The 144,179-nt window shown below is 36.5% G+C and overlaps 1 pseudogene; it reads right to left on the bottom strand.

Moving 5' to 3' along the window:
- Nucleotides 1-38,441: 38,441 nt before the first annotated feature.
- LOC149262717 (aspartate aminotransferase, chloroplastic pseudogene) lies at nt 38,442-123,000 on the bottom strand (annotated as a pseudogene).
- Between the last annotated feature and the right edge of the window lie 21,179 nt (nt 123,001-144,179).

Here is a 144,179-nt window from a genome sequence, read left to right as displayed (position 1 = left end):
ACGTCCTGAAGCTCATCCTTAGGAACTAATAGCTCCTCATCTACATGAAAGTGTGGCTCCCTCTCAAGCGAACACTTCATGTCTTTCTCCTCCTGAAATTTTATATCCCGTTGCACAACAGTCTTGCCACTGTCTGGAAAATACACACGATAGTTATGGGGCGTATTAGTGTACCCCAAAAATATCCCAACCTATGTGGTCGGCTCCAACTTCTTCCTGGCATCCTTCGTCACATGCATGTAAACATTAGCACCAAAAATCCTCAAATGAGAAAGATCAAGCTTCTTACCAGAATAAGCCTCCTCGGGTGTACTCATGCCTAGTATCCTGTGAGGACAACGGTTCTGCACATATGCTGCAGTATTGCATGCTTCCAGCCACAAGTGAAGGGGTAGGCCCTGACCATGCAACATCGCTCGTGCAACACCCATGATCGTTCTGTTCTTTTGCTTAGCAACCCCATTCTGCTGTGGGTTATGGGGAGCTATGAGCTCTCTTCGAATCCCTTCTGCACTGCAAAAGTCCTTGAACTCGCTAGAGATGTATTCACCACCATTATCGCTCCTTAGAGCCTTCACGTTCTTCCCTGACTCCTTCTCGACCAGTGCTTTGAACTCACAGAACTTTGAGTATGTCTCGCTCTTCTTTTGCATGAAGAAGATCTAGCACTTACGAGAGAAATCATCAACAAAGATCACATAATACCTGTGTTTTGCTGTCGAATCTACTGAGAAAGGTCCACACACATCTGTGTGAATTCTCTCAAGGATCATCGTGGCGCGACTATCCTTCTCGTGAAAGGTGGCTTTCAAAAAATTTCCCAAAGTACACCCCTTACACTGATCTGACTGCGCAAGAGTGCCTTTAGGAAGCCCTGTAGTGATCTGCTGCAGTATCTTCAAGGCTCCATGGTGAAGGTGACCCAATCTCCTGTGCCACAGCTCGCCATCATCCAAGCTCACCAATCCTTCTGCCTTGCATGCCATTGCTGTGCAGCCATCTACATGCAACTGATAAAGGTTCCTCACTCGAACCCCTATCTTCTGGGTTTCTCCAGTTGTCTTACTGCGTAGGAAAGCCTTTCCCTCGCTGAAAACAACATCATATCCCTTGTCTTCTAACATCGCCACAGAGATAAGGTTCTTCTTCAATCCTGGAACATGCATCACTTCCTTCAATATGAAGGGTTTACCAGACTCCCTCTCAAAGGAAATGGTACCGATACCGGTCACACTGTATCTACCATCATCGCCCATCTCGATGTGCGCTCCAAGATCTTTCTCCTCCAGATCAGAAAACAAATCTCGATCTCCTGTCATGTGAATAGACGCACCACTGTCCAAGGACCATACTGATCCCATCAAACTTGAAACCAAGCATGCGATCAATGAAAAATCAAGCTCAAACTACAAGGCTAGAGCCTCTCCTGCTGCAGATCCAGCAGCTTGCTTGTTCTTCTTCTTCTGCGGATAATTAGTGGCATAGTGTCTGTGTTGGTGACAGTGAAAACACTTCACCTTGGACATGTCTTGCTTCTTGCCTTTCGCACCGGAATGAGAAGCTTTCTTGCTCTTCCCATTCTTTGCTTTGGCAGCCAAAGCGAAATTTTCTTCATCAGGTCCCTTTGATGAAGATCCGTCCCTGGTATTCCACCTGATCTCCTCCTGCACAAGATCTGACCAAAGACTCTCCCATATTGGCAATTTCTCCTGACCATTGACAGAGTCCTGATAGGTATTCCAACTCTTTGGAAGTCCCAGGAGAGCCAAGCTCACCAAGTCCCCATCATCGACAGTCACCCCCACACTTCCCAGCTCATCCCTGCACTGAGTGAACTTCGTGAGATACTTGGGCATACTGTCTCCTTTCTCGCATTTAATGTTTCTGAGTTTATCTTTGAGCTCCAGCTTCCTATGATCGCTCTTGCTTTGGAATAGATATGTCAATGCTTTCCACATCAAGTATGGAGAAGCCTTTCCATGCAGGCTGGACACAATGTGATCCTTCACGCCCTCCAACAGAATCCTTCGACACTTTTTTGTCTTCTTTTGCCAAGCATCAACTTGCACAGTATCAGTAGGCTTTGGGACCTCAGCCTCTATGAAATCCTTCAGCCCATTATCATCTAACACCACCTCCATCCTGTCCTTCCATGCAATATAGTTTGAGCTGCCCTCAAGATCATACTCCAATCGCAATTCGTTGAAAGAAATTGCCACGTTGATACCAAGAAAACACTGCTGCAAATTCGAATTCCACCAGCTCCAAACTCAACCGCCTCTGACCTAGAATTCGTGAGAATAAAGTATTTCTCATAAGATATTGAATGTATGGGCTTTTACCAGATATCTCACCTTCCAAAGGAAGGATGAATCCAGAGGCTACCTGGCCTGATTACAGACTTTGCTTGAAGAAATAAAATGTAAACACTTTATGAATAGTAGATCTGATGATCAACAGCTCCGATACCATGTAGAAATTTTGAATAATTAAGTACATATTCACAGATATTATCCCGATTATACACTATTTTAGAATACATGCACAATACATAATCTCCTCTACGTTGATCATCAATTTAGAAGCATAAAAAACAATGAAACATCAATCGCATGCACACATTAACAAAGTATGTAACTCGGGGAAAGAATACAACTGAAAACCCCACACTATCTGTATATTATAATGGTAGAGAACATGTAACAATACATAGTACAATACTTCTCACAAGTACTCAGTACTATCTCCACCTGTTACACACAAAACTAGCTCAGATCTGATCAATCACATCTCAAATCTCCTCCACTGCTTTGCCTGCCTCCACTGCGCAATCTGCAAGAGAAATCATTCACTCTCTAAAAAATGAATTCCCTTGTTATACTACGCAAGCCATCATTGGCAATCTCCATCCATGCATGTGCAAATCACATGCACAACTATAGTCACACTGTAGTCAAAACTGATAGCAATCTCAACCTCTGACACCTGTCTCCATTGAACTGTACATGCACTGAGTTAACTGATGTATTCTTCAGTTGCTTTATGAGTTAATAATTAGTGAATTAATTAATATTTAATTCACACAACTCATCACTAGTGTATTCTTTAGTTAGACTAAAATACAACTAGTTTAACCAAGTCAAACTGAACACAACTCCATCAACTCCACAATCAACTCCACCAAACTCAACCACATGAGTTCTAATTGAAGTCCTGCATGCAATAGCTCAACTGACCCACAAGAAAAGTGTATTTCCTTCTGACAACTGCATGTGCCACATTTGTAGCTCAAACTGAAGTGCTCCAAGAGGATAAGATAATGTTTATAGTCTAAATATTATTATGAGACAATAATATTTGACTGTTCTATTTTTAGCCTGGCAGTCTAAAAATAGAAACCTGGCCATATGTCTAAAAATAGAAGTCCATCTATTTTTACCAACATGACCAATCATCCACAAATAACATACTGCAACTCATAGACCATGATCCATATGTCTAAAAATAGACTTTGCGCCAAAAAAAGCCTGCGGGCCCACTTAGTGAAGGCGACTTCTTTCCACTAAGATCCATCATCTTGTTGCATTCTCAACAAAATAGACTTAGGAAATTATATTGTAAAAACATCTTAAGGTGAATGGTTAAAGCTACATTTAGTCACTTCACAAAATTTAGTAAAAAATACCAATATCTCCATTAATATTGGTTTTTAACTTTTTCTGGTTTAACAAAAAAAATTCAAAACAATGAAACCTTATCACTCTTTCCAGATTTCTCACCATTTTTCAAACATTCTCAATATGATATCTTCATGAAAAAGTCTAGGTATTGATGTTGGATTAGTTGTTTGAAAAATAAGTTGGTTTGTACAACCTTTCATCTTCTGTGCTATTCTTAGTTTGTCCTAATGATCTGTAGGGGTTGGAGCCACTACACCATATTTTCTTAAAAGGTGGAGATTGTTCACCAAAAAGGAAATTAATCTACATGTTACAACGCTGTTAAAAAATGCGACCTATGAGGGTAGTGAATTATGCAAATAAGCAATTTAGATTGGGAGAGACGCAATTTCCCAGACATATGTTCCAAGAGATTGAAGATAGGTTGTGGTTCTTACCTTCCAATAAATGAATTTGCTTCCATCAAAGATTGGAGGTCTGATGGATCCCTCTCTTTCTTGATACACTAGTGAACCAAGGATGAACCTTATAAACATTATCTTGACTATAAACATTATCTTATCCTCTTGGAGCACTTCAGTTTGAGCTACAGATGTGGCACATGTAGTTGTCAAAAGGAAATACGCTTTTCTTGTGGGTCAGTTGAGCTATTGCATGCAGGACTTCAGTTAGAACTCATGTGGTTGAGTTTGGTGGAGTTGATTGTGGAGTTGATGGAGTTGTGTTCAGTTTGACTTGGTTAAACTAGTTGTATTTTAGTCTAACTAAAGAATACACTAGTGAACCAAGGATGAACCTTAGCGCTTGATGAAGGACAAGATCTAATGATGGGTCAAGACCTTAAGGCTTGAAGTGAAGTATCTTTATGTGGTTTGATCATTTATCTTAATAACTGGCACATGTTGTAGTCTGTAAATATGATGATCTGGGTATAACTGAAGTATGGAATTATTGTAATGTTTTAAATCATCATTTACAGATCTGTACGCAGGTTCACTTTAGAAAATGCATGTATACACGCTAGTTATGCATATCAAAACAACGTATACATCTTAAATTTGATTTGCAGATTTGTACACAGGTTATCCTTGAAAAAAGTGTGTATGCACGCAGGTTCGACACAGGGAAGTAGCATATACCTTGTAAAATATGTTTTAGCTGCTTCTGTTTGCTATTGCAGTATTCTAGGTTTTGGCTTGGGTTCTGGTTACTGTATTCTGGTTACAACATTTTGAAAGATCAGATTGAAGGGTAGTCAAAGTGGTTGGTTGGTTCAGTTGTGAAAAAGAGATTGGTTGATGCAGATATATTTGATGATTGAATGATGGATCCAGTCTGAAAATTTATGAAACATGGTCCTTGGAAGAAAAGAGAAGGTTGTAGCCTTTTGTAGGCCAACACCTACATACTAGTAAACATATCAACTAGTACAAGAGCTAAGGGGGTTGTAGCTCCCTTCCAGGAGAAGCTGGAGAATGAGAGAAGGTTGTAGCCTTCTGCAGGTAGAAGCCTGTGTACTGGTATAAGTTTGCACCAGTACAAAAATTGTAAAAAGAAGTTTCTTATTATTAAAAATAAGATCGAGACGATTGCAGCAGGTGGTTTTCACCCACATTGGGTTTCCACCTTATATCTTGTGTTCATTTTCTATTCTATTTTATTGCACTTGGTTACTAGTTCTGATGCACTGATTAAAGATCAACATATGATGAATTATCTGAATCTTGAGTTTGCAGTATATATACTAGTTGCCTTAATCACAGTTGCATATACACGCGAGTTCCACTAACTGAAGTAGCGTATATAAATCTGATTATGGAAATGAAAAATTATTGACTTGCTAATACTGATTCACCCCCCCCTCTCAGTATTATTTCCAACAATTGGTATCAGAGCAGGTCCTTCAGAAGAAGCTTGATCGATTGAAGGAAGATCCATCATCATGAGTAATCAAGAAAGAGAGGGATCCATCAGACCTCCAATCTTTGATGGAAGCAAATTCATTTATTGGAAGGTAAGAACCACAACCTATCTTCGATCTCTTGGAACAGATGTCTGGGAAATCGTGGAAGGAGGATATACATTTCCATCAACAATTTCTATAGATACGACACGTAAAAAGCAATATGAAACCAATGCCAAGGCTGTCAATACATTATTTGGAAGTCTACCACAATAAGAATTTGTCAAAGTTATGCAGCTCAAATCTGCCAAAGAAATATGGGACAAAATCATTCTAAGCTATGAAGGAGACACTCAGGTAAAACGTGCAAAACTGCAAACTCTCAAAATGCACAATGATGAAAGTATAGCTAGTTACTTCTTACGTATATATGAGATTGTTAGTTGCATGAAGAATTTGGGTGAAGAGATAAAGAAAGTTACTTTAGTTGAAAAGGTTTTAAGATCCTTGTCTGCTAAGTTTGAATCAAAAGTATTTGCCATTGAAGAAAAGCAGGATCTTCAGACTATTACTATGACACAGCTACATGGGATCTTAACTGCTTTTGAGATGAGAAAAGGAGGTCCATCAGATATGAGAGAAGCTGCATTTAAAGCTTCAGGAAAAGAAGAACTTAATCAATCAGGGCATATTTCAGAAGGAGAAGAAGAAGCAAACTTTGTCAAGAACCTCCAACGGGGTTCCGGAAGATTTAGAGGTAAACTACCCTTCAAATGTTTTGCTTATGGAAGAGTCGGTCATTATGCTACGAAATGTCCTCATAAAGATAAGGTTGATAAAGGTAAGGACTCTGAAAAATGGAACAGAAAAAAAAATGTAAGTAAAAAAAGATACTATACTCATGAAGATAGCGATGGTTTATCACATAGTGATGAAGATGAAAATAACAGTGATTATAGACTTCTGATGGCTTATGAAGATGATGATTTTTTAGACGCTTTAGATGAAGATGACCTTTATGAAGAAATCTCTAAACTCAAATTCTGTTTAGAAGAAAAGAGTATGATTATAGATACCTTGACATTCCAACTTGCTGAAAGAGAAAAACACAATGAAAAGCTAGAATGTGAAATTGTGGGTCTAAGAAAGGATCTTAAGAAACTAAAGCTCTCAATATTTGCTAAAGGATTAGATACCTTAAATGAAATTATCAAAGTACAACGCTCTCCTATGATAAAGACAGGGCTTGGATACTCTGAAGAAACATCTCAATCACAGAATCCATCAACCTCCACTAAAAGCTATCGTGATGCAGCAAAGAGCAGCGAACAGTTCGATAATCATCAACAAAGGCATAAAGTAGATCACCAGGTGAATCGGGCTCAATTTACTTCAAGAATGAACAAAGGCCACAATCAACCTCAGATAAACCACACTCAATTTGCTTCAAGGAATAACAATCAACAAGTTAGTAGAAGGAACTTCAACTACAATCATCAGGTCAGTAGATTCAATAATAGCAGAAACTTCTTTAATGGTCAATGTTTCTCATGTCATAATTTGGGACACAAAGCTGATCATTGTGTTGCTTACAAAACTATCATGACTAGAGAAGCACGAAATCAAAGAAATGTGATAGGGATCAAGAAAAGTTCCTATAATAGCTTTTCTCTTCTTGAAAATGAAATGGAATGGTCAATCTGTAACAACTTTGGCCATGAAGAATCTGAATGCAGGAGTAAATTTCAGCAAATAGCTCAAAAGGAGCAAACTCCATTAAATCCCAAAATATGGAGAAAGAAAGAATCACAAACAGAAAGATGTGGTATAGCCCTGTATGTAGAAGGACAAGAAAACCAATGGTACATCAACAATGGATGCTCAAAACACATGACACGTGACAGAGAAAAACTACACTCATATAATGCCTTAGAAAAGGAAAAGAGCGTCTCATTTGGAAACAACACTCCTGCTGTCATAAAAGGTAAAGGCTCTGTTTTCTTGAAAGAAAAAGTTAAAGTTGGAATGTTATGTATGTTGATGGCTTAAAGCACAATTTTTTGAGTGTGAGTCAAATGTGTGATCAAGGAAATGAAGTAGTATTTCGATCAAATGGATGTGTTGTTCGTGAGCTTGATACAGGAGAAACCATGATTAAAGGGACAAGAACTCCAAACAACCTATACATACTCAAGGGAGGACAAAAACAGTGCTATCTAAGCAAAAATGATGAACACTGGCTATGGCACAGAAGATTGGGGCATCTAAGCTTCTCTCAAATAAGAAAAGCATGCAGATTCTAGGTTGTTCGTGATCTTCCTGATATCAACATTCCAGAAAATACAACATGCAAATCATGTCAATTTGGTAAGCAAACCAGAGCACATTTCCCTGAAAAGGAAGGATCAACTAGTAAGCCTCTTGAACTTGTTCATACTGATTTATGTGGACCATCAAGGAAAAAGTCACCTCGTGGAGAAGAATACTTTATATTATTCATTGACGATTTTTCCAGAATGTGTTGGATAGGACTTCTAAAGCATAAAGATGAAGCATTTGAAAAATTCAAAGCCTTCAAAGCTTTGGTTGAAAATGAATCAGATCACAAAATCAAATGCCTCAGATCTGATCGAGGAGGGGACTTTACCTCGGATGAATTCTTCGACTTTTGTGAAGAACATGGAATAAAAAGGCAATTCTCCACTGCAAGGACTCAGAAAAATGGAGTGGTAGAAAGGATGAACATAACTATTCAACAAATGGCTTGTGCTATGCTAGGTGAGTTTGGAACTCCTGCAACCTTCTGGGGTGAAGCTGCATTCGTTGTCGTCACTATTTTCAATAAAGCAAATGTTCGGGTAAACAACACTCAAACTCCACATGAACCCTGGTATGGTAAGACTCCTACTGTAAAATACATCAAAGTTTTTGGAAGAAAATGTTACATCAAAAGAACTGATGAAAAACTTGGTAAGTTTGAACCCAGAGCAGATGAAGGTATTCTCCTTGGTTACTCTTCCCGAAGTAAAGGATATAAATGTTATAATAAAAATTTGGGAAAATCATTGAAATTATTGATGTTGTGGTTGATGAAGCATGTAAAAATCCAAAACAAATAAAATCCGAAGATTATGAAGAAGATGAGGATTATCCTCCCACATCAAATCAGACTAATTCTGAAGAAGAAACCAATGAAGCACCAGAAGAAGAGATAATGGTAGAAGAAAAGACTTTGTCCAGGTATGTTAAGAAAAATCATCCAGAAGCTCAAATCTTGGGAGAAAAAGGGGCAGGTGTGCAGACTAGAAGAACCATTGCAAAAGCTTCAAGCTATCTAGCATTACTATCTTCCACTGAACCTCAAAGTGTAAATGAAGCATGAAGAGATGAAAGTTGGGTCAAGGCGATGAATGAAGAACTTGAGAAAATTGAAAAGAATAATACTTGGGAATTAGTTCCTGGACCTCATGATAAGAATATCATAGGAACTAAATGGATATTCAAAAACAAGCTGAACGAAAATGGAGAAGTTATTAGAAACAAGGCTAGACTTGTTTGTAATGGATATGCTCAACAAGAAGGTATAGACTTTGAAGAAACTTTTGCACATGTAGCTAGACTTGAATCCATCAGAATGTTCCTTTCTCTTTCTAGTTTTCAGAAATTCAAAGTATACCAAATGGATGTAAAATCTGCCTTTCTTAATGGAGACTTAAAAGAAGTCTATATTGAGAAACCAGTGGATTCATTCTTGGAAATGATGCAAAACTTGTATGCAGACTCAGAAAGTCTCTCTATGGTCTAAAACAAGCTCCAAGGGCCTGGTATTACCGTCTTGACAAATATCTCCATCAACAAGGTTTTTCAAAGGGATTAGCTGATAGCAATTTCTACACAAAGATTGACAATAATAAATTGCTAATACTTGTTGTGTATGTTGATGATATCATTTTTGGTAGCAATGAAGAAGCCATGAGTGGAAATTTTGCTTCGGTAATGCAACAAGAATGTGAAATGTCCCTGCTTGGTGAGCTTACATATTTTCTTGGTCTATAAGTTCAACAAAAAAAAGATGCTATTTTTTTGTCACAAACCAAATATCTCAAACAGATCCTGAAAAAGTATGGCATGGAAGATTCTAAACCAGTATGTACTCCAATGGTAACAGGATGCAGTCTCATCTCAAATGATGAATCAACAGTGGTGCATCAACCAACTTACATATCCATGATTGGCAGCGTGCTTTATCTAACAGGTACCCGACCAGACATCATGCATGCAGTGGGAATAGTTGGAAGATTCCAAGCAAATCCAAAGGAATCACGCCTTCAGGCAGTCAAAAGGATATTCAAATATCTTCAAGGAACATAAAATTTTGGTTTATGGTATCCTAGAGATACAAATCTTACACTTCATGCATATACAAATGCAGATTGGGCAGGAAGCGTTGATGACAGAAAAAGCACTAGTGGTGGTGCATTCTATATGGGTTCTGTTATCACAAAATCTGACCCTGATAGGCTGCTGATCAAGTAGACTCTGAGTAACTCTTTCAAACCAATGTTTTGGTTGAGGCTTAGCCTCCTCAACCTGAGAGGGCTCTCTCACTAGGTTTAAGATTTTTGATTATGATTAGATGGCTAACTCTAGGAACAAAATGTATAAATGTATAACTTGTTGACTAGTTGAATCAAAGATTAGCAAACATCTATTGGGCCATGGAGTCAAGATAGTCTTCAACAAAACAACATGATCAACAAAGCATGGAAGTCAAGGCACTTAGAGTTTAGGTTTATAAATAGAACAATAACACAGTGAATCAACATAGTTTACAAGCATGTGAAGGAAGTTAGAGCATTTTCCAATGAATTTTAAGTATCACAAGCTCATACCACTGCAAATAAGTAATTGAACAAGGCCATAAGAACACAAAACACATAAACTCCTTGTGAATCTTGAATAGTCAAATTCAATTCTCAAGCTTTATCTTTATTTTTACAATCTTGGATACTAGGATCCATCTTTAGGGGAATTCGAATTCCTAACTTTGCCACCTATCTTTTCATAAAACAAACTACTTAATTACAACTTGACAACTAGTTGTCTTTAAGAGTCCTAATACAAATAGGAGTGAAACTCCTAAAACATGATTCCAACAACCTTATCTATGTATTCAATACATTATTTAATCAGCTGCCAACCATGTCTTCGAGCTTGATGATGTCCACAATGCTATTGCAAAACCTGCTGAGTCATGACCTAACTGTCCTGAAAACTAGGAGACAGAGTTCCTCCTTTTAAGGCCCTTAATCCTTAATGCTTATCTTCAAACAGTTTTGTTGGTGTACATGTGGCATGCATTAATAATACATAAAAACTTCATTTTCCACCTGTGCAAAAAAGGAAACTCGAAAATATGGAGGAAGGATGAAACATGACTGTGCTGCAAAAATACTCTGTTTTCATAGCACAACCTTTACATCACTTATGAAATAATTCTTGGAAGTTTCTTTCTACACCACTGCCGCCTTAAAAATTTGGAACTAATCAGACCTTACCTCCGGAAAGCATCCATAAGTGCTAAATGATCATCTTCAGCAGTTTCTAGCACGCTACGAAACTGTTGCATGTGCTATTTTTCAACATGGCCCTCAAAAATCTACAGTTTGGGAGTTTTTCAAAATTCCATGAGGACTGATATGATTTAACCAAAAATCAAAACCACTTACCCTTATAAGATGTTCTTCTTCACAGTGTGCCAAAACTGTTTTAATATATATCCTTCACTACCCTTTTTCATCACCCTGATTCATTATTGTTGTAGACCCTTTTCCAGATTTGGTTAGTTGTATTTCTAGGTCTTCAATTTGTCTCTTCAATCCCCTGTTTGTAGCTCTCAGCTGAGCATTAATTTTCCTTACAAATCTGGCTTCTTTGATTGCAGGAACAGTCCAGGTAAAGTACTGAGTTTCATTGTTTACTATTTATGGTTTGGACACCTTTTCTGCTTCCCAGAGAGCCTTCATCCCTTTGAAATCTGCCCTTTCAGTAGCATTCCCTCTTGCTCTCACTCTTAGTCTAGCAATTTCATTGTTAGTAGCTTTTAACCTTTCTTCCATAACCTCGTAACTAGCTTTTTTTGTTTGAGTGACAGGAACTGTGTTTTTGTCACCTTCAGGTCTTGGAGACGGAAAGTCTATCAACTCTTCTTGAACAGTAGATGCTTCCTCTGTTCTTTCCAGCTCAATATTGGACTCTTGAATTTTCTTGGACTGCCTGGTTAAGGGTTTTCTGGGTTTGAAAACAAATGCTGTAACATCATCCTCAAATTCCAATTTCTTGGAGGGTTTCATTTTCTTCGATTTTCCTTGATCAAATTTTATTACATCTGCCTGCACCAAAGGGGACTCTGCAATATCAATGGCTTTTAAAATATCATTTAAATCACCCTTCAAGCTTGAACCTTCTCTCGAGATCACTGTTTTACCTTTCTCCTTTGCAATTTGACTTCTAGTTAATCTCTTTTGAACTGGTTTGCTGGTTGACTGTTCTTTTGTCATTCCTGTAACCTCAGATATCTTTTCTTTTGTAGATTTAGGAGTTTCAAGAATGAATACTGGTTCTTTTCTTACTTGCTCTTTCACCTACTTCCTAGGTTTCAACTTAGCATACCTTTTTGCCCTAGACATTACAGACTTGTTGGTTTCTGCAGATGGAGTTCCTTTAACCCTAGTGCTAATGTCTACACCTTCTTTTTCTGCTCCAAAGTCACATAAAAACAAAAACGAAGACCATTCTTTGTTGATCCTTTTGAGTTCATGTAGAACTATCAGTTTAATTAGACCATGATGAAACAAGGAAGTTTCACATCCTTGATATTTCAACTGTACTTTATTTGCCATCTTAGCTACACTTCGAAATAATAAGTAGGGCAAATCTAAAGAAACCATACCATAAAATGTTCATAGTAAAATAATATGAATAAACCTTTTGATATCTACCTTCATAGGTAAAATAACGTAAAATGTTGAAGAGAAAATTGGCATAGTTGTCCTTGATGTAGTCTCTCGGAATTGCCTTGGTTAAGTCAGTTTCTACAAACTCTGTGATGCAGGAGCATCGGAACTAGCCAGTAATGTGGAAATTTGTCCACATGTTGTGGCTTGACAGGGTGAATTTCATTTACTGTTTGTTCAAATCAAGTTTATTGAGGAGGATGATTTCACAAATAATTAGTTATTATTGTAATAAGTGTGACTATCTTAGTGATAAGATTTGTTAAAACAGGTGTTTGCGAGCGCTAATAGGTAGGAGATTTTATTGTTAGGATTTTTAAAATTAGAAGATTGTGTTATTGATTTGTTAGTGGAGTTAATGTGAGGAAGTTGTAATAAATGAAGATATTTTTCTTTGTGGGAGAGTTAGTTTTTTGTGTGTGATCTTGGAGAGCGAGAGCTCAGAAGATGGTGAAAAACTATGTGTCGTGTGTAATAGAGGTGGTTTTTTTTTATGCAAATGGAATAAACGCAGAGACTCTGTTTTATTAATAAGTTCACATTGTGCGCAGCGATGTATGCGAAACTGGAAAAGATTGTGTGTTGAATTCTGTGGTTAATTGTTGATTGAATGTGATTGCGTTTTAGTTTTAATATTAAAGATCTTGTAAATTTTACCGGGGAGAGATTGGGTCCGAGGCGTCGGATCAAGCGTTAAGGGTCACTTTTGTGAACCAGCAATTGGGCTTGCCGAATCCGATTTCGGATCGGAATTCTGAAATGCAGAGTTGAGAATAGTTGAAACATGATCTCCGATCTCCGATTGGATCGGATCGGAACACCGGAATTTTGCAACCACAGATTCCTGAAATCGCGCATCGGAGTTTGATGTGGAGTGATAGATGTGGTAATTAAAGAATCTGATGAAACGATATATCTATATGTTTGTGTGACCGCCGATTGTAGAAAATGCGTTGTAATGTATCGGATATCGGTCAATCGATATGCACAAATATTATAACCGTGTCAATTGACGAATGCGAGTATATCGCATCGGGATTGGGTCAATTGAAAGAAATTGGCGTTTCTGACTAGATCGGGTCGGAATCTATGGAGCAGTGAAATGATAACGCATGGTGACTTCCATCTGAATCGGATCGAGCATTTGGTATCTAACTCCTGGTGACCTCCGATTGATATCGACATCATATTTGAATTTAATGCAGAAAAACGCAAAAGGAATTGGTAACGTATTGCCAACCTTCGAGTTTCGAAGTGGATTGAACTGTTCAATTGATTAATTTGTCAGCGCAGTGTTTACATGAAGGTTGCATATAAAAGGCGTTTAGAAATGCGATGAACAGTTAGAAAATAATTTATAGAGGTTTTGCAAAGTTTATAAAGGAGATTTGTAAATTATATGAAAGGACTTTCGTTCGAATAAGAAAAAAGTCGATTACTGAGAGCAGATCTATTTTGCGCTTTAGGTTGTTCTCATTCTAACGCTACTGCCATCATCAATTTTTGGTATGAGAGCTAGTTACAGGTGTTGCAGCAAAGATGCCACCAAGGAGAGGAATTGGTCGAGGGAGACCAGAACCAAATGCAGTCCTGATAGAAGAAGTGTGAAGACTACGTGAACGAATGGAGGCAATGGAAACATACCAGAGAAGAGCGCCTGATGAGGGTGCTGGAAGCAGGAGAAGAAAATGAAACTACCAAAGTCCTCAAGATGCTGGCAAAAGTTGGAAGCAAACCCAACATAGAAATTCCTATGTATGAAGGGAGTTTGAATGCAGAGGAGCTCATGGATTGGATCATATCCATAGATCAGTATTTCGATTATGAAGAGGTTGAGGAGAATAAGAAGGTGAATTTTGCAGTCACTAGACTAAAGGGCCATGCAGCCATCTAGTGGGACAAGTTACAGACATCAAGAACGAGAAAAAGGAAATCTAAGATCAAGCAGTGGGATAAAATGGTAAGTAAACTGAAAGCCAAGTTTTTGCCTAAAGACTATCATTTGAATCTTTTTAAGCAAATGAAAAATTTGAAGCAGAAAGGAATGTCTGTTAAGGAGTATACAGAAGAATTCTACAGGTTAAATATCAGAACAGGGCATGTAGAAGATGATTTGGAGAAAGTAGCCAGATATGTTAATGGGCTAAGGTATGAGATCCAAGATGAGATTAGCCTGTTAAGTTTGAAAACTGTTGAGGATGCCTATCAAGCAGCCTTGAAGGCAGAGGAAAAACTGTTGCGCAAACAAAACCAGAGAAACAGAGGTAAGAATCCGGCAAAAGAAGGAAGGATACTTGAATCCAAAGTTCAACACTCTCAGAATGAGGCAGGGAGTGCGAGCAATAGAGCACCACAAAGAGGAGATTTTGGCCGTGGAAGGTTTGTGCCCAGAGGCAGAGGGCGAGGAAGAGATGTACGATGTTATATATGTGGTGAATGGGGACATATGCAATGGGATTGCCCTCATCAGAAGTCGGCAAACCCACGTAATGTGAATGTTGCTGAAACCAAAGAGGAGATTCCTCAACCTGAAGTTAAAGAGGAACCACCAGAAGTCGGAGAATCCCTGTTACTGAAGAGGGTATTACTGGAAGAAGCTAAGGAAGCCAAAGAACCAGTTCAAAGAAGGACTTTATTCAGAACTGTATGCAAGTCCAAGGGTAAGTGTTGCAAATTGGTAATTGATAGCGGTAGTACTGACAATCTTGTTTCTACAGAGATGGTGGATAAGTTGAAGTTGGAAAGGACAGTACACCCCACTCCTTATAAAGTATCATGGCTCCAGAAAGGCCATCAAATTTTTGTAACTGAACAATGTAAAGTTGACTTTCAGATTGGTACTTATCAGGATGTTATTTTATGTGATATAATGCCGATGGATGTATGTCACATATTGCTTGGAAGGCCCTGGAAGTTTGACCGAAATGCCATACATGATGGCAGAAGAAATACTTATACTTTGGAGAAAGATGGGAATAAGCATACACTAATGCCGTTGAAAGCTGAAGATAATAAAGAAGCACTTGGAAACAGCGTTACGTTGATGAATGAGAAGACCCTGTTGCAGGAAGATGAGAAGGGTAAGGAGATGCATTTTTCTAGTGTTGGAAAACCCAAGGTAATTTTAACTTCTACAAATTTAGAAGATTTACCTGAAGAAATTCAGAACTTATTGAATGATTGTGCTGATATTGTTGTGGATGAGTTGTTGCCGATCAGGAGTATTAGTCATCATATTGATCTAATACCTGGAGTTAGTTTGTCGAATAAAGTAGCCTACAGGGTAATGCAGGAAAATACTAGAACACAAGAGTTGATGGATAAATGGCTAATCAGTGGAAGCCTTAATCCATGTGCTGTGCCAACGGTATTGAGTCTGAATGAAGAAGTTGAAAGGCCCCTGAGTATATATTCTCGAGCCTTATATAAAATCACCATCAGATTGATGACTGAAGGTTTGGAGGAATATGCAGTCTCTAAAGAAAAGTTGAAATTGAATCCGAAGAAAATCCAAGTATTTGTGAAATGGCTAACTCCTAGAAGCATATTTGAGGGAGATGTCAAAAGCAGATGGCAGGAATGTAGTAGCAAAGACAAACAGCGAGCAGATATGAAGAGACGGAAAAAGAAACTCCACACAGGTGACTTAATCATGTATTGCAGATTGGTGCTTATACTAAAAGCCAAAAGAAGAACCACAAGGAGACGCCATAACAGACGAAAACCCAAAACAGGAAAAAGGAAAAAGAGAGTGCCAAAGAAAATCAGAGGTCAGACTCATTATCAGTGTTTGGTCAAGTGGAAAGAGCAACTAATGGAAGATTCCAGTTGGTTGACAGCAGCTGAATTGCAGAGATATGGAGTAAGTCTTGAAAGTTTGAAGGACAAATCTTTTCTTCCCCGGGAGTCTGATGCAGGAGCATCGGAACTAGCCAGCAATGTGGAAATTTGTCCACATGTTGTGGCTTGACAGGGTGAATTTCATTTACTGTTTGTTCAAATCCAGTTTATTGAGGAGGACGATTTCACAAATAATTAGTTATTATTGTAATAAGTGTGACTATCTTAGTGATAAGATTTGTTAAAACAGGTGTGTGCGAGCGCTAATAGGTAGGAGATTTTATTGTTAGGATTTTTAAAATTAGAAGATTGTGTTATCGATTTGTTAGTGGAGTTAATGTGAGGAAGTTGTAATAAACGAAGAGATTTTTCTTCATGGGAGAGTTAGTTTTTTGTGTGTGATCTTGGAGAGCGAGAGCTCAGAAGATTGTGAAAAACTGTGTGTCGTGTGTAATAGAGGTGGTTTTTTTTTATGCAAATGGAATAAACGCAGAGACTCTGTTTTATTAATAAGTTCACATTGTGCGCAACGATGTATGTGAAACTGGAAAAGATTGTGTGTTGAATTCTGTGGTTAATTGTTGATTGAATGTGATTGCGTTTTAGTTTTAATATTAAATATCTTGTAAATTTTACCAGGGAGAGATTGGGTCTGAGGCATCGGATCAAGCATTAAGGGTCAGTTTTGTGAACCAGCAATTGGGCTTGCCGAATCCGATTTCGGATCAGAATTCTGAAATGCAGAGTTGAGGATAGTTGAAACATGATCTCCGATCTCCGATTGGATCAGATCAGAACACCGAAATTTTGCAACCACAGATTCCTAAAATCGCGCATCGGAGTTTGATGTGGAGTGATAGATGTGGTAATTAAAGAATATGATGAAACGATATATCTATATGTTTGTGTGACCGCCGATTGGAGAAAATGTGTTGTAATGTATCAGATATTGGTCAATCGGTATGCACAAATATTATAACCGTGTCAATTGACGAATGCGAGTATATCGCATCGGGATTGGGTCAATTGAAATAAATTGGCGTTTCTGACTAGATCGGGTCAGAATCTATGGAGCAGTGAAATGATAACGCATGGTGACTTCTGTCTGAATCGGATCGGGCGTTTGGTATCTAACTCCTGGTGACCTCCGATTGATATCGACATCATATTTGAATTTAATGCAGAAAAACGCAAAAGGAATTGGTAACGTATTTCCAACCTTCGAGTTTCGAAGTGGATTGAACTGTTCAATCGATTAATTTGTCAGCGCAGTGTTTATATGAAGGTTGCATATAAAAGGCGTTTAGAAATGCGATGAACAGTTAGAAAATAATTTATAGAGGTTTTGCAAAGTTTATAAAGGAGATTCGTAAATTATATGAAAGGACTTTCGTTCAAATAAGGACAAAGTCGATTACTGAGAGCAGATCTATTTTGTGCTTTAGGTTGTTTTCATTCTAACGCTGCTGCCATCATCACTCTGGCTTTAGAAACCTTTACATGGCTCCATGTCGAATCTGAAGCTTTTGAACCATGTATCTTGCCCCCTAGGAATTTCTATCACCAAAGCTATGACCTCTGGAGAAATTTGCAAGTTCAGCGTTCCAACCTTTGTGCTTGAGCCAGTGAAATGGAGTGCAAACTCCTTTGTCACTTGAGTATGTCCTCCCTACCATTTCTTACAAAACTTCCAACATTTTACTTTCTTGAAAGCTTCTACAGCTGATTTGTCTCTGACTATGACCTCGGTGCTTTCAGGCTCTGTTCTTAAACAATGGCCAGACCTGTGACGTTTCTTCTCCTCTGTCATATTTCGTTCTAAATTTCTATAACAAAACCGACCTTGCTTGAAAAACTGTTGGTCAGCCTTGCTTGCCAATGGTGGTTAGCCTCGCCTGAATTATGGATGAGGAAAACCTTGGTGGAAGATTACCAAAGCTTACTGTTCGAAAACAATTCTATTTGAGGGTTTGCATGCAAACTAAAACAATGAGACTAGCCAGCCCTTTCAAATTTGAAAATATCTTTCATAATGAGCCCTAAATTCGAAATGATGAGTTTGGATGGCAGCATGCTTAAGGACTGACTCCTAGCTGACACCTAATAATGAAAAGTTTAACGGAATGCTAACGGATTGATGTTTGACAAGACTATTCTACGAATTCCCTCTTTCGTAGTGTGCAGGGAAAAACACTACGAAAAGAGCAACGTTTTCGTAGCACAAAATAGAAATTTTACACTATCTGCGCTACGAAAACGTGGTTTCGGGGCTAATTCCAAAAATTTTCAAAATGGCTTAAGCTATTAGTTTCTAAAAAGAATATAAGACTTATGAAACATGGAAAAAGGATGTTAGACTTTATTTTGATATGAAAAATGAAAACTTTGAGACTCCTAACCTATCACCTACCCATTAAAACATAGGGTGACTTGGCACTTATCTAAAACCATGACTAGGAAAAATGTAAACCCTTATTTTGGTGATAACAGGTTCCAGATTAGTGTCTTGGTTCAACAAGAAACAAAGCTCAATTGCATTATCTACAGCTGAAGCAGAATATGTGGCAGCTGCATCTTGCTGCACACAACTCCTTTGGGTGATGCAAACATTGCAAGACATTCAGATCACATGTACTCCACCCATATCCATTCTATGTGATAATACAAGTGCCATTAGTATTTCAAATAATCCAGTCATGCATTCCAAGACTAAGCACATACCCATAAAATATCATTTTCTACGTGAACAAGTGCTTGAACAAAAGGTAAAATTGGAGTATGTTCCCTCCAAAGAATAGGTTGCTGATATATTCACCAAACCACTGCCCAGAGAGACATTTGAATATCTTAGACAGAAGTTGGGAGTAGTTCATGCATCATCCTGCTATTAAAACTTATCTGTTTTAGAGAAAAATGGTTATACGCGAGTTTCATAAAGCGTAGCCGCGTACATACGCTGGTTTCTGTGGATACAGTCGCGTATATGTTGGTTTCAAGAAAAGTAGTGGGCCAGACTCAAGATGAAAGGAGTCTGATATGGGTCTAGCAGTGATCATCTGGCACAGGTTCATGGGGAGCATATACTTCTAATAATGCATTGATGGCATTATCTTAGAAGATCTTGGTACAAATTCACAATTTTTTTTTTTGTTTTTTGTTTTTTTTGTTTTTTTTGTTTTTGTTTCAGGTGGAATAGGCTTAGGGGAGATCATGGTTGTTGGTCTAGATGCTGATTAACAGATGCTGCTGATGATAGTTGCTGATGAATATCAGGATCTTTTTTCAGATATTTGGTCTCTGTTATATATGTCATGTATATCTTTTAATGTCAAGGTCATGAAACGACCTATTTTTTTACCCCACTATGTATGGGATGGATGATGTAATGTTCTTGTTTTAACATGTATAAACAATTGGTATATCCCCACTTGGTTGGGTGGATGAGTCAAACTTGGTATATCCCCATTTAGTTGGGAGATGGATGTATGTATGAGTCATTGGTGATTGGAAGGTCATTTATGATGTATGTATAGAGTCATGTTCTTCTTTTAGAACATCTTTTTTCAGACCTTGCTTATATTCAGGGGGAGCATGGACTCGAGCATGGAGCTCATTGGGCACATTAGATAATTCAACATGTACTCAGGGGGAGCGTAACCCTTTGCCCTTGATGACAAAGGGGGAGAGTGACTTGGGGTTGTCATCAAGTCCAAAGGGGGAGATTGTTGGCATTATGACGCAGATTTGGCTCTATGTCATAGGTGTTGTCCTTGATGGAAACTCACTCAGAAGACATATCACAGTTCAGACTCACAAAATGAAGAAAGAGAGGTATACGCAGGTTCCCCATTGACCAACCTGCTTGTACACGTGGGTTCACAGATCAAAAGGAGTGTATAACATACACACGCACTTTCACGGAAGGAAAGACGCGTACATGTTGGAAAACTAAGTTTTGGTCAGTGGTATTTGTTCCATGGTATTTTGATCCATGGTATTTGGTCCATGGTATTTTGATCCATGGTATTGGTCCAAGGTATCTTTTCTGAAGTGTTGACCCCAGCTGTTTGGTCCAAGGTATTGTTTCTAAGTGGTTTTGGTCCATGGTATTGAGTAAGGCCTAAGACTATAAAAGGAGGAGAAGATCATTAGGAAAAGGCACTCAAGCATTGAATATCTAATGATGAGAAAGATCTAGTGTACAGGTTATTGGGTTATGGTGCATAGCTGGATCTGAACCAAGGATGAACCTTAGTGCTTGATGAAGGATAAGATCTAATGATGGGTCAAGACCTTAAGGCTTGAAGTGAAATATCTTTATGTGGTTTGATCATTTATCTGAATAACTGGCACATGTTGTAGTCTGTAAATATGATTATCTGGGTATAACTGAAGTCTGGAATTATTGTAATGTTTTAAATCATCATTTACAGATTTGTGCGCAGGTTCACTTTAGAAAAGGCACGTATACACAATGGTTCTACATATCAAAACAACGTATACATCTTAAATTTGATTTGCAGATCTATACACAGGTTAGCCTTGAGAAAAGTGTGTATGCACGCAGGTTCGACACAGGGAAGTAGCGTATACCTTGTAAAATATGTTTTAGTTTCTTCTGTTTGCTATTGTAGTATTCTGGGTTCTATCTTGGGTTTTGTTTACTGTATTTTGGTTATAGCATTCTGAAAGATCAGATTGAAGGGTAGTCAAAGTGGTTGATTGGTTCAGTTGTGAAAAGGAGATTGGTTGATGCAGATATATTTGATGATTGAATGATGGATCCAGTCTGAAAATTTATGAAACGTGGTTCCTGGAATAAAAGAGAAGGTTGTAGCCTTCTATAGGCAGGCACCTACATACTAGTAAACATATCTACTAGTACAAGAGCTAAGGGGGTTGTAGCTCCCTTCCAGGAGAAGTTGGAGAACGAGAGAAGGTTGTAGCCTTCTGCAGGTAGAAGCCTGCGTCTTGGTATAAGTTTGCACCAATACAAAAATTGTAAAACGAAGTTTCTTATTATTAAAAAGAAGATAGAGACGATTGCAGCAGGTGGTTTTCACCCACATTGGGTTTCCACCTTATATCTTGTGTTCATTGTTTGTTATGTTTTACTGCACTTGGTTACTAGTTCTGATGCATTGATTAAAGATCAACATCTAATGAATTAACTGAATCTTGAGTTTGCAGTATATACGCTAGTTGCCTTAATCACAGTTGCATATACACGCGAGTCCCACTAACTGAAGTAGCGTATATAAATCTGATTACGGAAATGAAAAATTGTTGACTTGATAACACTGATTCAACCCCCCCCCGCTCTCAGTATTATTTCCAACAATAATTGTATTCTTTAAGTGTACTGGAAGGTTTACAACCATTTCTATTCATATTATGCATCAATTAAATCGTATGCATACAATTTTGATCAAGTTAACTTACAGTTCTTTCTTTATAAGGAACTTCATTTCAATGTCTAAATATATTATAAGTAAAGGATTGCTAAGCTTGAATGATCCATAATGACCATTCCCAAAACTATGCTTATTTGTATTTCTCATCCTTTCACTGCTTTGGACCCATACAACCCTCCCTGCTTTGGACCCATATGACCCCTAGTGTCCTAACCAATTGCACCAAAAAAATTGTTATTCATTTCCATGAGCCCATATAGTCCCTAGTTCTCTAACCAATATCTTTGACACCATTTTGAATGCACCTATGTTATCAACATCATATATATATATATATAATTTTGGTCCAATAATACAATTTGTGTAGTAGAAGTGAAGTTATACTCCCACAACATAGACCATTTCAAGAGAACCCTCCTATTTAAATAAAATGGAATCATTTGACAAATTTCCTTCATAATGAAATTTAATCATATATGACATAATCACCTTGTCAACAACATACACATTTTCTTCACATACCAACTTTTCATCAAAAGCTTATTAATGTTTCAACTCATTAGTGTCTTAAAATCTCTTGAAGGATTTGTTCTCTACTCAAAGAAATCCAATCCAAGGGCTTAGGTTCAATGTCACTAGATATGATCATGCTTGAAACACCTTACGTAATGGTTAGGGATGTGATTCCAATTTTATCTAAGTAATCATAAACACCAGGAAATGAGTCTTTAATACATAAGATTTTTGCCTCATCATTCACATAAGTAAGGTTACACAACTTGTCTTGAATCCTTGTGGCATAAGTACCATTAACCTTAAGGTAAAAACATGTTAAACTTTCTTAATAACAAATGTAAACACCTCACAACATTCATTAAGGTCATTTGTATAAGTTTCATTATAATATGTGCATTTCGTTATCTATCTTCAAGGGTACGGGGAATTAAGGCTTCTTCCCATCAAAGAGGTTGATGAAAGAATACAATAGAGGGAAAACCAACTCATAACATATGTAATCATATTGTTTAACATCTTAAAAAATTCACTATTGATGCAAAATTCTTTCATGCCCTACAAACATATTTTAGCAAGGATATGGAGGATTAGAGTAGTCTTTTATTTGGGGAGGCTAACATAAGTAACAAAGAAGATTTGATCTCATTCAAATTCTTCATTTAGACATCAAAAAATAAATGATTGGGTATCTTTCATATTCTTTTATATTTAATACCATGCTCTCCCTTAATTTCACTACTTAATACCCCTAATTTCATTAGAGGGTTGAATAAGAATCTACAAGCATGTCCACTCCTGTTCTAAGGGGAAGTAGTGAACCTAGAGTATCATTGTGGGTTATATTAAGAAAATTAATGATGAGGTTGTTGTTTTCTTTCATAAAGTAGCAAGCATACTCTAAAATGCCCAAAAAAATTCAAAATTAGTTTTTTAAATGCTAAAGGAAGTCTTCCAAAGGATGCTACTATTTAAGGGATAAATAATGAAATTTTTATACATTTAAGAGATTGAAAATCATATAATAAATTTCAGGCAAAGAATTATAATAAAATAAACTTAGAAAAAAATCATGAAGAAAATGCATCTACGAGAAAATGAGTTATGAATTTCTCGTTCTAAGTAGAAACTTCTTAGTAAGTTATCATCCAATCTCTTAGATAGCATAGGTCTTGGTGCTCACTTTACTACTCCATACAACACTAGAAGACACCCCTTCCTCACTCTTTAGTTCATCAAGCATGTTCTTCACTTATGTGCTCTTTAGTATGTGTAGTATGAGCCCAAGTCCCTATCTACTTCTAGATTTCATTCCCATCCTGCCACAACTTCTTGGAAATTTATGGTTTCTCAAACGGTCCTAGAATCCAACAATGTATAAAGGGATAATAAGGTATCTTCGTACTCAATCTTGAGGTCTAATATCAACTAGTAGGCGATATTTCATATCTTCATGGATATTTGAGAGCCAATTTGAGTTTTATTCCTCAAAAATCTATTTTTCCTTCAAGAAATCCCTTTTTCCTCGAGTTTTTGTTTCCTAATTTGAGCTTTCATGAATGAATGAGTGGATGGGATGACAAGGAGTCTCCCCTCCACTCTTTTCTTGATCCATTAATGATAGGAGTTGGTTACTACATAATAGGAGGTAAATGTTTGGGTAAATGAGATAATTACTTTAGGTAATTAACTTAATTCAACTGGATCTTAATTTAATTAGAATAACATTAGGATAAATTGGGAATAGGACAAAGAAATTAAAAATGTAGGATATGCCACCATCATAAAACATATGTCAATCCCCCTCTTGCACCACCTTACCTTTCCCCACCAATCGATTCATAATCCCAGTCGTATTCTTCCCACCATCTAACCATTGAACCTTCTATTAAAATTCAAATAATCATTCTAATATTTTTTTCTTTCAAAATCACCATCACAACTACCTCATGGTGTGTAACAAACTTAGTAATGAAAAGGATAATTACACTATAAACAAGATCAAGTTTAAAGGTTCAAGTTCTAGAGATCACATAAGAGGTATTAGAAAGAAAACCACTATATATGGGTTGGTTAATGCAAGGTTTTTACATCTATCTCAAAACATTATAAAAGATTGCACTCCAATCATTACAATCATAAAAACTCAAAAAATAACTAGGAAGAAAAAGTACATTTACACGACAGTTGGTTCTAGATTTCACTTGATATTAAAGGGAAACTCTATAATAAATATTTGATAGGATTCATAGAGACCCTATTTATTATATTATTAACTTAATTGAATAGAATAAATCATTCCTTGACACTATTATTTTACCAAATAGTTAGAATATATGAGTTTTTCAAGGTTAATTTCACATACATATTGCAATATAATTGATTAAAAATGATAGCTCACATACTCATCAATCCCATGGAGTTTTAATAAAAATGTCATAATCAATTATGGAATTTCATCCATCATCATAAAATAATACAAAGGAGGAGAAGCAACAAAACTTTTCTTGTTCATAAAATGAGCTCCAAGGAAATTACTAGGTTTGCACCATTTTTCCTCATAACCATAGGCAAATCCTTTATGGATGCCATCCTCGTGCAAGGATATGAGACCACTAGGGTGAAGAAGAGAAATTTAGGACTCTTAAGTCACTCTTCTCTTTACGAAAAACTTCCTAGAGTTCCCAAGAGAGACATTGGTGGGTTCTTTAGTTAATCCCCAGGATGGACTAGTTTTGATATCAAATTTACCACTCGACACAACATAGGAAAGCACAACCTTCTTTGCTCTCTAGGCCATCAAGAATTTATTTTCTCTCTATGCTATTTCGTGTGTATAGAAAAGGTACTATCATTGTCTTCTTTCATATTGAAACTTCAACATAATTATGCTTTTTAGAAGATATATTGAACCTTTGATGGCTCCAAATAGGGCATCAATCTATACGGAAATTAAGATCTTTCCTATTCATTCCTCATGTCTAATATCACTTATAAATACCTCTTCTATTTTTTTATGGCTTATATAAGTGCTAGGTTGTGGTTTATAGTTTTTTTTATTAAAAGCCTCCCTTTTCTCCTCAATAAGTCTCTTTTCTTGAGGCCATCCTCCTCTAATTTGAATCCACTTGCATGAAATGAATTTGGTTAATGGGGTGAGAGGGAGGATTTTTTTCCTCCACTCCTTTCTTAGTTCCTTGAAATTAGGAGTTGGTTGTTTCAAATTAGGAGGTTATTTCTTGCATATAAGAATAATTAGTTGAGGTAATTAAATCATTTCATTCACTAACCAATTTAATTGGCATTACAAAATATGATAATTACATGGAAGAGGGTTATAATTAGGATATGGGAAAATCAAGAGTCATACTTCAGTCCCCTTGCACTGACTTACCTTTTCCCTCTAGTGGGCTCATAGCCCCTTAAGTTCTTTGTGTTAGCCTTGGAATGTTTCATTAAAATCAAAATGATTATGTGTGTATGTCTTTAAAAATCACCATGGAAATTGTGTCACAGTGTGGAACAAAACATAGTAATGAAAATCATAATTACAATAGAAATAAGATCATGTTCAAAGGGTTGAGACTAAGATATTACAAAGAAGGTACTAATATACAATATAATTATCCCTAGTTAAATCCCCAAAGAGTATCTTGTATCAAAAGAATGTATGCAAGATCAAAATAACTCACCGCTCAAATAGAAGATGAAAAATAAGGCATCATTCCTTGTCTAGTATCTTATACATGTATACAGGAATGTATAATGAATTTCATGAATTGTTAAGTCTCAATTGGGTGCAAAAAATAAACTAATGAAATGAGACCTACAAATGGCCTCCTAAATATAGAGGAATAGGAATATATTACAAGTTCTATGAACACCCTTTTATTACTGATGACAGGATCTTGAATCTAGGATATTTCCACACTCTAACAAAAGAGTATTTTGAAGATGCTCATTTGAAAGGATTTGTAGAACCATCCCATGTTTATCTTTCCTTGTCCTACTTTCAATATTCCTACACACAAAAATGTTGAGTCACTAGAATTAAAGATAACATAGATATATGGTCTAATTATAGGTTCTTTTCTAAAGGTGTGCTTTCACAAGTGGGAATTTATAATTATTAGTAATAACATTGTTCAGGAGAATAAAAATGAGGGTGCATGGGATATAAATAATAAATAATACATTCACATAACTAGCCCATTTTCAATATTGAAATATGGAGATATTTTATTTCCACATAATCTACAATCTTGAAATCGACATCCAAAACTAGTAGAGATTGTAAAGGTTAGTTACATATCTAATAACATTGCTTCTTCTCTTGAGATGAATTCAAGTGGACCCATACCATTCACTAATCAATTCAAACCTCATGTTACTCATTTTTTAGTTGAAAATATAATTTTGAAAGATTCATAGGTGGCACTTTTTAATGAAGGTTATGTTATAATGAAGGAACTTTCAAGATATAAGAGTGAAAAGACATTATATTTGGAACCTGTTGATGGTGCTGGACCCACCAACATGCCAAGGAATCTCCCTGGTAAGAAGTCCCAAGTAGACCTCAGACCATTTGGAGTAGAAGTCCCAGCAGTGGGTAGTAAAGTAATTCCTTAACCAAGGTAGCACGCAGAGGTAAGTATGATAACTTTGTCGGAAGCAAGTGTGTGACCTTGCAGCGATTCAAGTGAGATGCATGGGGGTTCTAACACACAGAGGGAAAAAGGAAGTGTGTCCCTTAGAAGCTTGTAATAGTACGTAGCCTGAAAGGAACACACGAGCGGAATGACATCACAGGCTGGAAGCGGAATAGTCCACAATCCAAAGTGACGGGTTAAGCCAACAACACGTTTGCAACAAGATTCATACAATTGGATACAAAATAGTTCATACACAAATGCGTAAGTTAAATAACATACATTTCTAAAGCAACCATAATAGTCCAACTACAATAACAACCTATGCATAAAAATGTGTTGGCTTTGTTATATATTATTAAGTGAAAGTTCCATCCATACATACACCATTCAAAGCCACTAGCCCTAATAGTGGAACATTACAGTCAACACCGCTTGCTGCTCCAAAGAGGTGTACTCACTCTACATTGTGGATAAGCCAAGGCTTGTCACAATACTCTCCAAGCCTTCTCTAAGCAATGCTTAGCCAAAAGCTTGGATCCCAAAAGCCTATACTATGAGTTATGAGGTTTTATATATAGAAAAGGGTGGGGTGTCCCTTGACACTCCCCTTTGACTCTTGGACTACCCTCATGAATCTTCACATTACATAGTGACTATTCACATTCCACTAGTGACACTTTGAGTTTCACTTACAACATATTTACAATAACATAAATTTCCACATGTACCCATGTGAGACAAAATAGGCTAGAGACAACCTAACAAGACAAAACACTATGACTCCAAGGTTTGGGGAAAGACCAACTCGGAAACATCCGATTGATGCTTCTCGGTCATGTACTAATGCCAAGCTTGGTATTGTGTTGTGATTTCCCCAAACTACTTGAGGTTGTCTTGCTGAAAGCAGACTCTTGCCTCCATGGCATTCGAGCATGTGGTCTTGGAACATGTGTTTGTCTCGTCCTGAAGCATGCACAACATTGTCCTGGGTTTGGTTGGACCACCAATGTACTTCTACACGTTGTCTGTGCTCATATGCAAGTCATCACTAATGGCCTCGCGCATCAACTGCTCCATGTACCTGTCGACTTGCAGCCAAACTTGGTTCTTGTGCTTAGTTTTGGTCTCTCTTCCTTAGTTGTTGGTTGTTCCATCTCATCAACCTGTATTAGCGTTGTTTTCTTTGTCATTGTGCCTTGCCTTTGTTCTTTTTCATGTTTCTTCTTCTCAACTCTTTTTCTTCGTTTGACTCTTGTTCTACTTGTTGTGGGCTCCGTTCTGCTACCTGCAAGCTCTGCTTTTCTCTCTTCCTTTGCTCTATTATCTGTGTCCTCTACTTCCTTTTGCTTCTATTGCAAAATCTACTTGCATGAAGATTGAATCCACTTTCGCTTTGCAACTTTTTTCTCCCTCTGTTATGTCAGCAATTTCTTCTTTCCTTGATCCTGTACTCGATTGTTGCCTTTTGCTGGTCTTGCTGCCATGTTAATGTTGACTCATTTTCTGTAAATAGTTGGCCATATACATATATTTGCAAGTAAATTGGTGCTTACTCAACTACTTCCCCAGTACTACTTTTAGTGGTTGCTCTTGAAACAACTCTCTTTAGTTCCATGGTGCAATGACTACTGGAGAGAAGTGCTTGACGAGTGTGGTACCTGTGGGACAGAACGAACACTCATGGAAAGTAAACATTAATTCTTACAAATCTAACTTCAAAACATGATCAAGCAACAACCAGGGCATCTAAAGAGAGGAATTCTGTAATTTTGACTGAGAGGGGTGACTGATTGACTGTGTAAATTGCCCACAGCACAGTCCCAATAGTCAGTGTGGAAGCATGATGACTGGAATTGAGCAATGCCCAGTTTAGTTTAGGACATGGCTTCGGATAGACTGCATATTGCATAGTCTCAGTGACCAAGCTGGGAGATTGGCTCCTGGAACTGCATAGTGTGTAGTTGAAGCCAACCCAGGATAGACTCTGCGCAATTCCAAAATCCAAGGTAGAGGCCTTGAGCTCCTAGATTGCACATGCATGTTGTGAGATGTGAGGTCAGGGCAAGGGGAGCCCAGATCTGCCCATGGGGAGTGTGCAAACAAGTATATCTGAAGGATGGTGTGATGTTGAGTGCAGATCTGACTAAGTGTATATGTATTCATGTGAAACAAGTGTAGCAACTGATTAAACTGAAGGAACACGAAGCATGTGAAGGGAGTCACTGCAACGACGATCGTTGGTGCAAAAACGGAAAAACTCATGTGACACTTGGGGAAGGAAATGTATAACTTGAAACAACACTTCTACAAGCTAAAACAAGTTAAAACACTAGTGGTCATTCAACGAAATGAGCAAAATAACACTCTCACAAGCTAACCAAGCAAAAGTGATAGAAAAAGCAACATAAGATGATAAAAGCAAAATTCACCCTGAAAAGTGATGACAATGCTTTGAAGGCTCCCTAATCTCCTAGGGAAGTTGGAGCTTGATGATCGAATGCATAAGTGATCTCTAGAGGCGTCCATTACGTATATTTGAGCATATGGAGTTCATGACGTGTATGCTTGAGATCAAGGACAACAATGACACTTGGCAGAAACTTCTAAAAATGGCAATGTGTCACCTTCAGGAAATTACTAATATATCCCTACTTCCTAGGGATACTTTTCCTCTTAGCTTATTTCTTTTTGGGAAAACTTCCATGCACTTCCTGGAAATATTGGATAGTTCTAGGAAGGGTTGGGCAACTCTCTGGTTAATGCACTGAGCAGTTTCTGAGCACAGTAGGTTTTGTGAAAATTCTGGGTTGAGTGGCTCTGGGTTGCCTCTCAGGCTCTATGCAATTTCCCAGCTGAAGGCAGGTTTTCAGCTGGCTCTACGTAATTCTTGATTTGAAGGCTCACTTGGTGCCCTAGATTGCTCTGCGTAGTTTCCCAACTGAAGACAAGCTGCCAGATGGATCTACGTAATTCTAGATCCAAAGCTCACTACTGGGTTGCACTATGCAATTCTTGAGAGAAGGATCACTATTGGGCTTCACTGCGCAAATCCTGAGAGCAAGGATGACTTCCCTCTAGGACTACACATTTTTCAAAGGCAGTGCAAGAACTGGATGCAACCAAGTCACAGGGGGTTAGCTTGTGGTTAGACAACCAAGAAAGTAAGTGACACAAGCTATAAGGCAAAAGATAAATTCAAATGAAAACACAAGTACCTGAGCAATGCAAGACAAGCTGCTAAGATTTAAGGAGGGAGGCTCCAAAATGAATCTTAGGAAAAATTTTGTCGGGTGGTTGTAGCCGTTGTTAGTGTTAGCCTTGTTTGCCTGTCACTAGTGATCAAATATACTTTTACCAAGTCTGTCAGGGGGTCTCAAAATCAAAATTTTACCATCCCACTAGGTTTACAGAGTAAAATTTGGTTACTGTCTAGTTGGTCTAGGAATGAGTTTAGTCTTTTGGGAAAGTCGAACATGTTGGTCACCTATCTCATTCAGATGAAGGTGTCATAATAAAAGAAATTTTTCCTTATATCAGTCATCATCATCATTCCATTAAGTTTCAGTTTTTTTTTTTTTCATTAGGTCATTAGGGTTTTCAAGGTCCACTATTACCATGTGTAAATCCAACATTGAATAAAGCATGACAAGCAACTCTTTGACATTAACTTGTTGAGTTTTCGCAAGTTCATCATGATTTCAGTTTGAAAGGCTCCAGGAGAAGAAGTTCCAATGTTCAAAAAGTGAAATTACAGCCCAGGTTTCAACCTTCTAAGGTGACTCAGTTTTAAAAGGTGAAAAATCAGTTTTTCAAAGGTTTGTGGGTCCCATTTATTTTCAAAAAGGAAATTAATTTGCCTATATAAACCAAAAATCCCCAAACTCATCTTATTTGCCTCTCATTCCTCATTGTGCATCGAGCTTTCCCTTCCATTGGTGATAAAAAATCGATTTTCTAGTCAAATTTAGCAAAAAACCTTCGGCGTTGCACTTCCAGAGATTGCGCTACACTTCTGAGGCTGGCACTACGCTTCTAGACACTGTGCTCCGCTTCCAGAGACTGCATTGCACTTGTGCCAGATTAGGTTAAAAACGCCCAGAACTCACCCAAATCGGAATTTTAAGCTTGCAAACCTAGGCTCATCTACAAGTAAGTATACCATCTTACTATACTTTTTATTTTGCAAGATGAATTCAAAGCTAAAGATTTCTTCATTAGGGTTTCTAGTGAATTTTCCATGAAATGATGTTAGGGTTGATGATGGTCATCTAGTTTTCATAATTTTAAACATGTAAAACCTCATCCTACACCTATACACATGTTTAATATGCTACATGAACCACTGAACCAACTACAAAACACTAAATTACCTCACCAAAAATGAAACCCTAGCTCATTCTTATGGGATTTGGACAGTTTTCCTAGAAACCCTATTTTTCCTTTTTCACAAATATATCATTCCTTCATTTCACTTCCTTTCATCTTCATAAGTTGTTCATAGTTCATATTCACCTCCTACAAATTCCCCTTGCCATTTTTTCCACTCCACCTACCCATCAATTCATTTTTCACTCATCCCTCACTGTTTTTTTTTCTCATTTTCCTACTGCTAGGGTTTCTATCATCATGGAAGGAGATTCTTCACCAGAAAGGAAGAAACATCACAAGGGAGGAAAAATTCTCAGATATGAACCTTCAAACTACAATGAGATTGATTCATCACCCTTTATCAAATAGTACTTTGAAGATGTGAATTGCCTAGATTTTTGTAAAAGGGTGTGTGAAGTAGGTTTCCATGAGCATTTGACAGATTGGGTTACTACTCATTTTAAAGGAGAAAGTGCCATTATTGCTGGTGTTGACTTCACATTTTCAGTGGATTCTATTTCACTTGCTACAGGGTTGCCAGATCATGGTGAATATTGGTTCAAGGGGATGAACTTAGATCTTGTACATTATAGATCTTTCTTGAAAACACCATACAGGGAAACCCATACTCATATCATACCTTTCAGGTACTTGTTGGAGAAGTATGCTCCATTGATGAAAGTTGTCATGAAATTCTTTACCTGTGAAGGAAGGTTCTCTAGACTATATGCCTATCACATCCAGCTTCTAATGCACTTTACAACTCAGAAACCTCTAAACATGTGCAACTATCTATGCAGGAGCCTTTCCAAGATGTCAGAGAAAGTACAAGTGAAGAACAAGGAACACTATCCTAGTCTCTTTCATCATAGTCTGATCAAGACTATAGTGCTTCATCAACTTGCAGAGAAGAACATGTCATGGGAATATTTCTTGGAAACAGCTCTGAAATGGCATGAATCCAATGTGGCAGCTCAGCCTTCTAGCATGCCAACACAGCAAATGGAAATTGGGTCTTCAAGCAAATCAGTGGAAATGCCTAAATCACCTAAACTTGAGGTGACTAGGATGTACAAAAGAGGAAAGAGGCTTGTGTTTGCTTCTCATGGTGAGAAAGGGGCCAAGCCTTCTACATCAGCAAAACAGGGACCATCAGTGCAGGATAAGGACTTGGTTGAGCATGAGTTTGAGTTGGTTGACTTAGAAGTAGAAAATGAGACCTCAAGCATGCAGCAGATGATCAGAGACAAAGATTATCAGATCAAGGAACTTACAGTCAACATGGAAAGAGCAAGGTTTATCATTTCATTCCTAGAACAAGAAAATAGTCAACTGAAGGCAAAACAATTGATCATGGAAAAGGAGAAAACTAAACTATTGCAGCAAGCAGGCAAGGGAAAAGTAGTCATGGAGATTAATGAGCCTGAAGGAACAAAAGGAAAAGGTAAGAGAAAGAGGCCAAGAACCAAAGGGCTTAAAAAGGCATTAAAGGAAGAAGAAAAACACATCTTATAGGATGAGGAATTAGAGCCATAAGACAAAATTGCATTAGAAGTCAATCAAGACAAAGAATACTGGTTAGACAAGGTCAATGACCATTTAGAGAAGCTTCTAAACAAGGCTAATATCGACAATCAGCTGCTAAGGCACATGGAACATCATTACCAAGCTCAGAACATGATTTGCAATGTTAAGGTCAAGCAACTTGAAAACAAGCTCAAAGAAGCCCTAAAGGACCAAAATGATAAAGGAAACTTGGAGATGCTTGCTGAAGCATCTATGAGGGCTTAATATGCCTCATTTCACATCTCTTGACCAATATTTTAGAAATTTTGATCATTTTTGGTTTTTTGGAAATTTTAGTGCCTTACGCAGAAATTTAGCTAGTCCCAGAGGTGCTGCGCTTTTTCCTCAGGCACTCAATTCAGGAATGGTTTGCATTTTTGGAAATCCCTTGGCATCCTCTCAAAACCCATTTCTTCAAATTTTCTAGAGGAGGCCTAAATTTTGAGAAAAATGGGAAAAAGTGGTCAAAAATCAGCTTTCTGGACCTCTTTTTGACAGGTGTTGCGCTTCTGGAGTGACCTTGGGAGATTGGATTTTTGAAGGCCTTCCCATGGGTCATTTTCAAAAATTCAAGGTGTTCTGGAAACTAGACTTGAAAATATAGTTGAAAATTCTTTCAGATATTCATTCGGAACTTCGGAAGGCACCTTAAAGTGGGATAAAAGTCAGCGCTGTGGTTCTACAATTTCCTGTGTTTTTTATTTTAAATTTCACTATGTAAATTTCCTAGTTTTCAGTTTGACTTGGTCAAAGTCAAAACTCTTAATGTAATTGAACTTGGTTCGAAGTTAGATGATGTAGGCATGAATAAATTCACATGATAGGTTGTTTTTGATGTTTAATAGGCCTCATTGAGGAAGTATAGTCCAAAACAAAGTCTACAAGCAGTGTTTGTATTTGACCTTCTCACTCTCACCTGTTGGTTGAGAGAATCTTGCAATCAGTTCCACCGCCTAGGAATTCAACTCTTGAAGAATTGAGTCTATATGTACTATTTCTCATTCAGAGAGAAGGGTTGGACTTTTGTGGAGGAGGCTTAGATGTTATGATCTTTTCAGCTAATACAGGAGCAGTTGCAACTATTTTTCAGGAACTCTAGTTCTGTGAGTGTATGGTGCTTGTTCAATATTTCTATCAGTTTCTAATGGCTAAATTATCTTTCTTCACATGCTTTGTCTTCTATCTATGAGTTACCTTGCAGTTAAATAGATAGGATTTTTGATTTCAAGCTCTTTTTATGTGGTGTTCATAGTTGTGTTTATTTCTTCGAAACGCTAACGAACTCATACTTACATATGCTCATTAGTATCTTCAAAACTTTCTAATCTATACTACATTGACAATATTTCAAATACACCATAGCCTTCAGATGCCTAGCTCCTTTCTATATTTGTCTGTGCATTCCTAAAGCCTAAACCTAATCACTGGCTCTAAACCCTAGTCCAGCAAACCCTAAAATCCCAAATTCACAAACACACAAACAAAACATACATATCTAGCCTAAAAACTTTGTTATTTAAAGCTATTCATTGATAAAAACTTTGAGATATCCCTCTCAGGCTCAGTAGGGCTAGCTACTGAGCTAAAAGTGGTTTGAGGTTACCTCTTTTGATCTCCTCCTCAGCTTAGGAAATTGTAGAGGCTAACAGCTGCTACAACAAAACCCAGTATCATGATCATTGAAAAAAATGATAACTTTGGTGAAGAGATAAATTTTGATGAGAAACAATTTAGAGCAACCAAGTAGATATGATGATAAAGTATACTTACGCTTATTTTCACATCTCATTCCAATCTCTCAAGATTGCAATAACCATTATCATGATATCATTGAATGCTGGATGGAGTCATAATTTTCTTAATGGTTTCTTCAAAGTAGTAAACATTAAATGCTTCCTTGTTGTGAATGAATTTTTAAATTCTTACATATTTTTAATGATACAGAACATAGTATACCAAACCTCTAGACCTATGCATGACCTTGATGTTCTTGTAGGTGTTGATATCTTTTGATGGTTATATTGGCTTTACAACTTTACACAATTTTGAGCAAGTTGGTGTAGGTTAGGTTAGAAATAGTTTAATTGTTTTTAGATGTTTTACTACTTCAAAAATAAATTTTTCTACTTAGCTTGAAATTATTCTTATTTCATGGAGTTGGTCCTTAGACCACTGGTCTACACATTTTAGGTTCTCTTTACTTTATATTAATTGCATAGTTTGTTGTTTCAATTTATTTACCTAGAATAATTTATCCATGGTATTAGAGACTATGCTTTATTCTATCTCTAAAACTAAATTTTGGTTTAAGTGATAGCTATCTCTTAATCTGGAATATGACTTTTGTGTCGAAGTCCCATGATGTTCATAAAGATGTGAAATATTATTCCTTAACCATAAAATATTGAGTTAGGAACCAAAGGAGGTTAGGATAGAAAAATATATGGTAGGTATGTGCTCATACATTGGGAAACAAAGGGCTTTGCTTAATTGGAGATTACTCTTAGAATCCTACTTATTAAAAAAGAAGGGTTAGTCTAAATTTGGTTGATGACCTCCTATCTTGGCATATCTTTACCTGACACTATGATTTCATGTATGTCTCATATCAACCACTAGTTGTTTGAGTTATGATTGTTCATTCATAAAGTGAAGGTTGGCATGAACACATGTAAATTACCAAATCTAAGATATTTTCATGTGAATTTAATGGTAGGCCTCATGTAGAACATGATGTATGTAATGAGATAGATATTCAAATAATGATAGGATTGAGAAGTTTTACCTAATGAGTTTACCTCAAATGTTGTTACAAGAGCTAGAGGGTTAAAATAAATTCCAATGCTCATTGAGATTTACTAGTCAAGATATCAATGCATTATTTATGATCTCAAGGACGAACATAAGATTAGAAGTCATGATTCACCATTTTCATAGAATGATTTGGATGATTAACTCAATAGACTAAGTGTCTATACGTTGTAATTATCATCCAAAATCAATAGAATTCTCTATTTGTGACAAATAGATCTTCTTATATATAGTCACAATATTTGATAATGTTCCTATAGCATATAGTATATAGTCTCGTATCCAAGAATAGAAATAAGCAAGGGTAGAGGTGTTATGAACATAAATATGCATAAAATAGACATAAATAATAATCATAAATATAATATAATTAAAAATTATGATAAGACATGTCACAAATGACATGACTCTTTATGAATGGGCACTATTGTTTAGATATATATACAAGACCTCAAATGTACTCTCATCATCATATTTTCTATTATCAATTACTTATATACTATTTTATATTGTTCACGTGGATTTCTTTATATTACAGATGTCTTAAATATTTTGTGTGATAACAAACTTTGTTCCTCATGAAGGCAAGATTGTCACTATATATCAGCTTGAATTCTGTGTGCCATCTGCCTAGATTTCCACTACTGGGAATAATGTACCACTCATGGGAGACCACCCGATCAACTATTGAGTATTCGTTTTGGGCTCTTCAAAAGTTCCTCTCTTATGGGAGTTTTTCCTCAACTCCCTATGCTCGACACTCCTTCTACTTCTACCACAACTCTTATGCATATGATCTCTTCCAGCAGCTATGGACCCCATCGACCTCTTGATCCTTGGGTGGTGTCGCCTGTATTATGGAAGTTGATCAAGCTAGTGAGCACCCTCTGCTTTGGTTTTTTATCCAACCACTCGCCACATAAAAATGTTAGGGTCTCCCTATTCCCTATGTCCTTCACTAGATTTAGGCTTTTGTCTACTCTTATTATTGTAATTAACAAAAAGTAAGAAGTAAAAGGTAAATGAAAAAAATCCTAGGGTTTTGAATAAATGAAAGAGTAGATAAGATAATCTTGATTCTTCACTAATTTCCATGGGTGGTTTACAAGCTCATGCTTTTAGTAACCCATGGTAATTTCCCATGGTGTTTGCAAGGAAAAGAAAAACATATAAATATAAATATCACATTGACTGAATGATAGGTTATATATTTTTAAGTGGAGGAAATTATCCAAGGAGTTAAAAGTGTGTAAGTGGATATATATTTAAAAGGTGAAGGAAATCATATATACAAAAAAGGGCATTAGTTACAAAAAAAAAAAAAAAAACATTAGTGAAGAAGTTCTAATTTAAAGTCAAAGAACTTATTAAAAAAAAGTATTATTAAAAGACTATTAAGCTAGAAAAGAAAAAGGGCATTCATCATTCTTGAAGTTTTGAAGTGCAAAAGGGCATCACTCTTTAATTAAGCGACTAAAGTTTTTGCAAAAATAATTATTCTGAAGTGGATAAAAGGTATTATATCAATAATACCTAATCATAAAAGTGTTAAAACATTAAGTGACATATTATGAAGTTTGAAAAATTAAAATGGAGACTTGTAGTGGAAAATTTCCTAAAAAATTTAACAAAGTTATTTTTGTACTATTTAAACTCAATGGAACAATTGCAGGAAGGGATGTTATGATCTCTATTCCTCCTACTTAACATGACAGCTATGTTGGTATTGAATGTGCTAACCAATTAGTTGTTCCTGAGTCAAATATAATTGAAACAATGGGCATTGATGAAAAACAGTATAACATGAGCAATTTATAATTGAAGGGGACTATACTTTTGTCTCTCAATTCACCATTAAATATTTATTTTGTGATGATAGTGACATTTTTATGGGTTCGCCCTAAATGGAATCATTAGGGTCCTTTATAAAAAATATGAAGAAGAATTTTTTGACTTTCTCCTACGAGAAGAAAAAAATAACGCTATAGGACATTGGAACCAAATTCAGTAACACCAGAAGACATAAAAATATATCTCAAAATTAATTATTCAAGAAAACCAAAAAGGAATGTAAAATCTACAAAAAGAAGTTGACAAATTATCATAGAAAAAAAAATGAAGAAATTGCTCGCCTTAAGGACTATAGTGAAAAATTAGTTACACACACTAATAAGCTTAAGAAGGAAAATAAGTTATTGGAAAAAAAGTACAACACTTTGTCAAAAAGGAAGTATCAAAATCTTCAAATGTAGAAATTCAAGTTGAAGAAAAAGGAACAAATATATGTCTTTTTCACCTCACAACTAAGTCAAATTTGAATCCAATTCAAGTAAAAACATACTCACACGTTGCAATTCAAAAAACATAAATTCTAAGAGAAGATCTAATAATCAAACCATTGGCATCAATACACAAATAAGATTGTATGTCAAAAATAAGTAAGGAAAATGGTACAAGTAGATTAAAAGAAAATCGGGACACAAGAACTCCTTATCGACACTCAAATCATAAGAGTGATCATCTCAACTAATCAACAAATCCATACCACTAGGAACATAAACAATTGATTTACATTCTGAAGAATATAAATATCAACATAATTAAATCGTATGATAACAATTCATCTTTGGAAGCCTATAGTGGAGATTTCCACAGAAGATTGATTTTGGATGGTTAGATCATGTTACAATTAGACAATGCAACAGGCACACAACATTGATAGCTCCTATCCATTTTGCATATAGACCGAAGTTCTTGATGTAGGACTAGAAACAAAAACTTCCATTCCACGAGCTACAAACATCCTTACAGATGATGAATCCTAATCAAGACTACCACTCACAAATCCTTGATAAGAAAAATCAAAGAAAGTAGTAAGATTCGTTTTCCTAAATAACATTAGTGGTATTCTCTCATTTCCCAAGAGTTGTATCAATTCCAGGTTGATTGTGGTCCAAACAATGAAGCAACACAAAAGACCTATTTGGTGCAACCTTCCTATCTACAATCATCCCTTCAAATTCTAGTCCTAGGGTTTTTGGATCATAATACTAGTATTCCGACCTTGGAACCCTAGTATCATTGAAAATGTTCTTGTGATATCCCCATGTTAGAGAAAAAATTAAGACTTGTACTCTAGGAAAATATCTTTGAATAAAGGTAGTAGCAATAAAGGTAGTAGAAAGGTGAAGAGAACCAGTTCTTGAAAGGTCTTGGATACTTACCATTCATCCTTGTTTGGTTGCATTATTGTTGGCTACCAGCAACAATTCCATAGTAGCCTTATTAAAAGTAACCAAACCTTTAATAGGGTGATACTCTTGATTGTCTTCTTCCTCCAATATCAAATTATTTGACTTTTTCACCACGTTGAGCACATAGGGTTGAAGATATTTTGTTCTATAACCTCCAATACCAAGATTAAGCTTGAAATTACTTGTATTGGATTTAAATGCTTTGGAAACACCCGAAATGGGATGTGGAGTTGCCATTGTCACTCCTTCAAAATGAGAGGTATCTATTGCAATATCCATGTTAATTCTTCTCACAACTTCCTTGTGACATTTTTTATCATAAGAACATAAACATTACTACGGTCATCAAATCATTGATTTCTTGATTGGAACCAGAAGTGTATGCTTTATGGTCATCTTTTCTCTTTCTTGCTATTGAAATTAATTTTATTCAGACACTTGGTTTCCACTTAAGGATCCTTGATTTTTCTAACCAAATCAATAGCCTGCTGATTTTTCATGACTTTCCACAATCAATCATTGGCAAAAATGAGAAACTATGTGGTTTCATTTATGTTGGTGTCTCTTACATCTACTAGTAAACTTAAATGTTGCTTCAAGCTCCTATCATCAAATGCACCAGTTGAAGAAAGGTGGCGATTAACTCAAGATATATCTCCTAAAAGGAGTGTCGTAAATCCATCCTTCTTCTTTATGTTTTGGTGTTCAACATAATTTGGCTCATGATAAATTGTTAACCCAATAACTCTGATAGCCTACACTATGTCTAGCTAATTTGGACAAAGTTAGAGTTGACTACAATTTATATATATCTCTTAATGGATTATGAAAATTGTGTATATTTTGATAGATGGTGGCGATGTGCCAATAAATAATCGTTGCAACTACTTGCAAGGGATGTAACCTAATCTCTTGAATGTTGATTGATATATATACTAGGGAAGCTATATAGATTAAATAGTTTATAAATGTTGATAAGCATCAATCCATGATAACCATAAAAACACTTACCCAGATTTAAAAAAAAAAAATCACAAAATTTAACTAATGTATACTTTTATTTTAAATTATTATCTATCATTAATTATAAAATCAATTAATATATGAGTTAAACATACATATGGAATACATTTGGTTTCTCTTCTCTGATGGAGTTGTGTTAAAGGCGGTGAAACAGATGTGGTTGTGACTGAAAGCTAATTGTTATAGTTAGAATGGATGAAATCTGAGTTGAATACTTTGTTGACCCATTGGAATACTTCCAAATTCAGTCGAAGCCAATTGTTGTTGCTATGATGTATTGTGTGTAAGTATTGGTTGGAGCTAGTTCATACCTAGATCGGGGCTAGGCTTCATTTTCCCCGGAAGAATTTTTGGCTTCGATGGAGGTTTTTGTTTTGATTCTTTCCTAAATCCTTAGTATTTTGATGGCGGGGAGGAGGTTCAGTTGCTAGTTTGGGAGTCAGATTTGGCCGCATGGGACATAGCCATGGACTTAGTCTTACTAGTGTTCCATACCTAGTGATGGTTTTCTCAGAAGGGTTTTCGGTGGATGGCTTTTTGGAAAATGCAGAAGTGTGAAAGGATCAGGTGATTTCACCTAATGGTGGTGGCTCAAGGCCTATCTCCTTGACAACCTTGATGCATGCTGCTCTAGGGGATCCAACACTTTGTGTAGTGATTGTTTCTAAGGACCCTAAAGAAGTTTAGATGACAGGTATGGTTTCATAAGAAGTTCCTTTGTTAGAGATATGTGAGGAGGTGAGGATTGATTATATTCAATGTTCAAAGGGTGATTAGAAAAACAATAAAACACAGTGTGCAAATACCGAGAAGAGGGGCTACATAATGGTTCTTGGTGATTATGTGTTGATCCATGAGGTAGAGAAGAAGGATGATATGGTCATTGTTGGATGGGCAAGGAACTAACATTTTAATGTTAAAACTCTCCAAGATTGAGTGGAAAATTAGGAGTGGGGGCAAAAAATCACTCCCCTCCTGACAACAATAGTTTTAACAAGAGGTTGGCTTAGTTTCCTCTTTAAATATGGACATCATGTTTGTTAGGTTTTGGTAAGAAATTGGGCAATAGAGTCAACCCCATTTTTATTAAAGCAATGGACATCTCTCTTTTATTGCAAAAAAAATCCTTGTAGAAAGCACCCATATGGGTGTGCATGTCAGGTTTACCAATGCAATTTTGGTCTTAGGAATCCTTCCATGAGATTGGGAATTATTTGGGAAAATTTCTAGATGCCAACATGTCCTTTCTAACGAAAGGTGCAGTCACTATGACACACATTCTGCTAAACTTGAATACTCGAGAAGGTTTGATGGTGGAGTTGGAAATTAGGTGTTCAAGTTACTTCCACTTACAAATTCTAGACTATGAAGGGATTTCATTTTGTTGTAGAAGGTGCCATAAGAGGACGCATATAATGAAGGATTGTACACTTCCCTTCCATGGAACGTTGAGTCACTCTAACACAAAAAAGAGGAATCTTCCCCAAGAGGAGACAAATGGAATAACATAAACTCCACAAGTTTTTCCAAAAAATGCTCAGGTCAACCCTCATCCTCCTCACTAGACCTCAAATGATGGGATCGAGAGGAAAATGTAGGATATGAACATAGGATAAGTTTAGGTAGTCATTGAAACCTTGGCCCCTGATACAAGAGGAAGCATTAGCTCTAGGTATTTTTCTTTCTTCCAATCCTTGTAATATTTAGTTTGTTCTTTTTCTAATTTGGTTAAGGTTTGGGATAGCACCAATGGTTGTGATACCTCAATTCCCATCCCCTCTGCAAATTCCAAACCTACCACTGTCTCCTATCAGTGTCCCCTTATTAATTTACACACCTCATTAATAGTTGTATCCCTTAGAGAAGAACAAATGGTTCACTAATTTGTTTCATTTGGCCATTACTTCCTGCAACCCCAACCTGCACAGGATACCAAATATACTCCTCATTGTGGGCTTTGGAAGACCTATTATGCTGCTAAGGGAAGGGATGGGGGAAGAAAATCACACCTAGCTAAAGTCCAAGTCAAGGCAAGATTGGGACGTGGATTTTGAGAAATGATTGTCCATTATTGGGGCACATAGAATAATAAAGGTCCTTATGGGGGTTACCTCATGATTGTTCAATATTTCAACTACAAGCATATGGCCAGCCCTTCCAAAAATTTGGCCCTTAGGAGGCTAGTCGATGTTAATTATCTAGACATACTACATCTACAAGAGACCCTAGGAGAGGGGAGCCTGGTAACCAAAGTACTAGAGTATTTGTTAAAATATTTGCGTTTCTTCTACTTTGATGCTCAAGGAAGGTTAGGTGGGCTTGTTATTGGAGGAAACCTATGTAGCATCAAGGCCCTAAATCAATGGGGTTTTGAGTAGGTTCTAAGCTTGGATTTCGTCTCTACCAATTTGGGTTTGGAAGTATGAGCGATAAATGTTTATGACCCTTTTTTAAAAAGACCATCTTTCTGGGAAGCCCTTCTCTAGAATCAAATTCTTAGCATAGAGAATCTGATCTAGGGTGGGGACCTTGATTTTTCTCTAGGTGCAGCTGAAATCTAGGGTCCTCATGTAAGATCAGACCCCTTGACAGACTAATTTGAGCATATTTTTACGGAACATAATTTGATTAATGTTGAATTGACAAAGGTTCAACCAACTGGAAGGAATAAGCAAGTAGGGGATGCTAGGTGGCAAAAATATTGGATTGTTTTCTCCCATCTCAAGAATTTTGTTAGGGCCTAAATCTACCTCAGGCTAAGAAAGGTAGGATCTAGGGTAACATCAAACCACGCTTAACCTGGTAGCTAGCCTTACCAGGTCGGGAGAGGGCTCTCTCCTTGTCAACCTCAAAAGAATATGATCAATAGGGCTTGAGATGACTAATGTAAAGACTAATTTTAGGCTAGGTATATGCTCAAAAGAGTTTAATTGAATTTAATTTTGGTTTGCTGGCTCAAATGTGAAAGGCAGATTTGGGTCTGGGGAATTGACACAGTCTTGCAGAGATCTCTATGGGGTGAGGTAGGAAAATGGTTTAGTACTTCAAATTGAGTGAGATGGAGAGCTTTAATACTAGTGAGGAGTTGAAGAGGGCATGAAAGTCTCAGGGATCCTCTTCAAATAGTTGAAAACATAAATAACTAAACAAACCCTAGGTAGAGCACTGCAACATCAATGAATTCTACCTTTATCCTTGTTTCATTTAGTTAAGATGAACATAGAGAGATGATGGCATACATAAACACATGTAAACTTGCAATTACAAAAGGAAAAACAATACCAAATCAAGTTGCCACAAGAATCACACAAAGTGCTGCAAACCCTAGTCTATTCCTTTGCCAAACTACAGAAATGAATATACAATAATGCTCAAAGCATTCACAAGAGTTCAACCTTTACCAATGACTGAAAAACTACTAGATATAGGCAACAAACAACTCATGCTAGGATTTAGGGATCAAAATCATGAGTTTAGGAGCTGTTTCAACAATATCTAAACTAAGAACTGAAAAGTAGGCAGTGGAACAACTTGCCTCTAAAACCTAGGAAACTGATTCATTCAGTTTCAAACTACCTTTTTATGATGCATCTACCTCCATGAGTGAAATTTTAGCATATTTACATAAAAATCAATCATGTTACATCAAATTACATCATGATTTTGACTATGAGAGAGAGAAAAGTCAAACTGAGAAAAAACTAGGCGAAAAACAGAGTTTTTTGGGCAAAAAAGTCAGCTTTCCATCCTGTGCGCCACGCCTCTATCCCTGTGCGCTGTGCCTTTTTTTAGCTGATTTTGGAGGCCTTCCCGTGCACCAAATTTTCTGCAAGTGGGATTTTTGGAAAGGCCCTTCTATCTAATTTCCAGAACAGGTGGAATTTCTAGATTTGGTGTCCATTTGCCCCTCCAAAAGTGAGTTCTCCCAACATTGCTTCCTGTGTGGCCAAAAAGGGGCAGAAAGGGCATTTTTGAGGTGTTTTTCACCCTTTTGGGAGCTCAAAACCTGAGAAAATTTCTTGGCCATGTGTAGGCATTCACATTTTTTCCTGAGGAATCCAAAAATGCTGAGTTTTCCTCCAAATGAGGTCCCTAGAAAAAGCGTGCGCCAGGTGGTGTTGTGCACCAGGAATAAAAACCTGTTTTTTGCTCCAAAAATTCAAAATTGACAAGAAGTATCCCAAATTTCTTGAAATTTGGGCTGAGTGTCCTACATCAAGTGCTATGTTGGGCTAAGGAAGCCTCAGCCAAGATATGGAGCTTGTCTTTCTCTTTTCTCTTCCTCAATGCTTTCCTCAACTTGGCCTTCAAAGTCCTAATTCTTTCTTTACAACTTTTGTTTCTTGCCAAATAGTGATAGGCCATGTGCCTCAACATTTTTTTCTTTTTTTTGTCCTTCTCCAGCATCTTTTCCAAGTGCATGTTTATCCTTTCAAGCCAAGATTCACGATCAGCTTCAATTTCTTGTTCAAGTGGTGTCAACTTGACTTTCCTCCTCTTGGCAGCTTGCCGGTTTTCTCTGATGTTTTGGAGCTCCATGATGGTTTTCTAATCCTCTAACTATTTGTTCCTTTGCTCAAGATAATTGATTATCCACTTGGCTCTTTCTAGGTTGATAGACAAGTGATGAATGTCATCTTGCTGCTCCTAAATGATCTCCTTGAGCTTTCAGCTCAAATCAGTGTCATCATCCTAAATGAGAATCAAATCTTCCTCTTGACCTTCTAAAGGTCCCTCATCATGCAATGGCTGCTTACCCTTGTCCTGTACCTGCTCCGCTGTTGAAGGAAACAAGACCCCTTCTACCCCGGGCGGAGATAGTACTCATTTTGCTACTACAAACAATCTCCTTGTGCCCTTTTGGTAAGTGACAAACACTGGCACACTAGTGGTTTGAGTCTCATGCAGCTCTTGCTGATGTGAAGGCTCTCCTGCCTCATGAAAAACTTATGGGGGCACTTGAGGACCTGTAAATACCTCATGTGAAATGAAATCCTCCCATGAAATATTTAGTAAACCAAGCTGATGCAAAACCACAATCTTGATCAATGCAAAGTGATAGATGTTGTTATACTGCTGATGAGGAGGCTTCCTTTGCACCAATGTGGTCATTTTCTCAATATTCTGGCAAATGAAATAGGGGAGGTTCATCATCCTCACCCTACTAAAATGCATCAACAATCTGATATGATAGGTGTATAGGCGAGAAAATCTGCCCTCACAGCTGAAATATTTGATTATGAGTTTCATAAGGGGAGCATATGTGTCCTGTAGGTACCTGAAAGGGAAGACCCTACTGACATGCCTCTGAAAACCAACCTTGATATAAGGCTCATAATAATCTTTGTCCACTAACTGTCCCTTATTCCACTGCTCACCCACATTTGGAATGCCTGTTGCTTGAGCTATAGTCTCAGGTGTCAAAGTGAATGTCACACCTGCCAAATGGACCTGGCCATTGTGAAGATGGAGCACAAAAAGTTTGGCAATCTCATGGTGGTATTTGACTCTTTCCACCATCTCATAAAATTAGTAACAAGATTGATGTCGGAAGCATGTTACAGCAAGAGGGTAAGCCAACAACTCAATAAGTGTAGTAGGCTCCTCCCAGTTATGTTTTCCACTCTTATGAGGTATCCTCAGTGCATGAATTTCTTTGGAGGAGTCACTGACTGTTTCCTCATTTCTGTCATAAGATGAATTTGACTCCATGTTTGCCAATGCTTGATTTTTCTTAGATGAGTATGAAGATATTTTATAGTGTCAATAGGTATTTGCTGCTAAACAACAGGGATTTGATGATAAGCACTGTGAATAGGGGGTTAGGGATGTTGCTTGTAGGGTTATTGGAAATGGAAGGGTTTGGGGAATGATGTTTAGGGTTTTGGGATATCAATTAGGGTTTGGGAGTAGTGGTTTTAGGGATTAGGGTTTTTGGTTTTGGGTATAGGGGGAAATAGGTAAGTGTAAGTGAAAGATGGAAGGATAAAAGTGAATGAAATTGTAGTGATGGGGTGTGAAAATGGTGGGAAGGGAATTAGACAACAAAATTGCAATTTGTAAACCCTAGGCAGCTTTTCGCAATACAACTGTGAAATTAACTAGGGTTTAATTTTTTCCCTATTGAAACACTATAAACGTTGATGGAAACTCATACATTGGCAATATGAAGGTGTTAACTTACTTGTGGAATGAAGAATTTGCAATTTTGGAGCTTTGGAGGAAGATTTGGTTGAATTTCGGGCTTTTAAGACTGGTGCGCCGTGCCCACTCACAGGTGCGCTGCGCCTCTTTGTTGCGTCATGCCAGTTAGAAATGTAGTGCAAATTTTGCTCTGTGTGCACCGCGAAGGCCAGGTGCGCCGCGCCTCCAAATTTTCACTATTTGGTTGTAGATTCGCTCCTTTCGCTTGAAAACATGATTTGCACTTGTTCTCATTCACTTTTGGACACAAATGAGCTCTTTGACATGGAAAAGACTTTATATACAAATGATTTTGATTTTTCACTTATGAAAACCCACTTTCCTAATGTTTGTCTTTCACTTGCTTTTTCAAACTCTGTTTGGGCAATTTGTCTTACTTTTTGCCTTTGACGGACTAAATGCTTTGATTTTTTTTTTCTTTTGTAGGAACTAGAGTGTAGGAGCTTGGAAAAGTTACCAGGATTGCATCTCAAAATTATTACATATAGGAAAAATGAAATTACAATGAAATTTTGTACATAAAACATAAAAATCAACCACTGAGCATGTGATTATTGAAATTTTTGTTGCTGAGACTTTATTTGACCTCCTCATGTGCCTGCTGACCATTATTGAGCATTTACAAGACCTTATTGACAAAACCCTAGACCTAATGAGACCTAAAACCCTAAAAATGACTTTTGCAGATGTAAAGGCAAAAATGACTGCAAATGACCTAAATGTATGAAAATGGGCTAGCAGGTAAAGATCATGAGGGAAAATTTATAATATGCCACTACCATCAGATGATCCATGACCCTAATGGAATGCAACTGATCAGATGAGACACCTAACATGCAATGCAACAAGAGAATTTTGATCACTGATGGAGGGATGAAGATACTGACACTAACATTGGCTCCAATGGGGATGGTAGCTCCTTGGAGGTGCCAAGAACTACAGACCTCTGGAAAGCAGACAGTGCCTTCTTCCATTGGGCTATGGAGTCAATAACTTCAACAAACCAAAACCAATATCTTGACTCAATTTCAGGACTGAAATCCGACTCAAAACTGACTCAATTTCAAGACTGAAATCGATTGAAAACTTAACTCAAACAATCCAAACCAAAACTAAAAACAAACCTTCAGTTTTATAGCCTTCACTTTAGGCTCCAAACTAAATGAATGATAATAGTACACACTTGCAATGAAGGAAATAAAACGGTATGTACAATGATACATATGACAGCAAAAAACATTTCAAAGGTGGTACCGTTTCAGCAGCCAAACATTGACCGGCCCACCATTGACCGGCCCACCAGGACAATCTTCTACATCCATTTCTTTCAGCAAGAAAGCATTTTGACCCCTATATGCAGCAATTCTGAAAGGTCCCTTCCAAAGGTTCTCGAACTTGCCATGCTTTCCTTTGTCTTCATTTAGAGCATCCCATTTCAGCACTATGTCTTCAATTTGAAACTTGTCCGCCTTTGCCTTTCGATCATATATTTTCTTGATTCTCTCTTGCAGCTTGAAGGTATTCTGAAAAACCTCCTCTCTAGTCTGCTGTAAATGGATCATTTGATTGATTCTTCGCTGCAAATGATCTTCCTCGCTGCCAGCTTCCTGCAGAAGTTTAACAACTGGGACTGCGAGAGATGTAGGGAAAACCATGTCAACACCATACACGATCTTGAAAGGGGACATGCCTATTGATTTTTTCTAACTTACTTTATCCGCCCATAGTGCATTGACCAATTTCTTGTGCTATCTCTTCTTGTTTGTTTCCAACAGCTTTTTGATAATGTTGACTAATGATTTATTCAAGGATTCCGCCAATCCATTACCTTGTGGATAATATGCAGTTGAGTGCCCCAAGGTAATTTGATATTTATTACAAAAATCAATCATATTTTTAGATTTAAAAGCTGCTGCATTATCTGTAATCAACTTGTTAGGACAACCAAAACGTGAAAAAATATTGTTTTCAAGAAACTAAATGATTACCGAATCAGTGGCCTGCCGAGTAGGAATCGCCTCAATCCATTTAGTGAAGTACTCTGTCATTGTAAGGATCCACTTATGCTGTGCTGAAGAAGTAGGATGGATCTTGCTATTGAAATCTAAACCCCATTGCTGAAACGGAGCACTTACTTCAACCAGTTTGAGTGGAAAAGGCTGTAATTTTCTCTTACCTTGAAAAATTTGACATTCGTGGCAACTTGTAATAGTTTTGTACACATCAGCAAAGAGGGTTGGCCAATAATATCCCGCTTTCAAAATTTTAGTGGATGTTGTCTTCCAAAATAGATGACTTCCACAATATCCTTTGTGAAAATCATCCGTGACCTGTTTTGCTTCTTCTTCAACCAAACAATTTAGCAAGACACCACTGGGATCTTTCCAATAGAGTGCATTATTCATTATACAAAACTTGGCAACCTTTAATTTCAGGGTCCTACTTTTGTTCTTAGCCATTCTAGGTGGCGGTGAAAGATGTTGGAGCACATAAACAATATCCGAATACCAAGGAGAAAGAAGAAACATTTCAGATACCTGAACAAGTGAACTTTCCTCATCTTCTTCGGACATAGCAGCAATGAGATTTATGTCCAAGGCATGCAAATTAGATTCCGCCATCAGTTTGGCCAGCCCCTGTCCTTTGATGAGCTTTGTTGGTTTGATCTCCACATCATATTCTAACAAAGTTGCAATCCATTTGCCTCGTCTCCCTTCCGGATCTGTTTGCACTAAGACATCTTTAACAACAACGTTAGGGACATAAGCAAGGATGTGAGAATGCAGAATATAAACTCGAAAATCTTTCAATGCCTTTACCAAAGCAAGAGCTTGCTTTTCAATAATATTGTACTTTAAAGCTACATCCCTTATTGTTCTGCTGAAAAAAGCAATTGGTTTCTCAAGCTGGTCTCTTTTCTGCATTAAGACCGCTGCCATAGTATGATCCGAAGCAAATGAAAACAAAATGAAATCTTGGGAATAATCCGGGCTGATCAAAATTGGAGCTGAAGAAAGGGCCAACTTTACCAAATTGAAATACTTGATGGCTTCCTCGATCCACTTCACTACACTATCTTTCTTTAACATGTTTGTGATTTCCCTCAAATGTTCTGCAAGATTTGGCACAAAATGACGTAAGAAATTCATCTTACTGTTGAATTCTTGTATCTCCTTTTTACTTTGTGGAAAATCAATCTTCTGAATGGCTTCTACTCGAGCTGGATCAATGCGGATGCCCTCCTTGGATATTATATGACCGAGAAGCTTGCCTTCATCCATGGAAAATGGTGGGCTCCAGTATTGCAGCAATAATGCTGCAACTCCTGGGACTCCTTTACTCTTATCAACCCGGTAGTTCGTAACAAACTTGGAAGCGACGGTGCCGTATGCACAAGTACTAGCTCTTGCTGGAACTGGCACAAGTCCGCTAGGAGCTTAATCTAACTTCTATGAGCTCTGAGAATAAGTTTTCTAACTGATGGATGGAAGCTAAATCAAAGGAGGCTAATCTACTTGTAGAAAGAAACTGAAAAGCTAAAAGGAAATGCAAACCCTAGCAAACCCTAATTTTACCAACTAATCCTACTGATGCGGAAAAGAGGACGAAATCTACTGAAAGAGATGCCATTGACTTCTAAGAAGGTGAAATGCATGTGTCTAAGCTACTTCTACAGTAAAATATGGAAAAAAACATCTTTTTGTATTTTTGAGTAAAGTGTCAGAATTGTCACACATGTGCTTTAACTAGTTTTTTACTGTGCAGAGGTGGATTGGCGAGAGGAAATGTTTACAGGAGGTTGGAAAGGTTGGAAGAGGGCATAAGGGGTCCCTCGCACCCTTCCAGAGATTTTCACAGAGTTTTTCTATCAAGAAACCACTTTTGTGAGCTTCTACAGGAAGTCTGCAGGGGTTCTACAGGATGTTTTGTATTTTCTACAGGATGTTCAGAAATGGGATTTTGGAGGGTGGATGGAGAGAGAAAGGTGGAGAAGTGAGTATGGGGGTAGGATAAGGGTGCGAGGAGGTCTAGGGCTTGGTGGATGGAGCTGAGGAGGGATGAGGATGGTTGGATTTGTCAAGGAGAAGTAGAGCAATGTTGCACAAAAATATGGATATTAGGTCAAAGTGAGGGAACGTAGCAAATGTGAGGCAAGAATTAGAGTTGTGGGATGGAGCAGATGGGATTGATGGAGTACAGGTAGATGGACAGGTATTACAGGTGCTTTGCAAGTGATTTCTCAAACTGAACAAACAATGACTTGGAAAACCAATGGCCTAGCTACTTTACTCTAATCTGACCTAAGTAACAGCAAAGGAAATCAACAGAAGTTTATTTGCAATGAAATCACATGAAATAGATATGAAAAATAAGCAATCATGATCCTGAACGCGTAACCACAACTGGTATCAACTTCTGCAAATGAGAACCTACACTAATAATTGCATGATGAAGCAAAGATAGTGTTTTTGGTAGCGGCAAGGACACCTTGGTCTCAGCTCATGATCCCACTAAGGGAGAGGTGAGATTAGAAGTGCTTGATGGCCTTTTTCTTTAGATATTCCCTGTGATTAACCTATCAACTCAATCTGAACATAAAAAGCCTTTCTAATCATCGACAATGACCTAGGTAACCAGCAAGATTTTAATCCACTTAACAGAAATTATTTTGCAAAGACATGAAAACAAATAAATAATAGTACACAAAGGAAGCCTTGGAACTTGGGGTTCGGCCCAACCCCAAGAGATATAGGCTCCTAAGAAAAACTCATAACTGATGCCAAATAAAGCTGCTTTTCATTACTAAAAAATAACCATGTCACAAGAAAGTTATACAGCAGTAGCTACGAAGATGAGCTGAGAAAATGACAACACTATAGTGCAAAACCCAACAGTTCAAAAAGTAACCTACGAAGGCTAAAAGCCTTCCTATTTATGCACTATGAGGGTCCTCAGCAGCCCTCCTTAACTCAAGGGGCTCGGCTGTTCAAACTGCCAGTAAACAGTCACTTTTCACAAAGCTGCTCGGTTGCCTTTAGGATTCGTTTTGGTGGCCTGCTGAGCTCTGAGTTGAGGGTGGAGATTTCGAGGAAGGGCCATTTAATGCAAGAGACACCCTTCCTACAAATCCTCGCCCTTGTTCCTTCATGCTTGGCTGTCATCTGGCTCATAATTGCTTGGCCTTGTTCCAAAATTTGTCCAAAAACCTGAAATAACCACGTATTAGCCTTCTTGGTAAAGTGACCACCCTCATTCGTTCAAATAACATAAACATACTAAAAAAACATGCATAAAATATGAAAAATGGTGGATTGATGAAGAATAGTAGGCAAAATGAGCCCAATAAGCTACCCATTTTTGGGGCTCATCAGCAAACAAGCTCTTCTTTGGATTGAGAGATATGCCATACTTTCTACACCGCTGAAATACAATCTTCAAATGATAAAGGTGCTCTTCATTTGAATTAGAAAATACTGTCAAATCATCAAGATAAATAACTAAAAATACATATTTCTCCTTTGCAAATGCGATATCCATAGCCCGTTGAAAGGTCGCACCAACATTCTTCAATCTGAATGGCATCTTGGCATAATGGAAAGTTCCCCACAGAGTGGTGAACGTTGTTTTGTCTCTGTCATCCTCATGGACCAAAATTTGGTTATAACTGGAATACCCATCAATTAGCGACATGCGGAATGCTCTAACTACTCTTTGAAGTATGTGATCCATCTTGGGCAATGGATAGTTATCTTTCAAAGACACTTTATTCAGATTTTTGAAATCAATACACAATCGAATCTCACCTGTTTTCTTGCGCACGGGCACCAAATTAGAAATCCAATCTGAAAATCTTATGGGAATGATTATACCAGCTTTGTACAATCGATTCACTTCCTTCTCTATTGAGGGCAGCAGCTTTGGATTTATCCTTCTTAGCTTCTGTCGAAATGGATTTTGATTTGGCTTGATCGGAATGATGTGATGAATTATGCTCTTATCATATGCCTTCAAATATGAATAGTCCCATGCAAATACATCAGTAAATGAAGACAATAAACTTGTTATGTACCTAGGGGGGATAATATGGGGTACCAAGGGAGGTACCCAAGGTAATAATGTAATAATAGGATGGGCCATAGTAATAAATAAGGTGGTTAACCCATGTCATGTAAGGGACCACAAGTAGTTAATAATAATGTAATGGGCCCATGGTATTAGTTGATGGTATGAGGAAACCATGGTAATGATGCATGGTATTGTATGTATGAGGCCTATATAGAGGCTAGAGACTCCACATGGAGAGATATGAAGATGAAGAGAAGTATTCTTGTATGAACAGGCATATGGCTTGTGGAGTGTTCTCCTTCCTTAAGGAGTGAATGTATGGTGTTGCCCTACCTTAAGGGTTTGATCAATAAAGAATCATCTCATCTTATTCTTGGGTTTATTTGCATTATCTTATATTTTTGGATCAGAGCTACAACAATTGGTATCAGAGCACTTTCTTGGGCAAACCGTGGAGAATTTTTTTTTAATTTTTTTGCAGGGATTTTTGGGTGGCGAATTCGCAGATCAGATCTGTACGTTTTGGTGCCAGATCTGCAGAATATAATTTCAGATCTGTATTCTTTGGGAAAAAACACCCGATTTCAAAAAAAAAAATCAGTCGAATCGGAGCCCGGATGAAGAAGATATCGCTGATTTAAAAATCAGTGGGGTTGCAGACAATTTTCAGGGCAGTGATTTTGCAGCGTAGATCTAGACGTCCTGGTACAAGATCTGCAAGATCTAATTGTAGATCTGGAATCCTTGTGAAAAAGCACCTAATTTCAAAAAAAAGAATCAGTCGAATCGGAGTCCGGATGAGGGAGATATCGCTGATTTAAAATCAGCTCTTTTTGCAGAAATTTTGGGTGACGGCGGGAGAGTAGCAGCGCAGATCTGGAATTTCAAGTGCCTGGATCAAGATTTCTATCACATGGGCAGATGCAGAATTTGAAAAACTCTTTTTGGACAAATGGTCTCGGGCTAGAAAAAAGGAGAATGAGACACATAAGGGTTTAATTGCTACGGGTGTCTCCTTATTGCAAGTTCATGGATTGATTCAGAAGGAGAAAATCATTGTGTTTATAAATCCGAGTTGCAAGCAAAATCTCATAAATGTCAATTTGGCAAAAAAATTGCAAGTCCCAGCAAAACAAATTGCACATACACATGATGATGATAAGGATGTTCAAATCTATAATATCACATGGGAAATATTGGAGGCTTCCAATAGTATTTAGTATGAGAGATGAGGCTAAAAAGTGGTGGTTATCACTTGACCACCAGCAGAAGGCCAACATGTCAGATGCAGAATTTGAAAAACTCTTTTTGGACAAATGGTCTCGGGCTAGAAAAAAGGAGAATGAGACACATAAGGGTTTAATTGCTACGGGTGTCTCCTTATTGCAGGTTCATGGATTGATTCAGAAGGAGAAAATCATTGTGTCTATAAATCCGAGTTGCAAGCAAAATCTCATAAATGTCAATTTGGCAAAAAAATTGCAAGTCCCAGCAAAACAAATTGCACATACACAGGATGATGATAAGGATGTTCAAATCTATAAGGATTTGAAGCTTTCTATGGATAAGTATGTGTTTCATGGTGATTTTTATGCTTCAGAGATGGATAATATCGATGTTGTTTTGGGATATCCTTGGATGGAATCTGTGGGTACTATCAATATTAATGTGCAGAAGAAATTCTTGAAGCTATGGTATAAAAAGAAGAAAATTACATTACAGGATATTTCCATCCATAAACAGGTAGAGTCCACGGAGGTTGACACACAAGATGTTACAGGGACTGACATATCAGATGATGAGCAGTTGATGGTCGACAATCAAACACAAACAGAGGCTGAAGCAGAAAAGGTTACAGGTGCTGATATATCTGAGGACGATTCAGTGGTTGAAGTCATATTGAAAAAGAAGACACCACAAGAGGCACCACAGCAAGGTGAAGTAAAGAAAAAGCCATCATGGGTTAAAACTTCAACATATCATCACCCACATCACCCAGCAAGACAACAATCAAGATGGAAACCAATTAGCCACATGGACAACAAACCCCGCAGGACAGATCGAGAGGAACAAAGATCCACCTACTACACTTCCACACAGAAGAGCTACCGTAGTCAACTTCCATCTCAAGCGAGCGAGGCACCAGCGAGATCGAGGGTTCACCTTTCTCTTGGATGGCTAGATGCACATGCATGGTATCAGTGGACTACTCTCTTGAGTAGATCTTATTATTTATGTTCTTCCCATGTTTCGGGGACGAAACATGTTTAGGGGGGTGGAATGTTATGTACCTAGGGGGGATAATATGGGGTACCAAGGGAGGTACCCAAGGTAATAATGTAATAATAGGATGGGCCATAGTAATAAATAAGGTGGTTAACCCATGTCATGTAAGGGACCATAAGTAGTTAATAATAATGTAATGGGCCCATGGTATTAGTTGATGGTATGAGGAAACCATGGTAATGATGCATGGTATTGTATGTATGAGGCCTATATAGAGGCTAGAGACTCCACATGGAGAGATATGAAGATGAAGAGAAGTATTCTTGTATGAATAGGCATATGGCTTGTGGAGTGTTCTCCTTCCTTAAGGAGTGAATGTATGGTGTTGCCCTACCTTAAGGGTTTAATCAATAAAGAATCATTTCATCTTATTCTTGGGTTTATTTGCATTATCTTATATTTTTGGATCAGAGCTACAACAAAACTAATGTATTTTTCCTTTACTTGTGGAGGCAAGGCCTTTGATAACTTGACCATTTCAGGATTTTCTGCTGATCCAATGTTTACATCCTCAACTCCTTTCTCAGTTGGTACCAAGCTTGGTTTCCAGGCTACATCATCTTGATCAAACAACTCCTCTAAAGGTATTAGACCTTTAGGAATGACATTGTCCTTGAGCTGCAAAACTTCCATCTGATTTACTTCCATATCCACTTCACCATCATCATGCTCTCCATCTATAGAAATGTCTTTGTATTTTCCTTCATTTTGCAGAAATTCTTCGATCTCTTTATCATCTTGAAGCACCTGCCAATATCTTTGATTATCAGGGACATTAGGGCGATGTTTTACATGAATTTCAAACTTATTTTTTGAATTCATCGTAATTTTAAAATTAATTGCAGCTGTTGCAAGAGAATCTTCAATAACATTCTGTACAGGAGGGACACATGTCAAAGTGTAATCTGGAAACAATCTCAAAATATCTAATACCGTATTACGATAAGCTCGCATGCGAGGATGCTTAGCTTGGTATTCATCTTTCACTTGCTTGATAACTAACTCGGAGTCACCATATACTGAAATTCTTTTAGCATTTAACTTCTTAAGGATTTTCAAACCAACAATTAAAGCCTCATATTCAGCCTCATTATTTGAACAATCAAAAGCCAATTTATACGAACAAACCCTTACATTACTCTCTGGAATATCTTCTACTTCGACTACTTGACTATTTACATCATTAAAACTATTAGAATATAGAAAAAAAGATTCTAATCAGTATGTACATAATTGACTGGATGCTTTAGAGGTTTCTCCTTGCTAGTGATCATGTACTTCATCTTTTCCTCCCGGTATAATTTCCTCAACTGACCAAAAATGGGAATAGTAGCATAGGAGAAATCAAGCTGTAATGTCCCTTTGAGTTTTTCTCCCAAAGATCTGGAAAGAAGCATGCCAAATCTAGGAGGAATATCAGCCACAACCACATCCATCAAAACATTCTTCGCCGGAATCCGATCTAAAGTGACAACCAAATCTTTAATAAGCCCAATGCATATGACACTACTAGAATCAAAGGAATATAGATCATGGTACTTGCTAGTGATATCTAAACCCAATTTTTCCATGATTGCTTTAGGCATGAGATTATGCGAGGCTTCCGAATCAAACATGGCATTGTGCAATACATAATCATGTAATCTAAGGTTGATGTAAAAAGGAACTTCATCACTATCCTCAGACTGACCTTCCAATGCTGGCCCAAAGATAATTTTGGGCTGGTCATCCTCCACATTTACCATATCAAATAATGGATCCAAATTCAAAATCTTCGACACATGACCTTTATAGCTGTTGTTCTTCATTAATTCAGTTAAAGGAATTGACACTTTTAACTTAGAAATTTCATTTTCTAAGCTAAATGCTGATGTTTTCTCTACCTCTTTGACTCGAGCATCCTTCTTTTCTATCTTTTCCTTTGATACAATTGGCTGATTTGATCTTTCATTTGCTGATTGTGTTTTGTTGGTGGTAGGATCGTCTGCCTCCTTTCCCTTTCTCTGCACTATCGGAGAATCATTCTTTGGCGGTGTGACTTCCTTCCTCTTCTGAATTGGATTGATGGGAACCTCTCTACTCCTGAGTGAATATTGGTGCTGTTGGGCTATCAAAGCATTCATGTATCCCCTCTGATATTCATCAGATTCTTCTTCAAGAATTGTTTCGTTTGCCAAGATGAAATTTTCATCCTTTTGTACAGATGGGCTTTCTGAATACTCTTCATCTTCGGTGATATAAATGGGCAGATCATCAGGTGTAAAGAAATGATTCTCCTCACTATTATGTTCTCATCATCATCTGATTCCGGACCATGTACAAAATTGTGTTGTAAGGGTGTCTTTACTTGCTGTTGTGCTGCTTGGTCTTGTGCTCTTTGTTCTTGTTGCTTGATTCTGAATTGTGGTTGCTGCTAACCATGGAAGTTTGGATTTTTGACTTGTGTTTCAGGTTTATCAGTGATTGTTAGCCTATAAAACATCTTCTCGATCTTGCAAAGCAAATGACCAGAGGAAGAAGTTTCCTCCTTTATGGTCACCTTCTTTTCGGCCTTTGCTCTAGCTCTCTTGGCAAGCAGATTTGCCTCAACGCTGACTACAATTTTTTGCATGTCCTCCAATGTGGCCAGATCTCTTTCTCCCAATTGATATGCCATGTCGGGATCAAAGCCATCAGGAAATTTAATCAAAGCCAACTCCATAGGTGGCTTTATATCAGCAGCAATTGCATTGTAAACAGTATTGAATCTGACACAATAATCTTGGACACTCTCACCAAAATTTCTCTTGATGTTTTCATATTCAGAAAGAATTTGAAGAGGATTTTTCTTTACCTCCCAGCGATCCAAGAATTGTCTCTGAAGAACGGCCAATGTAGTAATACTCATAGCTGGAAAATCTGTGAACCACTTTCGCACTTCACCTCCAAAATTTTTCACAAATAGTCTCATAGTCACTTTCTCTTCATCAATCTCATGAAGGTCAAAGAAATCGGTCATCCTATCCACATGCTGCTGAGTTGTGATACTTTGGGGAGTGCCATCAAACAATGGGATTTTGCTTTGGTAGTCAGCAGGCATGGCATCCAAGTTTTGAGGCAACACAAGGGGTGCATATCGGGCAGCCATTGCTCTAGGTGGATTTGAAACTGGCCTTGGGGATGTAGGAGGAGTCGGAACAATGATAGCAGCTGATGATGTAATTGGTGTATGAGGTGTCGAAGGAGGAGAGGAAATATGAGATGTTTGAGGTGTTGATGGGGTTGATGGGGGAGAAGAGACAGGAGGTCTCTGATCTGATATAGTGGGCTGCACGAGAATGGTGGGAATGAAAGGAGGTTCGGTAGGAATTTCTGAACCAGATGCAATAGCAGATGAACCAAGAGTTGCAGATGCGGATTCTAAGAACTCGGGAATGTTTGAAGCCACAATGGAAGTTTGAAGATTCAAGATGTAACTGTCAATTGATCTATTTGCCCTTTCAGTTTCAATATCTTTGACAAACTCTAGATTTAGGACAGTAGAACCAACAACACTTTCAGATTTAGTCTCAAACAACGACAGATCAAAATGTTCGTCAAACTCAAAATCTTCAAGATATTCAAAAACAACGGGACATGAATGAGATTTGAACACAAGAATCACAGAACTTTCTTTTCGGAGAATTCTTGGGATGAGATTTGGGTTTTCATACACAAGAGGAGGATCAGGATCAGGATTGGCCCTAGTGTATCGTTTGGAAGCTTGTGTGTTGAATTATTCCCAAAAATCAAACGAACATTATCAAATTGTTCAGCCTATCAAATTCTAAACTCATCATTCAAATTCTAGAATTTCTTAATGATACTGGGGTGATCATTTAGATCAGGTGTTCGGTTTATAAACAAGACCGAAGATTGACTAAAGCAGCATTCATCTACTTTCGCTAATGCAAAGCAAGAGCGTTTCGAAGGCTACCTGGCTAACTTCAAGCTCTGTCTGTAGTCTACAAATCAAAACAACGATAATAAAATTTTCTTCCCCAGTATGGTCGCCAATATGTTAGGGCCTAAATCTACCTCAGGCTGAGAAAGGCAGGATCTAGGGTAACATCAAACCACGCTTAACCTGGTAGCTAGCCCTACCAGGTCGAGAGATGGATCTCTCCTTGTCAATCTCAAAATAATATGATCAATAGGGCTTGAGATGACTAATTTAAAGACTTATTTTAGGCTAGGTATATGCTTAGAAGAGTTTGATTGAATTTAATTTTGGTTTGTTGGCTCAAATGTGAAAGGCAGATTTGGGTCCGGGGAATGGACACAGTCTTGAAGAGATCTCTATTGGGTGAGGTAGGCAAATGGTTTAATACGTCAAATTGAGTGAGATGGAGAGCTTTAAGTTTGGTGAGGAGTTGAAGATGGCATGAAAGTCTCAGGGATCCTCTTCAAACAGCTGAAAACATAAATAACTAAACAAACCCTAGGTAGAGCACTGCAAAATCAATGAATTCTACCTTTATCCTTGTTTCATTTAGTTAAGATGAACAGAGAGAGATGATGGCATCCATAAACACATGAAAACTTCCAATTACAAAAGGAAAAGCAATAAAAAATCAAGTTGCCACAAGAATCCCACAAAGTGCTGCAAACCCTGGTCTATTCCTTTGCCAAACTGCAGAAATGAATACACAATAATGCTCAAAGCATTCACAAGAGTCAAACCTTTACCAATGATTGAAAAAATACTAGATATAGGCAACAAACAACTCATGCTAGGCTTTAGGGGTCGAATTCATGAGTTTAGGAGCTTTTTCAACAATATCTAAACTAAGAACTGAAAAGTAGGCAGTGGAACAACTTGCCTCTAAAACCTAGGAAACTGATTCATTTAGTTTCAAACTACCTTTTTTGATGCATCTACCTCCATGAGTGAAATTTTAGCATATTTACATCAAAATCCATCAAGTTACATCAAATTACATCATGAGTTTGAATATGAGAGAGAGAAAAGTCAAACTGAGAAAAAACTAGGCGAAAAACAGAGTTTTTTGGGCAAAAAAGTCAATTTTCCATCCTGTGCGCCGCGCCTTTTTTTAGCTGATTTTGGAGGCCTTCCCATGCACCAAATTTGCTCCAAGTGGGCTTGTTGGAAATGTCTTTCTGTCTACTTTCCAAAACAGGTGGAATTTCCGAATTTGGTGTCCATTTTCCCCTCAAAAAATGAGTTCTCCCAACACTGCTTCCTGTGTGGCCAAAAGCGGGCAAAAAGGGCATTTTTGAGGTGTTTTTGACCCTTTTGGAAGCTCAAAACCTGAGAAAATTTCTTGGCCATGTGTAGGCATTCATATTTTTTCCTGAGAAATCCAAAAACGCTGATTTTTCCTCTAAAGGAGGTCCCTAGCAAAAGCGCGCGCTAGGTGGCGTGGCGCACCAAGCATAAAAACCTGTTTTTTTCTCCAAAAATTCAAAATTGACAAAAAGCATCCCAAATTTATTGAAATTTGGGCTGAGTGTCCTGCATCAAGTGCTATGTTGGGCTAAGGAAGCCTCAGCCAAGATATGGAGCTTGTCTTGCTCTTTTCTCTTCCTCAATGCTTTCCTCAACTTGGCCTTCAAAGTCCTAATTCTTGCTTTGCAACTTTTGTTTCTTGCCAAATAGTTGTAGCCCATGTGCCTCATCATCTTTTTCTCTTTGTTGGCCTTCTCCAACATCTTTTCCAAGTGAATTTTTATCCTTTCAAGCCAAGATTCATGATCAGCTTCAGTTTCTTGTTCAAGTGGTGTCAACTTGACTTTCTTCCTCTTGGCAGCTTGACGGTTTTCTCTTATGTTTTGGAGCTCCATGATGGTTTGATGATCCTCTAACTGTTTGTTCCTTTGCTCAAGATAATTGATTATCTACTTGGCTATTTCTAGTTTGAGAGACAAGTGATGAATGTCATCTTGCTGCTCCCGAATGATCTCCTTGAGCTTTGAGCTCACATCAGTGTCATCATCCTGAATGAGAATGAAATCTACCTCTTGACCTTCTGAAGGTCCCTCATCATGCAATTGCTGCTTACCCTTGTCCTATACCTGCTCTGCTATTGAAGGAAATGAGACCCCTTCTACCTTGGGTGGAGATAGTACTCGTTTTGCTGCTGCAAAGAATCTCCTTGTGTCCTTTTGGTAAGTGACAAACACTAGCACACTAGTGGTTTGAGTCTCATGCACCTCTTGTTAATGTGAAGGCTCTCCTGCCTCATGAAAAACTTATGGGGGCACTTGAGGACCTGTAAAGACCTCATGTGAAATGAAATCCTCCCATGAAACATTCAGTAAACCAAGCTAATGCAAAACCACAATCTTGATCAATGCAAAGTGATAGATGTTGTTATACTGTTGATGAGGAGGCTTCCTTTGCACCAATGTGGTCATTTTCTCAATATTTTGACAAATGAAATAGGGGAGGTTCATCATCCTCACCCTAGTAAAATGCATCAATAATCTGATATGATAGGTGTATAGGTGAGAAAATCTACTCTCGCAGCTGAAATATTTGATTATGAGTTTCATAAGGGGAGCATATGTGTCCTGTAGGTACCTGAAAGGGAAGATCCTACTGACATGCCTCTGAAAACCAGCCTTGATATAAGGCTCATAATAATCTTTGTCCACTAACTGTCCCTTATTCCACTGCTCACCCACATTTGGAATGCCTGTTGCTTGAGCTATAGTCTCAGGTGTTAAAGTGAATGTCACACCTGCCAAATGGACCTGGCCATTGTGAAGATGGAGCACAAAAAGTTTGGCAAGCTCATGGTGGTATTTGACTCTTTCCACCATCTCACAAAATTGGTAACAAGATTGATGTTGGAAGCATGTTACAGCAAGAGGGCAAGCCAACAGCTCAGAAAGTGTAGTAGGCTCCTCCCGGTTATGTTTTCCACTCTTATGAGGTCTCCTCGGTGCATGAATTTCTTTGGAGGAGTCATTGACTATTTCCTCATTTCTGTAATAAGGTGAATCTCACTCCATGTTTGCCAATGCTTGATTTTTCTTAGATGAGTATGAAGAGATTTTATAGTGTCAATAGGTATTTGCTGCTAAATAATAGGGATTTGATGATAAGAACTGTGAACAAGGGGTTAGGGATGCTACTTGTAGGGTTATTGGAAATGGAAGGGTTTGGGGAATGATGTTTAGGGATTTGGGATATCAATTAGGGTTTGGTAGTAGTGGTTTTAGGGATTAGGGTTTTCAGTTTTGGGGATAGGGGGAAATAGGTAAGTGTAAGTGAAAGATGGAAGGATAAAAGTGAATGAAATTGTAGTGATGGGGTGTGAAAATGGTGGGAAGGGAATTAGACAGCAAAACTACAATTTGTAAACCCTAGGCAGCTTTTCTCAATACAATTGTGCAAGGAACTAGGGTTTAATTTTTTTCCCTATTGAAACACTATAAACACTGATGGAAACTCATACATTGGCAATATGAAGGTGTTAAGGACTGAAGAATTTGCAATTTTGGAGCTTTGGAGGAAGATTTGGATGAATTTTGGGCTTTGAAGACTGGTGCATCGCGCCTCTCTGGTGTGTCGCGCCAGTTAGAAATGCAGTGCAAATTTTTCTCTATGTGCGCCGCGCCTTGACCCAGCTGCGTCGTGCCTCCAAATTTTCACTATTGGGTTGCAGATTCGCTCCTTTCTCTTGAAAACATGATTTGCACTTGTTCTCATTCACTTTTGGACACAAATGAGCTCTTTGACATGGAAAAGACTTTATATACAAATGATTTTGATTTTTCACTTATGAAAACCCACTTTCCTAATGTTTGTCTTTCACTTGCTTTTTCAAACTCTGTTTTGGGCAGTTTGTCTTACTTTTTGCCTTTGATGGACTAAATGCTTTGAAATTTTGTTTCTTTTGCAGGAACTGGAGTGCAGGAGCTTGGAAAAGTGACCAGGGCTACATCTCAAAATTATTACATATAGGAAAAATGAAATTACATGAAATTTTGTACATAAAACATAAAAACTCTGTTTTTCCTCAAAACAGGGTTTGGAGGAAAAATCAACCACTGAGCATGTGATTATTGATATTTTTGTTGCTGAGACTTTATTTGACCTCCTCATGTGCCTGATGATGATTATTGAGCTTTTACAAGACCTTATTGACAAAAACCTAGACCTAATGAGACCTAAAACCCTAAAAACGACTTTTGCAGATGTAAAGGCAAAAATGACTGCAAATGACCTAAATGTATGAAAATGGGCGAGCAGGTAAAGATCATGAGGGAAAATTTATTATATGCCACTACCATCAAATGATCCATGACCCTAATGGAATGCATCTGATCAGATGAGACACCTAACATGCAATGCAACAAGAGAATTTTGATCACTGATGAAGGGATGAAGATACCGACACTAACACATTGGTGGAAGTATTTCAAACAATGACTTGGTTTTGAAGATGTAGTTCTAAGAATGAAAATTAGGAAAATGATTTGTACATGTTCCAATTTTAGCAGAGTTATTTAAGAAGATTTTGTAATAAAAGGAATTGCTAGCTAAATGTGATGGCTAAAAATCATTCATACTAAAAGTAAATTTCACAATATTATTGGAAAGAAGCCTCATGCTTGCTAGAATGATAAATTACTAAGAGTAAATAAAAAACAAAATTGTTGAAAATAAAATCACTCCTATAGAAATTAAATTGGACATTAAAATCACTAATACAGGGCCACACTGCATAAATGAAAGTCACTCTTTGTAGAAAAGAAAGTGTTATAACCTTGCAAAATTGTTAACATTATACTCAATTCATAACTAGATTAAGTACATTTCAAGGGTTTTATACATAACATCTAGAATCTCACAATTTGTAGAAAGAATTGAAAAGGAAGGACCATAATTTTCACTAACAACTATTTTACAAAATGTTATCTATTCATAATGCATCATTTTATAGCAAACTAATGAAGTAAATCATTCCTATGTAAATTTTCAATTAACATTCCACTAATTCTGAAAGAAATTTTATGTTGAAACAAAATGTTAAGGAAAACAATGCTAGACAAGCACTTCAAAATATGTGATTATAAAAAGAGCATGTAACCTATAATAATGATTTGTTAACTGTACAATTATTAAAAAAAAATCACTAAACCTACTAAAGTATAACAATACCTACCCTAGGAGAGAGGGATGCCTCTTTCGATGAGGTACTAGAAGAGAAAACAAAATACTATCCAATTAATCATCAAACACATCAATGAGGTATTTCATAGGGAATCACACAAGTTTTGTTATTAGTGAGATCAAATTACAGAGTCGTAGTCTAAGACAAATTATTTCCCTTTTTTCCATCCTCCCTCTAAAATATTGTGCACCACTTATATAGTGGCCTCTCATCAAACTAATTTGAAACATATAATTATCACATAGGTGGTTTTAATAAGAACTATTCATATAATTTAAGAATGTTCATCTCGAAATCAATTAGATTGAGACCAAATGTTTCCATGAATTTGGATTGTGGTTGTTTGAATGCATGCTGTTAGCATATTTAGGAAGATTATTGTTCATATTCCATCACCTGAATTGAAAATATTAGCTCCTCCATCATGATATCCTTTGTCATCAAGTGAGATTTGGAATGGTTGAAGTCATGTCACCATTGCTACGCAACTATTGATAACAACCATTCCTCCCATATTCTTCTTCAATTCAACTACGGCTGTGTCATAGATCTCTTGTAGTTAGTTGGTAGTTTGGATATGGATGTGTTGCAGGTCTCTTGCAACCAGTTGGTATTCCAAAAATAGAACCCTTATATATTTCTCGCAACCCATTCATAATTCTACTACAAGATTTTTATGTTCCAATAGAACGGCATCAATTGTCAACATATGGTAAGTATAAATTGACTCTAATTAATACCTACTAGTAAGGAAAAGATGATAAAATATATCCAATTAATACCTTTTGGAAAAACTCAATTTGATCACATAAATGAGGGAAACATTTCAAGAAGGTAGGCAAAAAGGTATGTTGAGGGGAGCCAAAATCGTGCAAAAAGATGCCAAAACAAGGGCCCATCAACGACATTGACAACAGATCATGAAATGATGTTATAAGTGTAACACACTCAAAATTCATTCACTTTTAACTCTTAATATATTAAAATTCAATGAAATATCGCTCAATACAACATGCAGTCAATGTATGTGTTGATATTCATGGATGCACAATCACAATGCATTCACATAAACTATTTGTGTACATTCCCTCAATGCATCCTTGCATTAACTTAAGATTATCATAAATCCAACTCATGTGATCTACTTCTACAAGTTGGACTGTTGAAACAATGGTCCATTCACCTCCCAAATATTTTTCCAATCATCTAGACACCTTCCTCCTTAGCCTAAACACAACTGTAGATAATCCTATAGATTCACAAGCTCATGTAATCTACTAAAACAAGAGACAAGAATCTACTTCTACTCTTTACAACAGAAGCACATAAAGATCGAGCAAAAAAATAATCGACAAGAGGAATAACATCAATGGCACATAACACAACAAATATCAAGGGAAAGCCACATCTCAAAACCCCACTATCTGTATTGCATTAATCAAAAATCCAAGATGATAATATAATGCTTGTTCTCACAAGAACAAACCGCTCAGTAAAATAAATATCCAGCTCACAAGCAAACTCTTGGCCAACACTTAGCCAATTCTCCAGCTCACCAAGCCCCTATTTCCTTGCGCAATTCCTATGGTTGATTAGCCCATCTTAAAGGGAAACTAGTGCATCCAAAATTGTGCAATCCCTTCTAGTTTCAATTCTTGATTGCATGCACCATCTGTACAACTCAGAAAATTATACAACAAATATTACACTGTCCCTGCACTCTAGTCTCAACTGGGTATTTCTCATAATCGACATGCATGAGTTTTTGATGAGGGAACTTTCAGTTAACTGGAGTAGCACTAGTTAATGCATTAGTGCACCAACTAACTGTTAACTCACTATTAGTTCCTCAAATAGTTTGGAACTAATTTAATTGGACTTAACTCATTAAACTGAGTTAACTAATTACAGCTCATACTTAAGTCATCCTGGACCCCTATAATATAGGGAGAACATATACATGACTTCAGAAAGACTTCCAACTCGAAATTCCTAAGATAATTAAGTTAATTAAACTTAATTAACTATTTACAAGTTGTTATGAGAATAGAATTCGATTTTAATTCACAGTTTAATTCAAGGACAGATTAAATTCAAATTTATGGATTCTATTTTTATCATTTCTTGTTGTTATTTTCAACACTCCCTCTCAACAAGAAAGGAATTCAACTCAATCCCGATCCTAAACCTTTGGAATGTTCTACATGAAACACTTCTCTCTAGTGTTCTTTCTCCAACAACTCTAGAAACAAAAAAACATCCAACCTAAATCAGAATGATGCCTCTGTCATCAAAGTCTCTGACTCCTATTTCCTTTGTCGACTGAAAAAACTACGCTTTAGTTGACTCTTCCTTTCTACACTATTGTCAACCCTTCTCTACGCTTCTTCAGTATCTGACAGCTCTAGCCTCTTTCACTTTGATCTATGACTGCATCAATCCCACTGATTCCTCTCGCTACTATGTAATTTGGGCTCCAGTAGCAAGGTATGATCCATGAGATAAAACCACTCAATGGAACCTGCCCAATTTCAACCCTCTTGGGACTATCACTTCACATTGCCCCACCTCACACCTAGAGGTATGGCTGCATGTGATCCCCCTGCCCACCTGGCTCGAAATTTCCCCTTACTGGAGGTCTCTGCATGACTGGATGCCTCCACTCGATCTCCTCTCAGCTTCTCCAATTGTGGCTGCTCCACAATTGTTTGAGACTACTTCTGAGACTTCTTCTTATCTTCTTGAGTGGATCTCTCCACTTGGTCTCCTCTCAACTTCCCCAATTGTGGTTTCTCCACAACTTCCAGAAGCTGCTTCAGAGGCTTCTTATGGGGCAGCATGTTGAGAGGTAATTTACTCTCCCTCTCAACGACGAAGTCTCTAACCTTTGTCTTACTCCTCAAGGCTTTGCATGCATCTTTAAAATCAAGATCATACAGGTTCTTGACCCGTGCACCGATCTGTTTCACTTTTCCTGTGGTGATGTGTCTAAGGAAAACCTTTCCCTTACTATAAACCACATCATAGCCATGGTATTCCAATATCGCGACAGAAACATGATTCTTCTTTAGTCCTAGAACATACATCACATTTGTGATCCTGAGAGGGGAACCAGACTATCTTAGAAAGGTAATCATTTCAATCCTGGTATCTTTATACCTCTTGTCATCTCCAAACTCTATGCTCTTCTTGAGGTCTTTCTCCCCAAAATCACTAAAGAGATCTCTATTCCCCGTCATATAGAATGAGGCACCGCTGTCAAGATACCACACTCCTCCCATGGCAATGTCAGCCATGCATTCAATGAGAGTGAAATCAAGTTCGAATTGTGAAGCTAGAGCTTCACCTTCTGCCACTACTGTCGGCTCCTTATTGCTTGCTTTCTTCTGTGGAAAGTTCTTGGCATAGTGCCTATGCTCGTGATAGTGAAAGCACTTGACTTTCGTCAAGTCCATCTTATTTCTGCCCTCCTCGCCTTGGGCCATCTTTCCCTTGGTCTTCTTTTCATTACTTGATAAGGAAAAATCCTCTTCCACTTCCTTGGAAGAGGTCCCATCTCTGGTGTTCCTCCTGATCTCCTCCTGCATCAAATCTGACCACAGTCTTTCCCAATCTGGCATCTTCTCCCAACCATTGACAGAGTCCTGATAACTATACCAACTATTTGGGAGTCCAAGAAGATCAAGAATCACCATATCATCATCGGAAACCATGATTCCAACACTTCCAATTTCATCACGGCATTGAGTGAACTTGGTCAAGTAATTTGGAATTGAGACGCCTGCCTCCATCTTGATTTTTCAAAGTTTATCTTTCAGTGCCAACTTCCTCTGGTCATTGCTATTCTGGAAAAGGTCCTTAAATTATTTCCACGTAGCATGCAGATTTTCCTTCCCATGGAGACTTGAGACAATGTGGTCTCGTACTCCCTCAAGGATTATCTGCCTCACCCTTGCCACACACTTCTTCCAATCGGTCAGATTCTGAGCATCTAATGTTGGTGGCTTTGGAATGTCCTGATTAATGAATTCCTTCAAGCCATTATCCTCCAACATGGTCTCCATCCTATCCTTCCAGGTTATATAATTCGAGCTTCCATCCAAGGCATACTCAAGCCGCAAATCATAGAACGCCATCAATCGATCCTGAAGTATGTATTGGAAATTTGAATTTCACCTCTAACCAGGAACTCAAAACTTCGAAATATCCTCTAGTATATTGTTCTCAGCTCTGATACCATGTAGATTCACAAGCTCATGTAATCTACTAAAACAAGAGACAAGAATCTACTTATACTCTTTACAACAGAAGCACATAAAGATCAAGCAAAACAATAATCGACAAGAGGAAGAACATCAATGGCACATAACACAATAAATATCAAGGGAAAGGGACAACTCAAATCCCCACTATCTGTATTGCATTAATCAGAAATCCAAGATGATAATATAATGCTTGTTCTCACAAGAACAATCCCAGCACTCAGTAAAATCAATCTCCAGCTCACAAGCAAACCCTTGGCCAACACTTAGCCAATTCTCTAGCTCTCCAAGCCCCTATTTCCTTGCACAATTCCTATGGCTGATTAGCCCATCTTAAATGGAAACCAGTGCATCCAAAACCGTGCAATCCCTTCTAGGTTTAGTTCCTGATTGCATGCACCATCTGTACAACTCAAAAAATTATACAACGAATAGTACACTATCCCTGCACTCTAGTCTCAACTGGGTCTTTCTTAGAATCGACATGCATGAGTTTTTTATGAGGTAATCTTCAGTTAACTGGAGTAGCACTAGTTAATACATTAGTGTGCCAATTGACTGTTAACTCACTATTAGTTCCTCAAACAATTTGGAACTAATTTAACTATACTTAACTCTGTAAACTAAGTTGACTAATTACAACTCATACTTAACTCATCCTGGACCCCTATAATATAGGGAGAACATACACATGACTTCAGAAATACTTCCAACTCGAAATTCCTAAGCTAATTAAGTTAATTAAACTTAATTAACTATTTACAAGTTGCTATGAGAATAGAATTCGATTTTAATTCACAGTTTAATTCAAGGACAAATTAAACTGAAATTTCTGGATTCTATTTTTATCATTTCTTGTTGCTATTTTCAACAACAACACCATAATATACACTTTCTCTACGAAAGAGTCCCTTGGGTGTATTAGAATGCATTTTTTCCATCTTTTAAATATTCCCCTAGGAAAACCTTCGTCCTCTTATGGTCCTCTCAGTGTTGGAAAGAAGGTTTCAAGTCCCAAAGAATAACACAAACAAAGAGACTATTGGACACTTGTGCAATGGTATAGCCTTTCGCATCTCCAACGTCACATTATATAACACAAGGTTGTTTCACATGACATCCAATTTCATAATCATGAGCCTAAATTTCCATTCTCTAGTTATTAACTCTTAACCAACTCAATGATGGCATACTAACTCATGAATGCATCAAAAAAAATCTAACAATTTCTACCTATTGAAAGCTTCTTGCATTTATCATACCCCGCTTTGGCATCAATCACATATATGCATTAAAATGTCATTATAAACGTATCAATGAAAATATTAAGTATGATTGAAGGAATTCTTACCAAATTCCCTTTCAACACACATGCAACACTGGCATGACCAATTTCATACTTGTATGGTTACCATCAACATTTTCAACATTACATGATCAATTCGCACCTCTAGATGGAAACTCATAGATCCCTTCATCAACCTCTTAAAAAGTGTCTCCTTGTCCTTTTACCTTTTCATGAGGCTAAATGTCATAGGTAATTGCATCATCACATCTTTGACCATTCTTGGTTATCCAACCAAAATGATCACATTTAGTTATCATGTCATACTCATTATATGTTAAGCCCTAAACAAGCCCCATGTTAACCCTAAAAATCCTTTTAAAGCTATATATTGAGTTATTACATTTCTATTGTTATAGTTTTATGTAATCCAAAATCTTTCATTGTGCCCCTCGTCTCTTATATATGCACCAAATAAGCATAGTCTTAGGATCATCATATATTCTCTTATATTGTATTCATTGTAAAAAGAGGTTCTACACTCAAAGTGGATTTTATTCATTGAATTCATATCATTTTTAAGGCACATGGTTCATTGATTTGTAAATTGTCATGGATATTCCACTAGATAGTTCACGCAACATATCTCATAAATATTTACTAAAAACCAAAAATATATACTATGAGGATGAATTTCCTTAGACTTTTTGGATCTATTAAATTATTGTTTATATTTATGCATGCAACATATAAATTAGAAAATAGAGAACAAATAGAATAATTACTCACAAAACCACAATAACACAAGATATAACCCGGGAAACCCTTCCAGGAGAAAACCCAGTTGGAAGGTAAGGTTTCTCTCCTCTCTCTTTCTCTAAATGGAAATGGTGCAAATACAAATTCGTAAGACCTATGGCTCATGCGCTGCTATATAAAATAGTCCCTCTCTATTGTTATGCCTCTTTATCTACTCTCAGCTACTTTGTTATATTCTGGAACAAAATTCACTAGAATAGAATTGAACCCCTTTTCTTCCTAGTGTCTGATTATAACATAGCCCGAGATCCAAATGGGGGTTAAATTTGACCTATTCAACCCTCAATACGAGCTACAAGTTGACCTTATAGAACCCTATACATAATTCTCACATGGCTATCCCCTTTTCCATGAGTAATTAGGTTGATGTGGGATCCTCTTCAATCATGGTGGGTAAAACGGGAAGGATAGCTTCTGGGTGGTATAACGTTTGCATACATACTCTATTTGAGGTCTTTCTTACATCATTGGAAAGATATAATAGTCTATAATAGTTCCTAGGCATCTAGATCTAGTGAGATTTTTTGGACCCTAAAATACTTCAATAAATTCTTCAAGCTACCTCCATAAGGTTTTAAACCCCAATTTTCCAAATTGAGACATGTTGTTAAAAAAGGTCTTGTAAGCTAATTCCTCTAATTTTTCCACTCTAAATGAATCAATATGGATGGAAGATAATATAATGATCCAATACAAATCATACCTCCCCATTTTAAGAGCCTTTTGGTCCCCAAAATATTTTACTAAATGAGGGGAAGAAATTTTCCCTCTACCTCTCCTTGGAGTACCATTTAGCCTTGCTTAGAAGTTTTCCTTTCAACCCAATCTGCCAAAGGTCATGTTGCCCCGATCTTGTAGTTATGGATATTTTATGCAAAATTTTATCATTTACCTATTCTACATGAGCATTTGGTACTAAATCCTCTACTGAAGGTATTACATGTTCCTCTTCCTGATCCAAAATAGTTTTAAATTTTCCACATTCACTACTAAGTAAATGCACATGTACGGAGGTTGATTGAGTCAATAGGCATTATCTCCCACATTTTTCAATAGCTCGGAGGAACCATATTTCAAATCCTTGATTTTCTTACTAGGACCTTATTATAGCCTCACCTTGTTCATCTGTAAACATACTATGCCCCCCCACTCTAAATGACTTCTCTATGCTTAGCCTTGTACTTTTCATGTGACTTCTATAGTTTCTCTTGTACTTCTATATGGCTCTTTCTGATCTTCTCAACAATTTGTTTTACCATTAAAGCATCCCCTGTAAGATCCTCCCTCACCCGTCCTTGTTTTCCATAAATAATACCCAAAGGTGAAGGTGAAAAATATCCAAAACAAGTTTCAAATGGAGACTTACCAGTAGAAGTGTGGACTAATATATTATAAGAGTGTTGTATATATACCAAATTTTCATACCAATTCCTTTGATGCTTTTGATTGTAACCCCTCAATGGTCGCACCAAAATCTTGTTGGCTATTTTTGTTAGCATGTTTGCTATGGATAGAATGGTGTAGACCTCTTCAACATCGTGTCCATATTCTCCTACAATGTAGTCCAAAATGCACTAAGAAATCTTGTTTACTTGTTTGAAATAGTGATCCTTGGGATTCCAAAGTGCACCCATACCTGTCCAAAGAACAAGTTTATTGCTTCTTGCCAACTAATGGTATTTTTACTAGGCGTGTTGGTATAGGAATGCATACATCCTCTTATGAACCTAGCTACATCTTCTTTCATACTGAGCTAATACACATACCTATGTAAGTTAGCCATTTTCTTCTCTACATCGAAGTTCCTTGCAACCTTAGAGGTGTGAGAATATTTTATTAACTACAATTGCTCACCTTTAGGAAAACATAACTTGCACAACTATATAGTAACCCATTCCAAAGCTGATAGTGAGCTATGTTATCTCAATTGTTTGCATGACTTTGGTTCTGAAATTGTTGAAACACCTCCTTGAATTCCTCATCCTCTATGTATGTCTCTCTATTGTTGAAAGGCTCCATGTCCATCAAGTTTCCAAAGCTATGATATTTGATGTGGGTGGTCTTGAAAGAATGTTAACCAACTTATTTGTTTTTCCCTTCTTGTACTTGATCACCAAAGGAAATTGTTATAAAAATCCCAATCCACTTGTAATGCCTAGTATATTGTAACTTACTTTGGGCCTATAGGTATTGTAGTGGTTTGTGATCTCTGTGTGTATTTTTGTCTCCATTCACATCAGATAGTGTTTCCACCTTTGACAACTTATATTAAGTCGTAGAGCTCCTTGTCATAAGTATGGTAGTTAAAAACTTCCTCGTGAAATACTTCAAAATGGTAGCATACATGAATTCCTCCCTACATCAAAACTACGCCCAAACCGTAACCACTCACATTGATCGCCACTTTGAAGGTTTGTTGCAAGTTTAGGTAATGAAAGAACTGGTCCTTGAATAATTTTCTTCTTTAACTCCTTAAAATACTTTTGTTGACCCTTTCCCCACTAGAAGCTCTTGTCACTTTTTGTTATGGCATGGAGTCGTTCTACTATTACTAAAAACACAAATATGAATATCTGTAATTATTGTGTTCCTCCAAAAAAACTTCTAACCTTGGACACACTGGTAAGCACTAGCCACTTCATGATGACCTCCATCTTGGCGGGATTTATATTCATCTCTCCTTCACCAATCAAATTTCTTAAATACACCAAAAATTATTGTCGAAACTCACATTTCTTGATATTTTCTAGTAGTTTGTGGTTCTTTAATGTCTCTAACACCTACATCAAATGTGATATGTGCCCCTACCATGTAGCACTATGTACTAATCATCCAAATAAACAATAACAAATGAATCTAGAAAGAGGAAAAATACAATATTTATTAATCTCATGAATGCAACTAGTGCATTTCATAAACCAAATGGAATGACTAACTACTCATGAAAACCTTGTTTGGTTTTGATGGTGATTTTCCAGGTATCTTCTTCTCTGACTTGAACCTTGCGATATATTGATTTTAGCTCCAGTTTGGTGGAGTATTTTTCATTCTACAGCTAGTCCAATAGATCATATATACTTGGCATAGGGTACTTGTCCTTGAAATTTATTATGTTAAATTCCCTATAATCAATGCAAATTCTCCAAGTCCTGGCCTTCTTAGGAACAATTACGATGGGTTACCCACATGGTGAAGTGTTTGGTCAAATGAAACCCTGCTTCAACAATGGCTACAATTTCTTCTTCACTTTGTTTACTTCTATTATAGACTACATGTAGAATCCAATGTTTGGCAATGGATAGTCAAAAAATAGTTGGATCTCATGCTCCACTTCCCTCTTGGGTGGTAGCCCTTTAGGCTCCTAGAACACTCCCTTATATGCCTATAGAAACTCACATAGTTGTTGTATTTGTTTCTTGGTGCACCTCTCTAGGGGTTCCTTTGCTCTAATTGACTCTTCTACAAATTGAGTTTCTCTTAAAAATAGTAAAACATACTTCTTGCAATAAATAATTAGTTTCTTGGCTTGGTTGGAATTTACCAACAAAATTTTAGACTTTCTCTTGTGTGCATTGATGCTGAAATATTTTCCATCCCTAATGAGGTGGTAGTGGTCGGCTCTCAGCATGACTATTGTGTCTTGTATGTACATATAAGGGCTCCCAAACACAACTCCACATACATCAAGTGGAATTACATCTAATTCTACTTCATTAATAAAATCAACATTGATAGATAGTTGATTTTAATCATCAACGGCTGTGATGGTTCCTCTAGACTGCAACGCCTCTGGTTAATCTCCACCGTCCATCCCATGATTCCAAACTATGCGACTTAAACTTGGCTTTTATTAATCTGAAAACCTCGTTCGCTGATTCCAACGGTCCCCATGTCTGACAAAAGGAAAGCGGTCAACATCACCAGAAGAAAAAGTACCTCAGGCAATACAAATCCAAGGAAGCACAGCAAAACAAGGAGCAGAACGCAAAGCCAAAGGAAGAACAGGAAGAATAGGAAATCAACTCAAATGGAACCATAGTGTCATTTTACAAAACCATTAGCACAAGTAATGAAGGAGAGAACTCATTCAAAGATGAAAGGAAGAAACAACCAACTCAGGAGCAAACAATCTATAAGCCTTGAAAAACTGTCATAGAATCCATGACATGTAAATTTCTCTTTCTAGTTGGTCAGTTTGTTAGGCAGTACACTAGAATACTCATAAAAATACATGAAGTCTTGAACACTAGCCTAGGAGAAGAGACTACGTTCCTATCTCATGGCTTATATGTTTATCATTTTGGAGTTTTTTGTAATAAGAGCTTGCTCCAACAAAGCTTTTGATAATATATCAACTACTAGACCTTGTTAAAAAAAAAAAAAATCAACATTGCTAGTAAATTTTATCTTACATTGTTTTGTTACCTCAATTTTTGCATCCTTATTACCCATCCCAATGGATAAGGGCTTGGATGATATCAAGCCTTCAATCCTAGTTTGTTTATTAGCTTTGTTGCAATGAGATTCACCTATGATATGAGTCGAATAGAGCATCAACTTTCATCTTCGTAACCTAGATCTTTATATGGAAGAGTTTTTTCATATCCTTCTCTTCCTATTGCTAAAGGCTACTCAGATCCACCCACTTCTACATTGATGCATATATAATATTCTCATCCATGTTTGAGCTTCTTTCCACTTGATTGCTAAAATATGTGGCCATGATATTTTTGTTCTTTGCATCTTTCTTCTGATTCTCTAGGTTAAATTCTAGATGTAATTTCCAACACTTCTCCTATGTGCAACGATTAATGTTACGATGGTTGCAATAGTTGTTGGAATCTTTGCAGTGATGTGTCATGGTTGTTATAATTTTTTCATTACCCCCTTTCCCTTTCTTCTTCCCTTATTTGGAAGCTTCCTAGTGTTCCTTTTGCTATGAACCACTTGATTGCCATTTATTTTTGTCGATGATTTCTAGATATTGTGCATGTACACAAGCCTCAACCACCATTCCAGGTTTCAACAACATCGTTTACTTTTAAAAATTGTTGTGTAGAACCCCTAGATCCTATACACTCTGCATATTAAAGTAATGCCACCAAATCCATTGGTCCTCTACAGACTTGATAAAATGGAATTGGGACTTTATGAGAATTTTCAAATCATACCACTTAGTTACTAGGGGACCCCTATTTAACCTTACGGTTTTCATGTGGCTCTCCCACCAAGTTAGGGCATGGCCTTCTAGTTTCAAATGGGTGAAATAAATTTTATGTTCTTTTTGTATGTGATAAATGTTAAAATAAATATCTAATTGTTGCAACCAATGATTCAATTTTAAACCATCAATATCATCTTCATATGGCTTAATATTTACATTCACTTCCATCCTAAAAGGGAACTACGAATGGTTCATGAAACTCAAAATGATACTATTTGGAGTCAATATTTTCTTCCATCTCAAACAGGGACTATAAATGGTTCATGGAACTTGAATTGGGTTTCTCTTTTTTGGTTCTCCCTTAGACCCCTTTTCTAGATCTTCTCAATCTCTCAATTTGCCCTTTGATATGACCTATGAGTTGGAACCTCCATATTCTTCGATTCCAAGCTTATCTATTACAACCTCCATGAGAAGGTTCATATTATGGCTGATATATGTGACTTGCCCTTCTAGCCTTGTGATTATCTTTTGTATCAGATCTCTAGGGTTATTAATAGATTCATTAGCCATGGTTAGGGTTTTATGACTTTTTGTTTATTGATATGGACCCCCTACAACTCTTCACAATATACCCAAGGAAATATACTTTGATACCAATATGAATAGTAAATTGTCATGGATATTCTACTAGATAGTTTGTAACAACATATTTGATAAAGATTTATTAAAATCAAAAAATATATAATGTGCAGGTTAAATTTCTTTGGATTTTATAGTTTATTAAATTAATTGTTTCGTTTATCCATGAAATATATAAAATTTAAAAACAAATAAAACAATCAATCACAAAACTACAATAACACAAGATATGACCTGGGAAACCCTTTTGAGGGAAAACTCAGTTGGAAGGTGAGGCTCCTCTGCTCTATCTTTCTTTAAATGGAAATGGTGAAGATACAAAGGAGTGAGACCTATGGCCAATGGGCTACTATAGAACAATCTCTCTCTCTCTCTCTCTCTCTCTCTCTCTCTCTCTCTCTACTATGGAAATAAATCCAGTAGAATAGAATTGAACACCTTTTCCTCCTAGTGGCTCAATTATAACACGATTTAATAGAAAAATACGGATTGAGTTTGGCCCATTCAACCCTTAATATGAGTTAAAACTTGAAAATTCTAGAGTCCTCTACATATGTACCATATGGCTAGACCCTTTTCCACAAGTAATGAGGCTAATGTGGCATCATCTCAAATCATGGTGGAAAAAACAATAAGGTCAACTTCTAAGTGGCATAATGTTCACATACAAACTCCATTTGAGGTCTTTCTTGCATCATTGGAAATGTATCTAAGTTTAAGTCTATGTTAGGTCTAACACAAGTGGGATTTTTTGAACCTTAATTAAATTCTTCAAACTACATTTGAAAGCTTTTAAACCACAATTCGCCTTGTCAAGACCTGCCGGTAAAAATGATCCTATGAACTGATTCCTCCAATTTTTCAACTATGAAAGCATCAAGATGAATGAAAATAATATAATGATCCAATCAATATCATTGATAACATTTGGTATTAGAGCTATGATTTTAAGGTTTTTTTCCTCCTTAAGTCTAGACTCTCTAGATTTTTCATTATGACATTTTTTTCTAGGAAGCCTCAGATAGTTGAATTTTGGGGAGACTAAGAAATATCGAAGTACCTATGGTAAAAAATTCAAGTTGTGATTTTCTACACTTTCAAATATATACCGTGTGGAAATTTGGGTTTGTGACTATTCTTAAATTTAGTTTCAAACAAGTAATCTTGGAAATATTTAGATAGTGAAATTTTTAGAAAATTGAGGAGACATATTTAAGTACTTGTTATCAAAATTTCAATTTTTTTTGGCTAAAATTTTGGTGATATACCACATGGAATTAGGGTTTGTGATTTTTTTAGAATTTTATTTCAAACAAGTCATCTTGGAATTTTTGTTATAACTTTGTTTCTAGGAATCTCCAGACCATGAAATTTTGAGGATACTGAGGAGAGATATCAGGTTATAGGTGGAAAAAACTTTTAAAAAAAGTTCACCATGATTTTGCAAATTTATCCTATGGAAATTAAGGTTTGTGACTAGTCCTTAAATTATTTTTTAAACTAATCATCTTGGTACGGTCATTGTAACCTTTTTGTAGAGAAGTTTTAAAAAATGAAATTTCCAGGTATCTGAGAAGACATATTGAAGTACCTGTTGATCTAAAGATGATCTGAGGTTGTCATTGATGTAAACCCAAGTAGCACTAGGGGCTACCCTGATATTGCAAGGGAATTTTGACTTGAAAACTTACTCTATTTTGAGTCAATGATCTTCTAGATAGATTCTACTCGTCGATATGTTTCCGTTGATATATGGCACGACAAGTAATTCTTCACGGTTTGAGAGATATTCATGTTTGAAGTTAGTAACCCCAGTTAGTGGGCTAAAACACTATGGGGTTGTGGCATGGCACTCACAATTGGTTTTGGTCTTTGAATATTCAATAATTAATAACTTTTTAAGTTCCTAAAATCCCTCCAACTTTCTCTATAGAAGCCCCTCTCAACTCTATAAAAAGAAATCTCATATATCCTCCAAATGTAGTGATCGTGGAATTTTCACTATAACTTCATTTATGTGAAGTCTTAGATTCTGAAATTAAAACCCATTTGATGTTCAATCCTGATGAACGTCGTGATTGAATTTCAGATCTTGGTTCGCTATATTTTCAGAGATATGATCTGTGGAAGTTAGGGTTTTTGTAGGCTTCCAAATTTCATCTCAAAGAAGTGACCTTGGGAAAATCGCCATAACTCTCTCTCAGAGAAGAAGATTAGAATTCTATAAAAAGTGGCGGACAGTGCATAAACTGTAGTCTTCTGTATATCAATTTCAGAGCGGAAGGAGGAAGCAATGACACGTGGTACATCGTACAAGTTCCTTCTACTGAACTAGTCCATAATTAGGTCATTGTGAGAGATTGGGCATAACTTTGTCTTGAAGAGTCCAAATCGGGTCAGAATTGTGGCATTGGAAAGAAGACTCAGAGGGATTCTACAAGACCAAAGATGACATGTTGGGAATCTGAAATTGCAGAGATACATTAGATTAAATATTGTGCTCCTAGAAGGCAAGAAAAACTAGATCAAGTGTTGTCAAGGGGTGCGAAGGACCAGACTTTCTAGGACACCAAAGAGCAAGGTGCAGCAAAATGATGCAATAGAGGTAAGATATAGGTAATTATCTTCTATACATGCATGTTCATCTCTTAATTACATTAGTTTCTTTGTATTCGAATTTGTTGTTTGTTTTTTACCACTGACATATGTTCTGCATGATGAGGTAAGTTTTTCTATTATCATGTCATGGGTATTTCTTTGAATACTTTTTGCAGGTATTATATATTCATCAAGAGAAGACTCAATGCATAACCTAATGTTCTAAAGAGTGAGAAAGGGTAGCATGACAAGAGCAGCAATCAAGGTGCATAACAACGTCAAGAAGTTCACCATATGAAGTCTTCTGGTGGGAAGCACTGCATACAATCATTGTAAAAGTATCATTGTACAGAGTCATTGTAAAAGTTGTACAAGTTTATATCTTCCAAGAGTTGAAGAGGCCGTGTCGGGAGGTCTAGGATCATCATTAGGTGGTTGTGTCATAGTTGGGGTTATGGTCTAGTGTGTCTTCTTCCTCTACATCATTCTATATCATTGTAAAGTGGACCATTTTCCCTAGTACGGGAGTCCATTCTTCTTTTATTCTTCTATAGGGTGGTAGGGTGGTGCTAGAGAGAATTGTAGCTCATTGGTTGTTGGGGCATCCATTCAATTGACTACTGAAGAATCTCGGGCATTGGAGCATCCATCCAGTGGGAGCTGGAGAAGAATGCTTTTCTAGATTCTAGGAAGTTGGAACTTCCTTTTCAATTGGAGTTGAAGATTAAAGAATTATTAGAAAAGCATTTTTTGACCTGGAGGGGGTTTTCCACCTAAAATTTTTGTGCTTCCTGTGTTCTTTCATTCATTGTTGTTACTGCATAAACATTAATTATAGTTAAAGATTAACTAATGCTCTAAAAATATTTAAAAGCACTAATTGCTAAGGAATACTGATTCACCTCCCCCTCTCAGTATTTTCCAACAATTGGTATCAGAGCTTGGTTCCTTCAATAGCAGTTTAACAACTGGAAGGAGATCACCAAGAATGGTGTACCTCTATTCAATGAAAATAATTATGCACTCTGGAAGGGAAGAATGGAGGTCTATCTCTTGGCGCAAGGTGACAAAGTATGGGACACTGTTCAAAATGGCTTTACACCAACTGCGGATGAACAAGGTAAGAAGAATTTGGTAAATGATGCAAAAGAAAAGAATATTATTATGAGTGGACTTATTGAATCTACTTATCATAAGGTGTTGGGTTGTAAAACCGCCAAAAATGTATGGGACAAGATTGAGAATAGATATGCAGGTGATTCAAATGTCAAAGAAGCAAAGCTTCAAATCTACAAAGCAAAATTTGAGCAACTCAGAATGAAAGAAGATGACAACATTGCTGCATATTTCCAACACGTTGATGAAATAACCAACACTCAGGAAGGATTGGGAGAGCCTGTTGACGAGAAGACTATTATACAAAATATTCTTAGAATGTTCCCACGAAGATTCAACCCAAAGGTATCAGTCTTAGAATACAGTGCAAATCTGGACAAACTCCGCAAAGAGGAATTACATGGAGTTCTCATAGCATATGAAATGATACTTGATGAAGAAGAGGATACTTCGCATCTAGAAACTACGTTCGTTGCATCTAAGATAACCAATAAGGAAAAACAACCTTCACAGGCAAAGACCTGCACCTGCACTTGCAAGTGTGAAGAAAAGGAAGATGATGAAGAAGGTTTTTAAGATGTAGAATATTCTTAATTTACGAGAAAACTAAAAATTGGCAAGGGAAAATTCAAAGGTAAACTTCCATTGATATGTTTCGGTTGTGGTGAGGTTGGGCATTTCGCAGCAAAATGTCCGAACAAAAGTGATGGAAACTCAAAAGGAAAGAAAGGCTTTAAGAAATTCAACAAGCAAGGCAAGAAGAAAGGATTCAAAAGGAACTTTCTCTCTAAAGAAGATAGCTCATCATCCGATGAAGATAGTGACAGTGAAGAAGAAGCCAATGAGAGAGTATTGTTTATGGCCAAGCACAATAAACAAGAGGTATCAAACAATGAAGAAGAAGGGTTGACCATAGAATAATTTTCTAAGGAGGCAATCAAGCTTATAAAAGAGCTCAAGGCTGAGAAGATCCATTCAAACACTCTTGAAGAACAAGTTCAAGGTCTCAAAATTGAAGTTGAAGAACATAAATGTATTGAAGAGTCACTTCAAAAGAAGTTGGAAGAAAGCAACCAAGAAAGGGAAGCATTAGAAGCCAAAGTCTGCGTAAGGAAGTGAAGAAGGGAAAAACTATCCAAAACTATGCCAACAGCTCAAAGGCATTGGAAGAACTCATCAACAACCAATGATCTTACAACGACAGAACTAGCCTTGGTTACAAAGAAGAAGAAGTAGGACCTTCTACAAGAAAATACAATGAACCTATGAGATCTGATAGGCATGTAGACTCCATTGGAAAAGATTCGCAAGAACAGCCTTGGAAGACAATTCCTCGACAAAGATTTCCATCTAGGTATCGACATATGTTTCATGGCTATTGTTATTCATGTGGAAAATTTTGTCATGAAACTGTAGGATGTCGCACGTACCCTAGGAACCAATACAATTCCAAGAGATCTATAAAATATGAACCTCCAAAGGCTCAACGAAACACCAATAAATTTGAACATTTAAGAAGTAACATTGGATGTTACAAATGTTGAAACTTTGGACACATAGCCAGAGACTGCAGACTTGAAAATCCTCCAGAAGAATCTTTGAAGCCACAAAACAAATGAACATGGAAGAAGAATAAAATTGATAATTGTGCTCTAGCTCTCAAGGCTCAAAACAAAAATATATGTGTGGTATGTTGATAGCGGTTTCTCAGTGCATATGAATGGAGATAGAAAGAAATCTGTATCTCTGAAAGAGAAGAAGGATGGAACCGCGTCCTTTGGAAATGATGGATCTTCAAATGTTATAGGATCAGGTACCATCAGTCTCGGAAGAAAAGATGCTCTAGCCAAGAATGTTCTATTGGTTGAAAACATGAATCACAATCTACTCAATGTTGGGAAAATGTGTGATCAAGGACACATAATGCTATTCAACTCCACAAAATGTGAAATCAGGAAAGGCAGGTATGGTAAAATTGTGGCTACAGCAAGTCGAGCTCCAAACGACATATATGTTCTGGATGAAGCAACTAAAGCATGTCTACTAGCTAAAGAAGATGAAAGCTGGTTATGGCACAAACGAATGGGTCACATAAACTTTGACAATCTTGTTAGGATAAGCAAAAAGGAAGCAGTACGAGAAATGCCGAAAATCTCAAAACCTTCCAACACACTATGTGAGGCCTGTTGGCACGAAAAGTAGACAAAATGTGGATTTAAAACAAAAGAACACTTTGCATCACATCCATTGGAATTGATACATATTGATCTATGTGGTCCTATGGGAACAAAAGGCTTAGATGGAGAATTATATTTCATGTTAATGATAGATGACTATACCAGGATGACAACCGTCAGTTTCCTAAAGAAAAAATCTGAAGCATTTGAGTGCTTTAAGATCTACAAGGAGTTGGTCGAAAATTAAATTGATTTAAAAATAAAGTGTCTAAGATCAGATAATGGTGGAGAATTCACTTCCAAATTATTTCAGCAATACTGTGATGAAAATGGAATAAAATGACAATATTCAATAGCATGAACACCTAAGCAAAATGGAGTTGTTGAAAGAAAGAACAGAACCGTACAGGAAATGGGTAGAACAATGCTGAAGGACTCAAAATTGGATGAAAAATTATGTGTTCAAGAAATTGATACGGCAGTCTTCATTATCAATAGAAGTCTTCTCAGAAATAATTGCAATAAGACCCCATATGAATTATGGAAAGGAAAACCGGCTAATGTAAAATATTTCAGAATCTTCGGAAGAAAATGTTATATCAAAAGAGAAGATCAAAAGTTGGGTAAGTTTGAATAACGTGTTGATGAAGGTATCTTTGTTGGTTACTCACACAAAACAAGGGCCTATAAATGCTATAAGCTAAGATGAAAGCAGATAGTGGAGAGCATCAATGTTACATATGATGAAGATAGTGTTCTAACGAATAATGATGGGGATCTAGAATCTTTGAAGCTTGAGACAGAGGCTGAAAAAGGTACAAAGATAATTCTAGAACAAGAAGCAACTGTCAACCAGGAAGAAGTAAATAATGATCAACAAGATATACAGGAACAACAACAAGAAGCTCCTACAAAGAGAAAAAAAGAATGGATTCAAAAGAACCATCCATCAAATCAAATCATTGGTGACATAAATGAAGGAATTGGAACAAGAAAAGGTCGACAGCTTCATTCATCACAACATGCTCACATTGCTTTTCTAGCAACCTTTGGGCCTAGTAGTTTTGAGGAAGCCAGCCATAATGAACATTGGTTAGCAGCTATGAATGAATAATTGGATCAAATCGAGAAGAATAACACCTGGGAATTAGTTCCACGACCAAAAGATAAAAATTTCATTGGAACTAAATGGGTGTTCAGGAACAAATTGAATGAAGATGGGCAGGTTACCAGAAACAAAGCAAGATTGGTTTGCAAAGGCTATGCACAAGTGGAAGGAATTGATTTCAACGAAAATTTTTCACCAATTGCCATAATGGAAGCCATACAGATGTTTCTCACCTATGCATGCTTAAGAAAAATAAAAGTTTACCAAATGGATGTTAAGTCGACATTTCTAGATGGAGAGTTAGAAGAAGAAGTTTACATCGAACAACCTGAAGGTTTTCTACTATCATAAAAATAAGACTATGTTTGCAGGCTAAAGAAGGCTCTATATGGTCTCAAGCAGGCTCCCAGAGCATGGTATGCTCATTCTGATGGATATCTATGTCAACAAGGGTTCAAGAAAGGTACTTTTGATAGCAATCTTTACGTACAAATAGATAAGGATGATTTAACAATCATTGAGGTATATGTGGATGATATAATCTTTGGTAGCAATTATGATCGACTAAGCAAGAACTTTTCTACAAAGATGCAAAGTGAGTTCGAGATGTCTTTACTTGGTGAGTTGAAATACTTCTTAGGGCTTCAAATATCTCAACAAGAGAAAAGAATATTTATATGTCAAGCCAAGTACATCAAGGAAATGCTTAAGAAATTCAAAATGGAAGATTGCAAACCCGTCCTTACTCCGATGGTAACAGGTTGCAAATTGAGCATAGACAACTCATCTAAGGATGTGGATCAAGGTTGTACAGATCTATGATTGGTAGTCTTCTATATGTAATAGCCTCCCGACCAGATGTTATGCAAGAAGTTGGACAAGTAGCAAGATTCCAAGCAGCACCAAAAGAATTCTTCGATATCTAAAGGGCACAACATAATATGGCTTATGGTATCCCAAGGGAAACAATCTCATTATTCAAGCCTTTACAGCTGCAGATTGGGCAGGAAGCATTGATTATCATAAGAGTACTAGTGGAGCAACATTCTATCTAGGTGGTTGTGTCGTATCATGTTCAGGAAAAAGAAAACCTCAATCTTGTTATCTACAGCGGAAGCAGAATACATTGCAGTGGCAGCTTGTTGTACTCAAGTCCTTTGGATGAAACAAACTTTGCAAGATCTTCAAGTACAAGTCAGTGAGCCTATTCCCATCTTCTGTGATAACACCAGTGCCATCAGCATCTCCAAAAATCCTGTCATGCATTCAAAAACAAAACACATTTTGATAAAATATCATTTTTCTAGAGAACAAGTTGCTGAAAGGAATATCAAACTTTAGTATGTTGGTACAAAAGAAGAAATCACTGATATCTTCACTAAACCTTTACCTCGTGAAGCATTTGAATATCTTCGCTAGAAGCTTGGGATTCTCCCAAGTTCTCATTAGATTTTCCTTATTCAAAAAATAAAGGGGGAGTGGAAGTCTGTACAGGTCTGCAAGATGGTTGTGTGTCAGGGGGAGTTACCCTTTACCATTGATGTCAAAGGGGGAGAGAAGGTAGTAGGAAGAGGTGCCCTGATCACAGGGGGAGTACTTGTGTTGCCATCAATTCCAAAGGGGGAAATTGTTGATCTAAAGATGATCTTAGCTTGTAATTGATGTCAACCCAAGTAGCACCAGGGGCTACCCTGATATTGAAAGGAAATTTTGACTTGACAACTTACTCTATTTTGATTCAAGGACCTTCTAGATAGATTCTACTCATCAAGATGTTTCCATTGATATATGGCATGCCAAGTAATTCTTCACGGTTTGAGAGATATTCATGTTTGAAGTTAGTAACCCCAGTTAGTGGGCTAAAACCCTATGGGGTTGTGGCATGGCACTCATAATTGGTTTTGGTCATTGAATAGTCAATAAATAATAATTTTTTAAGCTCCTAAAATCCCTCCAACATTCTGTATAGAAGCCCCTCTCAACTCTATAAAAGGAAATCCCATATATCCTCCAAATGTAGTGATCGTGGAATTTTCGCTATAACTTCATTTCTGCGAAGTCTTAGATTCTGAATTAAAACCCATTTGATTTGCAATCCTGATGAACGTTGTGACCAAATTTCAAATCTTGGTTCACTATATTTTCGGAGATATGATATGTCGAAGTTAGGGTTTTGCAGGATTCCGAATTTCATCTCAAAGAAGTGACCTTGGGAAAATTGTCATAACTCTCTCTCGGAGAAGAAGATTGGAATTCTATAAACAGTGGCAGACAATGCACGAACTTTAGTTTTCTATGTATCGATTTCAGAGCCGAAGGAGGAAACAGTGACATGTGGTATGTCGTACAAGTTCTCTCTACTGAACTAGTCCATAATTAGGTCATTGTGAGAGATTGGGCATAACTTTGCCTTGAAGAGTCTAAATCGGGTCAGATCTATGGCATTAGAAAGAAGACTCAGAGGGATTCTACAGGGCCAAATATCACATGTTGGGGATATGAAACAACAAAGATACGTCAGATTAAATATCGTGCTCCTAGAAGGCAAGAAAAACTCTAGATCAAGTGTTGTTAAGGGGTGCAAAGGACCAGACTTTCTAGGGCAGCAAAGAGAAAGGTGCAGCAAAATGATGCAACAGAGTTAAGATACAGGTAAGTATCTTCTTTATATGCATGTTCATCTTAATTGCGTTAGTTTCTTTGTATTCTAATTTTTTGTTTTTGTTTAGCACTGACCTATGTTCTACAGGATGAGTTAAGTTTTGTTATTATCATGTCATGGGTATTTCTTTGAAGACTTTGGCAGGTATTATATATTCATCAAGAGAAGAATCAACGCATAATCTAATTTTTTGAAGAGTGAGTAAGGGAGCATGACAAGAGCAGCAATCAAGTTGCAGAACAACAACAAGAAGTTCACCACATGAAGTCTTCAAGTGGGAAGCACTGCATACAATCATTGTAAAAGTATCATTGTACAGAGTCATTGTAAAATATGTACAAGTGTCTCTCTACCAAGAATTGAAGAGGTAGTTGGAGCTTTATTTTCAATTGGAGTTTAAGATTAAAGAATTATTAGAAAAGCGTTCGGTGGTTTTTGAACCGGAGGGGGTTTTCCACCTAAAATTTTTGTGCCTCCTGTGTTCTTTTATTCACTGTTGTTACTGCATAAACATTAATGATAATTGAAGATTAACTAATGCTCTAAAAAGATTTAAAAGTGCTAATTGTTAAGGAATATTGATTCACACCCCCCCAGTATTTTCCAACAGTACCTTGGGTAGAATTGTACACATGGCATGCTATACAATTTTCCTCTTGGGAAGAGGCCAAAAAATCAACAAGTTTTGGTAAATTCACCATAACTTTCATTTGACAAAAAAACAATTGATCATTCACATATCAAAGTACTAAATCATGAAATTACATATTTATAAGGGCTCAAAATACAAATATTAACCATCAAAACTATATTCAAATTAGCGTTTAAAATTGTTACACATCATTTTTTCACACTTAGGAAAATGACCACAAAACTGAAACTCTCACTATTTGATAAAGTATTCATAGTAATCCCCTACAAAGTTGGATCAAAAACCATTCTAAGAAGCACAAGACTCTTGGATTACATTTCTTAAAAACCCTAATTTTAAGAAATGCCGCACTTTCCCTATGAATAAATTGCAACATCACAGGTTCAATCGTTGTCACCTGTGAAGTGTGTCACATTGTTGTCCACTAAAAAGTGCGACAACCTTTCCAGCTAGGTAAAATAAAAAGTAAGTATAGAACTCTTATTGAGGATTCAACCACCTAGACTCAAGCTCCTACCTATTTGAGCCTCGTCTCAAGATCGATGGATCTAATCCCACTAATTATGGAATCTATTCCACATTTTTGTGGATTTCTTCCCATGGAAAATGGATCTCCGACCCCCCCCTTCTCTCCTATAAATACAATTATACTCAATGGAGAATCAGTTGGATTTTGAAGTATCCTATGTTATCCAATTGAAATTGAAGGCTTGTTGTGCAAAGGAGGATTGAAGAGCTTTAGAGTGGAGGCTTATGACATTAAGGCACTTGGTTGCAATCTTCCTGCTCTTTATAATTAATACAAATACTTGTTTCTTTCCCATATGCATATCATAAAATTTTTATCGTAAGGCTCCTTGATCTCTTACATGATTGATGATTGAATCTTCGATATATTTTATGCTTTGATCTTTTGTTTGGATTTGCAGGTCTCCTCTTGGAACATCAATGGAGATAGGTTGAAATCTACAAAGGACAAATACGAGGATCATCATTAGGCATTTAAGAATAAGGTATGATATTTATATCCTCTTTAATTTTTTGTTTCAGCCATAAGTTAGGGAATGTTTTCAATTCTTTGTTTGTTTGTTTGTTTCTAGGCTTGGTTTACGAGGCTAAGGAGATCTATTGTCTCTGCAAGATGATAATTTTTTTTATAACTTTGTTTCTATGAATATCTAGACCATGAAATTTTGAGGATACTGAGGAGAGATATCAGGTTATAGGTGGAAAGAAATTTAGCCTTTTTTTCACCATGATTTTGCAAATTTACCTTATGGAAATGAAGGTTTGTGACTAGTCCTGAAATTATTTTTTAAACTAGCCATCTTAGTAGGTTCATTGTAACCTTGTTGTAGAGGAGTTTTAGACAATGAAATTTCCAGGTATCTAAGAAGACATATTGAAGTACCTTGGGTAGAATTGGACACAAGGAATGCTATATAATTTCCTCTTGGGAAGAGGCAAAAAATCAACAATTTTTGGGAAAGCCACCATAACTTTCACTTGACACAACAAATTTTTTATCATACACAGAGTACTACGACATGAAATTACAGATTCATAAGGCTCAGATTTTAGATTTATATCAAGACAAATATTATCCATCGAAACAATATCCAAATTAGTGGTTAAAAGGTATGTAACTTACAAGTGACATATTATTTTATTATTGGTGATTGAAAAGTTGTGATAAAGAGGAGTATTATTATTTTTTTCATATGGAAAATGTGTCTAAAATAAATACTACTAGAACCCCTCATAAAAAATAAAACATGAAATTTGAAAAGACTGAAGAGTTAGGATACATGTTATCCCAATTAGAGAACAAAATTAATGAAATGAATGGTAATATGTTGAAACAAACAAATTTATCATGTTCTTGAGAAAACCTTAAAACAAATATAGAAAACAAGTTGAATGAAAATAAGGAATTTATACAAAATTCCATCAAGGAAGGAATATGAAAATCTACAAGTTCCATGGAAAATATTATCTCAGAGAGGCTTCCTAATAGGGATATCGAGATCGAAGGAAGCCTTGAAAATAAGGACAACAATGGTGTTCAGACTCAATCACATATGGAGAGTATTTTATCATATTTGGAAAGCACAAATATTGAATCTAAAATCATGGGTTTTCATCACCTCAAGATCCACATATTCAAGGATTCAATGTGGTAACAAGGAAATACTTCATTCCGATGATTAATATAAGGAATTTTGATGGTAATAATCCTATAATATGTATATTCCAGAAGGAGAAATAATTTAATCTGCACCAAGTGACATTGTTACAAAAGGTAAACATTGCGTTCTTGTATTTATAACAAGATCAATTTGTATAGTATGAATAGTTTTGTGAAAATAAAAAGGATTATATATTTATCGAGGAATTGATAACACATTATGGAGATGTTAAGAGCGACACATTCTTTATGCAATTGGTAAATCTTCAATAAAAATATCCAATTACAGAGCACATTTAGCAATTCTAAACGTTGAGTCTCAGGGTAAAGAACATTTTAGAGGGTAATTTTTTAGACCTCTTTATTGGAACTTTAATGGAAATAATCCATCATGAGTTGTAATGCTTTAAACCTAAATCCCTAGAGCATACTTTCAATCTGGAAAGGAAAGTTCAAAGTAAAAATATGATCAATAGAATAGTAGTCATTAGCAATTATAGATAACATGATGCTCCCTCAAATAACCTCACTCAATCGACAAGGTTGAGACCTCAATAGATGGATGAAAGAATAGAAAAATAACTATGTTTTGATTGTAACAACAAGTACAATAAGGCGAATAAATGTGGTGAGAAGTAATTATTCTACATAGACTATGAAGAGGAAGAGGATCACAAAATCAAATTTTCATAAGCTCTAGAGCTAGAGGAGACTACTCCAACAATATATTGTCATGCAATGCCTAGCATCCATACTCCAAAAACTCCAAGATAAAAGGATATATAAAAAATAAAAAGGTAATAATGTCCATTGGTTTTTGTAGTACACATAAATTCATGAATTACAAATTGGCAAAAATTCTCAATTGCTTTGTATTTCCAACACCATAATTTCAAATAATGATTATTCATTATGGTACCATAAATTGTTTAGAAAAGTGCGGGAAATATTAATTGGATAATCCATGATTGCAATGCAAATAGGTGGTGTTGATATTGTATAGGGGGTATAATGGTTACAATCATTAGGAACAATGACCTTTAATTTTCAAGATCTTTCATAAAAAATTCCTTGTAAGGCAATGAAATTGAGCTTCAAGGTATCCAAGGGGAACCCTCTAAAGTGATAAGCTCTAATAGCATGGCAAAAGTACTTAAAATATATAAATATAATGTTGTAATTGCACAAATTTGCTCATTACATGTTTAAACATTTATATCATTTGCTTCAGTGGATCTCCAAAAAGTTATTAAACAATCATTCCAGGGTATTTAGAGGGATGCCTAAGGTTCTTCCACCTATTTGAGATCATGAAAATTTTATTCATTTACAACCTATAAGTGCACCACCAAACATTAAGCCTTACAAGTATCCATATACATAGAAGAGTAATATTGAGTCTCTCATTCAAGAAATGTTAGAGGTTGGCACCATTCAACCTAGCCAAAGTGCTTTATCTTCACTAATTATGATGGTTACAAAAAAATATGGTTCATGGCACACATGTCCAAATAAATTAACACCAAGGTATTATGGCCCCTATAAGGTGTGGAAGAGGATTGGAAGTATGGATTATAAATTAGATTTGCGCCCATATTCATCTATACATCAAATCTTCCATGTTTCTTTCTTTAAGATGGTAATTAATGACAAAGTTACAGTCAAAAATATTTTACTAGAGATTAATAAAGAATATAAAACCATACTAGAACCATAAAGAGTCCTTGAAACACAAACTAAGAAATTAAGAAATCAAACCATTACTAAGTACCACATCAAATGGAATAACCTACCATTGGAAAAAGAAACATAAGAATATGATTTATTCATGCAGAAACAACCGTAATTAGTCAATGTTGGACATTGGATAGACCAACGCTCTACGTTTGTTTCGTGACATGGACTAATTTCCTCTCATGGATCCTTGTCTCTGGCGATGCGATCGTTGATTAACACCTATGGCTTTTTGGTCTAATGGCAATCGTCATTCCCAACAAGTGGTATCAAAGCATATGTCACAAGTTCAATATGCACTCGGCTCCTGTTGGGGGGGAGATTGTTGGACATTGGATAAACCAACGCTCCCCGTGTGTTTCGTGACATGGACTAACCGCCTCTTGTGGAACCTTATCTCTGGTGATGTGATCGTTGACTAACACCTATGGGTTTTGGTCTAACGACAATCATGATTCCCAACGGTCAAGTGTTGAGTACAACACTTGTTTGAAAGGGAGTGGAAGGTTAAGCCTTTGAAAATATCCATATTAACCGAAAAACCCCTTATTAAACCCTAGATATTAAGTTATTACATTTATATTGCTATGTTGTTATGTAGTCCAGAAAATTTCATTGTACCTTTTCATTATAATTGTACTATTTGTCTATTATATGAATACTAAGGTGACCTAGTCTTAGGGTCATCATATTTTGTCATGTATTTTATTCATTGTAAAAGGAGGTTCCACCCTTTAAGTGGATTTTATTCACTGACTTATTATCATTTTTAAGGCGTGTGGTTCATAACATTAGATATGTAACAACATACCACACTTGGTTAATATGCAACATCGCATATGCATAAGTATATCTATACACACTTTACAATTTATTATCACACTACATATCTATTAATGCATTATGCATATTAACTATTCTAATCTCTTACATTTATCAACATTCTCATGCCCTAAACCCATCCACATGTAGTCAAGGAATTATCTCCTCCAATCCTCAAGAGAGGAATCGAAGGAATACCCCCCTCCAAATCCTTAAGAGAGGAATCTAAGGAATTATCCCCTCCAAATCCTCAAGAGAGGAGTCCAGTGAATTCTCCCCTCCAATTCCTCTACATGGCATGGAATTCGATAATGCAAATGATCTACTACATGGTGTTTTCCAGTCATACAATATTCATACATAAGATATATGTGCTACTTCAAAAAAATACAACTTTTTTAGTCCTTCCCATTGGAGAGAGCATAGAAATCGATTTCTATCCAACATTTTGAATAACTATGATTGAATTTTAAAGATTTGTTATATTTCTATAATTTATTATAATGTTTTGTAAAACTAAATATTTATAAGAGTATTTTAAATCAAATAAACAAATTTTATTGTTTCCAAAAAAATGCAATTTTGAATTTTTATTTGGTTAAAACATGTAAAAAGATTAATTAATTGTGGTTGGATATGACAAGATTAAAAAAACAAGTGAAATGAGCAACAAAGTTGCTTATACTTACCTATTAGAAATATTTTAATGTAATAGTTGCAAGTAATTCAAAGTAAAAATAATTATAAAATATTTAAAACTTGTGATAATGTATAAAAACAATGTCGACTATAATAAAAATAGAAATAAATTACTTTAATTAAAAGCACCATAAAACATTAATAATTTGACTCTCATAGTGCTCTCTTTGTTTTTTGTTGATATAACCCAGTATAAAAGAGATGTTGCTAAAGTATTTCACTCTCAAAGCCATAAATAAAATATTTCAATGTCTATGCTAACTAACATAATTTTATATCAAACTCTGGAGAAAAAAAACAAAACAAAACAAAAAAACAAAAAACAAAACAAAACAAAACAAAAACAAAAACAAAAACTTATATTCACTTTCTAGTGTGAGGAAGATGTATAATTTTTATGCTTTTTTAAAATATTTCAATACAAAACTTTATTTTAATAACTATATTAACTAATATATTTCAATATCAATTCATATATATATATATATATAGACACTATTTTGGACTTGCAAGTTTAAACTATATAATTTGTACATTTGAAGTGTCGAAAAAAATTCCATTTAAAAATGCAATTAAAAAATAAAAAATGAAAAATTACACTTATTATATATACAACCAAAATAGATCTACTTTAACCACGGATTGACAAATACATTTTAAAGCAGATAAAACTAGCAATTGCACCAAGAGATGCAAAGGAACGCCGATAGGAGGAATGGGAATGTGGAGTGTGGAAGGCAATAATAAGGTGAAATATATGGACAATGAACTACAACACAAGGGATGTCGGATTTGGACAGAGAAGAGGATGGAGATCAAGATAAAATTGCATGGGATTTGGAATTGGTCAGCCATTGTTAAAAAAAACATTTATGTGTATGTATTTGATAACTACTATTTTTTTTGGGCTAGATTTAGAGGGGGGTTGAACCTTTAATTTATTGGTTTATATAATACTTCATAACAGGGCAATTGCCAATTAACCTATCTCCTTCAATTGACAAGCAATATTTTTTACGATCCTCAATTCATTTCATCATATGATTTCATTGTAGACATTTACATTTTTATTATAGAGTAGCATAGCCCCTACTTACTTGAGTAGTAAATCTAATATAGTTATTAAACAATAAAAGAATGCATGTTGAAGGAAGTATATATGTAATCTACAAGTTTGATTGTGACCATACATTGATTCACTTACCTTTTGTTCTGGTTACTACAAAAATTATTGCTCGTTAAAGAGGCCCACATAAGCAATACATGATTGACGATTAAAAAAAACTTAATGTATTGTTATTGTGCATAGGACTTTATTAGTTATGACTTCCACCTATTGCACCTTGTCACCATCTTATACTAACCAACTCACACCCTAATTAACTCACTCCCTAATTAGAGAATGTGTGAGTTGGCTTTTCAAACAAACTTGGAAAGGCTGATTTTATTCACTTTCATGGACATCAAAAGGCATATATAACTACAAGGAGTTGATGATTATGCCATAAAAATTAATAGCCAACTCGAGGTTGCAATTTTCATAAGCACTTCCTCTATTTGGAGGAGGTAACAAAGATAATGTATTTTTCTTCTTCATTTCATGTTGCATGTGATACATGGTTTAAATGACAAAGGAATTTTTAAAGCGCTAGGGAAAGAACCCACATGCCTTAGGAGTAAAGCCTAAAATTTCATCATCTTCTTCCTCCTTGATCCCTCGTTTCATGATGTATAGCCTAAACTGCATGTTTTCTCTTTCCTTGTTCAAAGGCACAATCAAGTCATGCACATGAGGCCAACTAGAAGTTTATTGCAGTGATTCAGAAGCCATGGCTTTGGTAGTAGGAAGAAATCGGTTTATCATAAAATTGTGAGTTTGTGGATCATCAAAGTGACTTGATTATCTAATATCTTGATCCTCCATGCCACTCACTAGACTCACACTACAGGTAGTAGTGCAAGTTTCATCTAACCGATTTGTTGACATTGAAAACCCACACTTAGTCATCCATTCAGAGGGTCATCAAAAGAAATCTTACAAAGGAGAGAGTTTATAGGGTTGAAGTGAGACTTACCATTAGGGGCTTGTTTGTTAGGGTTGCGGTTAAAGCATAGAAAAGATAGGGACCTAGCTGAGCACGTAGACTGAAAGAGGGGTGAGTGGTTGATGTTACTGCAATGAGGGATGGATCCCATATGTATGGAGTTACTTTGAATGGCAATACAACAAGTAGGGAATGAATGGAACTAAGGCTACCGCTTGCCATTCAGGTTCCAGAAACATAATCTCTGTAATAGCCAACATTCTAAACCCAACATTGGATCTATGCCGCTGGGAGAAGGGTAGGCTTGCTTCGAGTAAAGGTTCAAATCAATCGCCATTATGAAACGAATCCCCAAACTAGCTATGATCGCTATTAGGTACCAATCCAAGAGGTATCGATGCCCACCAATGAATGTGAATTTGTACTATCAAAGGTCCAGTTTGTAGGTTACTCCAAACAAACTGGTAGTGTACTAGCTCAAATAAACCTAGATGCAGGGTTGGATATGGGAAAAACAAGTCTGGTGCTAAAGAGAAACACATCAGATTCACATCATTAGATTGGCTCTTCAAATTTAAAAAAAAAAATGAAAAAAGAAAAAAAACACTACTTTATCAATGGGGTTTTATCAGTAGGGTGAGAGGACGAGGCGATCTAGTTTGATTCGGAACAAACAACCACACTAAAACCATATTTCTTCTAGACCAAAGCCATTGATCAGGTTATTTGAAAGTGGGAGTGGCAGGATTTATTTGAACCTCAAGTACTACACTACCATCCAAGTTGATAGAAAGAGGATGTGTCATTACATTTACCCTTTATACTTGAAGCGAATGCATGAAAAGAGTGTGGAAATATTTGAATCAAAATTTGGGTGGCTACTTGACTGTTGAAACCCATTGCTAGAGATTATGTTTCCCTGCTCATTATTTTTCTTGGGTTCAGAACAACATTAGATCTGAGAACTTTCAGCACAACATTTGGTAAAGTTCAAAGCTTCGCATATAAAAAATTCAGAGATCTGACCCATAAGTAGTTCTTGTATAGGGAATGGCTTCACATTAAAACAATCCATATCATCTTCTTATTCTTTTGGTGGAAATCTTCCAGAAAAAAGGGTTTGCCCCTAAACAATATCCTCTGTAGCATAAGCAAAGGCATGTATTATGAGGAAATGGAAGCCATTGAAATATCATGATCTCATTGGTAGAAAATCTCAACAATACAAACAAACCATAAAATACCCAACTTATAGCATAACGTTATATGCCTCTTAATGTGAAACAGGGGACTCAAAAACTTCCCAAAAAGCGCTTGTATGTTGGGGTGTCCATCTTTTTAGATAACATACCATGCCATATCAATCTGGAACACAAGAGAAGAAACTAAGTGTTTGGGGCAATCCATGGAATTTTAAGGGGAAAAGTAGTGCCAAAACTGTTTCAAAAGTCCTCCATGGAAAGTTTTCACACAGAAATTGAAGAAACAACCTGAAAATCGTTAATATTCTCAACAAAATAAAACTTTCAAACCCATAGACAACAATAAACATTTCCCCATTATATTTTCTCAAATGCCAAATTAAATTTGTGCATTTTCTGAAGATTATTGAATCGTTTAGAGCCACTAATGATGAAAATCACTTCCCTTGATCAGTTTAAGTGCCCAATCAATGTTTCCATGTTTCTGAAGATTAATGAGACTTTCAAGGACACAAATAATGAAAGACATTACTTTTCAAAATTTCTCAATGCCCAAACAACATTTTTTCCTTTCTCTGAATATTAATGGAACTTTCAAGCCCACAGATAACGAAAAACATTCCATGAAAGATTTCCTTCTGAGCATAGACCAAAAAGACAACATTCTGAATAGGCTATCTATATTATTTTTAAGAAAAGACATAAACTATCTAGATGCCATTTAAAATACCTATTTTTTGGAGGATCTAGAAACATCAACTGTTAAATGTCAAAATACTTTAAACATTCATACAATAATGGCATTAACAGTCTTGAAGCAGAGAGCTACAAGAATTTATTGTCTTCAAGATGTTTCAACTGGCCACTTCATTGAAAGGAACAATGATTATTAGGATTAGCCATCTCCCACCTTTAAAAATGGTGTTGTGTTGAGTTCTTCCCAATTTATTCCTGATCCAGTTCAAACTCCTGGATCTTTTGCCGAGCCGTGTTTCTGGTGATTCTGAATTTGGTGACTTTGGTTTTTTTTTTAACTCATTGTCACATGGTAATTTCACCTCACGACTTGTTCTTGGGGGCCTTCACTAGTTTCTTTCTATGAAAAATCAATTTTGGTGATCAAAAAACATTTTACTGTACTTTATAATATGTGCACTTTCCACCATTTCAACATATATAAATCACCAAAAAAAAATTAAATTGTTTAACCAATTAAATGCAATTGACATTGCAAAGAAAATAGAAGCCTTGAAGTTAAATCCCATTACAATGGTACTCAAACATGATATAAGCTTTTATCCAACAATGAGTGTAGCAACCAATGACATGATGAATTACTGCAACATAAAATATAATTGTTGATTTCCTTCTGTAATGATTAGAAAATGTCAACGAATAAATGAAGAAAAAGCATCAGATCATTGGCAGCAAATTAAAGATAAAACCAACATACAATCCTCACATATGTCACTATAGTTTATTACAAGGCGGTTGTTGATTTGTTACATTCAACCATCTACCTTTACCAACCGTACTTTGTATGTGTCTCTGCTTCAGTGAGTTGACCTTTGGCATGCCTCTCTACAAGTTCCATCTCCCTTTGCTTCAAATCAAAATACAATGAGCCAATTTGATGGTTTCTCTTATGTAGCTTTGTAGGCTTATCTTTGCATGATGAAACAAGTTGCTAGGAAATAAAAATAATTATTAGAAGAAAGCTAGAGTGCAAAAAATGGTGTCCCAACATCACTATTATATCAAAATGCAGTATAACAAAGAGCTCCAAAGGAATTTAAAGAGTTTTCCCATGATAATGAAACAAAAATTGATATAAGAACTGTTTAAAAGTTTGAAGTTGTTTACAGACCACTTTTATTTCAGCAAGAGGAAAGTATATATATGTCAGAGAGCCAATTTAGCCATCTCCCACCTTTAAAAATGGTGTTTTGCTGAGTTCTTCCCAAATTATTCATGATCCAGTTCAAACTCCTTGCTCTTTTTCCAAGCGAAGTTTTTGTTGATTCTGAATATGGTGACTTTGGTTTTTTTGTTTTTTTTTTTTTAATTCGTTGTCACATGGTATCTTTCACCCTCACAGCTTGTTCTTGGGAGCCTTCAATATTTTCTTTGTTATGAAAAATCAATTTTGGTGATCAAAACACATTTGACTGTACTTTAAAATATGTGCACTTTCCACCATTTCCTCATATATAAATCACCAAAAAAAAGGACGAAATTGTTTAACCAATTAAATGCACTTGACATTGCAAAGAAAATAGAATGTTGAACCCAAATCCCATTACAATGGTACTCAAACTGGATATAAGCTTGTATCCAACTATTAGTGTAGCAATGAACAACATGATGAATTATTGTAGTAGAAAATATAATTGTTTCTTTCCTTCTGTAATGGTTAGAAAATGTAAATGAATAAATGAAGAAAAAACATCAGATCATTGGCAACAAATTAAAGATAAAATCATCTTACAATCCTCACATATGTCACTATAGTTTATTACAAGGTGATTGTTGATTACTTAAGATCAATCATCTACCTTCACCAACTGTACTTTGTATGTGTCTTTACCTTCGTGAATTGACCTTTGGCACACATCACTGAAAGTTCCATCTCCCTTTGCTTCAAATCAAAATACAATGAGCCAATTTGATGCTTTCTCTTGTGTATCTTTGTAGGCTTATCTTTTCCTAATGAAACATGTTGCTACTAGGTAATAAAAAAATTATTAGAAGAAAGCTAGAGTGAAAAACATGGTGTCCCAAATAACATCACTATTATATCAAAATACAATATAACAAAGAGCTCCAAAAGAATTTAAAGAGTTTGCCAATAATAATGAAACAGAAATTGATATGAGAACTGCTTGAAAGTTTGAAGTTGTTTACATACAACTTTTATTTCAGAAAAAAGAAAGTATATATATGTCAGGGAGACAGTTTAACCATCTCCCACCTTTAAAAATGGTGTTTTGTTGAGTTCTTCCCAATTTATTCCTGATCCAGTTCAAACTCCTGCCTCTTTTTCCAAACCAAGTTTCTGTTGATTCTCAATCTTGTGACTTTGGTTTTTTTACTTTAACTCGTTGTCACATGGTAGCTTTCACCCTCATGACTTGTTCTTGGGGGCCTTCAATATTTTCTTTGTTATGCAAAATCAAGTTTGGTGATAAAAAAAACATTTTACTATACTTTATAATATGTGCACTTTCCACCATTTCATCATATATAAATCACCAAAAAAAAAAGGACTAAATTGTTTAACCAATTAAATGCAATTGACATTGCAAAGAAAATAGAAATGTTGAAGCTAAATCCCATTACAATGGTACTCAAATAGGATATAAGCTTGTATCCAACAATGAGTGTAGCAACCAACAACATGATGAATTATTGCAGCAGAAAATATAATTGTTTCTTTCCTTATGTAACGATCGGAAAATCAACAAATAAATAAAGAAAAAACATTAGATCATTGGCAACAAATTAAAGATAAAATTAGCATACAATCCTCACATATGTCACTATAGTTTATTACAAGGTGGTTGTTGATTGCTTACAATCAATCATCTACCTTCACCAACCATAATTTGTCTATGTCTCTGCCTTTGTGAGTTGACCTTTGGCACGCCTCTCTACAAGTTCCATCTCCCTTTGCTTCAAATCAAAATACAATGAGCCAATTTGATGCTTTCTCTTGTGCAACTTTGTAGGCATATCTTTGACTGATGAAATAGGATGCTAGGCAATAAGAAAATTATTAGAAGAAAGCTAGAGTGCAAAACATGGTGTCCCAAATAACATCACTATTATATCAAAATACAATATAACAAAGAGTTCCAAAGGAATTTAAAGAGTTTTCCAATGATAATGAAACATAAATTGATATAAGAACTGCTTGAAATTTTGAATTTTTTTATAGACCACTTTTATTTCAACAAAAGGAAAGTATATATATGTCAGGGAGCCAGTCACGCTAGGCTGAGAATCAATTATAGGCATATTGACAAAGAGTCCAAAATTCTCTATAAAACAATCTAAAAAAGGGTTAAAGGAATAACCACAATTATAGGCATATTGACAGAGAGTCCAACCAATCCACCACCTCTCTTCTTGATCTCTACTTCATTGAAGAGGATGACTTTGACTTGCAGTTGTTTGTTACATGCAAAAACTCCTCTGAGACCACATAAACCATGTGCCTCGGGCTCCTTTCTGTCCCAACCACCGCGAGCTTTGCATTCCCATGTTGGTCCTTGAGATAATAATGGACCACTCTGCTACCACGGTCATTCGATACATACTCCTCTTTCCATCCCACAAAATGCTTGCTTGTGGGGGGTGCCATGACCAAAAAACTCTAGTTTTTTCAAGGCCAAGAGTATGAGGGATGGAAGAGGGCATAATTGCAAATGAAAAGAGGCCATAAGAAATCACCATTCGGGTATCTGAATATATTAGTTATAAAGGCAGTGGAGTCTATGAAGGGAATTGAATGGTCCAATCCTTCATAAATGAAATGAAATCTTAGAAGGTGATACAAAGCCCCATTGAATGCAGAGATCGACGTTACGACACCCAATGCATTAATATAGCGAACTTGTGAACAAAATCTAGAAAAAACCCAAGAAAAACAAAGTTTAGAACCAAAAAACAATTATGATGACCAACTCTGTAAGTATTAGACCAGTTAGGCTTAGGTGATAGAGGTGAAGATTCAGATGGTGACAGCGGTGGAGACAAAAGCGAAGGTGACTGAGAATGCCCCACTAATGTTGAAGTCGGGGTAGACATCAAAGATCCAATGAGGGGACTTGAACTCACGACTCCTTCCAGTGCTTGTCAAAGCGACGATCTGTCATAAGCTATTGCTGAGGCCGACAAATAATATTTCTTCAGAGCAGAGGCAACATGCAACGACGTACTGCTTATGTTGTTGGGCAATCAAAGCCCCAACATCAAGCGAAGTTGCTACAGAGTATGAGAAAAGAAACAAACATTTTGTTTACAACTCTACCCATATTTACAAGACTAGATTGATATCGATCAGGATGAGGGTAGAATTCAAGGACATTGTGATAAAACTTACAGGTGTCCTAGCAGAGGCAGGTTCCTTTTCTGAAATCCATACAAACAGTTATGGAACAATGAAAGCGTCAAGGATCCTATCTTCTTGCCTTCTCATCTTGGTGAACGATGGGACACTCAGTGCAAAAAGGTTACGCAACATCATTTCCAGAAGCCATGGAGGTTAGCATAGAATTCAAACCTAAAGTCAACACACGAAGGACCTTTCGGCAGGAGACAAGAGCAATGAGAAATTGCCACGTGTCAAAAATTTGAGAAGTGTGAACAACGGAAATGAAGCTCTCTGATTTGTTGGGGTGAATAGTGTTTGCACACCCCAAGCCTGTAGAGAGAACACCTATCGGCGTAATTAGTCATTTCAATGTCTTCATCCAATGAAAAAATTGAAACACAACTTTCCAAAAAAAAAAAAATAATCATCAAAAATTTAATTTAATATTTATATATTTCAAAACTATTTAAAATCATAATAAAAATGTTATAATTAAACCAGCTAATTAAAATACAATCTATTTTGATTCCTAATGATTACAATATAATATGCCATATGCAAGTATAAAAACCCTAAATATATATTTTTAATTAAAAAAACTCAAAATTAACAAGTGACCTTTCAAAAAATAAATGTCATATGTACATGAAAAAATAGCATATGATGGATATGTGGTATGGTATTGTGGTACACAGACAATATGGAAAATTTGATCTACTTTGCAACTTAAACAAAGAACATTAGTGACAAATCTAGGAAAATTGATCTTGCTTGCAACTCAAACAAAGAACATTAACTTTGTTGTATGAAGAAATTTAGCACATCGATCTTTGATCTCTAGCCATGTATTTTGAAATCTTTCAAGATTTTTCCAGTTAATTCATTGAATAAAAAATTCAACAACTTTAGGTTTTTCGGATTTCCACGTTGGGGAGGAATGGGACCTTAGGTGTTCACGTAGATGAAGAGTGAGTCGAGTGAGCTCAAATTGCCTAGCTCCGTTGAAATCAAACTTCTGAGCTCGTAGTTAGACATGTTGAGTTGGATACCACCAAATAAGTATTAGCACAACCATATTAGTAAATGTAGTTGATATATGTGGATATGTGCATATCATTATCCATTAATGCCTTAAACTTATTTCTTTTTAAATGTAGATGGCTATGTTTGAATTAGCACCATGGCTACTTGTCCTTGACTATGCCTATCATTCCTTGATTGAATGCTTCAACGCCTATCACTATCTACTTTCAATGTTACATGTTTAAGTTTCTATAACGGACCCCTTACTAAGACTAAAGTCTAATTGAAGCTACTAACCAAACACAAAAACATCCATAAGATGCACTAAATATTAATGCAACAACCTAAAATTAAACAAAAAAATGTTTGTTGTAAATGTGATACGACTTCTTCAGAAGTGGTATGACGAGTGGTATTCATTTGTGTTGTTACTACATGTTAAACATTTTCAATATTGTTGTAGCCACTATAAAACCCACCCAAAAATTTAGCCTAACACCAAAATTTTGGGTCCCCCCTCTGACCCTAAAAGCTTCAATGGATCCATGTCTAATCTTGATTAGATCCTCCTTAACCTAGCTCACAATGAACGCTTTGGTTGCTCGAGTTTACAAGGCACTTTCACATACTCATCACATCTTGCTTCTTCATTCCATTACATGCATTATGGTTTGGAAATCTACAACCTTATTCATGTTCCCTCAGGCTTTATGTCCTCATGGTTTACATTGCAAGTGATAGGTTGTTGATTCAAACACCCTAGAAGCTAAATTCTAGAAACCTATGAGAGCCTTGATAATTGATCTATCACTAAAAAATGCTTTGGTGGAGAAAAAAATTATTGAGCCTATAATGAGAAATTATTGTTGGGAAGAGGATATTTGAATCGATTCGTTGAATCTATATATGACATTAGAATACACCTAAGAGCTTACCTTACATATATGGTTTTTTCCAATAATGAGAAAGGAAAAACACATCTTGAGAATATAAGGAGGACAACACACCAAATATCACCCATGGACACAATAAAAAAGTGAGGCATACATTTACATATGTGACTAATGATGTGTGAATGTTGTAGGTGGACCGGCTCTAATAAAAATCACATTCTTATTAAACAATGCCAAGGATATTTTGATTGTTGCAACGGGTTCCATATGAATAAATTACAAAGGCGATATGAATATCCACCTCCGACCTTCTTCAATATTAATGCTATAGGCCATAAAATTGTAAGTTTGAGTCTTAGAGACTCAACCAGAAAGTGTGACTTGCACTACATTGCAACTATGCGACCTCTCTACAAGTTGTAGTTACCAAATGAAACCCTCCACAAGTTTGCATTCCTAGATATGATCTATGCAAGTCACATTTTTTTCTGCGGGTTGCAATTCCACCTACATATCGGAATATCCATTTTTGACCTCCCACAAGTCGCAAGATTTTCCCTCAATGCTATGCTTTCAGAAGTGTAACTTTCTCTCATTGTGACCTGTCCCCTCAATTGAAAATGTGACTCACTCCCATAGTTGTGACTTTCTCCGAAAGGTTATAACCGAAAATTGTATTGTGGCTCGGCTATTGGAGGTCGCCTTTACAATACATAGAATCCCAATCAAAATGTGACCTAAATTGCCTCCTCAAAAGTGTGACCTAATCTCTCATTTGGAAATGTGATTTGTTCATAACACCCAGACCATGCTTATAGAAGCAATGTAAGCAGTGAGTTCAAATGCTCTCTTCCTCTTGCATATATGAACACAGATATACACATGACTAGAAATTCACCCTGGATGTGTGAGAGCAAAAGTTTTGAAGAAGAGCTTTGCAATAATACTAGTAGGAGGAGAAAGGAAGATAGGAGAGAATGGGATACTTGCAGTTACGTAGAAGAAGGAGACAACAGAGAAGTGGATAAATGAACTAATAGAGAAATTGAAAAGAGATAGGGGTAACAATTGTAGCATAGAAAGGGAAGACAAGAGAGAGAAAGGGTAAAAGCAGTAGTTGGGAAAAAGAAGATACGAGGAATGTGGACAGTGAATATGCGGAAATATAAAATAGAGGAGCAAGGGGTAATGGACATCATAGAAATTATAGCAGGTAGTCAGGAACCATGGGGCGTAAGGAACAAGAGAAACATTTTAGAAGTTTCTCCTATGGCAATTCACATTCAAAATCAACTACACGGTCATCACCTTCAAGAGAAAATGGAAAGAAAGAGGCTACAGGGAATCTATTGTCTTGTCAATAGGTTAACTTATTCAATTTTGATTCCTCTATTGTAAATTCTAAGCACAAAAGGGGATCAGCAGATAAATATAATAAAAGTGGAGAAAATGATGTCACAAACACTATTTATAAAGCAAAGGCCTGAGTGAATGATTATCATGATCGATTATGCAACTGGGGAATGTATTTTTCATAGTTGATGAAATCTGATATTTTCTCACTGGAAGTCAAAAATAAAGTTTCCAAGATTAATTCAAATTAAATTACCTGTAATATCAAATTTTCAAATGAGAACTCTTGTGGTGAAACAACTTATCAAGTACCTACACAAGCCAATATTTCAGATCCTATGAATTCGAGGAATGATAATGTGTCACACTTTGGACAAGGAGAACATGTGATTCCAGAAGTGAGCAATCGGTGCATTGGTTCAAGTTCAATGTTGGCTAGTGCCAATTCACTAAAGTGCCTTCAATTATTTCCTTCTAAGGATGATGACTGTGGAAGGGGTGAGTCTATTGCAAAAGACTGGGACAATGGGACTTCAACCTCAAACAAGGACATGGGAAATAGACTTCAAATAGAGATACATTGCCACTACTTAAGCAATCTTCATTGCAAATTCCCTACAATTTTATGCTTGATGATTGTGCTAGTACTTCCAGATATATTTCAATTTATAATGATTCTAGGGAGGGAAGTTCTATTGTTTAGATTCTTTCAATGCCACAGTATAGAAAACAAGGAAATAATTGGGTATGAGTTATAAAAGCCATTGAACAATCAGATCAAAATGATGCATATGTTAAACTTACACTCTCATTTTTTCCCTGATACTGAGGCAACAGGTGTATGTAGCATGTACATTACATTACATGTAATTCATTAATACATTTACTATTATAATGAAACCAATCCCTCTATCATGCCATTTTTCACATTTGCCTAGAAAGAAAGAGTCATTCCTCAAGTTGTAGGCTATAATTGTGATAAATGGGAGGTCATTCAAAAACAATCAATCAAATAATTATAAAATATCCAGGCGAAATTTTATGGAAATGCAGTTTGAAGGAAGGGAACAAGAGTGTTGATCTATGTAGAGGTAGCTAGGGTTTCTCACAGAGGTTGTGCAATTAGGGTTTCAAAAAATAGGAAAATTGGCTCCACATATCTTCCCAAGGAACTGTGTTTAATCTACTTGATGACAAATACAGTAGAAAACAAATGGTGATTTAGTACAACAAGTGAAAAACGCAACCTTGTCTCATGACCTGGAAACAACATTGGGAACGAGTACTCTAGGGTTTCCAAGAACCTTCTCTACTCTATTCATAACTTACTTTCTATTGTAATGAAAATGTTTCTTATCATGATGCTCACAGTTATATGGAGACTGATTGATTATGCAATATTCATTAGAGAGTCGTAAGGAAGATCAAGAGTCATGAGGGTAAATGAAAGATCACTAGAGTGGTTGAAAGGTCACCCTCCTCATTCTATAAATATACTCTCATGCCTTATTTGAAATGACTTTTAACACTTGAGCTAGGACTAGCATTAGATAGTTGATATCTGCTTGAAGAGCTAGAGGTACTCAGATCTTGGTAGCTTGTATGGTGAGTTGTGTTGAGGCTAGGGTTTTTCTTCGGATAATGGTATGAGCATCCCATGTTCCACTATTGGGCTTGATGGTTTGGAGGACTTGTATTTGCAACCGCACTAATAATTTCTTCACTTTTGGCATGGATTCGCATGCATCTTTATGATGGTTGTACGCTTTCATGCGGTGATATGCTAATGAAGTTATTCTTAGCTCATTGCTTGCATATTTACTTAAAGTCCTTGATTTCTTATTCCATGCCATGCCAATAACTTATTATGAACTAATTTGCAATTAACCTCTGGCATGTTCCTGTTCATGCATGTCTGAGATGGTTTTAGATCACTAGCCCATTTTTTGGCATGCTTCTTCTTTTTTTTTTTTGTTACATTCTTATATCTGGTCCTACAGGTTATCAATACTGAGCTAATCACATCCCTGTTTTTCGAGCATTTCATTCTTTCCCTCATCCTTACATCTCTTCATTTGACAGCGAGGTGCACAACCAACATCTTGGCAGCTAGGCCTACATATCGGATGGGGCTCCTATCACAAACGGTGTGAGGTTTAATTGGGACTTCACACCGAGGAGACCCCCTAGCTATTTTCAGTACATTCCAACCCGTCAACAGATTTTTGGCACTAGAAGGAGGGTCGGATGACAAGTTGAGCCTGTGGAGAATTTATTTTAATATCATATCTCAAAATGGATCCTTCCCAAATCTCTATTCTGGGTTGTTTTTCTAAAAGTATTAATCTTTCAGTGCCCATGGAAATGGTTTATCACTTGCCGTAGTTTAAGTTTAATGGCAAGGGTCAAACAATTGTATTAGGAAACATGTTTCAAGTTATCCATTTTTTTATTTCTAATGGAATACATTGTAAGGATGTTATTGGTATATTGTTCACCCTCACGCTTGAAGATCATGTCAAGAAATGGTGACACACATTACTAGTTACTTATATCCATTCATTCAAGCAACTCATCAATGAGCTCCATCAATAGTTTGATAGGTACAATTATCAAGATGTGTTTAAAAGGATAAATCAACTTAGAATGAAACCCAAAGAATAATTAGAATATTTTGTTGATAGGTTTATTCATCTTTGTCATCAATTTACTAAAAGAGATGTGGATTGGGTGTATTTGAGTGAAAAAATTCAACGATTTGTTTTTTGTCTCTCCAACAATTTGAATTTGAAATGAATCCTGATTCTGGTAATATACAAGTTGTAAATCAACTAGATATTATCACTAATTTGGTCTTGCCAATTTTTGTGAGTCGGGAAAATTATCAAGCCTCTTAGGAGGAAATTATTGTCTGTGAAATTCTTCATCCTCCTTCACTTTCATTACGTAATGAAATTTATGTCATTAACCATCTAGGTGATGAAGAGTGTTTGCAGGGAAATGGACCAAGTTTTATTACTTTCGAAGCTTTCATACATCTGGTGAAATTAGACAACCTGAGAATCAAGTTGATAAAACACCTCCCCCTATTGTAAGACCTAACTTGAAGCTATTAAGCATTGTCCTAAATATATTCATGAATCCCCTCATATTGTGCGCCCTCATTCACCTGTGTGTAATGACTTGGGTCTTGTCCTGGATAATACTCAGTGTGCAATCAATTCCACTGAGAATAATACAAGGATTGATCTTTTGATGCTAAACCAAAATCTCGAATCAGATCTAGTTATAAGTGACGCTTCTTCTAGGTATCCTCTACATTCTCCTTCATCCATGACCTTGGCACAAAGCTTTCTCTCAGATTATGATGGGTGTTCAATTCAGGCTATCATGCATAACATGCATGTCAATCCGTTACTTTCTCAAGTTGTCACTAACATCTTGGGTTTGATTTATGAACCAGACTGGGTTGGAAGCAATATCTCTTCACCTAATCATTTTCATCCAGTCTTTCCTAATTTCTTTGATGGATTTTCTAAACCAATGTTTTGTTCAAACCCTTTACATCTTTATCATATTGTTTTAGGTTGTAATAAAGTTTTTAATGGTGTTTTCTCACAATCTGAAGATGAAAATATTGAATTTGTTGTTCATGATATTCTCCATCTACCATTTATAATAGGTGAAGAGAAGGATTCTACATCTCGAAGAGTTCAAGAAAGTCTTCTAGTTGACTCATATTCATTCTTTATCCGTCAAGAGTCTTATGTGTCAAATGCCCAATCCAATCAATTTGGTGGATTTAGCGATTATCATTCTATTGAAAACATATTCATTGAAACCTATGATGATTATCATTCATATTCACCCATTGATCTTACCAAGCCACCGAAATTTGATGATCAATATTCTGATAGTTTAAGGACTTCTCAGGAAGTTGAGGCACTTCAGTTTCCATTAATGGTTATGTAAGGTTCTCATGATCTTGACGAGATCCCTAAACTAGGTCAGATTAGGGTTTCCTCCAATGGTTCCTCTCCCATCACCATCTCGCCTAGTGAAGGATGATTTTTGAATGATTTTGATATGCACCACTCCTTGTACTCTGATTTGTTCACTAAAGAGAGTATGCCAATCATTTCTTCAAATCCTTTTGATTCTTGCCTAGCTGGTGTAGATTCTGATCATGTAAAAGATGTCGTTGTCTTACATTCTACTGTGTCCGAGGGAATATATCACATGACTAATCTCTTTCTTAAGACTAATCTAGTTGATTTATGTTCATCTTGGAAATTAGAAGAATTTGATCTTTTCAAATTTTAGTCTCTTAGTTTTTGAATATATAATCAAACTAGCAACATAATCCATAATGATTTTGATGTAACAGTTGATGATGAACATCTGCATTCATCTGTTGATCTTACGAAACCACTGATATTTGATGACCTATAATTTGAAGGTTCAGGGAATTGTTAGAACGTTGAGGCACTTCATCTTTCGCCAATAGTTATGTTAGGTCCTCACATCCTTGACAAAATCCATGAATAGGCTCAAATTAGGGTTTTCGATGAATGCTTATTTTTGGAAAAATTAAATGGTTTTCAAGTTAGTCATATTTAATATCATGACAGGATTGTTGGTTGGCTTGAAGAATCTTATCTGGCATGCTTTCCTACCAACATGCATGGCCTTCTTACTCTTTTGCATGTTTTATCGATAATCATTGGTGTTTTTGCATAATTCTTTATACTAGTTCTAATTGTTAATACCTTTCTTTTTACAGGTTGGGAACTAGTTTAGTGGTTGCATTGGAAGTTTGATTTCACCTGACCTGATCTCTTCTCTCGTTAAACTAGATTTTTAGGTTTATACTAGTCTAGGGTTGTCTTATTTGGATTTTCTTTTTATGGTTTAGGGTTTAGATATGCTTTTGATGTTGTTTGTCCTTTATTGTAGGTAGTTTAGTTTGTTGCATGACATTATGTATTTAGATTGCATTCTACATTACTCTTCACTACATCACATCTACGAAATATTTGTGTGAGCATTGCTTGTCTTAATAGCAGTTAGCTAATAATTCCTTGCATTTACATTGCATTTCACTGCATTGTTTTTCCTATAGTGCATGTAGTTTTGTCTGTTGCATTATATCATGCCTTCATCTCCTTAGGTAGCATAGATTGGTTGTAGACCTAGCATTACATTTTCTTTCTATGATGCATGGCACTACATGAACATCTGTAACCCTTGTTGTATGCATGTTCCTTCCATACCTCGCATGCCATGATGAGCTTTCCTTGTCCCTCTTTACACTTGTCAAAACCTTAGAAGAGCTTCTCTGGTCACTTTTCCTTAATGTTGAAACCCTAATTCCAATGGTTTTTTGTGGTTGTGGTGGCTACTCAAAGAGGTAGCCTCTCATAGAACCAATAATCAAAATGTGTCCCGAACATTCTTCCTATGATTTTAACCCTTTAACAATGAAAATATGAGCAGGTTTTTGTGGGGAACCCTAATCAGTTAAAAGGACCTATATTTGTAACTTGAATCTCATGTTTGACTTGGTCCTGAATATTTCAATGGTTTGTTTTCTCTTTTCACATGTCAATCAGAGATGAGATGTAGAAGCATGGTATGAAGGCAAACCTAAATAAAAAAATCTTTCATTTTCTGTAAAACAAGGAACAATCTCTCTTGCCCATCAAATAATTTTGGATCCCTCATATTCCTTGGTGCAATGGACGCCTAATAAATAATTCCATGTGCACGCAAAAGGAAATTAATCAAATAAAGGGTAAAGGATTGAGAAAGGCTTCCTGCACATAGAGGTGATGCAAGCAACTTCACTGGGGTATTGGATAGGCGTGCTGGTAGCAAAGTAATGCTTGTGATTCCTTGAGTGACTCCATCGAGGTACTGAATAGGCCTACTGGAAACAAAGAAACACTAGAAACTTGCTTTAAAATTTTGTGAACAATAATCCCTTTATCATGTTCTTTGCATCATCATCGAAGACTTGCATGTGTCAGCAGGACTTGTATGAAAGTGTAAATATTTGTACGACCTATTTCAAAGATAGGGGAACAACATATCTGTAAAAGTTTAGGTAACTTAAATAGGTGCCCACAGTAACTATTCAATACTTCCTTGCATCATCCACAAGACTCGATATGTTGTGGGAATGTTTGCAAAGATGCTAGATTCTACCAGTGGTTATACAATTGTTGTAGCCGCTAAACCAACTACCCAAAAATTTAGCCTAAAAGCAAAATTTTGGGTCCCCCTATGATCCTCAAAGCTTCAATGCATGTTTCTATGTCTTAACTTGACTATATCTTCCTTGACCTGACTCACATCGAACCTTATGGTTGCTCGAATTTACACGGCACTTTGCAAATACTCATTAGATCCTACTTCTTCATTCCATTAAATACATTACGGTTTTGAAATATGCTACCTTATTCATGTCCCCTATGTCCTCGTGGTTTACATTTCAAGTGATAGGCAACCCATTCAAACACCCTAGTAGTTAAATACTAGAAACCTATGATTGCTAAAAAATGCTTTGATGGAGAAAAGAATGATTGAGGTTATAATGATAAATTAATGTAAGGAAGAGGAGATTTGAATTTATTTATTGAATGTAGATATGACATTAGAATACACCTAAAATGTTACCTTACATATATGGTTTTTTCCAATACTGAGGAATGGGGAACACATCTTGAGAATGAAAAGGAGGAAAACACACCAAATATCACCCATGGACACCATAAAAAAGTGAGGCACACATTTACATATACCTATATGAATAATTAATGCATTAAATTTATGTGATCTTCTTTGTAATTCGAAATGCCCACGAAAGAAGGTTTGTTATATGTGTAGAGATATAACATGTGATTTCTTGTTATCATGGATATATATCCGCACATATGTGACTAATGATGTGCAAATGTAGTAGGTGGACCAACTCTACTAAAAATCATGGTATTATTAAGTAATTCCAAGGATATTTTGATTATTGCAAAGTGTTCCATATGAATAACTTACAAAGGTGATGCCTCAGTGCTACAAAAGTCTTGTTTTGATCAATGTAAAGGTTATATGACGATGCATTCAGAGACTATATATTGAACGCTCCAAATTAAAGACAAAAAATGCAAGAAAAATGAAATACCATGTGAAATGGTTTGGTGATGGTCATAACATATAGTTCAAAACTTGATCATATTGCACTACATGAATGCGTTGAAAGACTAGTCAAAGGAACATTAAGTACCATTGAAAAATGTGTTTCATTGGGTGTATTTTCCATATGTTGGGTGTCTTTTATACTCCAGTGAAGTGGAAGATAAGATTGAATCAATCTTCGTTGTTTTAAGTGGTGAAAACCCTTCTTGTGAAGCGAATCTGGGTAGACTAAGGAGCAGTGATGAACTTGATTTGGATGTCACATCTATCTTTTGGGAAGCGATGCTTATGGGGCTAAAGGGGAGCTCAAGGCACTCTTATCTACAACATTTATGGAACATGATGCATATTTCATGTTTGATGTATTATTAAGTGGAAAAGGTGGAGCACTTGCTATGGTAGACTATTTCATCAACCCCCATGGAATTGATTCACTAGCTAGGTTTCCTCCTATTGAAGTCTCAAGTGATTTATATAATTTACTTGTTTTTGTTGACTTATCCATGTATATTCATCTTCTTGAGCTTAGTGATGGGCCTCATATTTTTCATTATGTTGGTTGCAAGCATTATTTAGTTGAGAGTTTTGCCTTGAGGATGTGTTACTTGTCTTGGATGCAATATTTATAGCATCAAACAAACCTTTACCATCCAGTGGTGATAATGATCTAGGAAATAATATTGCATAGTCTTGTCGTGGTGCATTTGTTTTAGCCATAGAAGTTTCAATGCTTTTTCACCTAAGATCCCCATTGCTTGCCATGATAAATTCTATAACTTGCCTACCAAAATTACTTAGTTTTCCACATAATACGAATGTGAAGAAGCTAATTGAAGAGGTAAATTTACTTCAACATCTCATTGTGGATATAAATGGAAACGCTTCACCTCCTCTAGGGAAAATAGGGCAATGTTTCAATAATGTCAAGACATGGAAGCTTGTTAGAAGTGCAATTAATTCTCTGTTCACTTGATAGATTGCGAGTTTCAAAGCTAGAGATATACTAGGAACAAAATGGAGGCCCTATGTTGTATATTGCTCCCAAATGCAACTTGTCTGGTTCAGAGAATGACTTGCAACTTGCCCATTTAATTTTGAAACTATGACCTTCTTCGTATCACAATATCCACCTATGAACTTCTTCAATATTGATGCTACACATCATAAAATCACAAGTATGGGTCTTAGAGACACAACCAAAAAGTGTGACCTGCACTACATTGCGACTATGTAACCTCTCTACAAGTCACAGATACCGAATGTGACCCTCCACATGTTGACATTCCTAGATATGATCTATGCAAGTTGCATTTCTTTCTGCAAGTCACAATTCCATCTAAAGATTGCAATATCCATTTGTGACCTCCCAAAAATTGCAAGATGTACCCTCAGTGTTATGCTTTTAGAAGTGTGAATTGCTCTCATTGAAACCTGTCCCCTTGATTGAAAATGTGACTCACTCCCATAGTTGTGACTTGCTCCAAAAGGTTATGACCTAAACTCGGATTGTGACTTGGCTATTGGAGGTCGCCTTTATAGTCCATAGAAACCCAATCAAAATGCGACCCACATTGCCTCCTCAAAAGTGCGACCTAATCTCTCATTTGGAAATGTGATTTGTTTGTAACACTTAGACCATGTTTATAGAAGTAATGTAATCTGTGAGTTCAAATTATCTCTTCCTCTTCCATATATGAACACAGATATACACATGACTAGAAATTCACCTTGGATGTGTAAGAGTAAAAGTTTCAAAGAAGAATTTTGCAATAATACTAGTCGGAGGATAAAGGAAGATAAGAGAGAATGGGATACTTGCAGTTACATACAAAAAGGAGACAATAGAGAAGTGAATAAATGCAATAATAGAGAAACTAAAAATAGATATGGGTAACAATTGTAGCAGACAAAAGGAAACAGGAGAGAGAAAGGTAAAAACAGTAGTTGGGAAAAACAAGATATGAGGAAGGTGGACAGTGAATATGTAGAAATAGAAAATCGAGGAGCAAGGGATAGTGGAAATCATAGACATCGTAGCAGGTATTTAGGAACCATGGGGCATAAGGAACATGAGAAACATTCTAGCAATTGCTCCTATGGAAATTCACATTCAAAATCAACTACATTGTCCTCACCTTCAAGGGAGAAAGAAAGAGGCTACATGGAATCTATTGTCTTGTCAACAAGTTAAGTTATTCAATTTTTCCTCTATTGCACATTCTAGGCACAAAAGGCCATCAGTAGATAAAGATAATAAAAGTGGAGAAAATGATATCGCTAACATTGTTTATAAAAGAAAGGCCCCAATGAATGATTATCATGATAGATCATGCATTGGGGAAATTTATTCTGATGAAATCTGAGATTTTCTTGCTAGAATTCAAAAAGAAAGTTTCTGATATTAAATCAATTGAAATTGCAACAGATGATGACCATGCTTCTTTGTGGGATTTAAATAATGAAACTACCTACAATCTCAAATTTTGAGATGAGAACTCTTGTGGTGAAAGAACTTGTCAAGTACCTATACAAGCCAATATATCAACACAGGTTGATATTTCATATCCTATGAATTCGAGGAATGATAATGTGTCACATTTTGAACAAGGAGAACATGTGATTCCAGAAGTGAGAAACTAGTGCATTGGTTCAAGTTCAATGTTGGCTAGTGCCAATTCACTAAAATTCCTTCAATTATTTCCTTCTAAAGATGGTGACTATGGACAGGGTGAGTCCAGTGTAAATGACTAGGGCTTCAACCTCGAACAAGGACATGGGAAATGGACTTCAAATAGAGAGACATTTCCACTACTTGATCAATCTTCATTGAAAAGGCCCTACAATTTTATGCTTGATGATGGTGCTAGTACTTCCAAATCTATGTCAATTTATAATGATTCTAGGGAGGGAAGTTCTATTGTTTTGATTCTTTCAATGCCACAGTAAAGAAAAAAAGTAAATACTTGGGTGGGAGTTATGCAACATGTACATTACATGGAATGGAACTTGTTAATACATTTACTGTTATATTGAAACCAATCCCTCTATCATTCCATTATGCATATTTTCTTAAAAATAACAAGTCATTCCTCAAGTTGTACGCTATAATAGTAACTAAATGGGAAGTCATTCAAAAGCAAGCAATCAAACAACTATAAAATGACTAGGCGACATTTTCTAGAAACATGGTTTGAAGGAAGGGAAAGAGAGTGTTGACCTATGTAGAGGAAGCTAGAGTTTCTTATAGAGGTTATGTAATTAGGGTTTCAATAACCAGGCAAACTGGATACACATAGCTTCCCAAGGAACTGTGTCTAACCTGTTTGATGGAAGATGCAATAGTAGGCAAATGGTCCTTCAGTATAATAAGTTAACAACACAACCTTGTTTCATGACCTGGAAACAACATTGGGAACAATTACTCTAGGTTTTCCAAGAACCTTCTCCACTCTATTCATAACTTATTTTCTATTGTAATCTAAATTTTTCCTCTGATGATGCTAACAATTATATGAAGACCGATTGGGTATGAAATAGTCATTAGAGAGTCGTAAGGAAGGTCAAGAGCCATGAGGGTAAATGAAAGGTCACTGGAGAAGGTGAAAGGTCACCCTCCTAATTTCTATAAATATACCCTCATGCCTCATTTGAAAGGACTTTTAGCACTTGAGCTAGGGCTAGCATTAGATAGTTTGTCTCTGCTTGAAGATCTACAGGAACTCAACTCTTAGTAACTAGTAGGGTGATTTTTGGTGAGGCTAGGGATTTTCTTTGGATGATGGTATGAGCAGCCCATGTTCCACTATTGGGCTTGATGATTTGGACGACTTGGACTTGTATTTGCGGCAACATTAATAAGATGATCTTCACTTTCAGTATGGATTCATGTGCATATTTATGATGGTTGTATTGGATTTCCTGTATCTCTATCATGTTTGTATGTGTCCTCTCATGTGATGATATGTTAATGAATTGATTATTAGTTTATTGCTTGAATGTTTTCTTTGGGTCCTTGATTTCTTATTACATGCCATTCTAGTAACTTATTGTGAACCGATTTGTCATTAACCTCTGGAATGTTCCTGTTCATGTATGTCTGAAATGGATTTAGCTCACTAACCATTTTTTTGGCATGCTTCTTCTTATTTTTTTGTTGTTACATTATTGTATATTTCCTACAGGTTGTCAATCTTGAGCTGATCACATCCTTGTTTTCCAGGAATTTCATTCTTTCCCTCATCCTAACATCTTTTCATCTGAGAGACAAGAGCGAAACCAACTTGATGGCAGTCGAGCCTACATACCAGATAGGGCACCTCTCTGGTAGGTTTTAACCCCATACAGAAATTACCTCCATATGAATTCTAAAAACATAAAATAAACAATGGCGAGAGGATAACACATAAAACACATATACATATAGATTTTCCCCCTGGATCCCAAAATAGGGACTACCAGATTGATTTTCATTGTATTCCTTTCAATGTTACAATACATATATATACACATTGAAGCATCCATAAACCCCAATCCATTAACCCTGGATTAGAAAATAATTGTAGTTCCCTTGACCAGATCTAAAAAAATACCATGGACCGAAAACCATCGCGTCCAAAACCATGTGTGAAAACGATGCACAAAACCATAGGTAGGTTCACCCACCTTATATAGGGTCCAAAAAAAAATTTCTCGGGGCGTTGCCTCAGATCGCGTAGAGGGGGGCTACCGCCCCCCTGTGACCCTCATGCTGCGCATCAGCGCAACAAAGGGGGGGCTCCGCACCCCCTCTAACCCCTCGGTTTAACTACTGGGGCTAGTTGTGGAAAGAATATAACACAACCCAACATATCCCAAATAATGTGAGGTCTAATTGGGACTTCAAACCGGGGAGACCCCCTAGATATTATTAGCATATTCCATCCCGTCAACAAAGACTTTATCTAAATACTAACACTTTGGACAAAAATAGTTTAACTCGGTTAAGATGATGTTCAGTTGTTTACAATGTGAACATTTGGTGTTGGAAAATTAAAATAACAAACTAAATCATTTCTCTTTACTACTACATCTTAAGTCTTTCATTGAGGCATTATATCCATTTACACAAAGGTAAAATAGATACGATGAGGCCTTCCAAAAAATATTGACGTTTAAAGTTTTGCATATTGTATTTGAATTCACGTTCTTACAATTTCAATGGTGATCACAAATCATTGGTTTTTGGCCATCATTTTTTACTTGGCCCAAATTTTATTTGTTTGTGCAAAAGATTTTTTTTTGTGTTGTGTGACATCTAAAATAAACAAAAAAAATCAATCATTCCATTGTTGAAGGTTAGGGAGAAAGGCAATAGACTTGTGGAATGGAAGGAGAGAGCAGTTGGAAACAAAACGGAGAGAGACAACAACTTAGGTGTGCTTTGACTATAATACTTAAACAATAGATGGAGGGTACTTTGTATTATTACCCTGCACATAGAAATAGTAGCTGGATATATCCCACTCTAGTCTGTAGCAATAGATTATAAGGCATACTCTATATTATACATTTAAAAACGAGTTTTGTTCTTTTTGGTGTTGTGTAATTTTTAGAACTAGGAAGTTTTCTCCACATAAGTTCTTGCATCCTTGTATGGTCTACCTAGGTTCCACATTATGTTTTATTCCATTATTAGTGTGGTAGTTTTTATTGATTGCAGTTAATTAATGCAAACATGTTGTCCAGTTTTCTCTTATTAATCCCTACATATGGCATGGCAGGGACTATAGCATTCGCTCGAGCATTGACTAGCTATTAGGTCATCAGTTGATTGTAAATTTTCAGTGCTTAACCCAATTTTATTGCTAACAATTTTGTGCCATGAAATTTTTAACCAAGATTCTAAATTTAGCCTCTTATTGCAGGCTTCACATGCCCCGATGTTGTCTTAGGGAGAGCTTGGGAAAGCTATTTTATTTAAAGTTTTTGAAATGAAAGTCGAAGCAAAGTTTTCAAAGTTGTTAAGGCAACATCGCATAAACCTATCGAGCTTACAAGCTTACACTTGTCACTTCTGGCTGTCAGGATTGTTTACAGCTTCCACCTTCATTCCACCACACTCCTACGCCCTCTTCCCCCTCTTCATTGCATTGCAAACATGTTGTTCTTCCACTCTTCATTCCATTTCATGTTAGCTTCCACTCGGGTGAGGAACTTAGCATCCGCTCGGGTTCGTTCAGGTTGCTGGATGAAAATTCATTGAAATGATATTTGTTTCAAGATGCAGCATGTCCATTGAAATGATCTTTTTTCTAAGACACCCACCTAATAATAAGGGCGTGTCTCACCTCACTTAGTGAGAAATAGTGTAGAACCTATCGTAAAGCTCCCCATTTCATCTCTAACTCCCCTCATTCTTCTCAAACACCAAGAATTTGTAAAATTGTAAATTATTTGGATCTTCATACCTCATACTTCTATCTCACGTCTGTGTTAAATGACTAATTAATGCAAAATTTCATTGGACGAGTCTTCAACCGAAAGGAGTTGTAGATTACTCTCTCGCACTTCACCTTACAATCTTTTGCCGCAGTTCAAACCCCAAAGTTGTCTTATATTTAACAAATTTCATATCATTAGGAATAGCACCTATGGTTTTTATTTGTCAAAACATTTATATTGTATAACCTCCGATAAAAGAGTGTTAAGAATCTTTTCCTTTATTTTCCTTTATTAGGCGATGTAGTATTTTGCTTTGATCGTGATATTTGAGATATATTTATGTCTTGTTCAATGAATATAGGATGAATTGTTGTTGTTGTACTAATCCAAGTTGTCGTTCGACATATACTTTCAAATGGATTGAAAAATTATTTCTCTTACTGAATGTTTTGAGTACTAATTTTGTTGTTAAACGCTAGGTTTGGTATATTTGATTTGAAATGATGTTTCAAGATGAAGTTCACTACAAATGATATTATTATGAACTGATGGTGCTTATTGTGGTGAAACTCACAGGTGTGAGGATGGGACATTAAGCTTCAAAGTAAGTCATCATGGTGCTGGTTATTTTATTGGTTGTGATAAATATCCCAAATTCTAGTAAGTATAAACTTTCTATCATTTCTCAGGGAATCACAGTGATAATTGTCTGACGAATACTGCACAGTTACTTTCCAGAATTGGTTGGTTATGATTTTGTCATATCATGGTGTAGTTTCTATCTTCTGTATGAACTAAATTATTTGATCAGTGGCTAACAAGTTCATTTACTTCCGACAAAGCCATTGCCTTTATCAATGTGTGCATAAAACATTGAAAAAATAGTAAACGATTGATTTTTTTTTAAATTTAGATCTAACCTCTAAAAGTTTTAAACTTCCTGAAAGATACTAAAAGAATGGTAGCATATTGTGTTCAATTTATTGTTATGTTTAAATTCTTTATGATTATAACATACATATTATTTTCATTTGTTTATGTTTTGAATTACATTACTCACTAGATTGAATGCAACCCCTGCAGTTCATTAGGAGTCAGTTTGCTCTCTTCAAACCAAGTCTGCACAAAATGACCAAATGAGTAATATAATGTTATGTTAATAACAAAACAATTTCCAAACTATTTTTAAGTTTATACATGGGAATGCACAATAAATTACCGAATATAATGCATCATTATGAAAGTATAATTCATCGGTTTATTAACTAGTAAAAGATAAATCACCATACCATTGTTAGACTACCATTGCTCGACTCCTACTACATTCCCAGCATTCAATAACAGGTTTCTTCACTTGTTTTGCAAAGTAGACAAGTTCATACAAAGTATGAATTCAGTTAAGAAAATGTATCTGGGATCAGTTGGCTTCCCAAGCAAACAAGTTTATACAAAGTATTAAATTCAATAGTATGAATTCAATTAAAAAATGTAACTAGGCTCAATTTGCTTCCCAAGCAAACAAGTTTATACAAAGTACTAAATTCAATAAAAAAAATGTAGCGTGGTTAAGTTGGTTTGCTTTGAAAATGTAACGTGTTCAATTGGTTTACAGAGTAAACAAGTTCATATAGGCATTAATTCAATTTGAAAAAATCCATAGAAACTGGGTTATTAATTCAATTAAAAATGAAGTCTCTTTAGAAATTAGGTTCAATATGGATTCGCTTGGTTTATCCACAAAACTTTAATTCAATTAAAAGAAAAGTAATAGTCATTGGGTTCTTAAATCAATTAATAAAAATGAAATCTCTTTAAAAAGTAGATTCAATCTGGATTTTGTTGGTTAAACCTGGAAGATAATTTTATAAATCAAATAAATTTTGTTTATTAAAACAAAATTATACCTAATATTAATTTTTTATTTAAAAAAAAAACATAAAAGCAGGGTTATTGTTTCAATTAAAAATAACAAAATTATTGATTTGAGGGGACAAAGTTAAATAAGTATTTTATATAAGAAGAGGACAACTTCATATGCACAAGCCCCAAGGGTTAGTTCAGTTGGTCAAAATCAGTGCCTCGCCATCGGGAGGTCACAGGGTCCAATCTCCCCGAAACCCTTGGGGTCAGGCCTTGCTAGTGGGTCGCAGGGCTAGATTCCCTTCAGGGTCGATCAGCCCAGATTATTTTTCCATGGACGTAGCGCCACCTATTGACCAAGGTGTCCGTGAACCACAGCCTAAAAAAGAAAAACTTCATATGCACAACATTAATTTAATTTATGTTAATAATAATAAAAAAATAGAAGTTATTGATTCAATTAAAAAAAATAATGGGTTAAATTGGTTTTCATTTCAAGAGAACATATTTTTATGATGTGTTTTTTAATCTATATCGAATTATATAATTTATTTGAAATGAAGTTAAATTGGTTTTTATTCCAAAAAAACATTTGTATGATGTGTTTTTTTTAATTTGGAAATGTAATGTATTCGATTATATTATTGGATTAACAATTGAAATTACCAGTTACATTGTTAATGTTAGATTCATAAATATAGATTATCTAGTCTAATTCCAGGATCATGGTGGATAGCTTACCAAATGCCTAAGTCAGGATCACAACATTCAATTTAATGATATAACATTGCAGTAATTACCCCATCTTGCGCAAAATCTTATGCAAAAAGAATCATTGTTGATATTCATGGGGTGCAGATGCAGATCCTCACATTGCATATTCATCACCAGATACAAATCTTGTTCACAAATCTCATAACCACCCCACCTAGATTGAAACCCATAAGTAGATGCATAGGAGGCAAAGCACCCATAGAATAAGCACCCAGGGTTGGTTGTTCAAGGATGTTTGGATTTACCTGGAACTTTTCTTAACAGTCAGGCAAGTGTACTGCATGCAATAGGGATTCCTAACAGGCAGGAAGTGTATTGCATGCAATAGGTTCCTTAGCCTTGAAAGGGTGGGATGCTTCATGTAGAGACAATTGGGGGCCACTGTAAAATAAATCCCTAAATTTAGGGGCTTTCAATCTCAATTTTCCATGGATGAAATCAGTTCCTTTGTGGGTTCAATTACAAGAAATTTACGAGGTTATTTTTCCAATTAAAAATGGCAGCTCCAAGGTAGTGAAATATCCAAATGTTCACTTTCTCTCGCCCATAATGGAAAATCTCTTTTTAATGGAAAATTTCCTTTCTAAGTGTTTTCTAATCCTGTGAACCCACTTCGGTTATGTGACATCCTTTTTCTTGGAGGGAATTTGATAGGAAGAGGAAGATGAAGTTAAGTGTACAAAGGATTTTTCCTGATGGAAAATTGGTGTCAGTGAAAATCTTGGATTCTAAACCCAAAATAGAGCAAGAGATTCTTTCTGAAGTTGAGATTTTACTTTATCGAAGCACAACTTCATCATTACACTTATTCGTTACTGTGCAGAAGGCCTTAACCACCTTCTGGTGTATAGTTTTTTTTCCAAAGTAAACCTTGAAGAGAATCCTCAGGGTATGTACTCAATAATATTGCATTTTAAGAACCATTAAATCGTGTAGAAATATCAAGCAGTGGTCATTTTAAGAATTACAAAGTCATGTATTTTATGTCGGTGTCATTTTCTATTTTCTGATATTTGGTTATAGCCCTCGGTAATGCCTATATATGTTTTAGGAGTGTAACATCCCTTGTGAAAAGTTAATACTAGTAAATAGTGAAAGTAATTATTGAACAAGAACTTTATTTGAGAAATATATATGTTCCTGTTATTAATTTTATGTGAATGAAAAACAGTTGTGTTGGTACTTTTTGAATTGAGTTATGATTAATCATGGTTAGTAACTGAGGAATCAGTTACAGTGGAACCCTAACTACCTGGAGGTAGTTGAGACCCCAAAGGAAAAAGGGGAAATGCCATGTCTGGTTGGGATCAGATGGCAGAAAAGAGAAAAAAACATTCATGCTATGTCTGGTTAGGATCAGATGGCATAAGAGGAAAGAATTTCCTGTGTACGCTACGTCTGGTTAGGATCAGATAGCGTTTACTGGCAAGACCAGTGTAATTGCGGTCGAGTAGGACCTGCAAGTGCTTGGGGGTGGAAGATCAGAGAAGGAACTCTTCCTACGGTCGGGTGGTTTGACAAGCACTCAAGTAGGTTTGCAGAATAACAGGTATGGCCTACTGTGAGACTATTTATTTACTGAAGTTATCTTTTATACTGTACTGTGCTAAACTAATATACTGTTCTGTGAGAAGAAATGGAAACAGTAGGGGTTAGTTGACTATTATTCTTATCTGAAAATAAAAAGAGAATCAAACAGTATTTGTATAAACAGAGACCGAAACGCATTTGTATTGGAAGAAGAAACAGGCATCAAACCCTTGCATTTTATCTAGAAATAACCATACGACATAAATCTGAATAAACAAGTCTTTATTATCTGAATGACATTTAGAAATATGAAAGGGGTATACCATAGACCCTCTGTTTAAGTTACAAGTCAAGCAAACGAAATATATATTCTGTACAGCAAGATTCGAGAGAGATGGAATATGCGTTCTTGGTAGAAACCCCTAATACGCATTCACAGCATGGCACTGAATCATAAGGCGGACTGGTAAGTCCCGCAACAAGGATGAGTGCATATATATATGTTACATCGTTGTCCACATAAAATAAAGAAAACTTAAATGTAGACCAAACCCCGGAACCGGATAGCCGTAGCCGGAGAACGATAAGAACCTCATAAATTATGAAATCGAACTCTGCACTTTGCATGCACAGAATGCATATTCAAAACAAACGTATTTTGACTATCCAACAAATAAACAATATGTGTGACCAGAATAGCACGATAACTGTGGTATATGCATTCTCAGTCCAACTTACAAGTAAACCCCAAAGTTGAACGGAAATGAAAACAAGCCGCAGGGTATCATAATCAACCAGAATACATCATATAACAGAAGTATTATAACTGTAATACAACAACATATTTGTAGTGAGTCTTGTGACATTAAAGCAATATCATAATGAAAATGGATAGCTGTATATTGATCATTCTGTGTGGAAAAACTTAGAATAGTAAACTAGGAGACAGAAGATAAAATCCGCCGAGAGGACTGTAAACAAGAGTATGTGAACAAACCGAACTTAAAAGGGTTAGCCTCATTTATACAGGAAAGTAATAAAACAGTCTATGACAGAGTCAAACTATAAGCTCGTTCACAAATAATTGTCCGTAGACAAAATGAGCCGAATGGCTTAAACTTAAAATAAACATGCTAAAATAATCCCTGGACTAATCAATTCGAAGCTCAGAGTGCTGTGCTTCTCGACAATGGGGTCCCGCCCGAGCAAGGCTAGAGGCCGTTTCATTGCCAGAGAACCCTGGTTTATGCGGAAGCCGAATCGAAATAGTCAATGTCTGACATCCCTACTCAAGGGAAGCCGGATTCAGACTTCGATTCGAGTGATGAGAATGCAAAATAAACAACAGTAATTTGCATACCTGGTTAAGGGCGGCCGACAGCACGTAGGAAGCTACCCTTGCCCTCAATGCTCGACGACAGCTTCTTACCTGAACCAGCAATCAATACTTAATTAAATCTGAGAATAAAATGCAGTATGGAAAAGTGGTATAATAAAAACTAACACTGTTGAGTAATAGCTGGAAATCGTGACAGACAAAGGGACTGTAACAAATTAGAGTTATAAGGAAACTTAGCATATTACCGCTAGTAAACATTGAAGCATTGCAAATTATAAAGGAACGCATACCTGAATCGTTTCATAGCCTTAACAGTAGCTGTAAATTGCATGAGAACTACACAGGGTTTCAGAGCTACAACAAACTCATCGCTTGACCAAATGAACAATAGAATCCGAAAGAAAGGGAATAGGTTTATAAAGTTTCCATACCTATGACCGATTCGTGGCATATTTTCCCTCCGTTGATCTGCCATAAGCATTGTTTACCGTTCGATAGCCGGTGGAAATGGGCGCGAAATCAATATTCTCCGAGAAGCCAGATTGTAACACCTCGAGCTCCGGGAGCACATGGCCAAGTGCCATCGCACCGTCCACCTTGCCAAATGGACGACGCAGGTTTGAACAGTTGGTACCAAATGCAGAGGCCGGACGAATGTATTGAATGCAGGTAAGTTCGGGATATGGAAAAATCCGAACGGTAGCTGTTGCTATTTAATGATAATTGAATTCTGTGCATTGTATGTAAGCCGAAGGCTTCGTAGTGGCGAAGATTTCTAAAGGGTTATGTAATTAAACGCTATGCATATATGTATAATCATATAACCTTAGTCAATCACCCCGGATAACAGTGTTGCGTGCCAACTATATTCATGCCACATATGTATGGTATCAACTTTAATTTATGCCGCTACCTTATTATATATAGTTATTGGAAATCCGCTGCTTGTGTTAATAAGTTTATTGTTTAATATCAAGTAATGTAATTACCATGTTTTATTATTAAGGTAAAAGATTGCCATGTAATATTAAAAAAATTTACTTACTATGGGAGTGTGTGACAAATTGGTATCAGAGCCCAAGGTTTACAACTCTGTGACCTTTGGGAAGAATTTAAATTACAGTAACATGAATATAAATGGTATCATGATAAAAGTTCAGAATATGCTAAGATGAATTAAACTTGTTTAATGAGTTATTCTGTAGCAGGTAGTAGCAGAATGAGGAGAGAAAATAGTGCTCCTTATGGAAATCCGGAACCACCGGATAACATGGAACAACCTCAGGGAAATTCTGAGTTTTGGGTACAATTGGGAGCAGCAGGTCGCAATGCTGACTCGACACTATTGAGGACAGTGCAGGAGCTAAAAGACGAAATGGCCCGGTTGCGTGCAGATAACGAAAGATTAAATGTTGAACATGAGAGGATTCTGAAAAGTCTATCTGATAAGCAACATCAACAGCAGTCACATCCAAGACCTGAACAACCAAGAGTAACAGATGAACAGAGCTATCATACTGAACCAGAAGAAGACAGGGCAGAGACGCGAGGTGAGAAGTCTGTTAACGCTTCTGAATATCAAACTCCGAAAAGACCCCGGATGGAATTACAAGGAGAATTCAGGAAGATTAAACCACCTCATTTCGACGGAGAATCTGAAGAAGCTGCAGAGGCATGGCTGATTAATATGAATAAGTATTTTCAGGTGTATGAATATGATCATCATCTTAAGGCAAGGCTGGCTATATTCCAGTTGCAAGCCAAAGCCACGCTATGGTGGGAAGAGGTCAAGATGGTGCGGGGAATAAGTGAACAGGATGTGACATGGGAAAAATTTCAAGGATATTTTAAAGAGAAGTACCTGACAGAACGCTTTTATGATGAAAAAGCGCGAGAATTCCATGATCTGCGGCTTGGACAGCAGACCATTGATGAATTTGTAACTAAATTCACGTCCCTGCTTCGCTACGTGCCCTATATTCGTGAAGAGAAGGCTAAGGTGCAAAGATTTGTGAGCATCTTACCTCTGACAATGCGAGAACGGATAGAGTTCGATAATCCGAAAACCATGGATGAAGCAATTCGAAAAGCAAGACTGTGTTATCAGCAGAACAAATCAAAAGGAGAAAATTCTGGAAAGCGTTGGACAGATAAACGGGGCAGTAAAATGCCTATGGGTAGTAAAGGAACACGTAGCAGCTTTCAGAAAGGATTTTCGAAAGGAGCCAGCACTAAAAATCCAGCAAAAACTCAGAGCAGATTCAAGCCTCCTGCAGAATCCAAATACAGTGAACAGCAAGTTAGATTGGACAATGAAGGCTCAGCTCGGCCACCTGTTCAGTGTTGGGGTTGTGGCAGACCCCATTATATCAGAAACTGCCCTCATCGGAAGGACAGCGATCAGTTGTCCCAGATCTACGAAGCTTCAATAGTAGGAGATGTGGCTCGATCCATGCCCAGAATAAATGTAGCACTGGAGGATCGGCAAGCTGATTACCAGCCAACAATGATAGAGTTCGAAGGTAAGATCTTTGACCGAGCTGTTTCTGTTTTAGTAGACCCAGGAGCTACTTTAAGTTATATAAGTCCTAAAGTGGTAGAAAGCTGTGGTTTGCAAACCACTAAATTTAAAAGCCCATGGTTAGTACAGCTGGCCACTGGGACCAAAAGACGAGTACTAACCAAAGTCAGCAATTGTCCATTAAGGTTAGCTGGCCAAACAATAACAACTGAGTTAAATGTACTCCCTCTTGGTTCCTATGACGTGCTGATAGGAATGGACTGGTTAGAACGACGGTGGTCTGTAATTAATTGTAAAACAAAAACAGTCTCTTACAGAGATGAGCTGGGTATGGGAAAAGAGATTCAAGGCATCCAGAAACCAGTGCAAATTCGGCCGATCACAGCCTCTCAGCTGGTTAAGTGTATCCGAAATAAGTGCCAGATTTATGCAGTACAAGTGGGGTTTGCGGATTCTGTGGATAAGGTTGCAACTGTTAAAGATATACCAGTAGTGCAAGAATTTGCAGATGTATTTCCTGAAGAAATTCCAGGGCTGCCACCTAAAAGGGATTTGGACTTCACCATTGAGCTGATACCCGGGGCAGCCCCAGTGTCCCGAGCACCCTATCGGATGAGTGTGCCAGAGTTAACGGAGTTAAAAATGCAACTGCAAGAGCTGCTAGAAAAGAAGTACATCCGCCCCAGTGTCTCTCCTTGGGGAGCTCCTGTGCTATTTGTGAGGAAAAAGGATGGGACTCTGAGAATGTGCATAGATTATAGACAGCTGAATAAACTGACAGTTAAAAACAAATATCCACTACCCCGCATTGACGAGCTGTTTGATCAGGTGAAGGGGGCGACCATTTTCTCAAAGATCGATTTGAGATCAGGATACCACCAAATTAGAATAAAAGATGAAGACATAGCCAAGACCGCTTTTCGTACTCGTTATGGACATTACGAGTTTGTGGTACTGCCTTTTGGGTTAACTAATGCGCCTGCAACATTCATGTGTTTGATGAATAGTGTATTTCATAAATACTTAGACAAATTTGTATTGATCTTCATTGATGATATACTTATTTACTCCCGGAATAGGAAAGAGCATGAGGAACATTTGAGGATAGTGTTACAGACTTTACGAGAGCATCAGCTGTATGGAAAATTCAGCAAATGTGATTTTTATAAAGAACAGATCCAGTATTTGGGTCACATTATCACAAAAGAAGGTATAGCAGTAGACACAGAAAAGATCAAAACTATAATAAAATGGCCTACACCCAAGGATGTAGCAGATATTCGATCTTTCATGGGGTTGGCTGGATATTACCGGCGGTTTGTGGAAGGTTTTTCTAGAGTTGCTTACCCCATTACCTCCTTGCAGAAGAAGGGAAAAGTGTTTAAGTGGACAGCAGATTGTCAGCGGAGCTTCGAACAGCTCAAGCATTTACTTACTACAACACCTGTATTGTGTGTGGCAGACCCCGAAAAGGAGTATGTAGTTTGTACAGATGCCAGTAAGGAGGGCGTGGGTGGAGTGCTGATGCAGGAAGGCAAAGTGATTGCCTATGAATCCAGAAAGTTGAAAGAACATGAACAGAAATATTCTGCCTATGATCTGGAATTAACCGCTGTGATCCATGCCTTGAAGATGTGGCGCCATTATTTAGTAGGGAGGAAATTTCAGCTAATGACGGATCACCACAGCTTGACTAGTTACTTTAGTCAACCCACTTTAAACGCAAGACAAGCAAGATGGGTGGACTTTTTGGGAAATTTCGATTTCGAAATTAAACACCTAAAGGGAAAGGAGAACAGAGTAGCTGATGCACTAAGTCGAAAAGTGCATTGCATTTATGAGATTGGTATCAGTCAAGGATGGTCCACTCTTGACCAAGAGATTGAGGAGGCTGCAGCGCAAGATCAGATTTATTTGCAAAAGAAGCATTTGGTGCAAAATTCAGATGCTCGTTCCATACAACAAGGTTATACCTTGAATACAGCCGGCATGTTGTGTTTTCAGAAGAAGATTTACATACCCAATCAGAGCAGTATTAAAGAAAAGATTCTGGATGAAAATCATAGAAGTCCTTATGCAGGGCATCCTGGTTACCAGAAATTAATCACCTCATTAAGGAAGGAGTATTACTGGCCAGGCATGAAGAAGGATGTTGTAGAATACTTGGCGCGCTGTTTGGAGTGTCAGCAGGTGAAAGCTGAACATCAGCATCCTGCAGGACTGCTACAGCCAATTCCCATACCAGAATGGAAATGGGAGACCATAACCATGGACTTTATTACCGGTTTGCCGAAATCCAAAAAGAATAATGATTCTATAATGGTAGTAGTGGATAAACTCAGCAAGTCAGCTCACTTTATACCGGTTCAATCTACTTATCGTGCAGCCCAAATCGCAAACATTTTTATGCAAAATATATTTAAACTTCATGGACTGCCGAAAGTAATAATATCTGATCGTGATGTTAAATTTACCTCAGCTTTTTGGAGGACCTTGTTTGAAGGCCTAGGAACACAATTGAGCTTCAACACCGCTTATCATCTGCAAACTGACGGACAGACTGAGCGAGTGAATCAAGTGTTGGAGGACATGCTGCGGTCTTATGTGATGCAGCAACCTACGCGATGGGAGGAGTATCTACATCTAGTGGAATTCGCTTATAACAATGGCTATCATTCATCCTTGAAGATGAGCCCATTCGAAGTACTCTATGGCCGGAAATGCCGCACACCCTCCAGTTGGGGTGGACCGGAGGATAAATTTTTGTTGGGTCCTGAGATGTTGGAAGAGATGGAGGTCATGGTGAAAAAAGTTCGAGCTAATCTAAAGATGGCACAAGACAGGCAGAAGAATTTTGCAGATCGGAAGAGAACATTTAAAGAATATCAAGTGGGTGAACATGTGTACATCAGAATTCGAGCTAGGAAAAGCACCCTCCAATGGAATGCCTGTGCCAAATTGGCACCGCGTTTTTGTGGACCATTCCAAATTCTGGCACGAGTAGGGCCGGTAGCTTATCAGCTCGCCCTACCTAGCCATATTCGGGTCCATAATGTCTTCCATGTATCAGTTTTAAAAAGATATGTTTATGACCCTAGGCATATAATAAGTTGGCAGGATATTCAGGTAAGGGAAGACTGTTAAATAATGTAAATTGAATTAGAATACTAATAAGCAGCTGACCTGATTGTTATGTATTTCAGGTGGAACCGGAAGGAGAGTTCCTGGTAGAACCAGTGAGCATATTAGATCAGAGAAGGGTCGAGCTGCGGAAAAAGGTCATCAGCCAGGTTAAAGTGCGGTGGCAGCACTTTGGGCCTGAAGAGGCCACCTGGGAAGATGAACAAATGATGAAGGACACTTATCCCAGACTGTTTTTGGCTGAACAGCAACATCGGGACGATGTCGACTTTCAGGAGGGGGAGATGTAACATCCCTTGTGAAAAGTTAACACTAGTAAATAGTGAAAGTAATTATTGAACAAGAACTTTATTTGAGAAATATATATGTTCCTGTTATTAATTTTATGTGAATGAAAAACAGTTGTGTTGGTACTTTTTGAATTGAGTTATGATTAATCATGGTTAGTAACTGAGGAATCAGTTACAGTGGAACCCTAACTACCTGGAGGTAGTTGAGACCCCAGAGGAAAAAGGGGAAATGCCATGTCTGGTTGGGATCAGATGGCAGAAAAGAGAAAAAAACATTCATGCTATGTCTGGTTAGGATCAAATGGCATAAGAGGAAAGAATTTCCTGTGTACGCTACGTCTGGTTAGGATCAGATAGCGTTTACTGGCAAGACCAGTGTAATTGCGGTCGAGTAGGACCTGCAAGTGCTTGGGGGTGGAAGATCAGAGAAGGAACTCTTCCTACGGTCGGGTGGTTTGACAAGCACTCAAGTAGGTTTGCAGAATAGCAGGTATGGCCTACTGTGAGACTATTTATTTACTGAAGTTATCTTTTATACTGTACTGTGCTAAACTAATATACTGTTCTGTGAGAAGAAATGGAAATAGTAGGGGTTAGTTGACTATTATTCTTATCTGCAAATAAAAAGAGAATCAAACAGTATTTGTATAAACAGAGACCGAAACGCATTTGTATTGGAAGAAGAAACAGGCATCAAACCCTTGCATTTTATCTAGAAATAACCATACGACATAAATCTGAATAAACAAGTCTTTATAATCTGAATGACATTTAGAAATATGAAAGGGGTATACCGTAGACCCTCTGTTTAAGTTACAAGTCAAGCAAACGAAATATATATTCTGTACAGCAAGATTCGAGAGAGATGGAATATGCGTTCTTGGTAGAAACCCCTAATACGCATTCACAGCATGGCACTGAATCATAAGGCGGACTGGTAAGTCCCGCAACAAGGATGAGTGCATATATATATGTTACATCGTTGTCCACATAAAATAAAGAAAACTTAAATGCAGACCAAACCCCGGACCCGGATAGCCGTAGCCGGAGAACGATAAGAACCTCATAAATTATGAAATCGAACTCTGCACTTTGCATGCACAGAATGCATATTCAAAACAAACGTATTTTGACTATCCAACAAATAAACAATATGTGCGACCAGAATAGCACGATAACTGTGGTATATGCATTCTCAGTCCAACTTACAAGTAAACCCCAAAGTTGAACGGAAATGAAAACAAGCCGCAGGGTATCATAATCAACCAGAATACATCATATAACAGAAGTATTATAACTGTAATACAACAACATATTTGTAGTGAGCCTTGTGACATTAATGCAATATCATAATGAAAATGGATAGCTGTATATTAATCATTCTGTGTGGAAAAACTCAGAATAGTAAACTAGGAGACAGAAGATAAAATCCGTCGAGAGGACTGTAAACAAGAGTATGTGAACAAACCGAACTTAAAAGGGTTAGCCTCATTTATACAAGAAAGTAATAAAACGGTCTATGACAGAGTCAAACTATAAGCTCGTTCACAAATAATTGTCCGTAGACAAAATGAGCCGAATGGCTTAAACTTAAAATAAACATGCTAAAATAATCCCTGGACTAATCAATTCGAAGCTCAGAGTGTTGTGCTTCTCGACAATGGGGTCCCGCCCGAGCAAGGCTAGAGGCCGTTTCATTGCCAGAGAACCCTGGTTTATGCGGAAGCCGAATCGAAATAGTCAATGTCTGACATCCCTGCTCAAGGGAAGCCGGATTCAGACTTCGATTCGAGTGATGAGAATGCAAAATAAACAACAGTAATTTGCATACCTGGTTAAGGGCGGCCGACAACACGTAGGAAGCTACCCTTGCCCTCAATGCTCGACGACAGCTTCTTACCTGAACCAGCAATCAATACTTAATTAAATCTGAGAATAAAATGCAGTATGGAACAGTGGTATAATAAAAACTAACACTGTTGAGTAATAGCTGGAAATCGTGACAGACAAAGGGACTGTAACAAATTAGAGTTATAAGGAAACTTAGCATATTACCGCTAGTAAACATTGAAGCATTGCAAATTATAAAGGAACGCATACCTGAATCGTTTCATAGCCTTAACAGTAGCTGTAAATTGCATGAGAACTACACAGGGTTTCAGAGCTACAGCAAACTCGTCGCTTGACCAAATGAACAATAGAATCCGAAAGAAAGGGAATAGGTTTATAAACTTTCCATACCTATGACCGATTCGTGGCATATTTTCCCTCCGTTGATCTGCCATAAGCATTTTTTACCGTTCGATAGCCGGTGGAAATGGGCGCGAAATCAATATTCTCCGAGAAGCCAGACTGTAACACCTCGAGCTCCGGGAGCACATGGCCAAGTGCCATCGCACCGTCCACCTTGCCAAATGGACGACGCAGGTTTGAGCAGTTGGTACCAAATGCAGAGGCCGGACGAATGTATTGAATGCAGGTAAGTTCGGGATATGGAAAAATCCGAACGGTAGCTGTTGCTATTTAATGATAATTGAATTCTGTGCATTGTATGTAAGCCGAAGGCTCCGTAGTGGCGGAGATTTCTAAAGGGTTATGTAATTAAACGCTATGCATATATGTATAATCATATAACCTTAGTCAATCACCCTGGATAACAGTGTTGCGTGCCAACTATATTCATGCCACATATGTATGGTATCAACTTTAATTTATGCCGCTACCTTATTATATATAGTTATTGGAAATCCGCTGCTTGTGTTAATAAGTTTATTGTTTAATATCAAGTAATGTAATTACCATGTTTTATTATTAAGGTAAAAGATTGCCATGTAATATTAAAAAAATTTACTTACTATGGGAGTGTGTGACAAGGAGGTAGGGAAACGCTTGTCTTTCTTGGACGGTGCGCTTGAAAGTGGCTGTAGGAGTTGTTGAAGGATTAGATTACTTGCAAAATGTATTTTCTCAATCTTTTCTTCACAGAGATGTGAAGTCTTCCAAAATCTTGCTTTCTAAAGAGTTTGAACTGGAAATATAACTCTCTTTATTGAAAGAAGCATGTGAGTCTCATGTATCTCATCTAGGTTTCTGTCATGGTAGGACCAAAGTCACCAATTTCCATGGTTACAAGGGGGGTTTATGATCTCCATTCCATTATGTTTCAAGCTCATTATGGGACTATCAATCAACAAGCTCTGTCAACACTATCATTCAATAGGCTTTGTCAACAGGTTCAAGGTAAAAAACTCCTCCATCATTGGTGGTGAATGTTAAGTAGGGTCGGTGACATGAGCAACCTAGACTTCTAGCCGAATGCTAGTGTTATTTCCTCCGCCTCCACAAGCCATGAACTCTTCATAGTAGCACGCGATTCCACTACTTATTAAGGCCACTTAGGGCTCACTCAACTTGGTCTGCACGCATCTAATGGAAGGTAAAAATTCAAGTGACCTATCATAGTTAGCATATTGGTTACCCTTACTCGCCAAGGTTTGACGTTTAACCTCATACTACTACTCGGGGTTGAAGATCTATATCATATGTTAGTATATCAATGGGAATCATAGGTAATATAAAGGTAATGTAATTAAAGTCGGAAACCTCAGAGTATCGGGGGTTTATACAATATTCTTGTTGATGGAAGAATGGAAATCGTTCGCTCAAATAGAGGAAGGTATAACGTCAATAATACATAGATGTTTAGATGTTTCAACTTATAATTATTACATTAGCCAAGAACTTTTCAGAGCTTGCTCCCACAAATTCTGGATTAAGTAGCCGGGAAGCAAAAGAAGATTTTGTGGGGAACCCATCTTCTATTTTATTAGTGATTTATAGTTCAATATTTCTATGTTAATATAAGATACAGACAACAACAAAAATAAGTAAAGACTATGCATATAATCTCCAAATACATAGTATTTGTGTACATACTAAATGGAAACTTGTGTACATACTAAACAATAACCCTACATACAGATATAAGCTTATCATACCAAGTTTTAGAAAATGTTAATCAATTTTCATTCAGGGTAATATAACTTTCGTGGCCTAACACTACATAACCAACTGTATAAGTGATGTTAATTGAAAGAAACAAACAAACATTATGGCAGGGACTACCTGCTGCATACAGCACTTGTTTATAAACAAAGGTGTCTAGTTCCATACTTGCACCCATTTCTTTCAGTTTCATTATGAAACCTTTATATTGTTATTTTTTCTTAATAAAATATGCCTCATTTCTTATTTGGCCCAATTCCATATTTGCGTCATCATACATTATCTAAATGTGTACCTTTAGTGGAGCTATTATGTGTAATTATTATTGCAGGATATCAATGATTCAAGGGTAGATTTTCTCAACCGAATTCAGAGCCTCAAAACATTAGGTATTAATAATCATGTGTTAAGGGCATGTTGCTTTATTTGTTGTGAGTATTTTAAGCTTTAATGCTTGAAAATTCATTATGTGTTTCGCATGTTTTCAAATGTCTTTCGGGACTTGTAGGGTTGACGTGATAAACCTGATACACAAGTCAAGACGTACCAACAGGTGTGGAAGACTAATATTATTTCAATCCTTTACCTTCAGTTGTGGGGATTAGAGCCTTGTTTTGGGGGTTTAGGGTTTTTATTCCTTTCTGACATATCCTTTGGCAAGGATTTCACAGTTCTATGCTCTTGCGATCTTTTGAGAGCTATTTATTTAGGAATTTTGCATCAATATATGACTTTTAGTGTCAAAATTTTGAGAAAGGGTTTATACAATACTTTTATGGTATTTAGGTTTTGACCCATGCCCCTATCAATGTTTTATACTAGAGCTTGAAGATTTGAATAATATGCTCAATGATGAGCTAAAGAAACTCAACTCTCTAAGTGTCCCTTTCCTTGTATTATTATTTTTGTAATGCTTCCTCCAATGGTCTGTCTATGCCCATATTATTCTCCTCATAATTTGAGCGTTGTATTTTGTATCATGAACAGAGACCATTTTCTTGTGCTATAGGAATTCCAAGAGCTAAGAAGTATTTTTCTAAAGCAGGTAAATGAACTTCAGACATTACTTATGTGGTATATAACTAGCTATTGTTATACTTCTTTTGCTATATTTGATTGAGATGATTTGACTTTTGGAGTATTATTATCCTTTCTTTGCACACATATTAACAAATTAAGTTCATGAGATTATTTGCTTCCATGATTTTAATTCTCTTTATCATGCTTGTATATCTCAATTTTTTAAATTTCATTTTTCTATTGTATTTATAACATTAGATCAATAAATTCTACTTTAATGTAAAAGGTAAAAATGTGTGCTATGTACCTTGTGTTTTTATGCAAATTTATGATTTCACTATGAAAGTGAAGGAGGGGATTGATTCCTAAGTGGTGAGGGAATGAAAAAATATAAATGACATTTTGAGAGAGAAACTTATGACTCGTGATATTAATTGTTGTTAGATGTGCTTGTTTTAGTATATAATTATTGATGTTGTAATGGATGAAGCCAAGTATTCTTTAAATATATTTCTTCAAATCTAACTTGAGGAATTGGTATCAAAATTGTATTTTTATTAAATTTTCTACACTTGATTGTTTAGTTGGAGCAAAAATAAATCCTACACTTCAAGGAGAATATCTAAATTATATTTGCAATATGCTTGTTTTATCTATTGTTTTCACTTTTCCAATTGGTTGGCTATAAAGTGTGTCACTCTCATATCTTAACTGTAATATCCATTATGTAATCCATTCATAATGTATTAAAACTGGAATATCATATTTGAACTTCTTAAAGTGATATACTTATGCCTTGTGGCATTAAATGCTATTGAATGTGTTGATTTTAGTATATATTCTTTTATACACTGGAATTGGAATGGGTAACGCTAGTTTGTTATAGGTTTGACCAACTTAATTTGAATTAACAGAGCATATATAAGCCTACAATATCTAAAATAGAATGTAGCGCCCTTTCCAATATATATGTGTCCATCCATAAACTATATCTCTATATGAATTGGAATACTATATTAAATGGGTAAGGCAAAACCATTCATGGACCGTAAGTCAAATGTATGTTGGCATATTTACTATGTTGTATAGGGACTCATCCCCACCAAAAATCTTGCGTACTCGACATTCTAGCATTTCGTGGACATTTCCAGGGGTTGGTAATGTCCCCAATTTTTTAGGGATGTCATTAGGGACTTGGTGACTTTCAAAATGTTCACAATCTATCCCAAACATATTTTGGGGAATTTTTGCATACTTTTTTTTCGTCCCAGAGGAAAAATGGTACATATGACCTGATTTTGACTAGGTTTACTTTATTGTTTGGACAGATTTTCTTGCAGTTTTGGATGAGCATTTAGCATGAAAAAGTTGTTGTTTATGCTAACTTCCAAATATAACTGCTAAAAATACTTTTGTTCAGTGTTGGAATTTACTTTATCCTTTCTTTGTCACTTAACTGTCTAAATCAATAACACTTGGTGTTGGACTTCATCCTATAGCTATTGTTGCTTAAGAACAACATCTCTTTAGAAACAATTAACAAGTCTACCAACCTTTACTTCCTATGGCATGAATCAGGGACAATTATTGTTGTTGAAAACCTTCTAGTTGTGTCTTTAAGGTGGAACAGATCATCCTTGACTTTGTTCATGTGTGGCACATTTAACAAGTTTCTAAACCCACTCCTATCCGACAAGAAGTTGGTCAACTAATTATCATTGAAAGGTAATGATCTAGTTCTTAGGCTTGAATACCCACACGGGCTTGGTTGTATTATGTATTTTGTTTTCATGGTGTTGAAGATATTCATTGTGTGTATGTTAGTAGTGTCATTTGCATGCACTTCAAGCCAAAATCTCTAAGCCCAGTTTCTTCTAACCAACCCTTGTAGGAAATTTTATCTATATTTCTTAACTACTTATTGTTTGAAGATAATTTGCCTGAGGTCAAGTCTTCCTTGTATAGGAATGGTTTGTACAATCATATTTAGATGCCCTCATCTTTGTACCTCTTAAAGGAGTTTTTGAATCTTTGAGAGGTCATTTTCCTATACAATTTATAAAGAATTGTCTATTTCAGGTCCAATCTATCAAGAAATATCCAAATGGCCTTTGAATTTGTACTTTTATCTAAGCAAAGGCTACCCAACATGGAAATTTGCAATGAATCATAATTTTGAATGTCTAAATTGCAAAAATGGTGCCCCAAAATGTGAAACGAAAAGATAAAACCAATTTAACTCACAAGAGAATGGATACTTTCAAAAAACACAAAAAATAGGACCAATTTAAGAGTTTTTCACAACAATCATCTGTTAAGAATTAATATGTATTAAAATTGATTATGTTTATTGAAGTCACCCAATGAAAGAAAATGAATATCTATGTATGGGATGAAATGATATTTGTTACATAAAAACTTCTACAAAGGTCTTCCTACTCTCAAGAGATGACCAAGAGTCTGCAAAATGTGACCTAAAACATTCACCCAAAAAAGTCAAGATTTACCCTTGCATATGGAAATCTACAATTATGTCCAAAACAATCTCAGAGATCAAGTCAACAAAGGGAATTTAAATAATAAATGGAGTGAAGCAAAATAGATACTATGATCTTGAATGCTACATATGTTGGGTTTTAGGTTCTTCTACAATATTGGTTTATGTTTGTTTTTATAAATAAAAATTCATAAATATATGAATTATTACGATTGACATTACTTTTTCCTAGAAACATTATATATATAGATATATCTATATATCTATATATATATATATATATATATATATATATATATATATATATATATATATATATATATATATATAACCTGAGTGAGGAGGATTCCCTTCCTCCCAACCGCCTAGGATAACCACAATTGACATACACAGACATATAAAGTTGTAAATCAAGTTTATAATTATTTTTATATCAATTTACTCATATATATTTAATAGATGTTTACATTAATATATTATGGTAAAATATGTCAATAGTAAAATAATATATGCTAAATGTCTAAAACTTGCCACAAGAAAAAGCCAATAACCTAATACTAAGTAGTTTAAGAAAACTTAACACTTAGAGTATTTATTCTTATTCAAGGACCTAGGATAGAGCCTAGCATCAAATCTAATGAGCATGGTCCTATTATACTCAATTATGGTAATTCCAACAATAAAAAAAAAAAAAAAAAAAACAAAAAAACAAAACAAAAACAAAAAACAAAAAAACAAAAAAATGATCTAACTTTTAAATTAAGAAAAATAATTATAAGAACACATCTTTCAAAATTTACATCACTCTAGTTAGAGTGGTGACATGATTCTCACTCCTACACTATATGTTATTTTCCATTAAAAAATTGATAACATTTCATAAATTAGTCGTTGAAAAAAATATAGCTAGTGGTTAATTAGATTATTTATTACAATATAAAATGAATTAAATGGTTGGTAAATTTCTATCAAAATCAATCTATAATATGCATCAAAACACTTACTTCATCATACACATCAAGTTGTTGAAATTAAAAAACAAATCATAAGAATTAAGTAAACCAGTGCAGATCCATCTTAACTCTAGTTGTATTGAGCGTCGAAAGGGGTCAAATCTCTTGAGATGAAAACCCCTTAGAAAGGTTTGCACCTCGATATATTTTATCCCTCCAAGTGCTTGATAGATATGGAGTTAAGATGTATCTAGTTTGGTTTTAAAATACCTATAAATATCTCAACTGTAAATAATAGTTAAACAAGCATATGATTTTGTGTGATTTTTTGATGTGCAAGAATTTAAGTTACTCGTCCTACAACCTTCATTATTTAAAGTACATGTTTAGAGATAGAGGAGGCCAATGGCCATCAGGTCAAATGGTAAATTCATTGTATGACCTAGTAAGTTTAGGCCTCAATAATTTTATTGAAGTCAATCAAGCAAAAATTGTATCAAGTATTAATTACTATAAGGAATATTTAAGCAAGCATATGATTTTGTGTGATTTTTTTATTGGTCGTGCTCCCGCCCATTGTTGTAGCATGTTCCAGTATTATGACCCATCCTTCTCATGCCCACCGTGTTTACCATTGTTGGAAGCAGCGAGGGATTCGATCAAGCCTTGAATTTAACATTCTATAGATGTCAATTAAAAATTCTGCAATGTTTGTTAAAAAACATGGAATTGTAAATTTGGTGTGCAAGCATTTAAGTTACCTTCCATACATCCTTCATTGTTTATATTATATATAGAGGATGCAAATGGCCATTATGTCAAATCTAAGAATTTTTAGAATCAAAAATTTCACAAAATAATACAAAATACATATATAATAGCATGCTTCACTAGACAAAATATGTTACCCTGGAAACTTTGTTTTCTACATCCCAGTATAGAGAATATGTGTAGATGTAATGTAAGTATGTATGTATGTCAACATTTTTTAAATGTCGAGAAAAATATATATAGAAAAAAAATGTTTGCTTCATATGTTTTAATTAATATTCAAATTAAAACATATATAAATGTTAAATGTTAAATGTAATGTAATGTAAAAAATAAAATGTGAGGCACAGAGCCACCAATTTGATCAGAAGATAATGGCCTATCTATAATGTAAAGTTAGCATACTATTGTTTCTTTAACATGTTATTTATTTATATATTATTATTGGTATAATAATCAATAATATTGATTATTATTATTCCAATATACTATAATAATAATAATAATAATCTCCATTATAAGTATTACTATATTAGGCATTTCATATATTATTGATTACACAGAGTGACAATTCTCGATCATATGGATGGAGGGGGGGAGAGGGAAAGAGAAAGAGCAGGGGGGGGAGAAGGAGAGAGGGAGGGATATAGTGAAAGAGCTGGAGAGAGAGAGGGGGGGGAGAGGGAGGGATATAGTGACAGAGCTATAGGGTAGAGAGAGAGAGAGAGAAAGTGAGAGATGGAGTGTAATGGCAAGGAGAGAGAGGGATGGAGGTGGGAGAGAGAGGGATGGAGGTGGGAGAGAGAGGAAGGAATAGAGAAGGATGGGGAGAGAGAGGAAGGTAAAAACAAATACACAGAGAGTTAAAGGTAGAGAAAGAGAGGGAGTGACAAGGGAGAGATGGAAAGAGAGTGAGGGAGAGGAGGGAAGAGAGAGAGAAGGAGAGGAGATAGAGAGGGAGACATAGAGATGCTGAGGGGAGAGAGTGGGGAAGAGAGAAGGAGAGAGTGAGGGAGATAGTGAATGAGTTGGAGGGCAGAGAGAGAGAGAGGTGGGGAGAGAGAAATAGGGAGGTAGGAGAGAAAGGGAGAGATAGGAAGGAAGAGAAAGAGTACTTTAGAGATATAAGGAGAGATGGAGTTGGATATCGAGAGAGAGGGGGAGTGACAAGCGGTGGGGGGGGAGATGGGGGGAGGGGAGAGGAAGACGGAGGGAGAGAGAGATAGATAGATATGGAGAGAGTTTGTGTATCTTCAGGGGGTGATATAGAGATATAAAGGAGGAGAGATATAGGGAGATATATATATATATATATATATATATATATATATATATATATATATATATAGAGAGAGAGAGAGAGAGAGAGAGAGAGAGAGAGAGAGAGAGAGAGAAGGGGGGAGAGAGGGAAGAAGAGAGATACAAAAGGAGGGAAGGAGGGAGAGATAGATAAATATGGAGAAAGAGATCATGCATATTTTGGGGGTGAAATAGAGAGACAAAGAAGGAGAGATGGAGGGAGATATAGATATAGATGGCGGGGGGAGAGAAAGGTAAGAAGAGAGAAAAGAGAGGGAGGAAAAGGTGGAGATAGAGAGAGAGAGAGAAGGAGGAGAGAGAGAAGGAGAGAGGGAGGGAGATAGACATAGAGATGGAGGGGGAGAGTGAGGGAAGAAGAAAGATACACACAAAGATAAGAATATTGAAAATTATTAACCATAGAGGAAGAGGAAGTATGGAATTTACAAAATGTAAAAGAAGTTGATTTTGGAAAGCCATGAATATTTTGGTTTTTTTGTAACAGCCCTCATGAAAATTTCATGTAATAAAAGTTACTAAAGGCAAAATAAGACCATGGTTAAGGGAAACATATTCCAAGTTGAATGTTGTGCAAAGGTATCCTAGTGGGTATCACTAGATGTGTTTATGGCTAAGGAAATTGGTGAAGGCTAAGGAAAAGGCATTAAAAAGAAAAAAGGCATTTTTGGCACATTTATTTATAAAAATAAAGGAAAATAGGAGAAAAGTAAGGTGAAAGGTCACAGGTTGCATGTGAGGAGGAAATTGAAGGAAAATAATTGAAAATGAAAAAAATAGAGGCATCATTAATAAAAAGTATTCTGAGGGCCAGTTGGTAACCTTTTGTCATTTCAAGTTTTGGAGCTCTCTCATTATTCTCTCTCTCTCACTCTTGGTCACACAGAGTTTTCTTGGAGCTCTCTCATTATTCTCTCTCTCTCACTCTTGGTCACACAGAGTTTTCTTGGAGCACTCTAGTTTTGGAGCAAGGAAGGAAAAGTATGCAAATGGAAAGGAAGGAAAGCAAGGATTAAGCAAGGAATATCAAGATCAAGCAGCTTCATCAGGAATACTTGCAGGTTTTGACATGCATGGCTTTGCATGTTAGTGTATGGTTCTTTTGTTGTCGGTGGCATGGTTTTTCAAGGTTATCACAGTGGTTTTCAGCCTAGCCTTGCCTTTTCCAGATGCCATGGTGTGTTGGGATGTTTATCTCGATTTTGAGCTTTGGATTTTCAGATTAGATTTTGGAATATAGGGCGGAGGTGGTCTCAAGGTTCATTCCCAAAGGCCCAAGAATCCCTTGACCGGTTTTGACGAGATACATGGTAAAGCCTAAGGGAGGAGTCTCGGTTTAGTGCCTAGTGATCTAGGTTTCGATTGTGGTAAAGCCTGAGAGACTGGTCTCGGTTTAGGGCCTAGTATTTGGGATTGGATTGCAGTAAAGCTTGAGAGACAAGGAGACATAAAATTCCTCAAGGATAGTGATGGATTCCAGATGGCATTCCAAGTTCAGTTCGGTTTTGTGATCGGAGCACCAGTTTTGGTGTGATCACGGTTTGGTGAGGGTGGAGGTAGTTTAAACTCCAAATTCCCTTGGTTTTTTTTGGATTGGTTTATACATGAGATCCCACATTCATGCTTAAAGTATGGCACGGGCATGACTCGCTGAAAGAAAGATTTAGTTCAGCCATGTCTACGGTCAGGTGGTACGTGGAAGTCCCAAACTTGGTCAAATTTGCCTATGATTAATGAAAGCTAAGTTATCTTGCTTTTGTACTTGTTTATATGTGGATTTAATGGTTTTTATATCTCTATTATTTCCATGGTTTTATGTTGGTTATAAGCATGGTTAATTGACTGGTTCATGTCATGGTTATTTCATGTATTTACTTGTAATTGTTAAAATGATGGATGCAAGACCTAATTGATTTCATAACAGTTTAAGGGAGAAGGTGGTGATCCTTCTTGTCATGTTTCAAAAGAGTTTTCAGTCATTCATGCTCTGTCTTGTATCATAGACCTATAGGTTGCATTGATGCCAAGTGTTTAATAGAATGTTCGTCCCGATTGGGGATGGTCAGGCCTAGTCCTGAAGTTGATTTTTGGTTTATCAGTCTAGTCGTCATGCGTTTGATGGATTCTGAAATTTACAACAAGTTCTGGGCAGTGGCCGAAATTCTGGGCTAGAAAAGTGCCTTAAATTTCACGAACGCTGGCACAGGTTTGCTAGGAAAAGTCCTTGGACATAGGCATGCAAGCCTGTGAGAGCGTTTATAGGTCCTTGGATGCTGGCATGCCCATAGCATGAGAGAATCCAGAGGTCAAGAGGTCTAAAATATCAGTGGGACCCAAGGGCAGGATGTCTGAGTGGCTGGGATGTCTCCTGGGGGTGTTGTTGTTGATGTAGAAGGTATGGTTGATGTGTTTCCATCAATTCCATTTCCTTAAGGTCACCAAGGAGGTTGAATCATATCATAGTAGCCTCTCATCACATGTTTACCCCAGTTGGGAAGTTACTTAGGTAGATGTGGGAGGAGGGTGGTTACAGATTGGTATCAGAGTGTGGTTGTGCTCTCCTTGCGTGAATGTGTTTGTCATGCATTCATGTTGGTTGCCCATGTGTCAATCCTCCTTGAATGCTTGTTGCATATGCATGTTGTTGTTCATGGTCGTAGTGATGTCGCCATGGGAATAAGGATGTCATTATGTGAAGTGTGTTGCCATGGGTGTATGATTGGGTACATGTTGTTTATGTTTGCATACAATTAGTATACAGTGATATGGTGGTGTTTTCATGCATGAGGTCATGGTATGTGTAGTTGTTTTTTTCATGTGTTGATGACCGAACTCTAGCTAGACTAATGGTTACATGGTTATATTCTTATGTATCATATGTCTATATGTTGTTATGATTATGTTATGCATGTATCATGTTGATTTGATGATATTTCATATGAGATATCTTCCATGAACTATGCTAATGTACGTTGGTTTATTGTTATTTGGGTTAGCTGGCATAGTATTCCTTGTAGGAAAAAGATCAAATTGGCTAGCAAGGTGGTAGACTACAAAGACTTTCCCTATGAATTGGATGAGCTGCGTGGTGTTGGGCACTCTTCATATTTGGCAGATACATTGAGAAGATTGAAGGAAGAAATAAGGAGTTGTAAGGCAAACATTGACAAAATCATGCAAGCACAAGAGTAACAAGTAGAGGTTAATGCAATACTACTTCAGAGTTTGTCAGAATTGCAGCGATAGGGACCACTTTGGATCAGCCATGAGCAGGAGGATAAAACTAATGGGGCATATGGCAGCATTTATTATGGTGGTCACATGTTGGACAGAGATGACACGATCATAGATGGTAGGTTGTTGGACACTCTAAATAGGAGACATGATGGACACAAGTACTATTCTAGTTCTGGTTCGGATAGGCACCATGATCGTCATCGTTATCATCCTTACATGAGGAGTAATATGGGATACTTGATGGATGAGTTTAAGAAAGAAAAACCACCTACCTTTGATGGAGAGATGAAGAAATCACAGGATGCAGAGGCATGGTTACTTGGTATGAGGAAGTTCTCTAGATTGCATGATTATTCAGAATACATGAAAGCAAAGATAGACACTTTCAGCCTCAAAGGTAAAATAGATATTTGGTGGGAATATGTGAAAAATGTTAAAGGCATACATGAGGATGATCTGACTTGGCATGAGTTTGATAGACTCATAAAGAATAAGTATTTGTTAGAGAGATACTTTGATGACAGAGTTAAAGAGTTTTATGAGTTGCGAATGGGTTCCATGATAGATGATGAGTATACTAGCAGGTTCTTGGAGCTGTTGAGATATGTGCCTTACCTCAAGGAGGAGAAGGCCAAGGTTCAGAGATTCATCAGTGGAATACAGGTATCACACAGAGACCAGATTGAGTTGGATGAGCCTAGATCGTTGGAGGAGGCCATCCAAAAGTTCAAACATTTTTATGAGCAGTTGAAGCACAAAGTTGAGCCTAAGCGTGACTTGAAAGGAAATGAGAAAGTTAAAGGGAAATGGCCATCAAAGCGAGGAAGACCTAAAGATGAAAGTGATAAATAAAATGTAGTCCCTTACAAGAATTTCAATACAACTGAGAAGGGATATGGAGAGCAACAGGCTAGAGGCAATGGTAGGGAACCATTGCAGTGTTGGATATGTGGTAAGGATCATCGTAAGAGGGATTGTCTACAGTATTAGAGTGGTGGTAGACCCCAAATATATAGTGCTCAGGAGGCGCATACAGTTGGTGATGCTGGTCATAGCATTCCTTGGATCTATGCAGTTGTGGACAATAGGAAGGTGGATCATCAGGAATCTATCATTGAGATGGATGATAATATTTGTGATCAATTTGTATCTAATTTGATAGATCCTAGATCTAACTATAGTTATATTAATCCTGACTTGGTGGATAAGTGTGGTTTGAGAAAAGAAGTGCATGTAGAATATCATTTGGTATAGTTGGCTACAGGTACAAAGAAGAAAGTTCACCATTGGGTAAGAGCTTGTGAATTTGAGTTAAATGGTATGCCTACAGTAGCACATTTGAAAGTACTACCATTGGGATCATATAGTATGCTCTTGGGTATGGATTGGTTGTACCTTCACAAGACCAATGTGGATTTCTTCGACAAGGCCATTGAGTGTGTGTATGATAGTGGGGAAAAGAGAACTTTACAGGGAAAGAAGAAGCCTACATCATTTAGGATGGTTACCACCATGCAGGCTAAGCATAGTTGCAGAAAAGGTTGTGTGATGTTTGCAGTACATATATCTAGTGACAAGGGAAAATATGTTGAGCATGTAGAAATCTTCAATAGGTACCATGTATTGCAGTAGTATCAAGATGTGTTTCCAGTAGAGATTCCAAAGTTACCTTGTCACAGGGAAGTGGATTTCTCTATTGAGTTGGTGCCAGGGGCAACACCAACATCGAAGGCACCTTACCGGATGAGCATTCCGGAGCCAGTAGACTTGAAATTTAAATTAAAAGAGATGCTTGAAAAGGGCCACATTAGGCCAAGTGTATCACCTTGGGGTGCACCTATGTTGTTTGTAAAGAAGAAAGATGGTACTCTCATATTGTGAATTGATTACAGTGTTGAGAAATGGCAACAAGAAATTCCAGTTTAATTTTTCCTTGAATTAAACTGAGAATTAAAATCAAATTATTTTCTCATAGAAACTTGTAAATAGTTAATTAAGTTTAATTAACTTA

The sequence above is a fragment of the Pinus tabuliformis genome, chromosome 6 (assembly GCF_031772625.1).
Source record: "Pinus tabuliformis cultivar Carrire ecotype Pingquan chromosome 6, CPIR1, whole genome shotgun sequence".
Taxonomy (NCBI): domain Eukaryota; kingdom Viridiplantae; phylum Streptophyta; class Pinopsida; order Pinales; family Pinaceae; genus Pinus; species Pinus tabuliformis.
This window is presented reverse-complemented; position numbering and strand designations above follow the sequence as displayed.